The sequence below is a fragment of the Neltuma alba genome, unplaced genomic scaffold (genome assembly GCF_004799145.2).
Source record: "Neltuma alba isolate B1F8T4 unplaced genomic scaffold, ASM479914v2 tig00012456_pilon, whole genome shotgun sequence".
Classification (NCBI taxonomy): Eukaryota; Viridiplantae; Streptophyta; class Magnoliopsida; order Fabales; family Fabaceae; genus Neltuma; species Neltuma alba.
In genome coordinates, this window is record NW_021636935.1 from 44606 (window position 1) to 188784 (window position 144179).

At 33.0% G+C, this 144179-nt stretch overlaps 13 protein-coding genes and 1 long non-coding RNA gene across 20 annotated transcripts in view; 12 read left to right on the forward strand and 2 right to left on the reverse strand.

Moving 5' to 3' along the window:
* Positions 1-1304: 1304 nt before the first annotated feature.
* On the forward strand, positions 1305-3790 carry LOC114727269 (TMV resistance protein N-like). Its single transcript, XM_028913969.1, has 2 exons — positions 1305-1801; positions 2791-3790. Exons 1-2 carry the CDS (start codon positions 1305-1307, stop codon positions 3788-3790), a joined length of 1497 nt encoding a protein of 498 aa, XP_028769802.1.
* On the forward strand, positions 1751-7900 carry LOC114727286 (disease resistance protein TAO1-like). 3 transcript variants are annotated; one of them, XM_028913987.1, is made up of 6 exons: positions 1751-1801; positions 3791-3892; positions 4039-4311; positions 4815-5624; positions 6076-6652; positions 7830-7900. In XM_028913987.1, the coding sequence occupies exons 2-5, from the start codon at positions 3791-3793 to the stop codon at positions 6610-6612; spliced, it is 1722 nt and encodes a 573-aa protein (XP_028769820.1). In that variant the 5' UTR covers positions 1751-1801; the 3' UTR covers positions 6613-6652; positions 7830-7900. The 3 variants fall into 3 exon arrangements, with proteins under 3 accessions (XP_028769820.1, XP_028769819.1, XP_028769821.1); XM_028913986.1 differs by lacking the exon at positions 7830-7900 and adding an exon at positions 6759-7006; XM_028913988.1 differs by lacking the exons at positions 3791-3892; positions 7830-7900 and adding an exon at positions 6759-7006.
* A 1694-nt stretch (positions 7901-9594) lies between these two features.
* LOC114727270 (TMV resistance protein N-like) lies at positions 9595-11848 on the forward strand. Its single transcript, XM_028913970.1, has 3 exons — positions 9595-9628; positions 9727-10090; positions 11398-11848. The coding sequence occupies exons 1-3, from the start codon at positions 9595-9597 to the stop codon at positions 11696-11698; spliced, it is 699 nt and encodes a 232-aa protein (XP_028769803.1). The 3' UTR covers positions 11699-11848.
* On the forward strand, positions 11738-13612 carry LOC114727271 (TMV resistance protein N-like). Its single transcript, XM_028913971.1, has 4 exons — positions 11738-12499; positions 12587-12859; positions 13443-13518; positions 13599-13612. The coding sequence occupies exons 1-4, from the start codon at positions 11738-11740 to the stop codon at positions 13610-13612; spliced, it is 1125 nt and encodes a 374-aa protein (XP_028769804.1).
* LOC114727288 (disease resistance protein TAO1-like) lies at positions 13607-15546 on the forward strand. Its single transcript, XM_028913989.1, has 3 exons — positions 13607-14252; positions 14668-15240; positions 15383-15546. The coding sequence occupies exons 1-2, from the start codon at positions 13659-13661 to the stop codon at positions 15208-15210; spliced, it is 1137 nt and encodes a 378-aa protein (XP_028769822.1). The 5' UTR covers positions 13607-13658; the 3' UTR covers positions 15211-15240; positions 15383-15546.
* A 4895-nt stretch (positions 15547-20441) lies between these two features.
* LOC114727272 (TMV resistance protein N-like) lies at positions 20442-24770 on the forward strand. The gene is made up of 5 exons (XM_028913973.1): positions 20442-20938; positions 21623-22718; positions 22811-23083; positions 23660-24463; positions 24579-24770. Exons 1-5 carry the CDS (start codon positions 20442-20444, stop codon positions 24768-24770), a joined length of 2862 nt encoding a protein of 953 aa, XP_028769806.1.
* Positions 24771-28505: 3735 nt separating this feature from the next.
* On the forward strand, positions 28506-32077 carry LOC114727273 (TMV resistance protein N-like). Its single transcript, XM_028913974.1, has 4 exons — positions 28506-29089; positions 29662-30760; positions 30865-31137; positions 31232-32077. Exons 1-4 carry the CDS (start codon positions 28584-28586, stop codon positions 32075-32077), a joined length of 2724 nt encoding a protein of 907 aa, XP_028769807.1. The 5' UTR covers positions 28506-28583.
* A 15351-nt stretch (positions 32078-47428) lies between these two features.
* LOC114727274 (TMV resistance protein N-like) lies at positions 47429-50868 on the forward strand (the record flags this gene model as incomplete). Its single annotated transcript, XM_028913975.1, has 4 exons — positions 47429-48120; positions 48593-49685; positions 49775-50047; positions 50644-50868. Coding segments are annotated over exons 1-4 (2094 nt in total), but the record flags the coding sequence as incomplete, so codon positions are not given.
* Positions 50869-50886: 18 nt separating this feature from the next.
* Positions 50887-56348, forward strand: LOC114727291 (uncharacterized). 4 transcript variants are annotated; one of them, XR_003738569.1, is made up of 8 exons: positions 50887-51450; positions 51851-52418; positions 52533-52593; positions 53192-54017; positions 54449-54532; positions 55334-55561; positions 55696-55953; positions 56039-56348. It is a non-coding gene; the product is annotated as an uncharacterized LOC114727291 (long non-coding RNA). The 4 variants fall into 4 exon arrangements; XR_003738570.1 differs by having other exon boundaries at positions 55880-55953; XR_003738572.1 differs by having other exon boundaries at positions 55503-55561.
* Positions 56349-74623: 18275 nt separating this feature from the next.
* On the forward strand, positions 74624-75610 carry LOC114727275 (putative Myb family transcription factor At1g14600; the record flags this gene model as incomplete). The annotated part of the gene is made up of 3 exons (XM_028913976.1): positions 74624-74855; positions 75357-75433; positions 75545-75610. Coding segments are annotated over 3 exons (375 nt in total), but the record flags the coding sequence as incomplete, so codon positions are not given.
* Positions 75611-78226: 2616 nt separating this feature from the next.
* Positions 78227-78800, forward strand: LOC114727294 (uncharacterized). The gene is made up of 2 exons (XM_028913994.1): positions 78227-78455; positions 78588-78800. The coding sequence occupies exons 1-2, from the start codon at positions 78261-78263 to the stop codon at positions 78711-78713; spliced, it is 321 nt and encodes a 106-aa protein (XP_028769827.1). The 5' UTR covers positions 78227-78260; the 3' UTR covers positions 78714-78800.
* A 5920-nt stretch (positions 78801-84720) lies between these two features.
* Positions 84721-87916, reverse strand: LOC114727263 (uncharacterized). 2 transcript variants are annotated; one of them, XM_028913962.1, is made up of 4 exons: positions 87834-87916; positions 86172-87292; positions 85048-85974; positions 84721-84957 (listed from the first exon to the last, which is right to left on the reverse strand). In XM_028913962.1, the coding sequence occupies exons 2-4, from the start codon at positions 87198-87200 to the stop codon at positions 84919-84921; spliced, it is 1995 nt and encodes a 664-aa protein (XP_028769795.1). In that variant the 5' UTR covers positions 87201-87292; positions 87834-87916; the 3' UTR covers positions 84721-84918. The 2 variants fall into 2 exon arrangements, with proteins under 2 accessions (XP_028769795.1, XP_028769796.1); XM_028913963.1 differs by lacking the exon at positions 87834-87916 and having other exon boundaries at positions 86172-87553.
* An 11291-nt stretch (positions 87917-99207) lies between these two features.
* LOC114727264 (uncharacterized) lies at positions 99208-106383 on the reverse strand. The gene is made up of 6 exons (XM_028913964.1): positions 106210-106383; positions 104913-105060; positions 102525-104741; positions 100490-102468; positions 99717-99782; positions 99208-99582 (listed from the first exon to the last, which is right to left on the reverse strand). The coding sequence occupies exons 3-4, from the start codon at positions 104632-104634 to the stop codon at positions 100502-100504; spliced, it is 4077 nt and encodes a 1358-aa protein (XP_028769797.1). The 5' UTR covers positions 104635-104741; positions 104913-105060; positions 106210-106383; the 3' UTR covers positions 99208-99582; positions 99717-99782; positions 100490-100501.
* A 36883-nt stretch (positions 106384-143266) lies between these two features.
* LOC114727276 (ervatamin-B-like) overlaps positions 143267-144179 on the forward strand; it is a 2121-nt gene continuing 1208 nt past the window's right edge. Inside the window, exons 1-2 of the mRNA XM_028913977.1 lie at positions 143267-143744; positions 144059-144179. The exon at positions 144059-144179 is cut by the window's right edge and continues 112 nt beyond it. Coding sequence (XP_028769810.1) covers positions 143267-143744; positions 144059-144179 — 599 coding nt within the window. The remainder of the gene's footprint in view (positions 143745-144058) is intronic.

Below are 144179 nucleotides of genomic sequence, written 5' to 3' on the forward strand. Positions count from 1 at the left end.
TTAACAGGAAAGAAAAGGACTTTCTATGAAAACTGAATGTTGATTTGGAAAGGCGAATCCGTTGATAATTCTCAAGCTTCATTGTTTGGTTCGCTGGAAATATTTTTGTAAGAGTAGAAAATAAATGGGTTTACAAGCATTTTTTATGTAATGGATAAAGTTACTGCCTAAAAGATTTTTTTTTTTACTTTTTTATTTTTAAAAAACTTTTTTTTCCGAAAATCCCAATAAAAGTCATAGGAAAAAAAAAGCATTCAAATGGTGATCTCGCAGCCTGGAAGACCTGACAAGATCTGTACCTCATCAGAAAATTGAACCTGATCCTCAATCTTTTGGATGCCTTTCATCCAACCATTTTTCCAATCCTTGTTGACGTGGGCAGCATTAGTCAAGAGAGCAACCAATAAGAAAGAAGGAGGTCATCTGTCCCAAGAAAATATTAATAAATCCCGCTCTTAATATAATATCCACTCTAACACAGAAATTAAACTAAGGGAGTGTTTGCGTAACAAGCAAAACCATGGTTTGGGATACAAAATCATGATTTAGGGATCCTGTCATCCAAATATCATAATTTTTTCTAAAATTATTTTTTGATAGAAAATCATGATGTCGAAAAAGGTAGCCAAACACTCATTAAAAGTAAGACTAGGAGGTAGTACCAATTTTCTTATGACAAAAAGGAGGAATGCATATCAAATAAATCGAAAGCAGGAAAGTTACCACACCGGACATTTAGTTAGGTTCTTTCAACATCTGGTCAAGGATTTGATTCCTGGTGGTGTGTATGGAAAAGATCTCATGACTAGCAATAAAGTCCATTCGAAAAGTCTACAATATGAGGAAAATAGTCAATATTATCAGTGCTGAATACCGTGGCCTCAACCTAAAAAAAATAAATCAAACCATGATTAAATTTTATATTGGACAAGATGACGAGGATGCTTTGGATTTTGTCTTGATGTTATTCCGCCACCGACAGATAATAAACTATGAAACAAGTTGATCGAAACTTGGCCCATATTTTATTATTCAACAACCCTCATTGATCAAGTCTCAGCTACTGCAAGTTAATATGTTCAACAATCCCGGAAGGGTCTCTAATTCTTTCTCCCTCCCCTTTAATAATCCATCTGACTAGTGACTACATTTTCCAACTTCCAACTTTCGGAGAAATTTGTTAATGGAGCATCAAACTCGGTGTTATGCTTTTTGCCGATTCACCGCTTTTTGTATAAATTCCTCTGCCTATTTAGAGTATCCAAATCCCAGTACCTTTCTACCGTTCAGAGATTAATCCCACCATGGCCATTCAAGTTTCATCCCATAGCTTCACCGGCAAACGCAAATACAGATTTGATGTTTTTTTGAGTTTCAGAGGCGAAGATACTCGCCACACCTTCACTGTGCCTCTCTACAATGCTTTGCGGCGTAAGGGAATCAATGCCTTCATTGACGACAAGAGGCTTGGAAAAGGGGAAGAGATCTCACCCACGCTACTTAAAGCAATTGAGAGATCAAGAATTTCCATTATTGTGTTCTCTAAGAACTATGCTACTTCAACATGGTGCCTAGAGGAACTCGCTCATATCATTTGGTGTCAGAAGCAGAACAAACAGCTGGTTATGCCAGTCTTTTACAAGGTGGATCCCATAGATGTTCAATATCAGAGAAATAGCTTTGAAACAGCCATGGCTGCTTATGAAGATAGGTTCGGAGATGACCCAGAGAAAGTGCAGAAATGGAGGTTTGCTTTGTCTGAAGCAGCTTCTCTGTCAAAAGCCTGGCTTTTTGAAGATGGGTATGTTTTCGATTATTCTACTTTCAAATTGCTGCTGATGGAATTTTCGAATTATTTATTACTGGTAGCTCATATGATGTAACAAACTACTGTTGAAGATGTTCGGAATTTGACCGGTGATTATTGCCCTTACAGAATGATTAATCTACTAAGTACTAAGCTTGAGGTCTTTTTCTTTTCTTTTTTTTGGTTCTGAAAATAATTTATAATTTAAGGGGTTTTTTCCTTCCAAAAACCTTGTTGATAGAGTTTTCAACTGTAACATTTTATTAATTTTTCTTAATCAAATAATAGAAATTTTTTATTAAAAAAAATTGGTCATTGCTGATATCAGATCCATAGAACTCTGACGTGAAAACTTATCCCCATATTATTATTATGTGATTTCTTGCTTATAAGTCACCATTACAATACAGAACTATTCATTGCAAGAAATCTCGAAGGATTGATTCCATTGTTTGTAGTAGCTATTTATTGTTTTTATATTATATGTGTACACACACATACAATATATGTGACTATAAAATCCAATATTAGAATTATGAACAAATTCAACATGTTTTCTTGTATATTGTATGAATCTAAAGAATGAATGTTAGTAACGGCTTGATATAGATTTTGTATTTCAAATTGACTACGAAATTTTATTTAATATTAATACTTAAAAATTTAAATTTTGTTCTAGTTTTATTCTTTTAGATTTATTTTTCTTTACACCTAATACTCTATTATTTATACGGTGAAGGGATAAAAATTTTTTTGAGAGCTTATTGATTTTGAGGTCATGCGTATTTTAAGAATCATAATAAGGAGGCATATAAAAATACTACCTCTAGTCATAAATATAAGATCTCGTTTATAGATTATAAATGAGATCTTATATTTATGACTAGAGGTAGTATATGATGAGAAAACAAAAGAAAAGAATGACATTATACTCGCATGAATCATCTTCTTAGTAAAAAGAGATATAATTTCCTCTTTTGTAGCTATGAATTTGGGTTTATTGAAAGGATTGTTAAAGATGCATATGCTATGTTGCCTCCTAAACGCTTACATAGTCCTGGGTACATGGTTGGACTTGAGCCTCGCGTGGAAGAAGTGATTTCACTTTTAAATCAATCCAATGACAGAGTTTGCATGTTGGGCATTCATGGAACTGGTGGAATTGGCAAAACAACACTTGCAAAAGCTGTCTATAATTCAATGTTTTACCAATTTGAAGGTGCATGTTTTTTGTTTGATGTCAAAGAAGCAACAAAGAAATACCAGGGCATCGTTCGCCTCCAACAGAAACTTCTATCAGAGATTCTTGGGGAGAAGATTATGATGATTGGGAGTGTTGATAAAGGAATGTCAAGAATAAAACATAGACTTTCTCACAAAAGGGTTCTTTTGGTTCTTGATGATGTTGATGAGGTTGAACAGTTAGAACAACTTGCGGGAGGATGCGATTGGTTTGGTTTTGGAAGCAAAGTTATTGTAACAACAAGAAATAAGCAAATGCTAGTTATACACAATATTGGAAAAATATATGAAATGATGAAGCTGAATGAGTATGACTCTTGTGAGCTCTTTTGTTGGCATGCCTTCCAAATGAACCAACCTCCAATAACCTATCAAGATATGTCTAGTCGTGCAATGAGTTATGCACAAGGCCTTCCTCTTGCATTAAAAGTAATAGGCTCCAATTTGGCAGATAAAAATTTAGAGGAATGGAAGTTTATGATGGAACAATATGAAAGGATCCCAGAAAGAACAATTCATGAGCTTCCAAAGATAAGCTATAATTTCTTACAAGCTGGTGCTAAGCATATTTTCCTAGATATTGCTTGTTTTATTAACAACGAGATGATGAGATCTATTAAAGAAATTGTAGAAGCTTGTGATTTTGGTGCTAGGTTTTATCTTGAAGTTCTTGTCGACAAATCACTGATAACTTTAGTTGATGGTGGTAATTTTTTTTTCATGCATGATCTAATACGATAGATGGGAAGAGAGATTGTCAGACAAGAGGCACCATTAAATCCTGAAAAGCGCAGTAGATTATGGTATTACAAAGACGTTCTTAAAAAACTGCGTGAAAATCTAGTAAGAATCTAAACTATGTTTGTCTCTTCATACAAAAATATATACATTAGACTTGTTGTGATATACTACGTGGCAATATCTATTAATGATACTTCTTTTAATCTTCACTATAGGGATGCTATAATATATTCTTTTTGGTGATATAGGGATGCAATAATATTGAAGGAATAATGCTTGATCCTCCAGAACAAGAGGAAGTAAACTGGAATGGTACGGCCTTTGAGAAGATGAATAATATTAGAATTCTTGTTGTTCGAAATGTTCAATTTTCAACTGGCCCTACCTATCTTCCTAATAGTTTAAGGTGGCTTGAATGGGAGGGATACCCTTCTGCAACTTTGCCAAAAGATTTTTATCCTTCAGAGCTAATTTTCTTGAAGTTGCCTAGAAGCTCTTATAGACTAAGAGAGCCATGCAAGGTACTTTTTAAAATAATCTTTTATAGCTATTTTCTCAGTCAAATTTCTCTCTTTTCCTTGTTGGCCTGCCAAATTTCTTTAGCTGTAAATTTTCATCTTAAAATCAAGAATACTCATGCTCCGTGTTATTCTGGTTTAAATAAGTTTGACATAGTTGTTATAAAATTGAATAGTGTATTCTGTTTTATAGTCTCATATATATGCTTCAAAAACATATAAATGTCTTTTATATTTTGAAAGCATATGCTTTAATACATTTGCTAATACTAATCATAAAACACATTTCACAATATTCTGTGAATAATTAACAACCCAGTATGGTCTTCGAAACATTGCTGTCTGGAAAATGTATCAAGTAAAACAAATTTCTAGGACTCACTATAAAAATTTCGAAACAAATTTGAACTATCTGACTTTAAACTAGACAATAATCCATATAATGGATTTGCATAATTTTAGTAATTTGGACGATCTAATTAAATAGTATTGTATCTGTTTTGTAGGTTGTTACTAGCTACGTGACCCATTTGGATTTTTCATTTTGTGAATTCATAACTGAGGTACCTGATATATCTCAATGTCAATGTTTACGAAGATTGGGTTTGGCATTCTGTGACAATCTGATAAAAGTTCATGATTCATTGGGATCCCTCCCCAAGTTGATGATTTTAGATGCAAGAAAATGCACCAAACTTTCTATTTTTCCACGTGAAATGAAGATGGCATCACTTGAAGATCTTATTCTTACAGCATGCGAGAGTCTTGAGTACTTCCCGCATGTCGTGGGAAAGATGGATGCACTAAAGCTGATTTCAATAGATGGCACTGCTATTAAGGAGCTTCCGCCTTCACTTGAAAATCTTTCAGGGATTCGATATATATATATGTCCTCCTGCACAAGTCTTGGGGAACTTCCAACCAGCTTATTCAGGTTGCCAACTCTGGAGGTTCTTGATTTCGGGGGCGTTCATCCTCATAGCAGAAGGTCTTGGATGAAGTTAATGCAAGATATGCAACCAATTGTCGGCACCTGTAATATGAAGAGATTATATCTCATGAATTGTGGTCTGTTGGATGAAGAACTTCACCTAATTCTGAACCGTTTTCGAAATTTGCGAGAGTTATATCTATCGGGGAATGACTTTGTGTCACTCCCTAGGTGCATTAAGGAGTGCACGAATCTTTGGAAGCTAAACGTGAGTGATTGCAAGAGGCTAAGAGACATACCAGAGTTGCCGCCAGAGTTGTTTCAAATTGAAGCAGTGAATTGCACATCATTGACTGCAGAATCATTGGACAACTTATATTCTCAGGTTTTTTCTTCTTGTTCTTGTCGATCTATTCTCTCTTTCTTTTTCCATTTCAAACGTTAATAATCAGAATAAGTCAATCCCACCAACCCAACACTTCGCCTGTGCAAGATAACAATCCATAAAACATTACAAAAAATTGACTTTTAGGGAGTGTTTGGATAAAAACCAAACCATGGTTTCAGAAGTGCTTTTACGGATTACGAAGTAAATATGTGGAGGAGGTTACCTCGTTTTGCGGAAAAGTGCTTCTGAAACCACGGTTTTGGAGCATCCAAATAGAGCCTTAGTGCTGCTGAAAGCTTTTAGTAATGACAGCCAAGTCGTTGTTACTCATCAGCGGCGACAAAATGAGCCGCCGCTGAAAGGTAATGGAAGTGATGAATTTCTTGAGATCCTGTCATGGTTAAAATCTGAGAACGCATTTGGTCTATCTGCTGTTTTGGTAAATCAGGCAAAAAAGGAGTTGGCTGACTTGACAATCCAAGTGACAGCAACAACATTTCCTGATTGGTTCAACTATTGCTGCGAAGGTGGCACATTGTGTTTTCGCGTTCGTGGGAATTTACCTCGTGGTGTTCTTGCATTTGAGATTGCCAGGAAGGCGAACATGAGCAGGGAAAAGACCCACTTCCCAGTTTTTATGAGCATCAACGGTGTCCAAATAATGAAACAAGATTTTGATTATAAATGGCAAATTCTTGCTCAACAAGGTGACTTGTTATTATTGGACGGATTCATGCAATTTACGGAAGAAGAGCAAAGGCACGTGAACAAGTTTATGGGGTTGGATTGGAATGAGGTGAAAATACATATGACTCGCTCACCAGATACATCCATAGCCAAGTGTGGAGTTTATTTCTACAAGGAAACAAACATGGAGAATGTGCAGTTCAAGTCTTCTCATGCTTCAACAGCCTCACTGGAACAAAGAGTTATGGCTTCTTCTCCTAATTATGAACGACCCAAGAAGATCCTCAGAACAAACTGATATACAGAGGAAAACCCAGTAACACAAAGAAAGGGTCAAGGTGAGCATCTTCTTTCTACGCACGTACTAATTGTCATTTCATGGATTCTCTCTGTGTTTTTTTTTTTTTTAACTACTAATATCACTTTCCCTTTCATGTATTGCAGGACACTTAAGTAACACCATACTTTTCATTCGTGCTACAAGAGAAAGATGGTTTTTCCCAATTAATAAGCTTTTTTGGAGATCTCTGTATCATTAGTTATCAAATAATTATTAGACAATTGTTAGTTACATGTGGCACTAAATACGAATGAAAATAATAAAGACTTTATGAATGCCCCTTCCCGTTTTATGTAAAGGGCATCTGCTTCTAAAAGATGCTTTTGATAATGTTTTTCAAGACATTTGGCAATTTTTTGGAGTACGAAATTTTTTTTTAATATTTGCCCATATTTACTATGAATAGTAGAGAGAGGGGAAGTTTATATTATGTTGGAGTTTAGTGTACTTCATACATATATTATTGAAAATTACTAATTAATGCTTTTTTTTTCAGTATACGTAGAATTAATTTAAAATGCTTATACTAGGCACTGTAGGGATTAGATGATGAATAAATAGAATATTTTAGGCTGGACAGTTAATTGTGAAGCTACTATTAGGACTTGTATCCATATCATTGGGCTTATTTGCTTCTGTCTTAACACTCCCTAATATGTCTATTTATAACAACAACAACAACAAAATGAACGCCGATCCTTCCGCTTAAAATTTCAAGCAATCTGAGGCATAGAAAAACCATTATTCAAAAAGTCATCTAGAAATCTAAGGTTCAAAACATCTATACTACACAAACTTTATTCTCAAACTTCAGCCAGGCCCCTCCTAATATACAAGTTCAAGTATCTTCAAGTCACTTTTAGCCTGAGACTAATAGCTCTGTTGAGCCAGGAGCGTTAAGGCTAAAGCTCTTTTAAATAAATATGCTTCCCACTACTTGACCATTACTAAAACACTGTTTCAGCAAATCCAATGCTTGAGGACCGCTTATTATTATGGTATTTCTTTTATTTATTACAATACGGTTCGTTTTTCAATGTACCTTAAAAAAAATTTCCACCATCAACTCACTTTTGAAATGGCCTCGAAAATAAAACAGAATGGTGTAAGGGACTGAAAAAATAAAATAAAACAAATATTTCCTTCATAATCAATATTTTAATAAAATGTTGCAGGTAAGTATCAAGTGAAGTGGTGGCCTGATGGAAGAGAAGTGGCGCTTGTTGCGTACTTTTGAGTGTTGAGTTCAAAGCCCCTTTACTTAAAAATGATGATGATAATCATAATAAAGCAGTTAGTAGAAACAGAGGAAGATTTTCATAGTCGGTCAGCGTTTTGCTCTCGTCTTCCTGGGTACTGCTATTTCTTCACCTCACCGATGCTTATCCATCTGGTCTGGCGTTGAACGTGGAAGGGAGGAGAGAATTTGGGAGTTCTGCTTAGTATAAAGCATTAATTGAAGGAGAAGATCTACTTGGATGGGTATTCTATTTTATTTTGGAAAATAAGTGTGCTGGGTATTATATATGAGGATTACTCTCTGGTATGAATTAAATTTTGTGTTCAGATTGGTACTTTATCTATGATTGGCACAATTAGTTTTGAATCTCATGTAGGAACTTTGCAACAGCATCACTTATATGCTTTCATTCTATAGAGCGAATAAGCACCTTGGAATTTGCCTCCATGGTTGCCAATAACTAGAATAAAAAAAATATAAAGAATGGAAAAATAAGAGGACACGAATTAAAGGCAATCAAGACGTGATCTTGATAAACATATTTGTCGAGCATTTGTAGATTGCAAGAATCTTGATATTTTGTTTTCCTATATTTCATATTATTTCATAAATGTCTCAGTATAGGGACTAATATTCCAGGACCCGTAAGCTTTCAGTTATAATATTTAAGCTTTCAGGAACATGGAAGTGCATCAATTCATTAAGGGCATGTTTGAAATAAAAGAGGAATCTGATTCAAAGCAACATGGATTCTTACCCAATCTGAACCTTTTTTTTTTCCTCCGTATTAAGCCTTCACGTGTCATTCATGGACACATTTTGGGAATATGGAATAACTTGAATGTTAAGGTGGAACAATTATCTAAATCCTGCGGAGAGGGTCACATTCTTAAAAAGAAAATAAAATAAAGTTGATCTTCTCTATTAATATTAAATTTTAATGAAATAAATGATATTGAAAAGAAACTAAATGAGAAGAAAACTAGACTAAAAATATAGTTATTGCAGAGAAATTTTGTTGGATAAGTAAAGGAGTTGATATTTATTTTGATTGTAAATTAAAGAAAATGTATGGCATGTCATCGTGGTTGATAGTTAATGGCTTCGGTATTATTATTATTACTGTTATTATTATTTTCACATATATATAAATAAATAATGCCTTTATGATGAAGTTTCTGAAGGTTTTATAAAATTTGCCATATATTTTATTTGAGAAAACTTTTCTGAATTGAAAGAAATGATTTCGTATATTATGCTATATTAAAGCTGAGTTGACGTTAAATTCGACTTATGCATTTGTTGTAAATAGAAGTTGATCCACAAATTTTGTAAACATGATAATCGCGTCCTTGATTTTTCGGTTCAATGCATGGGAATGATTGGTATGAACGCAAATTATCGAAACATCGAGAAAGACTAGTCTTAACACGCTTTATAGTAACTTTTCGGCTAAGTGTGAAGAGCATATATACTTCGTCGACAATAAAATAAAATAAACACTCACCGTTTCTTCCTCCTCTCTAACATTCCAATCTGACTGAACTTTCCAAATTCGAACTTTCAGATAAATTTTTTAATGAAGGATCAAACGCGGTGTTATGCCTTTTTTCAAGTTCACCACTTTCGCATAAATTTCTCTGCCTTGCTAGAGCATTCAAATCCCAATATCTGGCCACCATTCAGAGATTATTGGAGCCATGGCTATTCAAGTTTCATCCCATAGCTTCACCGGCAAACCCAAATACAGATTTGATGTTTTTCTGAGTTTCAGGGGCGAAGATACTCGCCACACCTTCACTGTGCCTCTCTACAATGCTTTGCGGCGTAAGGGAATCAATGCCTTCATGATGACAAGAGGCTTGGTAAAGGGGAAGAGATCTCACCTACGCTTCTTAGAGCCATTGAGAGATCAAGAATTTCCATTATTGTGTTCTCTAAGAACTATGCTACTTCCACATGGTGCCTAGAGGAACTCGCCCATATCATTTGGTGTCAGAAGCAGAAGAACCAGCTGGTTATGCCCATCTTTTACAAGGTGGATCCGTTGGATGTTCAGTATCAGAGAAATAGCTTTGAAACAGCCATGGCTGCTCTTGAAGATAGGTTCAGAGATGACTTGGGGAAAGCGCGGAAATGGAGGTTTGCTTTGTCTGAAGCAGCTTCTTTGTCAAAGGCCTGGATTTTTGAAGATGGGTACGTTTGATTATTCTATTTTCGAATTGTCTGCAGATGGAACTTTAGAATTCTTTATTACTAGTTGCTCCTGAGAAACAAACTACACTGTTGAAGATGTTTGCAATTTTGATGGGTGGGCCTATTGCTCTTACAGAATTATTAATCTACTAAACTCGTGGTCTTAACTTTTTTCCCTTGAATATTTAAAATTTTTATTTTTTGGTTCTGAAAATAATTTATGATTTGAGAGTTTTTTTTTTAAAAGGTTGTTGATAAAGTTTTCAAATGCAAAATTTTATTAATTTTTCTTGATGAAATAATAGAATTTTTGTAAACAATTAGCCATAAATTTCTGAGCTGAAAACCTATGCTGCCCTATTATTGTTATGCTATTGCTAATATCAAAACTGGATCCATAAATTTCTGAGATGAAAACCTATGCTTCCCCATTATTGTTATGTGATTTTGTTCTCAAGAATGGAATAAGTAGTCAGAGTTTCTGAGGTTGCATAAAAATTTTATATTTAAGTTTCCAATCGATTTCTTACTTATAATTCATCTTTACAATAATGCAGATCTATCCATGGCACGAAATCTAAAGATTGAATTCCAATTTTTGTAGTAGCTATTCAGCGTTCTTATATGTTATACCACCTTCTCTACTTAATATAAGAGCTAATTGAGGAGCTGGATTTGATCTTAAATATAATACCTCAATTTATTTTGCCTTCTACCTTTTCACAAAATATCCCTATTGATTGTTAGAGGTAAGAGGTATACCAAGAGATAATTCTAATAATCTATTGCATATAATTGAAGAGGCTAGTTTAGGAAGACTAACACGCATTTGTGACAAATAACTAACAATTAATTTTTTTAATATTTTAAAATTAATTATCTAACTCTTATATTAAATAACTTATATAATGTATACTAGATGTGGCTACAAAATTTATTATTAGAAGTATGAACAAATTCAAAATATCTTCCTATATATAGTATACGGAACATAAAGAATGAATGTTTGTATGGCTCTTGATACAGATTTTATATTTCAAGTTGACTACGAATTTTTATTTAAAAATTTGAATTTTGTTCTAAATTTATTCTTTTATATCCATTTTTTATGACTAATTCTATTTTATTTATACAGTGAAGCGATGAAAAATCTGTGAGAGCTAATCGATTTTGAGGTCGTGTATATTTTAAGAATCAAAATAAGAATACGTATATAAAAATTTATGATAAGAAAACAAAAGAAAAGAATGACAAGCATTTGATATGCATGAATAATCATCTTTGAAATACAATTTTCTCTTTTGTAGGTACGAAATTAGGTTTATGGAAATGATTGTTAATGATGCATATGCTATGCTGCCTCCGAAAAAATTACATAACATTGGGTACATGGTTGGACTTGAGCCTCGAGTGGAAGAAGTGATCTCACTTTTGAATCAATCCGATGAGAGAGTTTGTATGTTGGGGATTCATGGAATTGGTGGACTTGGCAAAACAACCCTTGCAAAATCAGTCTATAATTCAATCTTCTACCAATTTGAGGGTGCATGTTTTTTATTTGATGTTCAAGAAGCATCAAAGAAATATCTAGGCATGGTTCGCCTCTAACAAAAACTTCTATCAGAGATTCTTGAGGAGAAGACTATGATGATTGGGAGTGTTGATCAAGGAATATCAAGAATAAAACATAGACTTTCTCACAAAAAGGTTCTTTTGGTTCTTGATGACGTTGATGAGGTTGAACAGTTAGAAAAACTCGCGGGAGGGTGTGATTGCTTTGGTTTTGGAAGCAAAGTCATTATAACAACAAGAAATAAGCAATTGCTAGTTGCACACGATGTTGAAAAAACGTATGAAATGATCAAGTTGAATGAGTATGACTCTGGTGAGCTCTTTTGCTGGCATGCCTTCCAAATGAACCAACCTCCCTTAACCTATCAAGATATGTCTAGTCGTGCATTAAGTTATGCACAAGGCCTTCCTCTGGCATTAAAAGTAATTGGCTCCAATTTGGCAAATAAAAATTTAGAGGAGTGGAAGTCTATATTGGAACAATATGAAAGGATCCCAGAAAGAACAATTCATGAGCTTCTAAAGATAAGCTATAATTGCTTACAGGCCGGTGCTAAGCGTATTTTCTTAGATATTGCTTGTTTTGTTAACAAAGAGATGATGGGATCTACTAAAGAAATAGTAGAAGCTTGTGATTTTGGTGCTAGGTTTTATCTTGAAGTTCTTGTTGATAAATCTCTAATAACTTCAGTTCCTGGAGATGATGACTTTTTCATGCATGATCTAATAAGACAAATGGGAAGAGAGATCGTCAGACAAGAAGCACCATTAAATCCTGAAAAGCGCAGCAGATTATGGTATTACGAAGATGTTCTTAAAGTACTAAGTGAAAATTTAGTAAGAATCTAAACCATGTTTGCCTCTTCATACAATAACATATATTGCAATACCTTTTAATTTCATTTCTCTTAATCTTCATTATAGGGATGCAATAATATTGAAGGAATAATGCTTGATCCTCCTCAGCAAGAGAAAGTAAAATGGAGTGGTATGGCCTTTGAGAAGATGAATAACCTTAGAATTCTTGTTGCTCGAAATGTTCAATTTTCAACTGGTCCTGCCTATCTACCCAATAGCTTAAGGTGGCTTGAGTGGGAGGGGTATCCTTCTGCAACTTTGCCAAAAGATTTCTCTCCTTCAGAATTAATCTTCTTGAAGTTACCTGGAAGTTCTTTTAGACTAAGAGAGCCATCCAAGGTACTTTTTAGAATACTCACAGTTATTTTTCTGTCGAATTTCTTTCTCTATTTCTTGTTAGCCTGCCAAATTTCTTTAGCTGTAAATATTCATTTTAGAATCAAGAATAATCATGCTCTGTATGATTCTGATTCAAATAAGTCTGATATAGTTGTCATAAAATTAAGTAGTTTTTTTTTTTTTTTATAGACGTCTCATATATATGTTTCAAAAACATGCATATGTCGTTTATACTTTGCAAGCATATACTTTAATACATTTGTGAATAATGATTATAAAACACATTTCACATAATATTCTCTGAATAATTAACAACCCAGTGTGGTCTTGGAAACATTGACGTCTAGAAAATGTATCAAGTAAAACAAATTTCTAACTCTTACTTTAAAAAGTTCGAGGTGTAGTGGAGTGAAAAGATTTAGACCGTTGAACAATTTTGCATCTATTAAGATAAAATTATAAAATAAAATTAAAACAAAATTTGAACTATCTGAGTTTAACCTAGTCAATATCCATATAATGGACTTGCATGATTTTAGTAATTTGGACAATCTAATTGAATAGTATTGTATTTGTTTTGCAGATTTTCACTAGCTATGTGACACATTTGGAGTTTTCATTTTGTGAGTTCATAACTGAAATACCTGATATGTCTCAATGTCAATGTTTACGAAGATTGGATTTGCGATACTGTTTCAATCTGATAAAAGTTCATGATTCATTGGGATGTCTCTCAAAGCTGATGAAACTTGATGTTAGTAAATGCACCAAACTTTCCATTTTCCCACGTGAAATCAAGATGGCATCACTTGACAGCCTTTCTTTTAGAGGATGCACAAGTCTTGAGTACTTCCCACATGTAGTGGGAAAGATGGATGCACTAGACTACATTTCAATAGATGGCACTGCTATTAAGGAGCTCCCACCTTCCATTGGAAATCTTTCTGGGCTTCGATATTTATATATGCATTCCTGCACAAGTCTTAGGGAACTTCCATCCAGCTTGTTCATGTTGCCAAATCTTGAGACGCTTGATTTCGGAGGCGTTCATCCTCAAAACAGAAAGTCTTGGATGAAGTTAATGCAAGATACCGAACCTATTATCTGCAGCTATTATATGAAGAAATTGCTTCTCATGAATTGTGGTCTGTTGGATGAAGAACTTCACCTAATTCTGAACCGTTTTCGAAATTTGCAAGAGTTACATCTATCAAGCAATGATTTTGTGTCCCTCCCAGAGTGCATTAAGGAGTGCACCAACTTGTGGGGGCTAGAAGTGAGTGATTGCAAGAGGCTAAGAGACATACCAGAGTTGCCAACAAAGTTGCGTCGTATAGAAGCAGCAAATTGCACATCATTCACTGCAGAATCATTGGACAACTTATATTCTCAGGTTTTTCTCTCTTTCTTTAACCAAACACTTTAAGTTGCCTGTGCAAGATAAAAATCTTACGGTGTAAATTTATTCAGAAAGTTTTCACTTAGAGACAACTCCAAGGATCCGGAAGTTTTTTCAAGTACAAAATTTACTCCAAAAGTTTAAAATTGTAGCAATTTTGCCCCTTACCATTAAAATAGTGATATTGACGGCCAATATTTTTAATTATAAGGAACAAAATTGTTGTGATTTTAAACTTTTGGAATAGGTTTGCACCCAAAAAAACGGGTGTCGAATGCTGGGGAAAACTTTCAGCTCAAATTTTGCATCTTACCCATAAAACTGTGGATGAACTTTTAAACGTACTGTGAACATTTTAGCGTTATCTCATATCTAAAATCTGAGAACTCACTTGGTTGAACTGTTTCAGGCAAAAAAGGAGTTGCTGAACTTGATAATCATTGTGCCAGCAACGACATTTCCTGATTGGTTCAACTATTGCGGTGAAGGAGACACGTTGTGTTTTCGCGTTCGTGGGAGTTTACCTCGTGGAATTCTTGCATTTGAGGTGGCAGGGAAAGCGAACAGGAGCAAGGAACAAACGTTCCCGGTTTTTATGAGCATCAATGGTGTGGGATTGGTGAGACATGATTTTGATGAACTGAAACAAGACCATTATGATAAATGGCATATTCAAGCTCAACAAGGCAATTTGTTATTGCTTGACGGATTTATTCAATCTACAGAAGAAGAGCAAAAGCATCTGAACAAGTTTATGGGGATGGATTGGAATGAAGTGAGAATACAAGTTGTGACTGACTCACCAGATACATCAGTTAAGTGGGGAGTTTATGTCTACAAGGGAACAAACATGGAGAATGTGCAGTTCATCAAGTCTTCTCATAATGCTTCAACGCCATCACTATCTCTTCCTAATTATGAACCACCCAAGAAGCTCCTCAGAACGAACTGATATATAAAGGAACACAGAGAAAGGGTCAAGGTGATGATGAGCTAGCCTCTTCTATCCACCTATGTCGTTTCATGCATGCTTTTTTTTTGTATTATTAATATTATTTCTTCTTGTTTATTAATATTACTTCTTTTTTTTAATTAATATTACTTTCCCTTCCATGTATTTGTAGGACAATTAAATAACACCAAACTTTTCATTCATGCTATGGGAGAGAGGTTGCTTCTCCAATTATTAATAAGCTTGTTTGGAGATCTTTGTATCATTAGCTATCAAATAATTGTTAGTTACATGCGGCACTGAATACAAATGAAAATAATAAAGACTTTATTAATACTCCTTCCCTCCCCATTTTATGTAGAGGGCACCTTCTAAAAGATTCTTTTAATCATCTTTTCAAGACATTTGGCAGTTTTTAAGAGTATTAAATATTTTTTTTATATTTGCCCGTGTTTAATAATAGTAAAGAGAGTGAAAATTAATAGGATTTTGAAGTTTAGTTCATAGGTATAATAATGAAAATTACTAAAATTTTATAATAAAATTGATGCTTTTAATTGTTTTTTTATATATGTAAACTTAAAAGAGCAAACGTATGTTTAAAGTCAAATATTAGAGGTATACTTTTACCTCGATAAAAGATTAGGAAGAGAATAAATGTTGAAGGAGGACTTGGCTATGATGTGGCTAGAGGAAGGGAACAAGGGAATTACGGGGGGAAAAAAAAAAGGAAAGAAGTTTTCGAACAAAAATAAAAAAAAATCCATCGCAAATTGATTTTGCGACGAACTATTATATTATAAATAATTGAAGGGGGTTGAAAGTTTCATGAAAATGAGAGATAGAAATTAGAGGTGGAGCTCACTTGTCACCATATTCCTGTCCTTCTCCATACTTGACTAATTGAGGGGATTGAAAGTATTCACACCAAAATTCTATTTTTTAGAATTAATTCTTTTTAGCCTCTCCAGATTGCAATTTATGTTCACAATTTCTAATTTGTTTTACCATTGTCTGGAAGCATAAAGTTCATGTAGATGATAATTAAATGTGTACAGCATCATTCAAGAAATTAAAGCAACCAATAAGGTAGAATACAATATTCTCTTTTGAAAAAGGGAGGGAAAAAACACCAAATAAATAAAAATAAAAATAAAACTTTGAAGTTGACGACCAGGATGCTTTTAGATTTTGAAAAAGACTTAGATCAGGCTATTTATATCCATTATATCTGATTCAATACTTGTTGACAAACACTCAGCTAACCATAACATATATGAAAAGGATTTAAGACAACAACAACAAAGATTAGGCCAATGTGTTGGAACCGAGGTTGTTTAGATTTTCCTTTTTCTGTGAAAATTCCCCTGATTCCTCCGTGAATTTCTGTCCCTTTTTTCCCCCACTTTCTCTTTCTCTTTCTCTTTCTACTGAGGCTGAGTATTACTTTTTCCCTGTTCTTCTCATTTTTTTATCCGAAAGCTGCATTGTAATTGAGGAATTAAGATCGATATATAGACATAATATTATGGGAAGGAATTTTTTTACGAAAAAAACTTGATATTAAAATTGGCTTATTTGACTTACAAGGACGCATGACCACGAAAGATGCTCCCTTCATTGCTCCACAGTCCACGCACTCTAAAAAAAAAACCAAGAAGATAGATAAATAAATAAATAGGCAATAATTTTTTTTTTTTAAAAATACTCATTCGCTCGCATGTGTACGTCAAGATCTGGCAGAATGTTGGATGCGAGGTGGAATATGAAGATCCTCCATGTGCCTAGAGAAGAATATTATAGCATAGTTTCTTGTTGTAAAGACGAAGAGAGAGGGAATGAGTGGGAAAAAATATATTAGTATTTAATACTCTCCTTAATAGGGAAAAAAAATGAAAGATTTCATCTACTTAATACTCTTTAATATATAAAAAACTCTTATAAGCAACTAATACTACTTCCGGTTCTTAATATAAAAGCTTATTTAAGTTTTATTTTAGTCATAAATATGAGATCTCAATCTACTTTGTCTCTTATATTTATCCATTTTTTCTTAAGGTAGTCCTCATAATGATGATAATTGTAGCCAATACATTTGATTAGCAAAGATATTTTAAGAAAAATAATATCTATTTATTACAAATAACTAACTTAATTAGTTTTTATAACTTATTCAAATTAGTTAACTAGCTTTTATATTAAAAACTAAAATTAGCAATAAATAGCAGAGTGGTACGCCATTTCAGTCTCTATTTGATATTAAAAGGTTGAAGGCTGTTGTGTTATACTACCTCTAATCCTAATTATAAGAACTTATTTATAGATTATAAACTAGGTCTTATAATTAGGAGTGCAGGTAGTAATTTTTATTTATTACATTATGGTTCACTTTTCAATGTACTTCTCCGATCCTTAATATATGACCTAATTGTTAAGTTAATTTTGGTCCTAAATATAAGACTTATTTCTCATATTTATCAATTTTTTCTAAATTACCCTTATGAATACTCCCTCAACCATAATCAAGTAAGTGAAGGAGGGAAGATATTAAGAAAGATGATTATGGTGTTTTAGAAAAAATATGTTATATTTCTTATAATTAACTAACTTACCTAACTTTCTTAATTTAATTAAATTAATTTAATAGGCTTTATATTAAGATCAAAGGAGTACATTCAAAAAATTGTTTCCATTCTGCGGATATGCGTTAACCCAATTTTGAGTGGAAATTAAAGGTTAAGGGGTCACCAAAGTTTGGATGGAAAGCAAGAGGGTGCTTGCTGTGAATTGGCGCGCCCGCACAAAATGGTTAAGTCGTATTTTAATTTTCTTTTTCTGTTTTAATTTATTGTTTTTCTTAAGTTAAATGTTTAAGGTTGATGCAATTATTCGAAACCAAATAAAAATATACCACCTTTGATCTTTAATATAAAATCCAATTGATTAATTTAAAGAGATTAAGAAAGTTAAATAATTACTGAGCATATGTTACATTATTTTTTTTGAAATACTTATGTATATTATTAGATTATATATCAATTTATAAATTAAAAAAATATTTAAAATAATAAAAAATATAAATACTTTAAAATAATTTAATAATTTCTTTAATCTTTTTAAATTAGTCAATAAAAAAAGTATTTAAATGTTAGGAATAGACCTCCCTATATATATATATATATATATATATATATAACTTTATTTTTGGTATGATAACTCAAATTTGAGCATTAATCTGAGTCAAATAGGGAGATTTATTGGTAACATTTAAACACCTTTTTCGTTAATGTATCATTTTGTATTATTTTTTTTTTAAAATAGAGAGACCTATTAATTCCTTCCAACCTACAGTGTCCCTTGATGATATGGACTTTAATGGCCCTTTTCGTATGAGGACAATGAAGAAAATGATAGAGGAGAGAAAATTTTAATAAGCTCTTTTTGAAAAATTGAAGAGGTGGCATTAACACATTTTAATTAATTTTCTTACTCTTTTATATTACATCTTCTTTTTATCAAAATCTTATTACCCTACTTCTTCAATTTTTTAAAATGAGTTTATTAAAATTTTTCATCCTCTCCTCTTTCAGACCCTTAATTATATGGAATGTCAAAAACTCTATACATCCTATGCCGCAGCAATCCATTTCCCACAGGTTCGAAGGGTAGGAAAGAGGCCACTTCAAGTAAATTTTTTCCGACCCTCGTGACGCACTGACGCCTCCATTTCCCATATCTCTCTTCCCTTTTTTAAGGCCGTTAAAGCTCATTAAGCTTTTATTTTAACTTCTTTGAAATTTAAAAAAAAAAAACACTGCAATTATTTTTAATAATTAACACACACCTACACTGTGCATTGCTTTTTTGAGTCACAAGCAAAATGTGCATTACAATAGTTACATGCAACTCTAATCTTTTCATTTGTATCCTCCAACAATAACTTAGTAAAATAATCTCATAGTTGTAATTGTTGCATATTCGTAGCTTTAAAAAGATAAAACACAAATAAATTGCTAATAAGAATAATACTCGTCCGGTCCTAAATATATTTTGTACTACAAAATGGGTCTTATATTTAGAATTAGAGGAGCACTATAAAATGAGTCTTATATTTAGGATCGAAGGAGTATTACACAATAATATGGAGTTTGACAACCTAATAAGTAGTGAAATCTTGTGCTTGAAAGTCAAAAGTAGCACAAAAGATTATAATAATACAATAACATAACAAGCTGTGATGACAATATGCAAATGTTTTCACTAAAATAATGCCATCACTAGACTATAAATAAACAGTCACAATTTTGTAAGAAAAAGCAAATTAAAATTTGTTTTAAAATATGAAAAAGGTAGGAGAACATTAGTCAAAATACATCAATCAATTTCTTATTTGCATAGGGGGTCTATTAATAGGTGGAGGAGGTCTTATTAAAACTCCAATTAAAATAGAAGTTTCATTATTTTTAACCATCTAAACTAGTCATTAGTTCAAATTGTGCTATTTAACACAATTATATATACAAATATTATCTATCAAGTAGGATTGACTTTACCTAAACATTTTTTATCAGAAAAAAATTTGTTTCTATTTATAATATGGAAGAATTTACGTACACCAATAAATGTACCTAAGGCAAATAGAGGGGGGAGAATAATATATATTATTATATATATTATAAATATATATCCTTGGAAAAAAATATTAAAAAATATATATCACAGGTAAGGTCAAATGGGTAGGGCAGCATACCCTAACAACAGCTTGACCCTACCTATGATATGCCTAGTTCAAAAATACTCAATTGTGCTGCTTTTTTTTTGGAGCTGGGCTAGGTGATGTTTTTCTCGGGCTCAAACGGGCACGTTGGGTGGGCCAGCGGGCTTGATGGGCACCAGGGTAACAGCCTAAGAAAAAAAGGGGGAGACAGAGAGAAAGGAGGCGTCAGTGCATCACGGGGGCGGAGAAAAAATGACTTGAAGTTGCCTCTTTCTTACCCTCTAAGCGACGTCGTTTGACAGCTGAGATGCGGCCTCTGCTTTCTTCCTCCGCTTTAACAATCCAACCTGACTACACTTTCCGAATTCCAACTTCCGGAGAAATTTGTTAATGGAGGATCAAACGCGGTGTTATGCCTGTTGCCGATTCACCGCGTTGGTATAAATTTCTCTGCCTCGTTAGAGTATTATTCAAATCCCAATATCTTGCTAGCTTTTCACAGATTATTGCAGCCATGGCTATTCAAGTTTCATACCATAGCTTCACTGGCAAACCCAAATACAGATTTGACGTTTTCCTAAGTTTCAGGGGTGAAGATACTCGCCACCTCTTCACTGTGCCTCTCTACAATGCTTTGCGACGCAAGGGAATCAATGCCTTCATTGACGACAAGAAGCTTGGCAAAGGGGAACGGATCGCACCTGCGCTTCTTAAAGCCATTGAGAGATCAAGGATCTCCATTATTGTGTTCTCTAAGAACTACGCTACTTCTACATGGTGCTTGGATGAACTTGCTCACATCATTTGGTGTAAGAAGGAGAAGAACCAGGTGGTTATGCCCATCTTTTACAAGGTGGCTCCCATGGCTGTTCAGTATCAGAGAGACAGTTTTGCAGCAGCCATGGCTGCTCATGAAGATAGGTTTAGAGATGACATGGATAAAGTGCAGAAATGGAGATCTGCTTTGTCTGAAGCTGCTTCTGTGTCAAAGGCCTGGCTTTTTGAAGATGGGTATGTTGGATTATTCTATTTTTGAATTGCTGCTGATGAAATTTTGGAATTCTTTATTACGGGTTCCTCATGATATAACAAACTACTGTTGAAGATGTTTTGGAGTTTTGACCGGTGATCACTGCTCTTACAGAATGGTTAATCTAACTAAACTTGAGTTCTTAATTTTTTTTCCTTGAGTATTTAAAATTTTTATTTTTTTGGTTCTGAAAATAATTTATAATCGAAGAATTTATTTTTCAAAAACATTTTTGATAGAGTTTTTACAGTAAAATTTTATTAATTTTTCTTAGTGAAATAATAGAATTTTTTTTTTTTAAAATGGTCATTGCTAATATCATAATTGGATCCACACAATTGTGAGATGAAAACTTATCCTTCCACATTATTGTTATGTGATTTTGTTCTTAAGAATGGAACATGTACCAGTCGCGATATGCTATTAATGTTGTTCCTGAGGTTGCACAAATTTTTGTATTTAAGCCTCCGATCGATTCTTACTTATAACTCATCATTACAATACAGATCAATACATTGCGTGAAATCTGACTACAAAATCCATTATTATAATTATGAACCAACTCAAATTCTTATATCCTGTATGGAGTCTAAAAGGAAAAGAATGACAGACATTTTATATGCATGAATCATCTTCGTAGTACAAGAGAATTTGCCCTTTTGTAGGTACGAAATTGGGTTTATGGAAAAGATTGTTAATGATGCTTATGCTATGCTGCCTCCTAAAAAATTATATAACATTGGGTACATGGTTGGACTTGAGCCTCGGGTGGAAGAAGTGACTTCACTTTTAAATCAATCCGATGATAGAGTTTGTATGCTGGGGATTCATGGAATTGGTGGAATTGGCAAGACAACCGTTGCAAAATTGGTCTATAATTCAATCTTCTACCAATTTGACGGTGCTTGTTTTTTGTTTGATGTTGAAGAAGCATCAAGGAAATATCTAGGCATGGTTCGTCTCCAACAAAAACTTCTATCAGAGATTCTTGAAGAGAAGACTATGAGGATTGGGAGTGTTGGTGAAGGAATATCAAGAATAAAACATAGACTTTCTCACAAAAAGGTTCTTTTGGTTCTTGATGCTGTTGATGAGATTGAACAGTTAGAACAACTTGCAGGCGGGTGTGATTGGTTTGGTTTTGGAAGCAAAGTCATTATAACAACAAGAAATAAGCAATTGCTAATTGCTCACAATGTTCAAAGAACATATGAAATGATGCAGCTGAATGAGTATGACTCTCGTGAGCTCTTTTGTTGGCATGCCTTCCATATGAACCAACCTCCAATAACATATCAAGATATGTCTAGTCGTGCAATAAGTTATGCACAAGGCCTTCCTTTGGCATTAAAAGTAATAGGCTCCAATTTGGCAAATAAAAATTTGGTGGAATGGATTTCTATACTGGAACAATATGAGAGGATCCCAGAAAGAACAATTCAAGATATTCTAAAGATAAGCTATGATTGCTTACAAACTGGTGCCAAGCGTATTTTCCTAGATATTGCTTGTTTTATTGGCAAGAAGGAACATATTAAAGAAGCAGTAAAAGCCTGCGATTTTGGTGCTAGGTTTTTTCTTGAAGTTCTTAACGATAAATCTTTGATAACTTTAGTTGCTGGTGATGAATATTTTTTCATGCATGATCTAATACGACAAATGGGAAGAGAGATTGTTAGACAAGAGGCACCATTAAATCCTGAAAAGCGCAGCAGATTATGGTATTATGAAGATGTTCTTAAAGTACTGCGTGAAAATTTAGTAAGAATCGAAACCATGAAACTTATTGTGATACACACACAAGCACATATAGTGATATCTACTAATGGTACTTCCCTTAACCTGCATTACAGGGATGCAATAATATTGAAGGTATAATGCTTGATCCTCCTCGGCAAGAAAAAGTAAACTGGAGTGGTACGGCTTTTGAGAAGATGAATAATCTTAGAATTCTTGTTGTTCAAAATGTCAAATTTTCAACTGGTCCTACCTATCTTCCCAACAGTTTAAGATGGTTGGAATGGGAGCGATATCCTTCTGCAACTTTTCCAAAAGATTTTTCTCCTTCAGAGCTAATTTTCTTGAATCTACCTACAAGTTCTTTTAGACTAGAAGAGCCATTGAAGGTACTTTTTTAAATAATTCTTTATAGTTATTTTTCAGTCAAATTTCTTTCTCTTTTTCTTGTTGGCCTGCCAAATTTCTTTAGCTGTAAGTTTTCATCTTAGAATCAAGAATAATCATGCTCTGCTACGATTCTGATTTAAGTGTAACATAGTCGTGATAAAGTTGAATAGTTTCTTTTGATATACAGTTGTCTCATATATATTTCAAAAACCTACAAATGTTTTTTTATATTTTGAAAGCATATGCTTTAATACATTTGTGAAAAATAATTATAAAACACATTTCACAATACTCTGTGAATAATTTACAATTCAGTATGGTCTTTGAAACATTGTTGTCTAGAAAATGTGTCAAGTAAAACAAGTTTCTAACACTCACCATAGAAGTTTCGAGGCTTAGTGGTGTGAAAAGATTTAGACAGTTAAACAATTTTGCATCTATTAGGACAAAAATTATGAAAATAAAATTAAAATAAAATTTGAAATATCTGATTTGAAACCAGAAGATCCATATGGATTTGCATAATTTTAGTAATTTGGACAATCTAATTAGATAGTACTGTATTTGTTTTGCAGGTTTTTACTAGCTGTGTGACGCATTTGGATTTTTCATTTTGTCAATTCATAACTGAAGTACCTGATCTATCTCAATGTCAATGTCTACGAAGATTGGATCTGTCAAGCTGTTTCAATCTGATAAAAATTCATGATTCGTTGGGATCCCTCTCTAAGCTAATCGAATTAGATGTTAGTGAATGCACCAAACTTTCCATTTTTCCACATGAAATCAAGATGGCATCACTTGAATGGCTTGATCTTAAAGCCTGCACAAGTCTTGAGTACTTCCCACGTGTAGTGGGAAAGATGGATGCACTAAGGCGAATTTCCATAACTCGCACTGCTATTAAGGAGCTCCCACCTTCGATTGGAAATCTTTTGGGGCTTCGATATTTACATATGCACTCTTGCAGAAGTCTTGGGGAACTTCCAACCAGCTTATTCAAGATGCGAAATCTTCAGATGCTTGATTTCGGAGGCGTTCATCCTCATAATAGAAAATCTTGGATGAAGTTAATGCAAGATATCCAAATCAGCAGCTGTTATGTGAAGAAACTGCATCTCGTGAATTGTGGTCTGTTGGATGAAGAACTTCACCTAATTCTGAATTGTTTTCGAAATTTGCAAGGGTTATATATGCAAAGGAATGATTTTGTGTCTCTCCCTAAGTGCATTAAGCAGTGTAAGAGTCTATGGTGGCTGGATGTGAGAGACTGCAAGAGGCTAAGAGACATACCAGAGTTGCCATCAGAGTTGCATGACATAGATGCAGGGAATTGCACATCATTAACCGCCGGATCATTGGACAACTTATATTCTCAGGTTTTTCTTCTTCCCTTGGATCTATTCTCTCTTTCTTTTGCCATTTTAGCATTCTCTCATATTTGAAATCTGAGAACGCATTTGGTCTGTCTGCTGTTTTGGTAAATATAATCAGGCAAAAATGGAGTTGCTTCACTTGAGAATCAGTGTGCCAGTAACAACATTTCCTGATTGGTTCAACTATTATGGTGAAGGAGACACGTTGTCTTTTCGCGTTCGTGGGAATTTATTACCTCGTGGTATTGTTGCATTTGAGGCCACGGGGAAAGCGAACATGAGTTTTGAACAGAGCTTCCCAGTTTTATGAGTATCAATGGTCATACTGATAAATTGCGAATTGCAGCTCAAGAAGGTAATTTGTTATTATTTGACGGATTCGTGCAACTTACGGAAGCAGAGCAAAAGCGTCTCAACAAGTATATGGGGTTGGATTGGAATGACGTGAACATACAAGTTATGATTCCCTCGCCAGATATGTTCTTAGTTAAGTGGGGAGTTTATTTCTACAAGGGAGCAAACATGGAGAATGTGCAGTTCATCAAGTCTTCCCATAATGCTTCAACGCCATCACTGCTGGAACAAACAGGGATGACTTCTCTTCCAAATTATGAACCACCCAAGAAGCTCCTCAGAACGAACTGATATATAAAGGAAAACCCAGTAACACAAAGAAAGGATTAAGGTGAACCTCTTCTTCCTACGTACTAACTGTCGTTTCATGGATTCTCTTTTTTTTTTTTATGAATATCACTGTTCATTCATGCCACGGTAGAAAGATGGTTTTTCCAATTATTAAGCTTGTCTGGAGATTTTAATTTGTAGCATTAGCTATCAAATAATTGTTAGTTAATTACATGTGGTACTGAATTGAATACAAGTGGAAAAAAAAAATGAAGAATTTATGAATACTCCTTCGGGTTTTATGTAGAGGCCATCTTCGAAACCGCTGCACATTCCATGCTATTGGGCCTCGTATCCATATAATATGCTTGGGCTTATTTGCTTTAGTCGTAACACTTTTAATGCATCTCAACACCCGTTTAATGTACGAGGCGAGTCAACATTGAAATTTTGGTTGAGAAAGGTATTTGTATTTAATATCTTAAATATGATTATTTTCAATTAAAAGATATCTATACATAGTTTTAAAAAAAAAAAAAAAATAAAGAACACTTATCCTTCCCCTAAATATTTTGAATATTCGAAAAAGCATCCAGAAATCTAAGGTTCAAAACATCAACTCCACTCCCATAAGACTCCGTTATCTTCACGAGTTCTTTCTTTTGATCTGATCCAGCCACCAGCAACCCAAAAATGTTTTTGTTTTTGTTTTTTTTAAGCCAAGACCTAAAAACTACAGTTAACTTGGCCAGTAACATACATAAGTTGATTGAGACTTAACCCTTATTGAACCCAACCGCTGCTGACAAAGACTAGCTATTTGTGAGTCGATGTGAACTGAGCTAACCCGATACGAACCGGTTATATCTCAGGTAACTTGGTGGGTTGAGCGGGTTATGTTTTTTCCATCCAGCCCATGAGCTTGGAATGGAACGGTGAAAGAAGTCTAAATTTGGAGACAATGATGGCGTAAAGGAAAAAGAAGAAGCTGGAAAGTATTATCAGGGCAGAAATTGAAGCCTGCAACCTATTATTATACCCGAAAGAGATTGAGTGAATCGAGCAGAAGAGGGAGAAAAAATATTAGGAAAGATGATTATGATATTTTAAGAAAAAAATATCATATTTTTTATAATTAACTAATTTACCTTACTTTCTTAATGTAATCAAATTAGTTAATAGATTTTATATTAAAAACTGGAGTATTAATTATGAAAATGACAAAACTATTCTTCAACTCTTTAATTCTTTGATTTTTTTTTAAGGTAATTTGAAATGATTTACATGTAACTTTTTAATAAAATAAATATATAAAAAAATTTTGTTTCAATTTATATAAAAATGTTTATAAGTTATTTCAATTGGTATCCTCCCCTCAAAGGTGAGGGGCAGCTGACACGCCAGTCCGACCACTCTGCTATTCAAACCTAAACTCGTCATTCTTATTTACATTAATTGATGTGTTATTAATCTTTAAGTATTCTTTTCAAATCTGTCCAAAATAAAATAATATTATTTGATGGTCACGTTGTGCAAAAATTTTAAATATATAAATTTCTAAGATTTAACCTAATTCTTACAACTTTAATTAATAATTAATGCATTTACTTAAAACTAGTTGTTTCTTTTTTTGTAGTATTTTTGTATACATCTAAGAGGGACTACTCACACACTCACACACCCAAACATCTCACACACACGCTCACACACCCAAACACCTCGCGCACACCCTTTGCCTTAAACCATAAGGAGATTTGATCCCCAACTTCTTTAACAAGTGCCGTGTCATTTGAACTAAGGATCTCGAGTAGTTTTTTTTTTAAAAAAATAAAATAAAAGACAAAGCTTTATTAAAAAGCAAGTAAAAACTAAAAAGATGTGATACTAAAGAGCCTCTTTCCACACATCAAAAAGCTAGAAGCCCAAAGTAAACTAGGATAAGCTATCGGCTAGTTTTTTTTTTTTTTTAAATGGTTAAATATAAATATCTTTATACATTTTAGTTTATTATATTAGCCATTCAAGTTTCTCCTCATTTTAATTTTGATCCCTCAAATTTCAAATAATAAGTTTTAATTCATCAAAAGATAAAATGATTTAAATTTTTATTAGATTATAAGGACTAATATTATAAATAAAAAGAAATTTAAAAAACTAAAATTTATGATTTTAAATTTGAGAAACTAAAATTAAAACTAAAATGAAAACAACTTGAAAGATTAAAATTTGTGTTAATTTTGTTTTTTTTTTTTATCATCACTCATCTAATTCTAATTCGTTCTGCTGAGTATTGACACTCGCGACGTTGTCCTGATCAGTTAGCTTCGGTTCTGCCCCCACAAACACGGGACAAACAGGTAATGACGAATTTACTTCACAGGTCCCACGTTCATTAAAAAAAAAAAAGTGGCCGCGGGCACGCCTTTTTTCATGAAGAATGCAAGTTAAATTGTAGGAAAAATTTCACTGTAGGACCGCAGAAGACAATTAATTTTAAAGAGTCCTCAAAACTTTCTGAAATTTTATTGCAGGACCAAGGGGCAAACTGATATTAATTCCACAAAGAAAATGACGTTATTACCCCTCATAATACTTATTGCAGGATGACATGTAAATGGATTAATTTCAGTTGTAAATAAAGGTATGTATGTTGCAAATTGACTAGTCCCACTTGCAAATGGGCTCTCTCACACTTATTCACTCACAGACACCTTTTTCAGGTGAATGAGGTGATATGTAAATGGACTAATTCTAATTGTAAATATATGTATGTATGTTGTAAATTGACTAATCCCACTTGCAAATGAGCGCTCCCACACTTGTTCACTCACGGAGACCTTTTTCAGGTGAAGGAAGTGACATGTAAATGGACTAATTCCAGTTGTAAATAAATATATGTATGTTGCAAATTGTCTAATCCCACTTGCAAATGGGCTGTCCCACACTTGTTCACTCAGACACATTCTTCAGGTGAAGAAGGTAATATGTAAATGGACTAATTTTAATTGTAAATATATTTATGCATGTTGTAAATTATCTAACCTCACTTGCAAATGGGTTCTCCCATACTTGTTCACATGAGGGGCAATAGGGTCATTTTCTTTGTGGAATTAATATCAGTTTGCCCCTTAGTCCTGCAGTGAAATTTCAGAAAGTTTTAGGGACTTTTTGAAATTAATTCTGTATTGCGGTCCTTGAACGAAATTTTCCCTAAATTGTAATGCAAATGCAGTACCCAAATTCCGGCATTCCGGACAAGTGATGCTCTCTCCACTAAAAAATTTAAAATTCTCACGCTCTTTCCTCTTGCCTGCAAATGTAAAGCGTCAATTCATATTCTGAAACTTTCAAGCTTCCGACAAATTTCTTTATGGGGTATCAAAAGCCTGCCCTCTATTTTGGCCACTGACCACCTTTGTGTAAATTTGTCTCCCAATCACAGGTTTGAGTATTCAAGTCCTAATGCCTTACTGGCTTTCAGTTTTATATCATCATAGCCATGGCGATTCGAGTGGAAGCACCATCGTCCTTTAGCTCTCCTACTAAAACCAAGTATGAATACGATGTTTTCCTGAGTTTTAGAGGCGTAGATACTCGCCACACCTTCACTGGGCTTCTCTACGATGCTTTACGACGCAAGGGAATCAACGCCTTCATCGACGACAGGAAGCTTGGAAAGGGGGAAGAGATCTCACCTGCGCTTCTTGAAGCCATTGAGAGATCCAGGATTTCCATTGTTGTGTTCTCTAGGAACTATGCTACTTCCAAATGGTGCTTAGACGAACTCGACCACATCATTTGGTGTAAGAAGGAGAAGAAGCAGGTGGTTATGCCCGTCTTTTACAAGGTCGATCCGTTAGATGTTCAATATCAGAGAAATAGCTTTGAGAAAGCCATGGCTGCTCTTCAAGATAGGTTCAAAGATGACTTAGACAAAGTGCGCAGATGGAGGTCTGATTTGTGTGAAGCCGCTAGCTTATCATCTGCATGGCTTTTCGATGATGGGTAGGCTTTGTCTGAGTGCCTTTCTTCAGATATGTTTTTCAAAATTATAATCTTAACCTTAAAATATGATTTTTTTTTTTTTTTAATCCAGTTCAAATTTTTCTTTATCTAGGATTTAGAGCTCTGAATTTCATTTTTTTTTATTTGTTAATTACTTTTCTTTAGTCATGGAGTTATGGAATCTTACTTTAATTTATAATGCAGTTTCTATTATAGCTATCCCTGCTTCTTTGAAATTTTGAATAAAAACTGTTATGCGTTCAGCTCAACCTAACGTGACTTCTTCTTAAAAAATAGTGTAGAAAATGAGTGTTTTCTGTCATTAGCTAACTGTCGCACAATTTTCATTTTGACTTATGAGTCGAGTTTTTAGTTCTAATTTTACGTTTCTCAAGGTTAGAAGTTTTTGAGTAGAATCCTTGTCTTGAATTAACTTTTTGAACACTATTTTTATTATTTTAATGCTGAGAAGTTCACTTTTGTTGTAACTTCTTTATTCTAGATTTACTTAAATGTTACTGTGACATATTTTACAAAGAGCAAATAACCAAAACTAATTTGAATTTCTATAGATGCAAACTTGGGTTTATCGAAAGGATTGTGGAAGATGCACGTGCTATGCTACCACCCAACCCTTTACATAGCGTTGATCACCCAGTTGGACTTAAGTCTCGCATTGAAGAAGTGAAGTCACTTTTGGATCAGTCTCATGATGGCGTTTGTATGTTGGGGATCCATGGAACTGGTGGAATTGGAAAAACAACACTTGCCAAGGCTCTATATAATTCAATATTTTGCCAATTTGAAGGTGCAAGTTTTCTATTTGATGTCAGAGAAGCATCAAATGAATATCGAGGCATAGTTCGTCTCCAACAATTACTTTTATCTGAGATTCTTGAAGAGAAGAGTAAGAAGTTTGGTAGTGTTGATGAAGGAATAACTAAAATAAAACACAGACTCTCCCACAAAAGAGTTCTATTAGTTCTTGATGATGTTGATGCATTAGAACAATTAGAACAACTTGCAGGAGGGTGTAACTGGTTTGGATCCGGAAGCAAGATCATTATAACGACTAGAGATAAGCAATTATTAAGTGTACATGGTGTTCAAGAAACTTATGAAATGAAGGAGCTAAATGAGCATGAGTCTCTTGAACTCTTCTCTTGGCATGCCTTTCATAGCAGTCATCCTTCCAAAGGCTTTGAAGATATATCTGCCCGTGTGATTAGTTATGCCCAGGGCCTTCCTTTGGCTCTAAGAGTAATAGGCTCCAATTTGACTCATAAAAGCTTAGAGGAATGGAGGTCAATATTGGAACAATACGATAGGATCCCAGATAAAACAATTCACGAAGTACTAAAGATTAGTTACGATTGCTTACAAGACAATGCAAAGTCTATCTTTTTAGATGTTGCTTGTTTTTTCAAGAAGTGGAGATCGGTATATGCCAATGAAGTACTACACACCTGTCATGGTGGTGCAAGGTTTTACTTTGAAGTGCTCATTGATAAATCATTGCTGAGTGTTGATAAATATGATTGCTTGTGGATGCATGATCTAATACAAGAAATGGGTCGAGAAATTGTTAGACGGGAGGCACCATTAAATCCTGGTGAACGCAGCAGATTGTGGCACCATGAAGATGTTGTTAGAGTATTACGTGAAAATTCTGTAAGAACTGAATCATTTCTCTTTCACATTAACATTAAATGCATTGTGCATAGTTTGGTTTTCTGGCAATATCTAACTGTTACTGCTATGCACTTACATTAAAGGGAAGCAGCAAAATTGAAGGAATAATGCTTAAATCTCCTCAACAAGAAAAAGTAGCGTGGAGTGGCTTTGCCTTCGAGAAAATGAGCAATCTTAGGATTCTCATTGTGCGAAATGCACTATTTTCAACCGGCCCTAAGCACTTCCCAAATAATTTAAGATTGCTTGATTGGGAGCGATACCCTTCTATGACCTTACCAGAGGATTTTTATCCTGAGAACATTGTTGTCCTTAGGTTATGTCGTAGTTATGTCAGATTAGTGGAGCCAATCAAGGTATTTTTCTTTTCCCCTTAATCTATCATTTGCCTCTAAAATTCATATCACTTTATGGTATTGCTAATCAGGTTATCTAGTTTTGGTTTTGCAGAGGTTAGAATATGTGACAAGCATGGATTTCTCATATTGCGAATTTATAACTGAAGTGCCTATTATGTCTCAAGTCCCAAATTTAAAAGAACTGATATTTGTAGGCTGTTGCAATTTGATTAAGGTTCATGATTCTGTGGGATATCTCTCTAAGTTAGCGGTATTAACCGTTAATGGCTGCAGCAAACTTAAAAGCTTTCCTCGTGAAATCAAATTGGCGTCTCTTGAGCACCTTGACCTTGCTTTTTGTGAGAGTCTTGATTACTTCCCAAATATAGTGGGAAAGATGGACGCATTGAATACCATTCTTGCAGATAACACTGCTATTGAAGAACTCCCACATTCCATTGGAAATCTCTCAGGGCTTCAAATTTTATCTCTTAACTCCTGCGAAGGTCTTAGGGAGATTCCAGACACAATATTCACGCTGGAAAATCTTGTCTGGCTTTTATTGGAGAATAGTAGACCTCATAGCAGAAAATCCTTGAAGAAGTCAATGCAAGATAGTTATCCAATTATTAGAAGCACAAACTTGAAGATTTTGAATCTAGAAAATTGTGGTCTATTGGATGAAGATCTTCACCTAACTGTGAATTGTTTTCGGAATCTGCAAGAATTAAATCTATCAGGGAATGATATCTTGTCCCTTCCTGACTGCATCAAAGAGTGTGCTTATTTGGAGAAACTAAATCTGGATAACTGCAAGAGGCTAAGAGACATTCCAGAGCTGCCACCAAACCTGGCGGATATACAAGCAGACAATTGCATATCATTAACGAGAAAGTCCTTAAGCCATTTATGGTCCCAGGTTATTCATTCTCTTTCCCATTTGGCTTTATCATTTTAAGAGAGCAATCAGTAATTATCAGAAAAAAGTTATTTATAAAATTTTCATTTGATTTGAGAAAGCCATTTGGGTGTTTTATGTAATGACAGGCTAGAAAGGAGGTGTACTACTTGGCCATCAGTAGTATGCCAGCATCAACATTTCCAGATTGGCTCAACTTTTGCTGCAAAGGTGGGACCTTGTCTTTTCGTGTTCGTGGGAATTTCCCGGTGGTTGCCTTAGTATTTGAGTTTGAGAAAGGAGGTGCGAGCCATGTTTCTGAGGGAAGAGTCCTTGGTCGAATGAGCATCAATGGTCATGAAGTAAGGGAAGGAAATAATATAGCCTTTCCAAGTAGAGAAGGTCATGTGTGTGTATTTGATCTAAGAAGAGCTTTCCCGGACGGAAAACACTGGAAGATCTTAGATGGGTTTCTGGAATTGGATTGGAATGATGTGGAAATAGAAGCCAAATGTAAGCCACCGGATTTGTGCATAGTTAAGTGTGGAGTTTATGTGTACCAGCAGCAAACAGACATGGAGAATGTGCAGTTCAAGTCTTCTTTGCTTTCTTCAAATGATCCAAAATCTTCGTTGAAACGAAGGGCTATAGCTTCTCCTCCTGATGAAAGAACGAAAAAGTTTCGAGTCTATTGACAAATGAAAACTCAACAACACAAAGACAAGGGCAAGGTGAGCCTCTATGCTTTCTACTAACTGATTTATATTAAATGCATGTTGTATATGGTTGGGTTAATTGGTAATATTTAATTGTTACTACTATGCTCTTACATTAAAGGGAAGCAGAAAAATTGAAGGAATAATGCTTAGTTCCCCTCAAGAAGTAGAGTGGAGTGGCTTTGCCTTTAAGAAGATGAAGAATCTTAGGATTCTCATTGTTACTTTAAAATTGGTCCCAAGCACTTTCCAAACGATTTTGAATCTCTTCTATACTAATTGGTGTTGCAGTTTTCCAGCTTCACGTGATGCAAGAGAGTCATTTTAAATGATTTACCAAAAATTCGTGGATGCATATTGCGGAGACTTTCAGAAGAGAAGTGTTTTTAGCTACTGTTGGTTATTGGGAGTATGAGCCTTTTTTGGGGGAAAAAACTACTGGTTAGCTTTCATTCACGTTTTTCCTGGTATTGAATGAAGTCTGAAGAACAAGCTGCATTATTTATGTATTAAAAATGGTGTTCCTCGGCATAAATTTTATATTGGTATTAATTGTTGCATTAACATTAAATTGTTCTTGCCGCAATGCCCGTGCAGAACGCAGGGAACCCAAGAAGTGCTCTCGACCTCTCCTTGAGTTCCTTTGCCTCCCAGCGTCTCAGAAATTGTAACTTACAAAACTCGCTAAAAGAATTGCAAAATATTTTGAATACAATAATGCTTAATATATGATTTAATTGGAGAATTGATATTAATCCTATCTGTAATACTTATTTTATATGTTTATTTTTTTTTAAATTAATCTTATTGATATTTTTTTAACAATAATCAAGTAAGGGAGAGAAGGAAAAAATTAAAGATGATTAGAGTATTTAAAAAAAAAAAGAAGTTACATTAACTAATTTAATTAACATTTTTGTTATACTTAGATTAGTTAATTAGGTTTTATATTAAAAATTGAAAGAGTGCTACCTATGGTCCTAAATAAAAATTTTATTTTGATTCCAAATTTAAAATCTCTGCTTGCTTTGCCTTTCAATTCAAAAGGGAAAAAAAATTAAGGAAACAATATGCATGTGCTAATATTAACTAAATTGCCAAATCGAGTGTTCGGATGTTTGAATTAGTTTATTTCAAATAATTTTGTGATGTATAAAATAAATATTCTTTTTTATCCATAATATAGGTCGTTTTTAGAAGAATGGTTTGTCTTAAAATATAAGTCACTTAAAAAAATATTTAATACTTATTTACTAGTTTTGTCCGTATAATTAATGCTAAAATATAATTCATTATGTTTTTCTTTTTCCTTCATGACCTTATTTGATATATGGGTAAAGTTAGAAAAAAAAAATTTTAATTTGAAACAAATTTAATGAGTTCATCCTCTTATCTTATTTATAAAGTATTTTCAGCGTATTTCACAGAGAATAAGAAAACTCTAAATTGCATTAGTTTTTTATTAAAATATAATAACTTTTTAATTTTATTCCTATTTAATATATATACTTTTAAAAATAAATAATTATCTATGGTATAATAGATAAAAGGAGAAAACAGTATATCTATACTACAAAGTGATTTATAAGTAGAATTAAAAAAATTTTTGCTCTCTATCATATAAACCAGACTAAAGGAGGAACTATTATTTTTTGATATTGATGAACTTGTATGGTAGATAAAAAGAGGACGTGAGGCCCTTAATTGATGTTCAAAGGGGGAAAAGCCTGGCGAAAAATACGGTCCCTTGGGTTTCGAAGGCCTACTGGGGCATACCCCTTTCATAGAGTCCGAAGGCAGTGAGGCATCTTCCGCAGATTTTCCATGCGCTTTCAATTTTCATGCGGGGAAGTATCGGATCCCAAAAGACACCCACCCGCAAGTAAACTTGTCATTTGCAAGTAATTTGGTGAAGAACCATGTCTCTGTAAGTTGGTCTCTGCCTGTAGGAATAAATTCCCTTATCTAAAAGCTTGTAGTAGCTATCCTGACCATGGCGATTCAACTGGCAGCACCCTCTTTTGGCTACCAGCGAAACGGAGTCTAGATATGATGAATCCCTGAGTTTCACCGTGATTCTCTGCAAGGCTTTGCGCCGGAAGGGAATCAATGCCTTCATTGATGACAAGAAGCTTGGGAAAGAGAAACGAATCTCACCTGAACTTCTTAAAGCCATCGAGTAATCCAGGATTTCGATCATTATGTTCTCTAGGAACTACGCTACTTCAACATGGTGCCTGGATGAACTCGCTCACATCATTCAGTGTAAGAAGGTGAATCCGATGGATGTCCAATATCGGACAAATAATTTTGGAGAGGCCATGGCTGCCCATAAAAATAGGTTCAGAAATGATATGGAGAAAGTGTGCAAACGACAAGAATTAAATCAGGGGACAAATAGGTAATAACGAGGGTGATTAATGATATGTCGGATTTGGAGCTAAGCAAATTTCAGATTGTCATGGATGTGGTTTTTAGGTGATTTCACTTCATGAAGGTGAGCATGTACTCTTAATTATTTTTATTTTACTTTTTTTTTGTTTTCTACTTTTTAATGATTTTGACTTGATAAACAGAGTTGGTTGCCCTGTTCCTTTGTAGTCTAAAATTTTATACTTCCTCAAATCTTTAATATAAGTCACTTTTAATTACCTTACACATATTAAGAAAAAGAGTCAAAAGTTGGTTGCATCCTTAATTCTGTGAAAAAGTTCTGAAAGCTTCCAACAGTGGCCTTATCAGGCACAATGAATTTCAAAGATTTGCATGTTCCTTGGATAAGGCATCTTTCTCGACGCCTGATCTCCTCGTGAGATAAAACAACCTTGTCAGCACTTCCTAATTGCAGAACAAATAAGCTAGGGGCATCTGTGGAGGGAAAATAGTTGATGTGCAGGCATCTTGCAAAGTGACTAATATTTAGAACCAACCAAAGAGATCCTTCTGAAAGCTGACTAACATTAATGACCAAAGTAGTGTTTGCTTTGTGTATAATGAGGATCGCTATTTGCGCTCAGGGGAGCATAATTAAGGAGGATTGGTAGAGTTTATAGTGAAGATTCATATTAATTTTCTATACAAATTTCAAAGCTGAGACATGGATTGTTCATTTTTTCAATCATGCTTGGTTTTGCAATTATATTTGAACCATAAAAGATACTTTAGATAACTCTTTCATGGATGAGCAACAAATGCCATCCTAATATACTTACTGTCCATTTTTGCAGAATCTGTTTAGACTACATATTTTGTGAATGCGTTTACAATTTTCGTCACTCTTGAGGTCAAATAATAGGTGCCGGTTTTATCTGTTTCCAGTTATTCTGCAAATTAATCTTTCTCCATCATCAGTGTTCCTCTAAATCTTTGTTAATAATGTTCAGAGTTTTGGTATCGACATGGAATATTTTCACCGTTAGTTACGTAGCCCCCTTGTTAAAAGCTATAAGGAGGCATTCTGATAAGTTTTTCACCATGAATATTGGAACTGAGCTAGAGGTGTCATTTTGAGATTAGGCAACTGAATCAACTGGACAAAAGGATATAACACAGATTGTACTGAGCTTGTACATACTGTTCTTCTTGTTGTGAGGAAGAGCCTTCGAGGAAAAAGAGTGGTAGAGCCTTGATGGGTTCATGAAACAGGGCTAGAACTGTGTGGAAATAGAATTCATATGTGGATCACCAAATCCTTCCATTGTTAATTGCAGAGTTTGTGTACAAACAGTAAACAAGGAGAATGTCCAATTCAAGCCTTCTCTGCTTTCCGTTATTGATCCAAAAACTCCATTGCACTGGAAAGCCATAGCTTTTTCTCATGAACCATCCAAAAAGTTCACGAGGAGTTCTGATTCCACCAATAAAATCGTCATAACTGAGTACCTGGTTCCTACTGATTGCAGTTTCAAGTTTCCCTCACGCAATCTGTGCTGATCATCATCATCATCATGATCGTTGTCGTCATCGTTGTCGTCAACGTCTATTGTAGAACTAAACATGAAAGTTGTCCATTAGGTAAGCACGTCTGTAGATTTTTGTAGTACCATAGTTAATGAATGGGATTAGTGATAATTAGGACTTGGACCATGAGAAAGGGGCTGATAGGCTATATGCTTATGAAATGGGCTTATGAAGTGCGTGGGCAGGAAGAGGTGAGTATAGTTATGGATGAAAAGTAGATTTCATGGGACTATAGGATATTGCGGATGATGGAACTTGTAGAAATCTTTTGACGTGTGATGTGCATAATGAGCCTAATTCTCACTGAGAAAACAAAATATTCCCGGGTTTGGATGGATATGGTGGAATCTTTTCTCCAAATTCTGGTGTTCTCTGATATCTCCTTATTTTCCTTTGGACATGTGGCTTCTTCTTCTTTCGGAGTTCGGTGTTATTTCCTAGTAATTCTGTCTGTATGTCTCTTGATTTTTCTCTTTGCAGAAGATCTTATTGTAAATTAGTCATCATCAACATAGTTTTTTGGGAATTAATTGAAATATTAGTCATAACCTTCGAGTGCTCTCTGCTACAGGATTTTATATATATACGAGCTAAGTCCTAAGCCTGTATGAGAGTCATCTTTTTTTTGGGGATAATTAATCCTTTGGCCTATGTAGTTTTAACTTGTTTGTAATTTAGTTCTTATATTTTGACTCAGTGCAACTCAATCCCTATAATTTTGACTCAATTGTAACTCAGTCTCTAAAGTTTGATTGGTTACAACTCGGTTTCTATATTTTTAACCATTTTATAATTTAGTCCCTCTTTTTATTATATATATAATTTCATTTTTCTAAAACATAAGGACTAAATTATAAAATGGGTAAAACTATAGAGACTGAGTTATAGCGAGTCAAACTTTAAGAACTGAGTTGCAATCAAATTAAAACTATAAAACTATAGAAAAGAAGTTGAACTAAGTAAAAATGTAGAGACTAAGTTATAAATGAGTCATAACTATAAAGATCGAAAGATTAATTTTCTCAAAGATTAATTATACGTTAAACAAGAGAAGTACAAGAGGTCTGAAACAAACATAAAGGACGAAACTATTACATAAACATTAATAAAAGATAACCATTAAGCATGTGGATGCCATTCCAAGTATTGGCAGATCTTTCTCATATTCACGTCCCTTGATTTCCAAACTGATATCAGCTCTGTGAAAACAAGCATGCCTTGACGCCAGACCTCCCTAAGATAGCTAATGACACTTATCAAAACTTGAGCCTGGTTTGATGAAGAAGAAAGAATGGAATCTGCCGTATATAACAGTCGAAAACTTTTAAATGTCATCTGGTTGAACCATCTTTTAACACGTTGGAACATGAGACAGAGAAGACAGAGTGAGCAAAGCTCAAAAATTGGGCACTATAAACCCAAACTTGTTCAATTTCATCTCCTTATTTCATGTCACTTACTCGAGTTCATTATTACTGTCTATAAAGCATGTCATTTCAAAGCAGAACACATGAGGAAGATTTAAATTTTAAACGATTCACTAATAAATCCTTCATATTTACTTGCTGGGACAACAGAGAAATGTAAGTAGCTGCCAACCTAGAAAACTATCTAACATTTTAATGAGTGGTAAAGTAACAGTGTGAAGTACCTGTAAAGGTGCTGGTAAAAAAAAAAAAAAGAGGAGTACTTGTAAAGGTGTGAACTCTAAAAAATTATAAGTTCTCTGTTGTTTTCCTTCCTCCAGCAGAGGACAAATGTTGCAAGTAGGTAATACATCAGTCATACTCACCTCATTTTGGCTTTATTCCTCTAAATCCTGCTTTGAAAAACCATTTATTAAAATGTTTTGTATAAAGTGGATGGTTCATTGCCGTAAAGAGCCATCAGATTAAATTATATGATAATTTATAAAAATATAAATCAATATATACTATTAAATTTAGTCCAAATTGTTTAAAACTACAATTTGAAAAAAAAATGTATAGAGAAACATGATTGAAGGAAATCGGACCTAACATCAACAATTTAATCAGCATCTTCCTCTAAGAGAACTTGTAATCCCAAAACCCCAAATTGAAAAGTTGGGCTTATATTGACGAAACCTAAGCTAGAATGATATTCTATTTTATTTAGGGATAAATTTTTAAAAAAATATCAAGTACTTATAGCGGGCTAATCCATTTTATATATCAGCATATTTCTTGATGGCCTAAGAAAAGAATATAATTATTAAAAAAATCTTAATAACAAGTGAGTAATATAAACTTGTTATAATTTTCTATCCTGAAATTTCTCACTACATGCTTCTAAGTTACTGTGACTTTTTAATAATGTATCTTTTGCTTAATACCTCATAATAATTTCCCCATTCTTTATTTGAGAGACGGGTTTCTTAAGCTCGGCCCCTATAATTTCATGGGATAAATAGACTCACCCTACAGGCGTAGCTCATATTTCCTTCTCTTTCTAAGGTTTTAAAAGATCATTTTTTTTATATTGCATTTCGTTTAAAAGATCAATTTTAATCACACTTAAATAAAAAGGGGGGCAGATAGCTAATTAAGCAATTTTTTAATCTAGCTGCTGTTTAGAATGCATAAGAAAATTAAATAAATTTAACCCGGTTCGCTTAATTACCTCAACTTGCAAAGTCAAGTTGATGTTGAGATTTCTTTCATAATCAATGCCCTGTTTGTTACTTTTTCTTGTAATAATTGGTTTAATTTATAAACTCCCCTGTGTAAATGATGCATCTATCCTTTTCAGCACCTCGAAAACTTGTTTATGGAAACTTTTTAAAACATTATTGAAGGGTCACCGATTTTTTAGTTCATTGCTAACAACTCCCATAGGGTCTACTAATTTATGGCAGCGCATAACAAGATTCCTTGCAACAATCAGCTCCTAGTTATATTTATATTAAAATGGTTTGGTCATAAACAATGCGCAATAAAACAGGTTTTAGCAGAATTTTATGTGAACTGTATTTTTGTGATTACACAGTACATGAATAGTTACATTGGGAATGAATTAAAATTCAAGATACTGTTGAAAACGAGAGTAAGAATGGTGAAGCTGAATAAGCAGCCAGTCAGTAACTCATAGTCAAGAAAGACAATAAGACCAGTTTTATATTTATTATTATTCTCATTTCATTATTTTTTTAATTTTATTTCATACATGTTTCGTAATCGTAATTCATTTGTCTTGTGCTCAGCTGAATAAGGTTAGTCTTATAATTGGCACAATGGGTTCAAGTCCCACTATGAATGTGACAATGTTATTGATTTATAATCCGTAATTACTTTAAAAAAACATCCATGCAAATAGTTGTAAGTACGGGTTTTTTAAGTTTGGAAACTCAAAAATTACTTTAAAAAAGTGTTTTCAAACATGTCGAGATAAAAATTTTTTTATCTATTTACTTCGTACACTATAAAATCATTTTTAAAAAACTAATTCAAATACTTCCCTTAGTTCTTATTATCAATTTCAAATAACTAAATTATAGATAATGAATAATCAGTTAAAATTAGTTTAAAATAATAAATAGGTAAAAAAAATATTTTTTAAAATATGCCTTTATAATAAATAAAAAAAAAGATGAAAGATAATGCATAAGAAAATATGATGAGAGAGTAATTTTCTTCCTAAACGTCCATATTATTATACGTATTATAGAGAGAATTCTATCAATAAAGTAACTTCCAATACAAATGATTGTAAAGGTATTTTAGACAACGGTATTTAAAAAAAAAACTAACACATATTTTATAAATAATTAACTTAACTAATTTATTAATTTTTAAAAATTAATCATCTTACCCCTACATTTATAATCAAAAGAAATAGTTTATGGTGCATAGTAAGAGTATAAAACCTAAACAAAGTCTTGAGACTTGGGGATGAGGGAAGGAAAAAAAGCCACTCTTTCCTTCACTTGCTATCTAACTCACTCTAGTCATCTGTAGGTCACTTGGATATTTAATTATTAATTAAAATTTTCTAATATCACCCGATGTGAAGTCATTAACTGTGGGAGGTAATATAATACAAACGTGAAAAATTTCTATTTCAATAGGGTTAAATTATAAATTTATTACAACATGAATAGAAAAAGTACTCCCCCGTCTTTTTTATAAGATCTTATTAACTAAATTATATAGTTTCAAAAATAATTAAAATTAGTTAAAAACAATAATAGCCATGTAAAGTTTAAATCTTTTTTTTCTCTAAGGATGTCCTTATTTAATGAGGAGACAAATAAGAAAGAGAAGTACCACTATTAATGAGATAAAAGATGAAAAAAAAATGAAATATAAATAAAAAAAAGATAAGGGGAGAGAATTGAAAATTCATTAGGCACAAATTGTTAAAAACGTATTTAAGGCTCAGACAATCCTTAATAGGATATTATAAAAAAGACTAAACCAATTCACATTTTAGAATTTTATAAATAGGAGTAGATGGAGTATATAAGAATATGTCCTGAATCTTATGATGTTTCCAATGTGAATTGGCTGTGTTTTTCTCTTTATTTAAGTGTTTATTATATTCTCATTGACCAATTGTTTTTTTTTTTTTGCTATCAATAATACACTATGGATTAAACAAACTTCAATGCCCTCACAAGGGCTGACCAATTGTTATTTTAAAATTAAGTTCCTTGAAGAAAATATCACAAATAGACATAAAATTTCGCTCATACATTCATTCTTCAGTCAATGATCGATGCCCAACTACATTACAGCTTGTTTCCACTGCAACCTGCATCCTACCGACATTTGTCCTTCCAAACAGTCGACATTAAATTAATCCCTTTTGAAATATATAATATACTCCCACGGGTTCTATTTATAAATTTCGAATTTAAGTGGTGTGGTTCATTTTATAAGTTTTAATTTGAGTTTGTCTTAACATTCAATATATATATATTTTTTAATTCTGCCCTTAAGTATTTCTCTTTTATCACATTTTTCAACACATTCTCTTTCATCTTTTTTTTTCATTTATTATAACGGTATATTTGAAAATAAAAGTATATTTTTAACCTATTTATTGTTTTTAACTAATTTTAACTTATTGTTGGTTATCCATGAATTAATTATTTGAAACTTATAATAAAGACCAGAGTATATTCATAACTCACATAATATTTTTTTTAAAATCAAATAGTCTTATGCACATATTGTATTAATTATATCATGAAAGGACAAATGAGGATAATACCTTGGCACAATCATATTAAAATTTTCATTAATAGGTGCTGTTATACGACATGATTCTCCTTTACAAGCCCATAAAAATATATTAAACTAGCCGATTTAATCGGAAAACCGATAAACCGGTTAATGGTCCGATCTGGTTTATAGATTAAATCGGGGACTAGTTCGAACCAAATTGAACAGGTCAAACCGGTGTGAACTAGTGAAAACTGGTAAAAACTGGTGTGGATCGATAATGAACTGATCTAAATGATTATATTGCTATTTATCATATTTTTTCTTATTCAGCTCCTAATATCTTAATTATTATATATTTAAATAGATTTTAATGATAATTTTGGTATCAATAACTATTAATTTTGGTTATTTAGGAATCATAAAGATCAAAATCCTTAATATTATTATATTTTATTATTGTTACAATCAACATATTATTATATTTCCTTATATTTTGTTATTTTCAATCAAATTATATTATTTTAACATAATTAGTTTGATCTCGAGTTGACCTCGATCTAACCTGCTAACCCTTGAACCACTATCTTAACCGGTTTAGTATCCGGTCATATTTTTTGTTCTTTGCATAAAATCTTGATTCTCACATTTGGAAAACCAATTCACATATTGAAAGAAGTTTAATTATTAAAATTAATTGATAGGCTTTAAATTTATTTAAAATTATCTGAATTTTCCAAAATTAGCCCTTATTTAAAAACCCACCAATTACATTAATTTCTTTCCCCATCTTAAGGATCCCTCTCAATAATCCATTAATTTCTCACCCCACCTTAATTATGTTTTTCACGCTTATCTTAAAATAGTTATTTATGTTCTCTAGAATCTAAAGCCCTCAATCCCTTTTCAATTAGTAAAGTTTTTTTTCAAATAAAAATTTTCAATCCCTAAAGTTGGTTCCCGTGCCCCAAAACTTATTTAGGGAACCAAAACCAATGGTAGTAGTGATATACATGGCTACCACTATTAGAAAAGAGAAAAAGTATTTTGGTCAAAAAAGAAAAGAGAAAAAGTATATTGGAAAATATGGCGTCGTTAAACATGATTTATAAGAAAATAAGGGTAAATATTTTTTTTTTAAATCATTTGATGCTTCATATATTTTCCAAAGTGACTTGTATAAAAACATGCAACAACAAAAGTTTGCAGAAATGTAATTAGAAAAAGAAATTGAGGGAGCAGTAGTCTTTAGATTAAAGGAGCACCAAGAAAAAACTAATTTTAGTTAAAAAAAATTGTAATTGTATCTTCAAATTAGTTAAAAGCATAAAATAATGTGACTTTCTATAAATTATATATATAATAAAAATATTTTAACCTAAAATCAAACGTGCTTTTCATGCAATATTACACAAAATATAGTCATGTCTTGCACAACGTAAATGAGCTGCTCTATTTTGAACTTGCAAATAAAACTTATCACTCATTTTATATTTTATAACAAATAACAAAACATATTATTCTTAAATTATGAATTTTATGTCTCATTTATGATACTCCATCAAATCCATGTGAAATTAATTTTTTTTAAAAAAAATAGTTGCATGTATATTTGACATTAACATTGATTCCAAGCAATAACTGGGGACTGGCCAAGGGCTATTAGATGCAATTTCTCCCGATCTTTTATTTGTTCGACAGAGAATAGATGCCACACCAGCTCTTCGTTAACCATCTGGACGAGACTGAGCAGGAAATTAGCTACTCCCTACGTCTTTTATTATAAGTAATATAAGATTCTATTACGTAGATCAAAAAATTAATTAAAAACAATAAACAGGTAAAAGTTAGAAGTTTTTTTTTTTTAAAATACTCTTATTTAGGAAAAAAAGTATAAGAAAGAGAATAAAAAAATTATTATAATAAACATAGTTATGATAAAGTGAGAATGTGTGATGGAGAAATGATAGTATAAGAAATAAAACAATAAATTTATTGAATATCAAAATAAGTAATTAATAGGGGCAAAATAAAAAATTTGTCACAAAAATTTAAAAATAAATTGTAAATATTGTTTATATTTAAAAATAAGAAGGGATAATAGTTGTTATTTATAAAAAAAAAAAAGAAGGATGGAGTACGTTTTTACGAGGAATTAGGCCACATGCGTGGTCGAGGTTTACGGGGTTGGGGAGCAGATTCCCTCAGCAGCATTTTTTCTCTGTTAGTTTATTAAATCGTAGCCGTCTAATTTTGTTGCTTCTTCAAAACGCACTGAACCCTCAACTGCGAACATGACGTCGATCTTCTGCAAATTTTATCAGATACAAAATAACCAAAGGAAAATTTTACAAAAAGTAAATTACTTTCATGGGTTAAGTACTATTCCAGTTAAAATCGACATTTTCCCTGTTTGCAGTTGACTCTGTCCTAAGAGAAATCTGAAATGAGATAGATCGATGGGGCCCAACATGTAATATTTGCGGTGTTTGAATTCAATTCTTGCATTATATTAACAATTATACATCAAGCCTGTACATGCTCGTTGCTCAAGATAGCGTGTATAACCGTAGTACCTTCGGTCTTTGATAACAAACATTATGTTTAACTTTTATTTTGATATTGAATATAAAATCCCAATTCATTTTGTCTTTTATATTTATATGTGTTTTTTCAAGATAACTCTTCTAATAATAGTAGTTCTAGGCAATACAGTTGATTAGTAAAGATATCTTAGGAAAGATAATACCTATTTGTTACAAATAACTAATTTAACTTCTTTCCTTAATCTCCTCAAATTAGTCAACTAGTTTTTATAGTTCTTATAATTAGGATCAAAGGTAGTACTTCTCTGGTCCTTAATATAGGATCTAATTGTTGAGTTGGTTTTGATATTAAATATAAGACCCATTTTTCATATTTATCAATTTTTTCTAAATTAGCCTTATGGATATTTCCTCAACTATAATCAAGTAGAATATGGAGAGGAACATTATGACAGATAATTATAGTGTTTTAGAAAAATGTGTCACATTTTTTATAATTAACAAACTTACCTAACTTCATTAATATAATCAAATTAATTAAATGAGTCTTATATTAAAGACTGGAGGAGTATATAGATATAACGAGAGGAAAGAACAAATTCCAAATCATCAACATGGTCCTCTATATATGTGTGTGTGTGTGTGAAGAATAATAGTCTTGCACCATAAAACCCATAACTGTTTACACGTACCAAACTATCATGAAATTTTTTAATAACGAATTCACGACGGGAACAAAAGGGAGATGGAGTTCATGGACACAAGCTTCATTTCAATTCATAAAACAATAAGGAAGATAGGTTACAGAGCGTTCATGTTATGTCTATGCTGGTGAGTCAAGAAAATGGATTGTCGCCTTTTTATTGACTTTGGGTCCTTCAGAATCAGAAGTTAAGAACTTTGCCTGCAGGAAAATTTGATCTGGAATTTTGCAAGCATCAAGAATTAAGTCCAACTGAAAACATGACATTCTTCTTTTCCATTCTTCCATTCAACCCTCCCTCCAATATTCTTATGGGCTTTTAGTGAATTCATGTTGACGGGATTTACGTGCCCCCATAAAAAGCCAGCATGTCATGCCAATATTTTATTATAAAAATAACCATCTTTTTAATACTACCTCCAGTACTATATATAAACTCTAGTTGACTAATTTGAGTATATTAAGCAAAGAAATTATGTTAGTTACTTATAATAAATAAGTGTTGTTTTTTCTAAAATATCCTTACTAATAAAGTGTATTGGTTAAAACTATCATTGTTAAAGGGATTATCTTAAAAAAAAATATAAACATGAGAGACAAAATAGATTGAGATTTTATATTTAAAACCAAAATAGAAGTCAAACAACGTCTTATATTAAGGAGGTAGTAATATGTAAACTTAGGGAAGTCTCACCAATATGACCCTACTTCAACCAAAATGCTGTGGTTAACATGGCTCAAAGCTAAATTTGCCAACGTGCCTCTTGCAGCTTCTTCAGTTTTACATCCTCGCCTTCAAGGTACCTAATAATTAATGGCAGGAAATCACTTTTTGCACGTTTAATGAGGAGCTTCTCATCCACAGATAAATTCCACAGTGCACTCATACCCTGCTCCTTTACCTGTGGAAATGACGTCCACATATTCCTCAATAATCTACAGCAAGAAATATGCATAAATGCAAGTGGCAATATACCTGTTCCTATACCTCAGGAACCGAGGAAGACTGCCTCGGCAGTGTCTTTATCTCTTCTGTTGCTCTGCTCTCTGACTGAACTCATGTATAGATTGACTGAAGTTAGAGATCGCAAAAGGCCTGCAACTGCTTCACATGCTTAAACTTGAATTTGATCTGAGGAGGTGAACGGAAGAGCACGAGATGCCGTGTTTCGAGTGACGACGTGCGAGACGGAGAATATGAAGCCAGAGAGGGCTGTGAAGGAGAACGGAATGCCGCGAGTGCGAGGGAGAGCAGATCGTCGGGGTTCAAATGGGCTTTGAACGGACGGCTTATAATATATTGGACGGTGGAGAAAAAATTTTAAAAGCTATATGATGTCATGGATGTGCATTTTTGTGACCTCTGAGATTGATTGGGCGGATATGATTTAGAGCTTACCGCGAGAAATGGCCGCCGGGGGATCCGACCCCCGTTGACCCCGAGGTCAGAGAGAAACGGAGCGGGACCTCTGTGCTAAGGTTTCCGTCATTTTCGTCCATTTAGATGAAACGAAAAAAGTTTCAGTTAAAAAAAAAAATTTCCAGTTTTCTTCAATCCAACCGAGCCAGTGGTCCTTGCAATTTTGTTCTTGTGGCGCTATATCTGTGCCTCCATTGCTGTGGCCGAGAGCCCAGTAATCATTAAAAGAGAAAAACCTCAAATGAGTTTTTTTAACCCATTCAATCAATTGAAAGCGCCACTTAGGTCTAACGTGGTTCTAAAATGGATTTTGCGATCACCGTTCTTCTCTCTATGGCGTTCCTTGGCTAATGTTCTGCTTCAAATGTGCTTTCCTGCAAGCTTCCTTTACTTGAATCATGTAGCAGAAGAAACTGAGCCACAGATGAAGAACGAAAGCAGGCAAGGAAAGGACAAGAAACACATTTATGGGAACGTAAGCGAGGGACCTCCATGGTTTCTTAACCCAGCAACGGGGAATCGCAGCTCGAATATGAAAAATGACGAAGCGAGGATGAGATCTGGGATGAGGTTGCATTGGAGCAGTCCGGTATCTTGCCGTCGCTGGAGGAGACGATGGCGACGTCCTGAGACATCTTGAGTTCTGCTTCTGTGCCGGCCGTAGGGCGAATGAATGCCGACCGGAATAAAATTGTAAAGACGGCTCAGCTGGGAAAAAAAACTGCCAAAAATGTTTTAATGAAACGATGTCGTTTCATCTAAATGTACCGGGACCTCAGCGGAGAGGTTCCGCTCCGAGAGCGATAAAGCTCGACCCGAGAAAAAGTCCCCTGAAGAGCCAATGCGGCATCTTCGCCGGAATCCGAAGCCGGTGAGGCAGAGGCATCTTCTACAAAATTTCCATGCGCTTTCGATATTCCACGCGTCAAGGCATCGGATCCCCAAACACACCCGCATACAATTAGACTTGTCATTTGCTAGTAATTTGGTGAAGAATCACGTTCGTATAAGCTGGTCTCTACCTGTAGGAGTAAATTTCCTTATCTAACAGCTTGTAGTAGCTATCCTGACCATGGCGCTTCAACTTGCAGCACCATCTTCTGGCCTTACCAGCGAAACAAAGTATCGATATGATGTGTTCCTGAGTTTCAGAGGCGAAGATACTCGCCACTCCTTCACTGTGATTCTCTACAATGCCTTGCGCCGGAAGGGAGTCAATGCCTTCATTGATGACAAGAAGCTTGGGAAAGGGAAACGAATATCACCTGCGCTTCTCAAGGCCATCGAAAAATCCAGGATTTCGATCATTGTCTTCTCTAGGAACTACGCTACTTCCTCATGGTGCCTGGATGAACTTGACCACATCATTCAGTGTAAGAAGAAGAAGAACCAGCTGGTTATGCCGATTTTTTATAAGGTGAATCCGATGGATGTACAATATCAGACAAATAGCTTTGGGGAAGCCATGGCTGCCCATGAAAATAGGTTCAGAAATGATCTGGAGAAAGTGCGCAAATGGAGGTCTGCTTTGTCTGAAGCTGCTAGTTTGTCATCGGCATGGCTTTTTGAAGATGGGTAGGTTTTTATATGTTATTTTTCTAATTGATTCTTGACTTGACTCCGTTGTTGACATGATATACCCCGCTATACAAGATTTTTGACATTTTTAACGAAGATCATTCTTACAGTTCAAATGTTCATGTCTCCGTCAATTAGTAGTAGTGTAGAAGGTATGGTATTCACCAGAGTATCTAGTGTTATTAAAAGCTTCACAAGCTTTGTTTTATGGCTAGTTCTGTCATGTATATTTTGCACAAAGAAGGCACGTTGTTCTAATTTTCCCCTCGATTATCTCTTCAGTACTTGAAAGTCTCATTTTCCATGTATTGAAATAATACGAAAAATCTTTGCAAGAGCTAATAAATCTAAGATCATCTTTGGAGGTTCAAAATGGGACTAAAAAAAGTAGAAAAGATATGACGAATGAGGAACAAATGGCATTTTGCATGAGTTGCCTTCGTAGTCAGAAGAATTTGCAATTTTGCAGAAATGAATCTGGATTTATTGAAAGGATTGTTGAAGATGCATATACTGTGCTACCTCCAAAACGCCTACATAGCACTGGTCACATTGTTGGACTTGAGTCCTGCATAGAAGAAGTGATATCACTTCTGGATCAATCTGATGATGGAGTTTGTATGCTGGGGATTTATGGAACTGGTGGTGTTGGCAAAACAACTCTTGCCAAGGCTTTGTATAATTTAATCTTCCACCAATATGAAGGTGCCTGTTTTCTATTTGATGTAACAGACGCTTCAAAGCAGTACCGAGGCATGGTTCATCTCCAACAGACACTTCTATCAGAGATTCTTGAGGAAAGGATCAAGTTGGGCAGTGTTGATGAAGGAATATCTAAAATGAAACACAGGCTCTCTCACAAAAGAGTTCTTTTGGTTCTTGATGATGTTGATGAGCTAGAACACCTAGAAAAACTCGCAGGAAGCTCTGATTGGTTTGGTTCTGGAAGCAAGGTCATCATAACCACAAGAAATAAGCAATTACTAATTGCACATCGTGTTGAAACAGCTTATGAAATGAAGAAGCTAAATGATCATGATGCTTTGGAACTCTTTTGTTGGCATGCCTTCCATACGAGCAAACCTCCAAAATGTTATCAAGATATGTCTAGTCGTTTAATAGGTTACGCACAGGGTCTTCCTTTGGCTTTAAGGGTAATAGGTTCCAATTTGGCTCAAAAGAACTTAGAAGAATGGAGAATTACACTTGAACAGTATGAAAGAATTCCAGAAAAAACAGTTCATGAGGTGCTAAAGATAAGCTATGATTGCTTACAGGATACTGCTAAGAGTATTTTCTTAGATATTGCTTGTTTCTTCAAGAATAGTATGGAATATATTGAAGAAATACAAGAAGCTTATAATTATGGGGCAAGGTTTTTTATTGAAGTGCTTGTTGATAAATCTCTTATAACTGTCAGTAATAATGGCCGGTTTTGGATGCATGATCTGATACAAAAAATGGGTAGAGAGATTGTTAGGCAAGAGGCACCATCAAATCTAGGTAAGCGCAGTAGACTATGGTATTACGGGGATGTTCTGAGAGTATTGCATGAAAATTTGGTAAGAATTTAAATCGTTTTTGTTTCCTCATATACGTTAAATGGATTGTGCCTCTTTGGTAATGTCTAATTTTATTACTTGCATTATAGGGAAGTGGTAATATTGAAGGAATAATGCTCGATCCACCTCAACAAGAAGAAGTGGAGTGGAATGGTACTGCCTTTAAGAATATGAGTAATCTTAGAATTCTTATTGTTCGAAATGCCAAGTTTTCTATGGGTGCTAAATATTTTCCAAGTAGTTTAAGATTGCTTGACTGGGATGGTTACCCTTCTATGACTCTACCACCAGATTTTTACCCTAAAAATCTAGTTTGCTTCAAGTTATGTGGTAGTCATTTCAGACTGGGAGAGACATTCAAGGTGATTTCCTCCCCCTAATCTGAATTTTTTTTTTTTTTGGTTGAATTCTTCATAGTTTTCCCCTAATCAAGAATAAAATGCTCCTATTTCCTTTTATTTTTTTCTTATTATACTTAGACCTCTCGTGTATATCTTAAATTTGTGCAAATCTCCTTTGTATGTTTTAAATAATTAAGCTACATACTATTCAATGAATATTGATATAATCAGTTTTCTGTTGCTTTTTAAAGGGCCCAAAAGAATCTTTCTTTACTTTTACAGTGTATTAATGTGATTTTTCCCCCCAGAGAAAAAGACAATCTATTGCTGCATATTTTGATACAAAAAACATAAGAGAGCATTTAGGAATATTTTGGAGTTTTGAATTTATAACGTAGAGTTAACCATGGACTTTTAGAAATCATGTTAGACATTTTAAAATTAGTTTGCTTTGGGGGATTTGTTTTCAAAATGCGAAAGAGACTTTTCTGGATTTTAGAAATATAGGAGAGGTCTGTATAACACTAGACAAATAACGGGGCATTGTAATATTTTACTAAAAAAGCAATATGACTTGACAATCACTGTTAACTAATTATTTAATTTTTATTTTGCAGAGATTTGAGCATGTAACATATATGGATTTCTCTCGTTGTGAATCCATAATTGAAATACCTGACATGTCTCAATTTCAGAATTTAAAAAAATTAATGTTTAATGAGTGTAAGAATTTGATCAAGGTTCATGATTCTGTGGGATCTCTCTCTAAGCTGGTTGAATTAGACGTTAGTGGTTGTCCCAAACTTAGAAGCTTTCCACGTGAAATCAATATGGCATCGCTTGTATCCTTCCAACTAAGTTACTGTAAGAATCTTGACTACTTTCCAAATATAGTAGGAAAGATGGATGCACTGAGGGATATTTTTGCAGTGGACACGGCAATTAAAGAACTCCCGCATTCCATTGGAAATCTTTCAGGGCTTCAAATCTTTGATATGAGCTCCTGCAAAAGTCTTAGGGAGCTTCCAAATAGCTTATTCTTGTTGCAAAGTCTTAGCTGGCTTGAGCTGGGTGACACTCGAAGCTGCTGCAAAAAATCAATAAAGAAATTAGAGCAACAAAGCCAGCAAGTGAATAGCTGAACCAACTTAGAGGTCTTGAATCTTGAAAATTGCCATCTACCGGATGAAGATCTTCACCTTACTCTGAACTGTTTTCAGAACTTGGAGACTTTGGTTCTATCTGGGAATGATTTTGTATCACTTCCTAAGTGCATTAAAGAGTGTGCAAATTTGTTAAATCTGGAAGTGAATAACTGCAAGCATCTAAGAGACATACCAGAGCTTCCGTTGAAGTTGGAGATGATAAAGGCAGAGAATTGCACATCATTAACGGCAGAGTCATTAAGTCGTTTATGGTCTCAGGTTTTTCTCCTTATTTTTATATATTATTTTCTCTTGTCCTGACAGTTGAGTGATTCCCTTTTTTTTGTTTTTGCATGTTCAAACTGCCTTGACTTTTGGGAGAAAAATACTTTTTTTCAATTTAGTTTTCCTTTCTTTAATACTTTTAGTATTGTCTTTCCAACTTGTCTTCTATCTCTATCCTCAAATTAATGAACAAGCCCGTAGACTGCTAAGCTGAACACTTTGCTTCCATAGTACAATTTAAGTCACAATCACATCTGGCACCCACTTAATCCTCACAAGATATTAAAATCACGGGCGAGTATGTGAGCTCTAAAGTTATAGAACTTATGAAATTCTCTTAATATATTCTTTCAAGTCTGAAAAATGTCTAGTCTCTGATGCTTTGGTACTTCAGGCAATGAAGGAGATCAATGGCCTTGAAGTCCGTATGCCTGCATCATTGTTTCCAGAATGGTTTGACAATTGCTGTAAAGGAGGGAGGTTGTCTTTTCATGCGCGTGGGAGCTTCCCTGTTGTTGCCTTGGCATTTGAGTTTGAAAAAGTGAATACAAATGCGAGATCAAAGAATTTCTGTGTTTGTGTAAATATCAAATCTTGTAAAATAGAAAAGAAGATTTTAAGTCAAATGGTTTATGGTGGTAGAGAGGGTCATGTGGTTTTATTTGATTCAAGAAGGGCTTTTGAGAGAGAAGAGTGGAAGAGCCTTAACAGGTTTTTGAAAGAGGATTGGAATTATGTGGAAATTGAAGCCATATGTGACCCACCAGAATTGTCCATAATTAACTGTGGAGTTTATGTCTACAAACAGCAGACAAACATGGAGAATGTCCAGTTCAAGTCTTCTCTGCTTTTCATGAATGCTCCAAGAACTTCACTGAAACGAAGAACAACAGCTTCTCCTAGTGAACCAGCCAAGAAGTTCAACCAAGAATTTTATGAGGAAGCTTAAGGCAACTGATAAGGTAAAACACATTAACACAGAGAAGAACAAGGCGTGCCTCTACTTCCTACTAACATTGCTGTTTGAAGTTTTTGGTTTTGCTCATGACCAAGTTTATTGTTTTGATGTATTGCAGAAGAATTAAACACATCACATTTCTCATTTGGGTAACAACATAATGATGGTGGCTCCAATATGTGAGTATGTTTGAGATTTTTGTATTATTAGCTATAAAATCTTAATCACCAACAAATTATTATTTAACTGAAAAAAATGTGGAGATTGCTTCGGAAACATGATTATTAATTTCAATAGTGCAAATCTTTTTTGAAGTGTCTCTGTTTTATGGTTCCTTTTTTAACTAATAAATTAGTAAGATATCTTCACTAAATCAAAGTAATGGTATTTATTGTATTTCTTTTTGTCAATTATATATGCTATCTGTTACATAGTTTATAATTTATTATATGTTTTTACAAGTAGTGTATTCATTGAGGCTTTGGGAGTGTTAGTACTTAACCTAGGAAAACGTCAATATATTTCTAAAACCTATATGAAGTCCAGCTGTTTGAATTAATGGCTTCTCTCTCAAGATCGTTGTTCATAAACCATACCAACTTCTGCCGCATCATCATGCTTCCTTCTTCATTATTAACTTCGCAATTATCAATGTCATTTTCAAAACTTTTGCCTCATCTGTTGACTTCCCAATTATCACTATCCTTACCACGTCCATCTTGGCATTTCTTTCTAGAATCTCTCTACTGATTACTGACTGAGTAATCTCCTCTGCAGTGATCCCGAGATGGTAAATTTTCTCCTGCTGGTTCATTATGTTGGAGATTGACCTCATTCTGAGATATTATTTCAAAACTTGCTCTGAAAAGTTGAAGAATTTGGTGATTATGAGTGACTTGTACTGCTATCGTAGAAGTTTGCCCTTTACACTTCAACATTGTCTTCGTCGATTATGTATGCAATACATAACAATTGTTGTTGGCTGATATGGATATTTTAAAATTCCATGAAAATTTTAATTATCAGTTGGTTTTTTTTCCCCCCCTAATTTTTACCACAAAAATTCCCTAGTCATGAAGACGTTAGAAACATTACTGTGCTTCAAGTCTTTCAGTCACCATGGTGTATATTGGTTGGGAAGAAAACTTCCTAGTTGCATTGGAAGCGAAAGAAGGCCATACAAAAGAATCTTCTGAAGCCTCTTGGGTGAATTGGAAGAAAAAAGGAACGATTATGCTGCAACATTTTTCCAACACCTCGTACTCCAGAATAATTCTAGGAGTTATTTCTTTTTTGTCTTGGAGTAACATTTTTAATGTCTTATATGTGTTGTTGGTATTTATTTCTGTAAAGCTTTTAAGTGCTTCTTCTTCTTCTTCTTCCGGTTTTTTTTTTTGGGGACAAGCTTTTAATTGCTGCTGTGTAGGTTGTACATATTCCTTGACCCCAAAAAAAAAAAAAGGTTGTACATATTCCATTTATTAATTTGTGATTTATTTTTTATTCTAATATTAGGACATGTGTTGGAATTTGGACTTCTATGGGTATCAGAAATACTCCATGAATGTAATCCTTCGTTCACTCATCACTGCAACCTTTGGAGGTAATGATGTAGTTTAAATTATTGAATGTTTATTTCTGTATTTCAGTAATTGATATAGGGATATTGATGGTATTGTTCCTTATTAATATTTTTTCGGTTCTTAATGTAAGACCTAATTAACTAATTAGAGCAGATTAAGGATGTTAATTAAATTAGTTAATATGATATGTTTTTTCTAAACAACCTAATCATATTCTTTAATTCCCTCCCTCCCTCTGCAACTTGATTATTGTTGAGAGAATATCGATTGGGTTAATTTTGAAAAAATTGATAAACATGTGAAATAGGTCTTATATATAGGACCAATATCAACTCTTAAATTAAGTCCTACCTTAAGGACCAGAGGAGTACTTTATATTGGAATTGGTGTTTTTTGATACATTACCTATAATTGGTGTTTAGTGTATTGATTGTTGTGTTTTTTATGCAAGATTAATGATATGTTAATGGACCTGGGGCTAAGCAAATTCCAGATAGTCATGGATGTGGTTGTTAGGTGATTCCACTTTATGAGGGTAAGCAATATACTCTTAATTGCTTTATTTTTTAATTATTTTTTCTACTTTTGAATGATTTTGATTTGATATACAGAGATTTTGTAGTCTGAAAATTTCTCACTCCCTCAAATCTTTAATATAAGTCACTTTTAATTATCTTACACACATTAAGAAAGAGTCAAAAGTTGGTTGCATCCCTAAATTTGTCAAAAAGTTCTAGAAGCTTCCAACATTGCCCTTATCAGGTACAATAAATCTCAAAGATTGGGTATATTTCCTTGGATAAGGCATATTTCTCAACGCCTTATCTCCTCATAAAACTCATGAAATAGAACAACCTAGTCAAGTCAACACTTCTTAATTGCAGAACCAGCCACTGGCATCTGTGGAAGGAAAATAATTGATGTGAGACATCTTGCAAAGTGACTAATATTTAGAACCAACCAAAAATATCCTCCTAAGAGGTGACTAACATTAAGGAACAAAGTAGTGTTTGCTTTATCTATAATGAGGATCACTTTGTGTTTACAAATATCAGTTTCATGCTTGGTTTTGCAATCAATAAAAATAAACCTACTGTTCCACCGAGCCAAGCTCATCATGTGCCTTATTCATGGCTCTCCTCACAAAACACTATTCACAAGCTGCTTATAAATTGTATGGAATAAAATATTCGCATGTTAGGCTGCGTTTTAGCTGGCTCCATGTCATTAAATGTATTCAGCTGATGAGTGAGCATTTAAAATTCAAAATCCTGCTCAGTTCCTGCCGAAACCATTATCCCTTTATTCACACAAAGAATGTTGCATTTACTTTCAGTGGAAGATTGGGAGGTTCTCATGACAATTCGTTCACTCTAGTCGGAGGCGATGGAGAAGAAGATGAAGTGGTAGACGTTTCCAAATTTAATTAATGTGGCATGCGTTTTTCCTTGCACACCATTTTGTTATATTCTGTTTTTGAGTTAAGTTCAACCATTAAATGCAAGGTGGTGGGTGGTTCGTTCAACCTTCTACTATCACATCAAGGAGAGATGCGTATTCTAATGTTTGTAATCTTCCTTCATTCTTCCTTTCGTTTCTGGTTTTTTCCCCTTCTTGCTCCATTTTTATTTCCTTCCGCTGATTTCACTTTTCTTTATTGTTCTTGGATTTTTTTTTTTTCCCACCTTTCTTTTGCAGCTTATCAATGAAAGAAGAGAACAGAAAGCATGTGTTCTGTCTTTGTTTTCACCTTATTTGCTTGAGGCAGCTCTGCTATAGTGTTAAATGGAAAATCTATTTGACTTTATTTTTCCTTTAATCTGCATGCGTCAAACATGTTGAAGTGTATATTATTTGTTTTTGACTTCTTCTTTTGTGCCAGGCATGTGGGTTTCTGCCTTGAAGGTTAACAAAGTGAGGGATGTGTACTGCAAGGAGGTGACCTAAGTATGGAAGGTAGTATTCCTTATGTGTTCTTCATTTTTGATACATTTTCAGTGTTGCATGATAATCCAATTCCTGTTCTCTCTAACCATCTCAGAAACATGAGAAAAGTCACCTGTATGCTGCATGGTGAGTGTGGGGAGTCTACATTGCGAGGATTACAGGCTGTTCCTAACAGGGACAACAAAAGTGTGTCGTTATTCAGTATGCTCATTCATATGTCATGGACGCTTTGGTATTTTTGTTGCATGAACTTCAAGTTGTTTGCTTAATTTGGGACTTATCCTTAATTTTTTTTTTTAATTTTTTTTTAGGTAGCCCATGTTTCCCCTTTGCTTGGTTTATAAACTTTGATGTTATACTATTATATGAACTTATCTTCATAAGGATTCTGCAATTTCCATTTACCTCAATTGTTATATTAATCACAATGCTTCTGCAAGTGGTTGAGGTGATATGATGGTTGCTGTAAGATATATTCCTTTAAATGCTTAAATGCAATCCCTGTCATAAAAGTATTGTTAACTGGAGCAATATAGATCTTGTCAGCATCTTTTTCTCATATTGAAGAATGAAGATGCAGGGTGCGGGCACCATGATTGGATGAAGTGTACTCACCTCTAAATGCAATACTTCCTTTTGAGAATTTTGACAATGGACATTTTCCTGTAATTCATTAAATATTTACTTTTACATTGTGTAAATTTTTTATCGCTCTGTTTACTTGTACGAACAGTTGGAAGATTAAAAGATGTCCATTTCGAGAAGGGACATTTTCATGTAAATTTTTTCGAATATCCACTTATAAAACTCAGTCCTTTTCAATACCTCTCATGGTTTAATGAGGGTTTTTGGGTTTATTTGTCTCTTAATAAATTAAAATAATGATTAAATCCGTTCTGAAAATCAAATCCCATTGACTAAATTATAATAGCCAGGAGTTGAACCTGCATAGATGGTACAATAAACTATTGTTTTATATGGATAATCTGTTAATGTATGAGCCTGGACGATGCAGGGACATACTTCTCTTCCATTTAGGTTCATATTATATTGCTTTCTACCGTTGAAACATGGTTAAGGTCACCTCTCTTCCATTTAGGTTCATATTATATTGCTTTCTACCGTTGAAACATGGTTAAGGTCACCTATTATCTAAATTTCACATAAAAGTATTTTTTTCTTTTTGGTATAATTTTCTCATCACTTTATTTCTGCAGAGCTTATAAGGGAATAGTAAACTATACACTTTTTATGCTCACCTTTTAATATATATTGTTATGGTTTGTTTCTGATGTGTTTCCATATGCATGTGATTAGTGTTCTCTTACTTTATCATAGTAATGAACATGCTGTATATCTTCTACTAAAAGTGGAGGCATTTAAACTCTCTTATCTAAATACATAACATTCAAACGTTATTTATCCCTTCATATTTGGTCTTTCTTTTGTTCCTGAACTCATCACGCTGAAATATCTCATCTGTTGTCCATAGTCAAAATTCAGGAAGGTTTTTCTTTTTCTCTTTTGCAGTTAAAGTCGACAATGCTAACTGCTTTGTTTTTGGATACATTATTAATGACTTATAATATAACATATTATGAGGTTACTCTTCCTATTCTCTCTATTCTTAATTAATCATGCATCAGCTTTTGAACATTGGAGTTGCAGATACATAGAAGAGGAAAATATGCTGAATCATATTGCTGATACGTTTTGATTCTCCACTTTGACAGTGTTGAAGTTGGATCAGTCGTTGTCAATACAGCTATATAAAAACTTGGACGACCGAACGAATCATGTGTTAACAGTGATCACTACGCAGTTTTTATGTTTCCCCCAAGCTTATTGTTAGCAGGTGTCAAAAAGATGTTAGTTGAAAATGTAGCAATTGCAGTATCCCCATATACACATGTTTCGCCGTGTCAGCCCATTATGCTTCAATACACGCATTTAATTCCCTTGCACAGGTTCACTGTAAATTATGATTCCATATGAATATAAATGTGTTGATATAATCAAGTTGACTCCTTTTGCTTGCATGCAGAGATACACTGGGATTTTTCGGGGCTGATGAATGCATCTTATATGAAATGTCATAAGCTCCTTGAGTGGTATTGTTACCACATGAATACCATTTAGTACTTATTAATGGGTATAAGTCAAAAAATTACACGACACAAGTACATAAGCCTATGAAAAGGATCATAAATATAATTTAGTATTGATATTTCTTAAGTCACATAGAATAGGAATAATACATGGATCTGTTACATAATGATTCTTTTCAGCATGATAGGATTGACCTTGATTATCTCTATTGCTGATAGAGCTATGGATCAAATATGAATGATTTGTATATGTATCAGGAGTCTGCCCAAAAATTATTGAATATAAAGCTGATAGAGCAATCATTTCTGTTGCGTTATGGTTCGGAGGTAGTTATTTAGATGTTCTGCATTTAGTTCCCAATGACTCATGTTCAGTTTATTTAAGATTTAGGATATATGTCGCTGTTGTTATCAGTGTATTTTGTTCCTTTATTAATGAATTATCTTTATGTTTGAATGGTATTGTCATTCTTTATTTGATGTAAAATTTGTATGTAATTCTAATTATTAATCAAAAAAATATGGCCAAAATTATACATGTAAATGTTGGTATATCTTAGAAAATTAGCTTCATAACAGCATATTAAATGATTATATCCAATTATGACCCTCAAGATATCCATTTATAAAGGATCCCAGGGTTGGTCAAATATTAGACTAAAGAACTAAAACTAAACATCTTTTCGCTCGCCCTCAATATATTCTGCTATGTATGAAACCCATGTATTAGAAAGGAATGGTGATCAGAAGCCACCGAATAAATAGGTTTCAATACTTACAGGTTGAAATTGTTTCTCATCTCAGGTTTATGTTATGTTTGTCCAGTTGATGCAGACTTACAGGAAAAAAAAAAGAAACGGAATGTGTGTGTGTGTGTGTGTGTGAACTGAATGATATGAGAGTGTGAAATAAAGACAAGGAATAAGGCTTAGATTTAACCAAAGTTCCAAATTAACAGAGCGGGGCGGGGGGGATCGTGGGTGTATAACAAAAAGGATGTGGAGGAAAATTTGATACATTTCCTCCCTCCTTAAATATAATACTCTCTCTCTCTCTTTGAATTTTAACATCAAGGACATTGTGAGTACCTACTTCCTACTAATTGCAGTTTCAGGTTTGTCACACTCACAACCTGTGCTTGTTATTGTCATGATGACATCATCATCAACATCTATTGTAGAACTAAACATCAAATCTTACATTCGGGAATATAAGGAGGATGAGTTTTACAATAGGAAAGCACATTTTGTAGGCTTTTGTATTATCATATGCAATGAATGGGATTAGCTAGCAATAATTAGGACTTGGACCATGAGAAGGGGGCTGATGGGCTATATGCTTACTAAATGGGCTTATGAGAAGTGGGTGCACAAGAAGAGGTGAACATAAAGTTAATTACATAAACACAACTAAAGATAACAATTGAACTTATGGATAACAATAAATTGTGAGAAAAAGGCCAAAGGATGCCATTCCAAGTATTAGCAAATCTTTGATATTCACGTCCCCCTGATATCCAAACTGATATCAGTTCTGTGAAAACAAGCATGGCTTGACGCCAGATCTCCACAGGATAGCTAGTAACACTTGCCAAAACTTGAGCATTTCAGATCGGAAGATGATGCCATGCTGTTGAATCATCTTTTAACATGTTGGAAGAAGAGAGAGAGAAGACAGAGTGAGCAAAGCTCAACAATACAAGTCATAACCCATAAAGCCAAACTTTGTTCATTTTCATCTCCTCTGCTCATGTCACTTATTACTTGAGCTCATTATTACTGTCTTCAAAGTATGTCATTTCTATAACATCTCAAATTTTCTGACTTAGGAAAAAAAAAAAAGAAAATGTATTTAAAATTATTTAGAGCCTAAATAAAAATGGGGGAAATTGTATAATATTAATTTTGAGGGCTTGAAAATTTTATGAAAAATTTTATTTTCCCGAAAATGACTTAAATAATTTTAAAGTTAATTTTTGGGGCAGAAATAGCTTGTTTTTCTAGAAATTTTAAGGAAAAATAGTCAGAGGTTTATATTTGAGCCAAAAATTTTAGGATAATTATTTCATGAAGTAAAGAAACTAATTGAGGGATAAAACCCTTAAAATGAGCTAAGGATTAATTTCTGAAATTAAGTGTTATTTTCTTGAAAAATTCAAGAAAAATAGTTGGGACTTCATTTTTGACCCAAAATTTTTATTAAAATTATTTTATGCCTCAAAGAGACTAATGGAGAAGGAAAATCCCCACAAAACATTGTGGCAGAATTTCTGGATATATTTATATTTCAGAAAAATAGGAGAACGGGTGGAAATGGAAGAAAAGAAAGAAATAATTGGCATAAAAGTCATTTCCCTTACTCCTACAAATGCCACACGTGTTCTCTCGTATGATAACCCATCAGAAGCCATTTCCCTCTTCATTTTTCAGCTGCAATCGGAGAGAAAGTCAAGAGAAAGAGAGCTTGAGAACCAGAGAAGAGCAACACCGGACAAGTGATCGGAGAAGGACTTTGGTGCATGCAACCATTGTTTCAGACCAAGGTAGGTCTGAATATCACTCACACGCTTCTTTCTTCTATTCTACACGCTGTTGAAGAGTTGAAGATAGATAAAAGTTTTTAGTTATGGAGGAAAATGGGTGTCTTAATGAATTAAGGGTAGCTGATCGTTGATGGATGCATGGTCGGGTGAGTTGTGATGTTGCATGTTGTCAATGATTTCTGCATGTTGAGGACCGACTGGTTGTGACCCTGAAACAGGGGCTTCATGTTTCGAATTATATGGTTTTGGGTTACTGCAATCTTTTGTTGCATGTTGCTTAATTGTTTAGAGATATTCACTGTCAAAGCTTCGTTAAAAGTTTCAGAGAGTGGTGCTGGATGCTCTGAATTTTCGAAGGAGGGAATCTAGCTTAAAATTTCTGGTTGCATGTGGATTTTCTTCCTCTGTTTTCCAAGGCTGAAACAGGGATTAATGGTTCAAGGAAATGGCTCTAGCTTAATGAGAAAATGAAGAGCATAAATGTGTGTATATGACCGAAAGCTTGGGTGTGCAGTGTTGGGGATTTAAATTAATGTGTATATGTCTACGTTGTTGATGGCGTGAGGTGTGATTCTGGAATTGCAATTTTCAGAATTACAATGGTTGTTGTTTTGCATGTCCTTAGCTTCAGGTTCTTGGTTTTTGTGGTTATAGGATTCGGTCTCTATGAGGGTAGAAGAGAATGAGGTAGTAACGTGGAGTATATGTGTGTATATATGTGTGTCCGAATGGTTCAGTGAAGGGGGGGTTGTTAAATGAAGTTATAAATTAAAGGAGGGATTAGAGTTTTCCTAAATGAAGTTAGGAAGTCATTGGTTTTAGGTTATTGGAGATTTTTAGAAGTTATTAAAGGGTAATTGCTTAATTGGAATATAATGCCAATGGATATTCAAAATGTTTTTCCGAATGATATAGGAAATAAAGAAAGTTAAGAATTGATACAAATGTTGAAGTTATAAATTAAAGGAGGGGTTTTGAATTAATGATAAGATTGATTGAGATTTCAAAATAATAGCTCAAAAGTATTTTAGAGGTATTGTAAAAAGTTATTGGGGAAAAGATTAAGAGAAAAGTAAGGAATATACTAATAGTTATAGAATGAAAGCAAGGGGAAGTTTTGCTGATTTAACGATTGAACTTAGAAATAAACTTGGTGGCTGTTTTGGTGGGTGAAAGAAATTAAGCTAGGAATTGATTTGAAATTCCTTGTTGAGGTTTGTTTGAGGTTTCCAAATGGTGAATGGACATTGTAAATGGATTAATGTTTACAGGCTTGTTTGGATCAATGTTGCAAATGATGTTTGGAAATTATTTTAAGGTATGCATTTAGGACTCAATGGTATACAGTCAATGATTAAAGCACGGGTTAAAAATTGACAATTGATTAGAAAGGTTGTTGGAGGAATGTTAGACCAAGGATTTGAGAAGATTAATAGATGGTTAGAAATTGAAATCGCCTAGCTTAGATTTAAATGATAAATGTTAAGTTAATTGTGAATAAAAGCTAAGAGAGCTTATAGAATTATTTTGGAAAAATGAAATTAAATCAATTGGTGTGATTATATATATAATATTTTTGACCAAGATGATCAGTCACTAAGTAAAGTAACTATATGGGTTAAGATAAAGAAGGAAACCCTCCCAAGAGAATAGGTTGAGTAAGAAATATTGTTCAAGATGACCAACTATTAAATAGAAGGAATAGAGTTCATTAATGGGTCAAGATAAGTTATATTTTAATAATAAAAGTTTAATGGACTAAGCATTGACCTATTTATCTATGAAACTATATTATAGGATTTGATATTTTCTCGAACTTGCCAAGAAAGCCAGTAAAGAAGAAATCCGGACAAGGTAAACTGAAAAAAGAGACTCCAAGTAGTGACTCTTTTCCTCTCATAGACTTATGTAATAGTTTTGCATGTCTGTTTGTGTCATAGTGCCTATATTCTTTAATGAATATATGGTAGATATGTACTGTGATGAACGATTGTGAGCTCATAGAGCTGTACTCAAGTATGAGTATTAGGAATTTGCTTTGCATTGAGCTCATAGAGCTATACTCAGGTATGAGTATGTGGAATTTGCTTTGCATTGAGCTCATAGAGCTGTACTCAGGTATGAGAATGTGGAATTCACTTTGCATTGAGCTCGTAGAGCTATACTCAAATACGAGTATATGGAATTTGCTTTGCATTGAACTCATAGAGCTATACTCAATTATGAGTATGTGATGTTGATTTAATTGTCATGGCCATGTGCGTTGCAAAGCGTGGGATGCATGAGCATCATTGATTATATCGGTTTGCAAAGTGTGGGATGCATGAGCATAGTTGATTATATTTGTTTGCAGAGCATGTGATGCATGAGCATCGTTGATTATATCGGTTTGCGAGGCGTGGGATGCTTGAGCATTGTTGATTATATCTGTTTACAAAGCATGGGATGCATGAGCATTGTTGATTATATCTATTTACAAAGCATGGGATGCATGAGCATCGTTGATATATCTATTTGCAAAGCTTACGATGTTTGAGTATCATTATTTATGCTTGGATGCAAGTGCTGTGAATATGGTTTGTTTTGCATGCGTTTATAAGCTGTGTATAATTGTATGATGGACTACTGTCATTACTAAGATTCTTAGAATCCCACCCTTTTCATCTATGACATACAGTGAAGGCTAGTGGCTCAAAAGGTAAGAGCGTGACGTTTGCTGATAATTAAGAAGGTTGGGAAGCTGGACAAGTTAATTGGTTAGTCATCAAGTTTATTTAGGATGTTCTAGTTATATTTTGTAAGTCATGTAAGGCTATGCTTCTATATATAATTATATGTAATTATATAAAGTACTTATGGGCTATATATACCTTCATAAAGAAGAAAATGATGGCTATGTGGGCAGCAAATAAGTGCCATCATCTCTGATGGCTGCATGATGGCATATAAATATTTAGTTATCACTATGAAGTCAAATATTAACGAATTAGTAAAAGGAGCCAAATGATATTTGATCCAGGGAATTAACTGGATGTTTGAACCGCCAAACAAGTAGTTTTGTAAGTTATTTCAAAAAGTTTAAAATTTTTTAGAAAATCGCATTCCTGCTACAGGATCAATCCCCTTGTTTGGGAGAGGATTTAATAAAGAGTTTAAGAAAAATATTCTTTTCTCTCAGAATCAAACCTGGCTCAGTGGTTCAAGGGCTAATTAATTAGCCCTTATGATATGGTTATAGTAGGTGTTGCAATTTTAAAGCAGAAAAACACATGAGCGAGACCTAAATTTTGAATGATTCACCAATAATTCCTTGATATTAACTTGCAGGGACTGCAGAGAAATGTAAACAGCTACCAACCTAGAAGACTATTTAACATTTTAATGAGTGGTAAAGGAACAGTGTGAAGTACTTTTAAAGATATGAACCCTAAAAATTTACAATTTTCTATTGGTTTCCTTCCTCCATCAAAGGATAAAGATTGCAAGCAGGTAATACATCAATCATATTCATCTCATTTTGGCTTTATTTCTCCAAATCCTGCTTTGAAAAGCCATTTATTAAAATCCTGTGTACGCCATATTCCTTGTTAAGTGGATGGTTCGTTGCAGCAAAGAGCCATCAAATTAAATTATAAATATAAATTAATTTATACTATTAAAATTTAATCCAGGTTCTTCAAAACTACAATGAAAAAAAAGAAGGGTAGAGGGAAACATGATGGAAGGAAATCGGACCCAACATCAACAAATTAACCAAGCTCTTCCTCTGAGAAAACTTGTGACCCCAAAACCCCAAATAGGAAAGTTATTTCACAAAAAGAAAAAAAATTAAAATTATTCTGTTTAAAAAGATACGAGGCATATGCAAACTAGAACGGATAATATGGGTTTGGGATTGTAACCCCTTTCTCCTTATATGTGCTTGTATCGACGAAACCTGCCCCTAAGCTAGAATAATATTCTTTTTTATTATTATTTTGAAATCTCAAAATTATAACCATAATACTCAAATTATAATATCAAAGGTTCAAAGATGCATCTAATGATCTTTTTCAAATATAAAATTATAGGAATAAACTTTCATGGGATAGATAGACTCGCCCTATGGACCTAGCTCATATTTCCTTCTCTTCCTAAGAGATTTTAAAAGATCATTTTTTATTGCATTTAAAAGATCCAATTTAATCACACTTGAATAAGAAAAAGGGGACAGATAGCTAATTAAGAAATTTTTTAATCTAGCTGCTGTTGAGAGTGCATAAGAAAATTAAATAAATTACCCCGGTTCACTTAGTTACCTCAACTTGCAAAATCAAGTTGATGTTGAGGTTTCTTTCATAATCAATGCACTGTTTGTTACTTTTTTCTTTAATAATTGGTTTAATTTATAATCTTCCCTAAATATATATATCATGTATCTATCCCTTTCAGCACCTTGAAAACTTGTTCTGGAAACTTTTTAAAACATTATTGAAGGGCCACCGATTTTGTAGTTAATTGCTAACAACTCCCATGGGATCTACTTTAAGGCAAAACAGAATTCTTTGTATAATTAACAATCAGCTCCTAATTATACATTAAAATGGTTTAGTCATAAACAATGCGCTATAAAACAGGTTTTAGCAGAATTTTATGTGAAATGCATTTTTGTGATTACATAGTAATTGAATACTTAAATTGGGAATGAATTAAAATTCAAGATACTGTTGAAAACGAGAGTTAAGAATGGTGAAGCTGAGTATGCAGCGAGTCAGCAACTCATAGTCGTGAAAGACAATTAAGACCAGATTTATATATTTAGCATTCTCGTTTTATCTTTTTTTATTTTATCTCATATATGTTTCGTAATTCCCTTGTCTTGTATTGTGCTCCCCTGAATAAGTTGTCTTTTAATTGGCACAATGGATTCGAGTCCCACTATTTTTATTTTTATCTGTTTAAAGGTAATAGATGCCACAGTTTGATATGAAAGTTCTGTAATGACGGTATCAAAATGATAGCTGATTGAAGTTTTTCTTTTTAAAAAAAGAAGAGATATTAAGAATTTTAAGAATTTTGATCAAAATGAAAAAAAAAAGCAATTTTTGTTTAATTGTACTTCATTTACTTTTGTAGTATTTCTAGGGGTAAAAGATACAATGAAAAAAGCAATTTTTTTTTTTTAAATTCTGCGGTTATCTCCATTACATGAGAATTATGGAAGGAATTCCCCCCCCCCCCCGCCTCTCGAAACAGCCATTATTGGGGCTCCTTGTTAATGTAAAACACAATGAAATAAAATAAAACGAAATATAAAAGTGATTTTATTTAAAAGAAATGTGTATTATAGTTTTAAATGAAATTATAATAATAAAATATAGTTATAAATTATAATTAGAAAAATGATAATCATAGACATGTAATAAATAAACTCCCTCCAGTCCTAAATAGTTGAAGAATTGTTTTGATTTATAACAACCTAATCTATTTTATCTTCTAAATTTATAATTTCCTTCCTAACATATCCATACTATTTCCCATATTAGCAAGAAAATTTTATCAACGAAGTCATTTAATTTCCAATACAAATGAGTGTCAGGTGGCTGGCTTATAACAGCACCAGAAAGGAAGTATACAAGAACATCTCCTAAATTTTATGCAGTTTCCAATGTGAATTAGCTGAGTTTTTCTCATTATTTAAATGTTTATTACTCGTCCATAATATTCTCATTGACCAACTGTTATTTTGAAATTAAGTGCGTTGAAGAAAATAACATAAATAGACATAAAATTTCGCTCATACATTCATTCTTCACTCAATGATCGATGCCCAACTACAATACAGCCTGTTTCCACTGCAACATCCTACTTACATATGTCCTTCCAAACAGTCGACATTAAATTAATCCCTTTTGAAATATATAATATTCACAATTTACATAAATTCTTTTTAAAAAATCAAATATTCTTATGCACATATTGTATTAATTATATCATGAAAGGACAAATGAGGATAATACCTTTGCACAATCATATTAAAATCTCTATAAATAAGTGGTGTTATCCGACATGATTCTCCTTTACAAGCCAATAAAAGAAAACATTAAACTATTTTATTTCATACTAGTAGATCAATGCATTGTTCATATAATTAATATGAAAGCAGGGTTAATGTCCAAAAAATGCTAGCTAGGTTAAATGTCTTCATCCATGACACACAAAAGAAAAAGACACGTAATTTTTTTTCTCTGAAAGATTCCTATGGATGTTTAAAATGTCAACTCTTTTGCACAGTACAAAAGATGACAAAATCAACCTAGAGAATTATAATGTTAGTATCATTGATTACTAATATTTGATGTGGTTGATAGAGCCACTAGTTTGATTAGGTTTTGTAACAACCATATATATATATATATATATATATATTTTATATTATTGATTTAAATTCGATGATTTTATCATATCGTGATATAATTTTTTTTCCATCCACAAAAATTTGAATATAAAATTTTTGCTTAAATGAATATTGACATTTTCCAACTAAACTCTAATGCTAATGGCTCTACATATATCAGCAAAAATGCTCTAGTTATCAGAAATAAACGTATACGCACATGCCAGGCTAGGGTTTGTACTTTGTAATCACAATCTGTATAGTTCAATTCAGAACTACAATATCTTTAGTTTTTTTTCCTCTGTGCCACGTAGATTTATGTCAGCAAAATGCTTATAACTTAGCATGTGTGTGTATGGAAACGCACATGTCAGGCCAGCGAGAAATACTTTAATTTAATTAGGGTTTGGAACTGATGATTCGTTTGTTGTCTGAAAATCTAAAAGAAGTAGGGTTCTTGTTGTCGTTGCAGGGTGGAAACAGATCAAGTTCCTCCTTAAGGAGCCTTGGGAAGTAAAACCTATTCGGACAGATAATTAAAAACGATGCTATATCTAGTGGATTTTGAGTCAGAAGCTAAAATGATTTTTCTTTAATTTGTGAATAAAATAGAAAGCTTAAGAAAAAGGCATTCTACCTAGTATATTTTTAGACAGAGCGAGAGGCATGCTCTACTAATCATCGCTATAATTTGATATTATGATATTAAAAAAATAGTAAAATTTGGGGTTTCTTATACATGGGGACGATAAGCCCATGTATGATTGGAGAATTTGACATAATGAATATAAAAAACTGGACCTAAATTTTTTTTTCAAAAAAAAAAGGCATGCATAAAATCTTGATTCTCATGTTTGGAAAACCAATTCACACATATTAAAAAAATTTTAATTGTTAAAATCAATTGACAGGCTTTAAATTTATTCAAAATCATAATTTTCCAAAATTACCCCTTATTTAAAAATCCATCAATTACATTAATTTCTTTCCCCATCTTAATGATATCTTTCAATAGCCCATTAATTTCTCACCCCACCTTAATTATGTGTTTCATACTTATCTCAAAATAGTGATTTATGTTCTCTAGAATCTGGAACCCTCAGTTGTCAGTGCCTTTTCAATTAGTAAAGTTATTTTTCGAATTAAAATTTTCAATCCGTAAAATTGGTTCCCATGCACCAAAATTTATTCAGGGAACTAAACCCAATGGTAGTAGTGATATGCATGGCTACCACTATTAGAAAAGTGAAAAAAAAATCTATTGGAAAATATGGTGTCGTTAAACATGATTTATGAGAAAATAAGGGCAAATTTTGTTTTTAAAAAAAATCATTTAATGCTTTATAGATTTTCTAAAGTAGCCTGTATACAAATATGCTGGGAAAATTAATCTTTTGGTCATTAAACTTTTAACTTACTCCTCTGTTTTTATTTATGAGTCACTTCTAATATGTTTCACGCACATTAAAGAAAATTTTAAACTCCATTAATTCTCATTTAAAATACAAGAACTTTCTAATTTTGTCTCTATTTAATATACATTATATGTCATATAAATAAAGTCAACAAAATAATAAATGAAGGGTAAAATTGTAAATCAATACAAAATTTTTTTTCTAGTGCCCTATAAATAAGATCAAAATATATTTTTTATCTCTGCCCTATAAATAGGACCAGAGTAGTACTCATAACTTAGTACTTCAATTTTGATTCGGTATAATTTATTCTCTCAACTTTAACTCGCTTAAAACTCAATCCTTAATCTCTTAGTCATTTTATAATTTTATCTTTATTACGCATAACTCATCATGATGGATAAGCATCGAGACATCGGGTATGGCAAAAAAAATATTAATAATAGTGTTGAAAATTGCGTAACGCAATGCTTTTATAGTTTAAAGGAGGACTACTTGTATAGAGCAATCCAGATAGATAAAACTATCATCTTAATGGATTACTATTGTGCATTTCGTTACGCAATTTTTAACACTATCATTGATATTTTCTTGCCATACGGGATGCCTCAATGCTGACTCATGATGACTTATGTGTAATAAACATAAAATTATGAAATGATTAAGAGATTAAGATCTGAGTTTTAATTGAGTCAAAAGTTGATGAACTAAGTTATGAGTGAATTAAAAGTTTAAGGACCGAAAGATTAATTTTCTAAGACATGCAACAGCAAGAGGTTGTAGAAAGCAATCATAAAAAGAAATTGAGCAATAGTCTCTTTAGATTAAAGAAGCACCAACAAAAAAACTAATTTTAGGCTACGATAATACGTTATGAATATAAATCTTGTTAAAAAATTGTACTTGTATCTTGAAATTAGTTAAAAGCATGGGTTAAAAAAATGTGACTTTCTCTAAATTATATGTATAATAAAAATACTTTGACCTAAAATCAAACATGTTTTCTTGCAATATTACATAAAATATAGTAAATAAGCTGCTCTATTTAGAACTTGCAAATAAAACTTAATATTTATTTTATATTTTATAACAATACATAACAAAATATATTATTAAATAGTTGCATGTATATTTGACATTAACAATGATCGACTGGCCAAGGGCTATTAGATGCCATATTCTCCCGATCTTTTATTTGATAGAGAGAGAATAGATATCACACGAGCTCTTCTATAACAATCTGTACGAGACTGAGTAGGAAATTAATTACGTTTTACGAGGAATTAGGCCACATGTGTGGTTGAGGTTTATAGGGTGAGATTAAAACAGTTGGGTACGTTCGTTGATGATAGCAAGTCAATAAAGTTTGATGTAAAATTCAACTGCTCTGCCTCGCCCCCACTTTCTGATTTCATTTCCTTTCTCAGAAAAATTGTTCATTTGTCAACCAATTTGGTAGTAAACCATCATCCTCTTTACAGCAATTTATAAAACTTTAGGTTTAAAAAGTGAACCCTCACTTACTAATCATAACTGATCTTACCTATTCCCAGTTAAGTTCATCATTCCTGCCCTTATTTTCATTATGTATACACTATATTTCTCTCTCTCTCTCTCTCTACATATATGTATATATGTATATATATAAACAAAATCAAATACCCCTCCATCCTTAATGTAAGAGTTAATTTGAAGGTTGATGTTGTTCTTATATATAAGACTTGTTTCACATGTTTATCAATTTTTTTTTCAAATTAACTCTATTATTTATATTTATAACAATACATAAACAAATATTATTAAATTGTTGCATGTATATTTGACATTAACAATGATCGACTGGCCAAGGGCTATTAGATGCCATATTCTCCGGATCTTTTATTTGATAGAGAGAGAATAGATATCACACGAGCTCTTCTATAACAATCTGTACGAGACTGAGTAGGAAATTATTACGTTTTACGAGGAATTAGGCCACATGTGTGGTTGAGGTTTATAGGGTGAGATTAAAACAGTTGGGTACGTTCGTTGATGATAGCAAGTCAATAAAGTTTGATGTAAAATTCAACTGCTCTGCCTCGCCCCCACTTTCTGATTTCATTTCCTTTCTCAGAAAAATTGTTCATTTGTCAACCAATTTGGTAGTAAACCATCATCCTCTTTACAGCAATTTATAAAACTTTAGGTTTAAAAAGTGAACCCTCACTTACTAATCATAACTGATCTTACCTATTCCCAGTTAAGTTATCATTCCTGCCCTTATTTTCATTATGTATACACTATATTTCTCTCTCTTCTCTCTACATATATGTATATATGTATATATATAAACAAATCAAATACCCCTCCATCCTTAATGTAAGAGTTAATTTGAAGGTTGATGTTGTTCTTATATATAAGACTGTTCACATTGTTATCAAATTTTTTTTTAAATTAAGACATTGTTTCAATAATAATCAAGTGTTTATCATATTTTTTTTTCAAATATAACTTAATATAATATCTCAATCAATAATCTAAAGTAAGAGAAGAAGGAATAGTAAAGATATTAGAGTGTTTATTCAAAAGATATTATTAATATTATTAATTTAATATCATTTTAATTATCTAATTATTAGAATTATATTATTATGTTATATTAAGGATAGCAAGAGTACAAGCATATACCCCCAATTCAGCAGACGAAGACCCTAAAATACTCTATTATCGCTATGTGAAGTAGCTAGATCCACAATGTTCATTGTCTAAAATAGAAGCCACAGAAAAGTATGTCAAGAAATCTTCTAATAAATAGTGTGTAGGCACAATGATAATAACTGAGAACAACCATCTCTCTCTAGTAACCTCTTATCAAGGTTATTTATTAATTAAATAAGATTGAGTAAAGTTATAAACCTATACTTAATTAGTCAAACTAGTACACCACACTTAAGATAGTTTATTTAAATAAGATAACGGAATAATATCTGAAATATCCTAAAATAATTCAAATATTCAAAATCCAATGCAATGTAATATAATCAATGAATAAAATATTTAAGATCTCTTTATATATCTGTATGCCTGAACTTGGATTTTTCACTTGTTTATTTGCATTCAAGCAACAATTAGAGAAAACTTCAATATTATATCTTTTCTTTGGCCTCCCAATGCATGGAAAGTCTATATAATAAAGTCGTTGTCAAATATTTGAGTCATAGTCCATCATTAGGAAATTTTATAATTGCAATATGTGAAAATGCTTGTGTATATGAAATTTATGATGTATGTATGTATGTTGTATGTATGTGTATATTGCCATCAATACCTGTTGAAAGTGCAACCAGGACTAAAATATAATGATTCTTTTCTTGTTTAGATCATCATTATTCCCTCCAAATTTGACTACTGTTGGCAGACAATAATAATTAATATATATATATATATATATAGTCTCGGAATCACTATGTTATTAAGGTTTGATTAATCTGATGATAATCATTGCCAAAACAGACCAAAAATGAAGCGTCAGAAGCGCACATGTTTGTGTGTATTTTTAAAACGAGAAATTTAAGAAAAGTAGAAGTCTTGAGAACTCTTGAGCACATAGGGACAAACAAACAGTGACGCTTATGGGAAGAAAGTCTTTGTTTAGGTGAGAAGAAATGGAAAGAGTTGATAAAGAAATGGACCACCCAATATACTTACAACTTTCACCTATTCATATTGACATTATTATATAACCTAGATTAGCTTATTGAATTGACGTTATATTTAATCTTTTAAAATTTCAACTTTCCATCTAATTAGAATTTCAAAGAATAAATATCATTCTCGTGCTAACTTCATTATACATAGATAGTCAACAATATATCTATTAATATATCTACTATAAAAATCACGATTTATATTTTAAATTTCATACTTGTTGAAATTATTATAGCTAGCTTAATGAATTGAAGTTAAGGTATCATTTAAATATGCATTTTGCCTTTAATTTAGTATTTTAAGATTTGAAAAGTAATAATTTTAGTATTTTTAAAAAAAAAACTTTACCCTTAATTTCATTCTCATGTTAACTCCAATATTGATATATCAACAAATAATAAAGATAGATGATTGGCCAAACAAGAAATGAATATGAATGTTTAATAATAATCACTAGCCATTCATACTTGTAAAGATATTTTGGGATGATTATCTTCGGTGAAAATTAAACGCTTAAGAACTATACATCAATTTTTTTGTTAATTAGGTTATCTCACTTATATCTGTTGGTGAATTTTTTTTTTTAAAAAATGAGGATTTAAAGAAAAACGAAATGTTTATTTCAGGGCTTAAATGAGATATTCATATTTGGAGATGTGAAATTGAAAATAATCGAAATTTCATTTCACTCATCACCATGTCAAAATGAGAAAGAGAAAGAGAAAATAAGTGTGTAGCTAACAGAGGTCAAACAATAAAGATAATCACGAGCAAGCAAGATAGGGTCAGAAGCAAGAGAGGTAGATTTTTCCAACTGTCAAAGAAGAGAGAGAGAGAGAGGCAAAGGAATAGGCATTGTCACATGATTTCCAACAGTACAAAAAGGGACCAGTGGCATCTGTATCCATTATGTGAGTTTATTACAATTTTAAAGAGAAGACGAAATCTGTCCGAATATTTTCCTATAACTTTCTCCATCAGCTTTCTCTTCTCACAAAACCCAAAATACTCCTTTCTAAACCTAATATCTTATACTCTTCTCAATCTGAATCTTCATCATCTCTCTATCTCTTCTGCTGCATGATACCGAAACCCTCAAACCTAAACCAGGTACCAGTCAAGCTATCTCTCTCTCCCCATCTTTCTATCATCTATTTTTCTCTCTCTCGGCCCTCCTTCGCGTATGGCTCAACCAATATTTGCTATGAGTAATTTGATTCCTGCGATTATGTTTTCAGTAACTAAAGATATCACTTTAATGATTCTGGGTTTACTATCATGTATGTGTGGATTATATGTATTTGTTATGCACTTTTGATCCTTTAGAGTTGATGATTATAATGGTTCTTTTTCCTTTAATTTAGACCCAAAACACTGAATACATATGCAGATTCTTCAATGGTTTCCACTGAAACTATAATACATCTATAATTTAATTCAGACCCGAACCACAGCTTGCTGAAATTAGCATGTTTTAGAAATTCCCAATGATTACGTGGTCTTTTCGAAGTATCTTCCCGACGAGTGCGTTCGCAGGTTTGTTCGATTAGCCATAAAACTGTTTAGCATGAAGTATCATAGTTTGAGCCGCTTCATCGCTGCCTCCACTTTCTCTCTCCCCCTCTCTCTCTCAGCCCCTTTGTTTTTTTTCCCTTAATGTTTATTTCTCTCTTTGTTGTCAGTGTGCTTGAATGAAAATATTATTCTTGTTGAGATTCCTGATGAAGATGTAAAATCACCTCAACGTACGAAAGGGCTTGCGCACACAATTTAAAGCTTCTCATAGTTTCGAGAATGAATAATATGGATGTCTCTCCTCGAAATTTTCCATTTTCCTTCCTGCGTATCGAGTATTTGAAGTTCCATTGGGAAGGTTATATATAAAAAGAACTCATAGGTATTAAGAAGAAGTTATATGTCAGCACTTGGTCCTACATATATATATAGTGTGTAGAGAGAGAGAGAGAGAGAGAGACCCAAAACCTGAGATTCACGAGAAATTTTGCTCGCAACTTGAAGGTAGAAAAGTAGTTAATTAACTCGCTAGCTGGGTTTTCATTCTCTGTACTGTTGGTTGTTACAGTGCAAATCTACCATCACCTTGTATAACAGTGTTATCGTACAGCTATTTTTTAAGTGCACTTAAAAATCTTTAAATCATATATTAATTGATGTAGATGGAGAACTTAGTTGTTGTTATAAATAATACTTTACATGCCTATTACAGCCTGTCCTCACACATATTCTTATTTAAGTCACTTTGTTGCCTAGTATGCCAACCTTTTTAATATTTATAAATGTGGGCATTTATAAATTCGCCTCCATGTTTCACCAGTGAAATGCAAACTTCTTAAAGGACAAAGAGGTTGGATCAGACTTGGCGGTGTGATCTGCCAAACATGTCAGAAGACGAACACGAGATTTATAATGAAAAAAATAAGTGTGATGAGGAAACTTCGCTGGGCTCTTCTTCCCACAAGTGTTCATCGTTCGACTTGAATGAGGAAGCTACCAGTGAAGAGGAGGAAGAACAAGAGGAGGAGGAGGAGGAGAGGAAGAGGAGGAGGAGAAGGATCGCAGAGATTTAGAAGCAGAAGAAGAGAACGAGAAAATGAAGGAACATGAAGGTACTTCATCATCAAACAGAAGCACATCAAGAGAACGAAATGAAGGAAAAGGCACAGTGAGACAATATGTCAGATCCAAGATGCCTAGGCTTCGCTGGACTCCAGATCTTCATCTTTCTTTTGTTCATGCTGTTAAACGCCTTGGTGGTCAAGAGAGTAAGTATATATATATATTTATTTATTTATGTTCTATGCGTATACATATACATTTGGTGTGAGAGAGAAAAAGTTCAAATATTATATGCGTATTTTAGTATATGTTTGGTTTTATGTTGAAAATTATATTAAAACTATCTTGAACATGAAACCAAACATATTATTATTGTTCAAAAGGAAAAATGAAAAGAAGGTTTCGGAAAAACAGCGCGTATGAGCCAATTGAGCTACAGTGAAAGTGGTTGTGTGGGCCCTGCCAACGGGAATAGCAGCAAAAGGTAGTTTTGAGTGAATTCTAGTGATCATACTGAGCATCTAATCTTATTACGTCATCTATACTTATAAGGATAACCTTTCATGGATATAATATATATATATATATATATATATATATATATATATAGCATTTTGAAGTTCTTGTTTAAAGCATATTCATGTTTTATAGGAAGTTGTGAATTCTCAATTTTGCCTTAATAATAATAATAAAGATTGATTGTGCAGGAGCAACACCCAAGTTGGTGCTTCAGCTAATGAATGTGAGGGGACTCAGCATTGCTCATGTGAAGAGTCACTTGCAGGTAACGTGTATATATATAGTAATTAATGTTTTATGTGAATTAATTAATATATATAGTAACTAATATTTTATGCGAATTAATTAATTATATAATTCTGCATTTCTGTTTCAGATGTATCGGAGTAAAAAACTTGATGAGGCTGGCCAAGGTGAGCATTATATCCTAATCTCAGTTTAATTATGTGCGTCTGTGTTCCGCATGAACCTTATATATATGCGCCTGTGTTCCTTTTTACTGAAACAGTACATCTAAGTAATGCAATTTCAAATATTATCAACCATAGAATGAAATGACTTAGAGAGAAAACTTGATATAGAGAGGATTTAGTTGGTCAGATCTTTTTTTTTTTTGAAAAATTATTGCTATACCAATTTTCTTTTATTACAAACTGGGGAGAGTCTTAATAGTGAAATTACATAAAATTCATCTATACATATCAATTTGCAAAACACAAGAATGCATGCCATATAAAAGAATATTAGCAAACTAACATCATTAATACACACTTGTAATAATTGATTTAGCTGAGATAAAATAAACTATATATAGGAAATATTTACCTTACTTAATGTTAGATTGGATTGTGAGAATTCGGAGATAAAGTTAATATATCCATCTGTTTATGCTTGTTTAAACCAAAAACAGTCGATCGCTTATTAAGATTTAAAAAAAGGATCACAATTACTGATTAATCAGTGATAGGAATCTAGGTTTAGGGATATTATAGCTAGGGATCAGTGATAATAAATTCTATAGACTACTAGTTGTACGGACTACAACTGATAAGTTCGATACTATTAATTCACAGTACGTTCGTACTTAGTTAAACTTTGATTTGTCTGGTTGCCTCATTGGACACATCAAAATCAAACTGAAAAGTAGAACATGCGATTTGTACCTTAAAAACTTCTTATCATGTTCTATCTCTGTTCATATATTAATGGATCTGCATAATGAGTTACTATCCAATTAAGATGGTGGAAAATAGAGAACGTCAGTCCTTATTCCCCTTAGTCATATATAGAAATACCACTCCTCTAATTTTTGTTTTTGTTTTGTTTTCAATCGTAAGAACTATTTAATTAATTTAAATAAATATATTATGTTAAACAAATTATTTAATTGTAATAAATGTCACATAGTTTTCTTAAATTATCTTTATATAACATTGTGTATCAGTAGGTTTTTTTTTCTTTCGCCAACATTATGTATCAGTAAGTTATATATGTTAGTTTGGGAAAAATAATAAACATAAGAGATAAAATGAAATTTATTATCAAATTTAACTCCTTAAATAACTCCAATATTTAAGACCAGAGGATTGTTTTGGGAAAATTATTATGCAGTCCCAAAAAAGTAACTAACCATGTTTCACATCAACAAGTGAGCAGTATATGGCAATAACAAGATTCAATATAGGAAATAAAAACAAGATAAAACGTACAGATCGCAAGGTGGTCGTATGTCTCAGTTATCGTATCAATCAGTGAACACAAGGCAACAATTGAAGATGGGAAATGGTGGAATTATTCTAACTACCAATTCCAACGACCATGCTGGCTTTGTTCATCATCATCCTCTCTCCAAGCCTTCTTTTACTCTTTCACACTCCCATACAATGGCCACTGATTCCAGGTAATTAACTACGCAGTTCAAGTATATATATGCCTTTAATATATATTAGACATTATATATATATATATATATATATATGTTGATCGGGTTGCTCCAAAAAAATTCAGTTTTCTGCTAGAAAATGAGGGAATCCATATGTGCAGGTTAGTTCAAGACAGAATGACACAAATCATCTTTATCTTGAATCAACATACATGCATGATCCTTGTAACCTATCTTGGAGAAGAGATTTAATATCGGATAAATTTCAGAATATATCCCCACAAAATCTAATACCAAAAAAAAAAAAGTTCTGATATTATAAGTTAAATATAAGACCTAATTAAGAAGTTTGTTAAAAATTCTAAACCAAAATATAAAACGTCAATTTCAAATTATGTATAGTTGTTTTCCCCTAACTATCATATTAAATGGGGGCTCTTCCATCAGTTAGGATAATTTCAACAAATGCAAACGACAATAGTAGTATTTTATGAAAACTAGTACCCACATTTTATATATGAATAACTAATTTAAGTAATTTTTTTAATCTCTGTAAATTAGTAGTCTAACTTCTGCTTCTAGGATCAGAAGCAATATCACTTGCTGATCTCTACATCAAGCTCCATACAATGCATGGGTTTATATGTACTCTAGTTAATAATACTTCTTTCGATCTTTAACATAAAAATTAGTTTGAAATTCAATTTACTCCTAGATATAAGACCCCAATTTATTTTGTCTCTTATGTTTATCCATTTTTTTCAAAATAGCCTTGTAGTAATTACATATGTTAAAAGTTTTATCAAATAGTAGTTCTAGCTAATATACATTATTAGTAAGGGTATACTAGGAAAGACAAGACTTATTTATTAGGAATACTGAAATAACTAATTTTCTTAATTTACTCAAATTAGTTAACTAACTCTTATATATATTAAGGATTTGAAATGGTATTAAAATTACTTTCCTCTCACTTGATAATTAATATCACTGCAGGCACCAACAATGGCACTTCAATAACCAATGGTATAGAAGGCAAAGTTGCGTGACAAACAACGAAGTGATGATGATGATGCCCTCAACAACAGACCGAATTGCACCCATGAGACCCAGCCAATTTCTGGAAGAGAAAAGGTGGCCTCCATTAGAAATTACTAGTAATAACAGCAACAATAATAATAATCAGCATTATTATTGGAAGTTCAAGAAAATGCCTCCGACCAGTAATATTATTAACACTTGGGCAGATACTAATATTAGTATTAACGATTCACAATCTGGATTTCACCAACTTGGCACTACGCATGAGCCACCTGATCAATGGAGTTTTGGAAATTTCAAGAGCAATACCAGCAACAGTTCTCAGAGTTTGAAGCTAGAATTTGAGCCCCCATTTCGGATTAAGGTAATGCTAATAATAGTTTCTCGCTTTTCTAAAGTTTTAGTATACAGATTAGCTAAGAAGTAGAATTGATATGTAGTTGATTACTAATGAATGATTGGCATTGGTGAATTAATATTGATGAAATATTTGCAGTTAAATGAAGAGAAAGTAGAGAAAGAAAAGCAATCGTTGCCTGATCTGCAACTGGGATTGAATTATCAGAATGCTGATCGTTGCAAGGAGACCCAAGAAATTAACACTAAGCTTTCCCTTTCTTAATATATATATATATATATATATATGATGATGATGATGATGGTGATGAATAGTGCAAATACAACGATGAACTAAGAGATCATCTTTCACAGACAAAATATACAGGTACACATGGAGTCACAAGACCTGATTTTGTGGGCTGATAACTAGTGTATATCCTCTTTTTTTTTTTTCTCTTATTTGAAATAGGATTTGGCCTTAAAGTCAAATTTATGTGATTGAAAATATTAGTGAGTTCCCATCAGCTCTTTTTCCTCGTGCGAGAATGTTCTAATATGGGTGAGGTGAGGCGTCAATTATTGCAGAAGCTCCTGTAGCTTGACAGATTCATGATGCGAAATAGATTTAATTAGTGATAGTATTAACTAAACTGATTATAGAAATTAAAATTGCAAACAAGCTTGACCTTTGTTATTATTATTATATGTATATATATCTTTTTTATAGTCATAGTTCGCATGCTGTGTAGGTTTTATTGGGTTTGATAACTTTTACTGTGTAGTTCAATTATTATAATAATGTATTAGATTGATGTGAGGTAGTTTGGAGATGAGCTTTTCTCGTAACTATTATAACTCATTAGTCGTCAAAAGTGTCATGAAAATGAGCCATATTGCTCATAAATTATATATAAGGTGGCTTATTGGAGTTTGTAGACGATAAACAGTACAGAGTTAGTCTAGTGATGCACATAAGACCCTGCTAAATCTCTTTGGGTCTCAAGTTCAAGTCCTAAAAGAGATATATATACTGGATGGGATAGCCATAAACCCTGAATTGGATAATAGTATATAAAAAAAGAGTTTGCATATGATATATCGAATAAACATATTTTCATGCACATTGTATGAGATTTGAAAAATAAATCACTGTACTTGTAATTTATCGACATTATGGTTCGTTATATGTTTTGTCATATATATTTATTCTAGTTCATAATATAAGTCAGTTTAACTAATTTATTAGAACAAAAAATAGTAATTATTAACTCATTTGATCCATCGCAAATTGAAAACTTTTTTTCAACGAACTTTACCCATATTTTAAGATTGTAAAAGAAAGAGAAAAATATAAGGGATTACATTTAAGTATTGATTGTATGGACAAAATTAACAAATAAATATTAATTACTTCCCAAGTGATTTATATTTTGAACCAAATCATTCTTCTAAAAACAACTTATATTGTGGAATGAAGAGAGTATATTTATATTGGTTGGTGTATTGATGTCATTGAATATGTTTTTGTGCCATTTTGATTCAAGAGCATATTAATATTTTATTTATATTAGATTACAATTAAAGAAGGATATGTTGGCAAAAAAAGAGATTATTAAAGAATGATAAATGGTGATATTATATAGTTTAAGTACTGCATAATTTATTGGGATAATCTCATAAAACAAGTTTAAAATTATAAAATCTCAAATAAAAAATTTCTATAAAAATATGTTGTTATTTGTAAATACTGCATGGTCAAAATCTATCAAAGAGTTAAAACTAAGCCTAACTTCAAATTTAGTAATTACAATTTTTTTGGGTGAATTTTTCCTGATTTATTGTACCTTTCCGGGGAGTTTTGATAGATAAAGTGTAAATAATGATTTGCACCATTGCGAATATGGGAGTGTGGATATAGCAGAAACATTCTCTGGATTATTAAGGTCTGAGGATAGTTGGGTGGACGCCATAAATTGGTATGCTGTCATCTGACATGCTTTCATGTTAACCAATAAGGCCCAAGCGGAGTCAGCTTCATTGATTATGGGAAAAACTATTCTTGTGCGCTCTTTATCTTATTCTCATAATTCTTATTCATATGAAATGTTTATAAGATGTTTTAAACTTTTTAAGCGAGTTTTTTTATTTTTTTATTAATTATTTATTTTAACACTCAATATATTTATTATCTTATTACTCGAATTCATTTTCCTATTCTCTTTTATACTTTCTTTCCTGTAAATAGGGATATTTCTGAGAAAAAATTTACAATTTTTACATATTTATTATTATTAATTAATTTTAACTGAGTTTTTATTCATACGATTTGATCAAATATTTTTATAAAAAGACACAGCCGGAGTAATTTACAATTTTAAACTGACATAAAAATTTATAAAGTCACAGAAAATAAATAATTTGAATTTTGGATATATTTTGCCATAATTTTGGAGTGTGACAGACAAGTGGATGTCAAGTCCCCACTAATCCAAAGAAAGGAGTGGTTGCAAGTAGGGCCACTAAGCATTCATAATTCATGCCTTCTCAGTCTCACGCTTAATGGCTAAGGCATTTGGTTAACTTTACCTGTCGCTTATTAATTATACCCTCCATCACATTCCTGACTTCATGGGACTAAATTTATTTACCTTTTCTTAAATTATAAATTGTCTCAGTTTTGTGCATTGCATAGAAAGTATAATAAATAAGTTACTCTCTTTAGTTTCAAATATAAATAAAAACTACCAAAATATTTTTTTTCGTCATAAATATGAGTAAATGATCCTTTTTTGAGGTGCATTCAATCAAGATTCTCAATTCTACTTTCAGATGAGGATTCACATGTATTTAAAAATTCATTTTAATTAAGTATTAACGATTGGGATATTTTAAGAAAAAATATTAATCTTATATATAATTAAAAAAAGATAACTAATTTTCTTAAATTCTATAATATGATTTTATTTGTTTATATTTGAGACCGGAAGGAGAATATTCTTTACCAAATAAATGTAAGTTGTTAGATATTTTATGTTGGTATTTAGATGTGCCCACCTCTCCCATAAATTCTCAAAAATAAATAATAGTACTACTATTTGTGTCTTATAAATAATCCTCTTTTTTTATAAATTTTATGTTATGTATTGATATATTAATTGAGTAGACACATTTTCTCCTTTTATTTATAAGAGGTTTGAAGGATAAGCCATATGTAGAATATTTAGAATTTACATGATTCAAAACCATAATTAGTGTAGCTTTTGAATTTTGATTATATGATGCTCAAGATCTAGTTTTATTTTTGGCCCAAAAAAAAAAAGATCTAGTTTGATTTATTATATAAATTACATTAATTGGACTAGATTAGACGTGGGCCCCATGCAATATACCAAATCTAAAGAATAATCATGACATAAAAATAACAAGATTTTATATGAATCTTTTATATATATAAATATATTAGTTTAATGAAATAAATTCAAATACATTAGAAATAATGTAGCAGTTTTTTTTTTGTTCCCATCATAAACATACCTTTTTTTGGGCTATATGATATAGCAGTTGATGAATGAGATTTTTTTTTTTTTTTACGCTGTATAGTATTTGGTACCACAAATCGGAATGTCAAATTATGCATTGTTATGTTAAATATGGGGTTAAGCCTTTTACGCAGAAATCGAATTTATTCGGTTCAACACAACCACTAATAATTTGGTAATTAGAATTTTAAATATTAGATTTTATTTTTCTTGGGCATATTCTCACATTTTTAATGGGCCAACCAACTCATCTCAAAGTGTTAAGACATGTTAAGATCATAATAGAGTCGAGTCATGTAAACGACCAAATTTTCATTCCAATAAATTTTAAAAAAAAAAAACACTTTTTCCCATGATCTTTTAGGGAGAAGTTTGCAAGCTAATTTTAAAATTTTTTAATAAAAATAAGCTAATTTAGTTTTAAAAAAAAAGATGCGTTAATTTTTCTAAAATGCCCTTCATTGTGATTATTTACATATAAACAAAGCTTACACATATAAAATCTAATAATAAAGGTAGTTTTAAAAAAAAATAATTTGTATGGAAGACAAAAGAAATGATAATTGGGATGCTTCGCTTGTTTTGCCCTCGGATTATCCTAGTTTTAAATGAAGAAATGATCATTACTTCAAAGGAATTTTAGTCGTTTAGTTGGTATGAATGATACCATATATTAAGGATTATTACTCTTTGGGTCCTATTTATGGGACAGAAAAAATATTATTCTTTTTATCTCATTTATAAATCACATTACTAAATTTTTTTTGTCTGAATTTATAATTTTGCCCTATGTAGATTTTGTTTTCATCGTACAAAGTGTATATTAAAAAGGATAAAATTAAAAAATTGTTAAATTTTGAGGGAAGTTGATTTAAAATTTTTCTTAATTTTATTAAATATATTGATAATAACTTATAAATAAAAGGAACTAATAAAAGTTAATCCAATTGGTAAAAAGTCGATTCATAACCTACAAAAAAACTTATTGGTGGGCGATCTGTACATACCTCATTAAGTGTTCTTTCAACATGGAGGCATATCCTGGTTAGTGAGTCCCTAGGACCCAACTCACTTAAATTTTTTTTAACAAGGAAAAAACTTATAAATAGAAGGAAAGCAGCATTTTATCACTAAAAAACCTCAAACTTTACAATGTGAGTCCAAGGATGTTGAGTCATTCAGTATTCAATCTAATATTTTTGCCAGAGAGGATATGAAAGCTTGGGTCTTCACGTTGCATTATTGCTCTCTCTCTCTCTCTCTCTCTATTTATATATATATAGTGCTAGGGTTCGCAGTGTGTGTGATGGCCACATGATTGCTTGTCCAGAATCTTAATATACAAAATAGGGCACACCATTTTGTTATTGTGTTATTGGCTTGTCACTTTCATCATTCTTTAATTATTGTTTCCTCTTTCGTCTCCTTACTGTGCCGTCAAGTCGCTCTCAAGTCTCATCTCACCTTCCTTACCTTTCACTCTTTCTTTCTTTTTTTTTGGCCTGACCTTACCTTTCACTTAACACAGTTTTTAATTTTATACTGGTTAAGTCTCTATGCCTTTTTTTTTTTTTTTAATTTTAAGTGCTTTATTATAATTTTAAATTTTAAGTTATCCAATATAAATATCTTCAACATTAACATTAGCGGAAAAAACTAGTTCCTCATATCGTAACGAATCAAAGTTTGAATCACCGTCAGGAGAGATACCCACATTTAGTACTTGACAGTACCTTAAATATGATTACTTCCAATAAAAGGATACTTTCAAAAAAACATTAGTTTTACTGGACCACCGATTCCTGTGTTCTTGAGGTCTTCATTCTTCTCTCGTGATTTCATGATCATAGAGGATATCTTTATCTTATTGTGGCTCACGATCTTGCTCCATCATCATCACAAGATTCATAAATAGTGAACATCTACTAGGCCGCAGTTCTATACACTATTTATCTCTATTTATTAGCTATTACTATATATCTGGTTAAAATTTTAACATAAACTGACTCAAATGAGCATTAGTTCTGTTCTTTAGATACATAATGAGAATAGCTCTTTTAACGTGAGTTTTCCATTAATTCTGTTTGGATAGACAACTTCAGGTAGCTCATATTGTTCATAGCATATTAAAGGCATTAATATCTAAAAAACCAAAAATATTGTAAAAATTATTAATAGGTAAAGTAACATCCAACATTTTGAAACTCTCTTTCATTTGTATCCAATACCCTAATCTTATTTATGATGTATCCAGGATCCTAAACCATAAGTAAGATTAATGATAATCACTTCACCAGCAACATAGCATAAGAAACACCAGAAATGCAAGAGAATAGATATAGACTCATCTCAATTCAGAATCACTTTGATAAGTACATTGTTCATATTGGAATGAGTGATACAATCGAACAATTTAGCATTGACTAGCATCAATCACCTGTGTAGTTGAAATGAAAATTTGCAGATACAAGAAGACTTAGGACCAAATGATGGAACCTAGACGTATGAAAGAAGTGAGAGAAACGAAAATACTAGATAACAGAGTAAAAAGTACACACAAAAATTGGTGGTTTCAATCTTCTCAAGTTAAGAAACTTTGATCCACCAAGACTCGGACAAATCCAAATGCTGTTTTTACTAATTCATCAGCAAAGTGGATTTTAATGTCTCTCTATACAAAGCAGACATAAATGAAAACAAAGGTCACTAGGACATGAGTATAATATGTCAACAGATGAAAAATAAAAACTCTGGGTCCTCAGCCCCACACAAAGCGAAAGAAAAATCACCACTAAAATTTCTTATAAGACTAAGAACCTAATCAACCAGGCCAATGTAGTCTAGTATCTATGATATCATGCTGAAAACCAGCAGAAGGAGGAGCATATCCAACATGAGGACACAAAGAAAAGGACTATAGCACGAAAGATGGGCCATGAAGTTCCGTTGCTAGGCTTTCAAATGCTGAGATTTTCGTGTGGTTAGTTCCTGTAGAGAGAGTGAAATGTGAGTTTTAACTTTGGTCACTGTTTGATCACAGAGCCAGACTAAAACATGGACAAAGAGTTATGAAATTACCTGAGAATACCGCACATGGTCATGATGAAGATTTGAAGTTTTCACTATTGTTTCCCACTTGGGATTGCTGGATGTTGTATTAGAATCTGGCCTTTTAGACTGTGGTTGAATACCTTGATGCGAATGCTGTAATGAACTCTTTACAGAAACTAAAGGCAGAGCACGCCAAAGCCAGGACTCAGAAGGCGATTTTGGCAATGGCGGGGGAAGAGGAGACGGACCAGAATCAACTTTACCGTTTCCTAAATTCTCAGCTACAACAATTTGCTGCTTGTTAATGTTTGAATCTTCACCAGTTTTCCCATGTACAACTAGGGAAGATGCGTATTCCCGGTTAAACTTTTTATTTGTTAACTGTTGTTCCGCTTTTTCTTCATGGAATCTGGTATGTACGTTATTCGAAAGAATCGAAGATTTGGCATCTGCAGAATCCAACATGCCTTTTCCTTCCAAAGCTTCTGGTTTCTTTATATCTTGAGAAGATTTTCTACTGGGACAATTTTCAGTGTCTGTTTTCTCTGTGTTATCTACAGAACTTGAATTTGCACTTGATAATTTTACCGTACTTGCAGTATCTATGTACAATGTCTTTTCAACAGTTAGGCCCTTCTTTCCTTCTTGAGACAGCATCTTCTGAATACTTACATGGCCTTTCTGCAGGAATTTCAGTTGACCAGACAGATTATTCACAGCTTCTCTAGGGTCCATTGTCGCTCCACAATATGGTGACTGAGGTCTACTTCTACATGGAGATAAACCAGCAGCAGCAGCTCGTGATCGCCGGAAGGGAGATAACCTACCCGGCTGCTGCAGTTCCCCTGAATAGTTAAACCTGTTCGATTCACTAGCCCATTTTTTCCTAACCTCCGGCTTCTCAGGTGATGAAGCTCTAGAGCTGGATTTTTTCTTAGAAATAGCTTCCCAAGCCTGCCAAAAAAAAAAAAAAAAAAAGATGCTAATCTATTAAAAAGTTGTGGCATCTCTTTAATTGTCAATTTACCATTGATTGACAATAAACAGCATGAAGGAACTGAAATGACCATATCATGTGTATTCTCGCAAAAGATGACCCTGAACTGCTATTGAGGCATGCAAATTAGTGCAGACAATAAGAGTCGTGTTACCTTCTTTACAGCAGGAACTGGGCTAAAAGATCGTCTATTTGAGCTTTTGGCTGGTTTCTCAACCTGATAGGTGATAGCCAAGGGAGCCTGGTTGCTCGTTTTCACTCCAGGGACAGAATTTAACGAGCACATTGAATTCCCAATCCGTAATTGGGGAATCAACCCACAACCCTTAGCTGAAATATCTGCTGATTCTTCATAACGATCACCTTTATCTTTATCTTCATCTTCACTTTCTTCCTCTTGAGGTGGACCAGTATACGGTATGATGGCAGAAACATGTTTATTAAGCAAAGGCTTCTTCTCCTCAGGAACCAATTTCTTAATTTCTCGAGGTTGCTCTAATGGTCCTGAATGCTTTCTTGAAGCATACTGAGGAGGCTGCAAAGTCATTGCTTTTGCTGCAGGTAAGAACCGGCTCATCATGAAGTCTCGTGTTTGCGGGTCTGTAGAGAAAGTCCCAGACTTCTTTGCGTCTAAATTATCCAATCCACTCACACCACTAGCACTACAATTCATGGAGAATGATCCTGTGAGAGACAGTTTCTCAAGAGCATCAGAAAATATGTCGTCGTCGACGTCGTCGTCCATCTGCACATTTGATACTCTTTTCTCCTCTTTTCTTTCTTTATGACAATCTAATCTAACAACATTAACATTGGAAGAGTTTGATTTGTTTGTGGACTTGAATCTGCTTGTCACTTTACTCTCCTTTTCCACTGGCTTTCTAGTGGAATTTGCAGACTTTCCTGGGGGAAGCCTTGGACTTGGAGCCATTGAAGCCTCCTTAGGAGGCTGAGAAGGTTGAGATCCAGCATTGCCTTTTCGCCGTCCCGGAATATGCTCCCAGTTGAAAGGAACAGCGACCGGCTCGGTCACCAGATCCATACTTGAGTCTGATTTGTAGTTTGGAAGAGTGTTTCGCTTCTCTAATATCTTCTTCTTCGCTTCAGTTAAGGAAGGGGATGTAGCAGAAGAGCGTCTCACAGACATAAGAGGAGCATGAATGTTCAATTTCCTTTCAGCCATGTTCCAGCGTTGAACTATTCTATATGTAATCCCTCCTTTTACGGCCCCGGTTCAAGATAAGTAATGTTACTGAAGAATCCCTGATGAAAAATCTGGAGAGGGAAAAAAGAATAGAAAATGGATGAATTTTATCACTAAGGTTTCGAAATATCCTTCCTGTAACTATGCTACAAACAGAAGAGTCTCAGGCTCAATACTACAGAGCTTGAAGGAAAATCAAAGAAAATCCCCTTTGTACTGGAAATCAAAATATTTCAAAGAATTCTCAAATTCTCATCAAGTAAATAGACAACAATATATGAACTACGAAAGCCCTCATAAATTAAGTTCAAAGTCACTTGTAAATTCTTGACGTTGACGTCTATGAATTATAATTGAACAGAGCAGGAGCAGGAGCTTCATCATTAGCTGAATTCAACGGACCCCGTTAAAAGCACTAAGCAACCACGGCCACAGAAACAAAATGCCCCTCAAGAGAACCAAGTACTTACAATAAGATCCAGTGGCTATAAAGGAGAAGCGAAATTGGTCGAAAGGAAAAGAAACCCAGAAAAGTTTTAAGAAGCAATCAAGGAAATAATGGAGAAAAATGATCAAAATAGTAGAAATTACAGAGAGGGAAAGCAAGATCACCTTGTGGGGAGAGAATGAAAAGGAATCTCTTGAACAGATCAGAGAGAATGTGAGGGGTGAGGTACTAAATGGCGCCGGGGAGTGTGGGGTTAATGAGTGAGACAGAAGAAAGAAAAGCACAAAGAGAGAGAGAGAGATGATTTACAGTGAGGTCCTCATCCTCCCCTGCCGTCCTTTTGTATTTTCAGTTTTTCAAGGCTTGGTTCCGCTGACTGAGCAGAGCAGAGCATGTATGTATGTATTGTACTCATTATAAATCAAAGGGAAAGAGGGCCCACTCATGTGGAAATTGCTCTTTTTTTCCTTTTTGCCTAACGCTGGAAATTACAAGTGAAAGATCAAGAATAAATTTTATGAAAAAAAATATAAATTAGTATAAGTTATATACAAATATCATTATTTTTTAAAATATTTATTTTTTCGTTGTAAAAAATTATATTATTTTCAAAATAAATTTTCTTTCTACATGGCGAAAGAATTGTTTTTGACCCCAAAAAAAAAAACTATATTTGATGAGATGGGCTTCTTCTGGCTCTGGGTTCCATGATGGGTCAATTATTATTAGATAAGTTTATTAATTTTTCATATTTAAAATATACTTTTATTTTGCTCTTATTTGTTAGTAACATGTGACCATAAATCCTCTTACAATACCCATAAATTACTTATGCTGACGTTTAATAAAATGAAAATTTACCCTACTTTTCTTCGGTCCGAAGAGATTTTATCATATTAATTATAATAAATTATCCACCTAATTCTCACTTTAATTGAATTTTCAATTCAAAAAATCACGGTGGTCAATTCAACAAAGCCACAAACTTGAAGGCTTTGTATTTGGCCAAAAACAATTTTTTTTAAAAAAAATTAAAGGTTTGAGTCTTTGACACCTGTTTTCTTCTATCCCAAATACAACATGTAATAATTAATTAGAACAATATTTGAAAAATGTTAAACAAGGAAAATAGAAGATTGAGGTATGGAAGAAAATATTTAAGTTTGTATGAGTTTTAGAAGCCTTTACACCTCAAATACTTAAATAAGTAATCGAAGTTTTATTTTCTCTTATTTGCAAATGAATTGAGGGAAAAAAAATCTCAAAACTAATAAATTAATTAATTTTTAAAGTGATAATTAATTAAGGAAGGAAGAGTAAAGTGCGCGGAGTGGTCACGGAGATAGTTGAGAAACAGTTAACGAGAAGCAAAGGGTTATAAATAGTAACGAGCGGGCCCCACTTCCTTTCACTGTCGATTATCCGACCAATGACTCTCCATTCTTTACTTCGTAAAAGAGGGAGGTCAGGTGTGGACTATGAAGTGAAGTTAGGGCATATTAATTTACACATGTACAAAAATAATGTATCTAAAGTGACCTATGTTTTTAATGCTGTTTTATTGGTGAGAAAAATTTGATAAACTTCTATAGTCTATATAAAAGTAGTAGTACCCTATAAATTTTGTTTGTATGGAATATTAGTATTCTATGTTAAGTCCTTCTCACAATAAAATTTTTAATGGGAATTTGTTTTCTGATGTTCCCAGAAAATTACTATTGGATAATTGGACGAACTCAAATCCAAAATCTGGTATGTATACAGGTATTTAAACAAACATTTGCTATTTAGATCAACAATTATTGATTAAAATATATTACTTACTTTTATTTCGTGTACAAGAGTTAGTTAGAGGTTAGACTGTTGGATTAACTTCTGACACTCTAATTTTGTTTATAAATATAAAGGGTTGTTTTGAGAAATTGTTAGATACTATCTTCAGTCCTAATTATAAGACTTTGTTTATAGTCTATAAACGAGATCTTATAATTAGGACCGGAGGTAGTATTAAATAAACATATACTCACCCGGTCCTAAATATAAGACTATTTTTGTAGTGTAATTTACACTACAAGAAGGAATCTTATATCTAAGACCGAAGGAATACTTTTATAAAATTTTAAACTTTAATTTATTGTGTTAGAACGAGATCTAATTCGAATTAATTTGTTGAGTAGATAAATGCATCTATTTAAATAATAGGGGAATAAAACGCAAAGATCTAGATCCTCTATTATTCATTAATTGATTGAAATCCGATCAAATGTAAGAATTATGCAAACAATTTGCTTTTTTTTTTTTTTTGAAATCTCACATGAACGAATTTTTCTTAACCTGAGATTTGAATGCTTTGCGTACATTATGAGCTCCGATTGAACTTTGATAAAAGTAATTTTAAATAAAAAATTATAAAAGAGAATAGAAATATATTAAAAAAACAGTTCACCTTTTTTGTCCCCCTCCCTCTTTTCTTACCATTTCTATGACTTCAGAGTCATTTTCTAAATTTTTAATTTAAAAATAACTTTTATTATATTACTACTTTTACAATTTGACAAAAAAGAAATCTTTATTATGGTTAACCACTTACACCGACCGTTTACCAGAAACTATAAAAGAATAAAAGTTCATATGAAGTTTATCTTTTCACTGATTAAATGTCTATATTCGTTACACATATATATGAAAGGTGAAAATTTTAAATATAGATCTAAATATACAAACTAGTATAGGATTCTGCTTTAGACCTAGATATAAAAAATCAATAAAATTTATCTCTCAAACTTATAATTTTCCGCAGATTTAATGTAAATGATCATAATCCATATTTTAAAAAAAAAATCAATACACATTTTTTGCAACTAAATTTATTTTTTCTATTTTTACGAATTGGTTATTTAATTTCTATATTGGGGGTCAGAGTAGGCATTTGAACCAAATTTTAATTGAATTTCCCTCCCAACTTCTCTTTCTCCTGAGTTAGAAAAGAGAAACATACTGATAGCAAGAATAAAGGAACCAGACATCCCTCGTTAAAGCTGTTTATAACTTGAATGTTTGATAAGACATTCAAGCGAGAAAGGTATTTAATTAATTGATTGACCCAAACTCCATCAATCAAGTAACATGTATCAGCATATATATTTTTATAAAAATTGAAAAAAAAAAAACCTTCAAAAAATTGTAAATGAGGACTATTACAATATTAGTAAATGATAACAATTTTATGAATAGGCTTAATTTTTTAATTTTTAAGTTCCTTTTTTACGGTTTTTCCAGATATTAATTATGTAAAAAGTCATTATTTATAAAGTATGATAACTATGTAAAAAGCACAAATCCGTTATTTTACTAAAAAAATAATGACTATATTTATTAATAATAATAATACATTTTTGTTTTTCCTGATCACTTTTTACTTTAGAACTTATAATATAGTTTTTCTTCCAAAAAAGAACGATATATAAATTCACGCCTGGACATTGTAATTAATATTTTTGCCAAAAAACAAAAAGAAATTCAATAGTGAGATTATTATTTTAAAAAAAAAAGTGATAGATAGGGCCACAGGGGAAAAAACATCATTATGGTAGTTGAAACTTTGGTTAAACCATATTGATTGAGAGTTGAGACTTTACCCACACGAACATGATGATGCCTATTTCAAATGTGGTCGGCTTGTTAGACTGTTTAGGAACCATGTAACAACAAATTATATTTAAGTAACAAAATAAAACGCCTTTTAAAAAACCCCTTAAGTTGCCATCAATTTTAAAATTTTTTTTTCTTCAGTGGAAATATTTTCAATGTCTTTCCCTTCTATTTTCCCTCTGTATTAACCTCATTAATTTCACCATCTTTTTCTCACTCTCTGTCTCCCACAAATTAATATCGTCATTAAAACTGAAATATTTAAAGAAAAGTAATATAATTTTTACATAATAATAAATAACTAATTTCATTAATTTTTTTAATCTTCATGAGTTTGATAACTGGGAAAATCGCAATTAAATCCATCTGAAATAATGAAATTTCAATTAAGGCTTATACTCTTAACATATTCCTAATTAGGGCAAGAGGCCTAATTAGGGATTTTCAAATGTTGCTAAAAGACTAAAATGCCTCTTTGTAATCAAAAAGGAAAATTGAATGTAGGTGTAAGCCTAATTTTAGTTTTAACTATTCTAGTAGATTTACTAATGAGAATGTAATCTTTCTTAGACTTTATGTCAAAGTTGTGTTTTGTACTTGTGAATGTTATGTCAACTCTAGAATTTATGGCCTTTTAGTTATTTTTTATATAATAAAAATTTGATATTGAATAAATCTTGGAGATCGAAAAATTGAAGATGAATTGATGAGTCTCAATGTAATTTTTGAAATAGTAAAATTAATTTTGATAGATATTCAAGAATTTCATGAATCTTTTATTTGATTTTTTCTCACACAAAAAAAAAATCTTTGATCCTGTTAATCTTTGACATTTGAAATCGTAAAATTTTTATTAGTTCCCATATTTTTGTAATTCTATGGATATCTAGAAATTATGTATTTTTTTTATCTTGACTTTTCAATTTTTTTCTTGGCCATAATCGTGATTTTTATTTTTTTTATATGATAATATTTTTGGCCAAATTTTCATATGATAATATTTAAAGAAAAAACATGTTAGTTAAATTCAATTAAAAGAATTAAAACTAAAATTAGGCTTTTTAATTACAGAGGGCAGTTTGGTCTTTTAGAAACATTTAGAAATCTCCAATTAGGCCTCTTGGCCTAATTAAGAATTTGTTAAAAATGTAGGCTTAAATTAGAATTTTTCTATTTCAAATGGATTTAATTAGAATTTTCCCTTGATAACTAGGTATTATATTTAGAATTAGATAGAATGGATGTTTTTTTTTTTAAAAAAAGCTTTTATTGTTTCATAATCGATGATATAAGATCTTTTGTTAAAAAGGGTGAAGCATTTATTATGTTCTTCCTATAATGCCTTATCGGCAAAATTTGTTAGAGGTAAGAATTAATGAATTATATTCCTCCATCCCTTGTTATAAGTTTTAATTTTTGGAATTGGTTTGTTTCTATTTATAAGATTCTTTTTGGATTTATCTGAACAATAGATATATTTTTACCCACTTTACTTTTAATTAATAATATACTCTCTCTCATTATGTTTTTCCATACATTCTCTCTGTTTTTTTTCCCCTCAATCCCACCTACTAACTTATAAATAAGGGTATATTTGGAGAAAAAAAGTATATTTTCAATATATTTATTACTTTTAACTAATTTCAACAATTTTCTTAAGCCACGTAATATAGTTAAGTGGATTTTATAACAAGAGATGGAGGGAGCACTCTTCCTTTTAGTAGTTTTTAACTTTTTTGGGTAGTAAATAGTTTTAACTAATTCACATGTATTAATAGAAACTACTAATACCCATATATAAAATGAACTAAAATACCTTTTGCAGTGGATTTCATAATAAGGACTAGCTAGGAGTACTATTTCTTTTGATATTAAATATAAAATCTATTTATCTAATTTATGAATACTACGAAAAATAGTATATTGATTACTTATAATTAATATGTTAAAATTTGTGACACGACTGTTTTAGAATTGCCCTTATATTTAATTGACTACATTTGTTAGTTATAGTTAAATGGGGAAAAGGATTGGGCGTTAAATAGAGATAGTATGAGATAGACAAAGGTGAACTACATCTTGCATAAGGACCAAAACAAAGACCTTTAAAAAAGTTCTATATTTAGGATTGGAGGAGGGTACTTAGGACAATTTAGAAATGTCAACCTAAGTTTTGAAAACATTAAGATAATTGACTAGTTTCAATTAAAAAGATCTTCTAAAGAGGACCTAAGGGAGTATAAGAACTCATACAAATTTGCCATCAAAGAACTCTTACAAAATTTAGTAAAACATAATATGTGATCTTCTCAAATGGGGTAGATATTAGCTTTTGTAAGAGTTTTTTTTTTTTTTTTTTACAAATAAAAGCTTCTAACTAATTTTAACAATATACCTTAATTGGCATGATTCAATTGGAAGTTTGATTTCTTATGGAGAAAGTATATGCCAAAAGTGAGTGGTCAAATCTCATGGATATTGCTTCTCCCATAATTTACCAATCAATATATTTAACTTTGCTAACATTCATGAAATTGTTCTTTTGTTCCTCAGATCCAACACAAATTGATCAAGCCTTTGATTAATTTGAACGTATTCAATAATTATTTGCTTAACAATATCCCTAACACACTTAGACATTATTTTTCAATTGATTCAGTACCCTTATTTCAAGCCACTTCGTGATCATAGTTTACAAAAAATATTTTTCAAGTAAGGATAATTATCTTCTTAATTACTCTTAAGCTAACACTTTCTAAATTATCTTTTCAAATTTATAATAAAAGTAATGTGAAAAATGTTTTAAAAGCAATCGATTAATATCCTCCCTCTTTGGAGGGCCCCAAAACCACTTCAAATGTGTGGACACATCACATGCATATATGCACATAGAGTTCAAATGTTTTGACTTTGCATCCTTGCGTTTTTACACGTGTCTGGTGTGTGTGTGTGAGAGAGAGAGAGGGGGAGAGAGAGAGAGAGAGAGAGAGAGAGAGAGAGAGAGAGAGAGAGGTGTGTGTGTGTTGTGTAGGTCCTTAAATTGCGGAAAGGAAAGGACAATAGTTGAATGAGTAAGCAATTGAAAGTTATGTGGGTCTTTTGATAGTTCTTGTCTGCTATTCTTCACTCTTTATGATACCAACAAATTACTTGACAATATCTATAAATAAGCCAACTTAATTTAATAATTTTGAAACCCATATAAAATTCACTTATTTAGGTTTTGAATAGAATTGATTCCAATTGGATAAAGAGACCATTTTCATTATTATATATAGAAATTAAATAAGTCATAATATATGGTATTAGAACTAAATTTACACAATTTAGAGAATTCATGAATTACTAATACCTTTCTACAAGAAGTTCTCAATAGTATTTGGTGTTTCTATGAGACAATAATTCTTTAATAAAATAGATAAATAATATGACAGAATTAAATAAATTACGTTATTGCTAAATACAAATAAATAAATTGTAACACATAATATCAAGACTAAATTTTCACAATTTAGAGATTTCATGAAATTCCTAATCTCTTTTTTAAATTGTCATTAGTATTTTCAGTGTACTAATAATTAATATTAACGTCAGTCCTAATAAATATAAAATATACATTGCCATGTGAATTTGTACTACAAAGTGAATTTTATATTTAAGACGCAATGTAGTATAAATATAAAGTTAGTATAGTCTATAACATCCCATCCAATTTACTTCTAGAAAATTTTTATTTTACTTATAAATTTTTTGACACAAGTTTTTAACTAATGTTATTCTTTATAAATAATCATTTGATAGGTAGCCATATTTGAGCATTATCATGTTTAATTATAAGTAAAACACTCGAACTTTATGAGGAATCAAATTCCTCCTTCTCAGCTCAAGTCCTACTTATTAAACGACATTATTTGACTTAAAACGACGTGATTAGACCATAATAATTATTTAATCAAAATAAATAAATAATTTATATGAGATTGTGTCAAATTGGGAATCTATGAAATGAAGGACACTAAATTCATTCCCATGTGGCAATGTTTAAATAAGACATGAACGGTTGACTATTGACCAGCTACTAGGAAGAATATACATAGCATAGATTGAGGCATCATTTATGCATCTTTGTCAAAAGCTAAAAGCCTACAAAAATTGAATAATACAATCCAATATTACGGCCTTTCTTCATTTGATTGTTCCTTAAATCATGTTAGGCCCTACCAATTATTATTTTTAATTAACTATTACACTCTACGAATTCCAATAGGTTCATTCCACATAATAAAATCTGATTTGTATTCTGTTTATTAATTAGATATTAAAAAAAGTGAGATTCTCAATGAACCCCTTTTAAACAAATCAGATACGTGATGGCAATAATTACGTATGTGGTATATACAATGTTATTGTTTGTTCTTATTTGTTCTTGTCTCTTTCTCATATCTTCTTTTCTTTTTGGTCAATGTCTCTTTCTCATATCTTTGGATGAATTTTTAAATGTCAGAAACTAAAACAAACAAATTAGTTGGTAATTATGCTGATAAAGCATATAACCTTTTGTTAGGATGATAGAATATATGATATTATGTTCACCTTTCCTCCGGCTTTCTCGTATTTCTTTCTTCTCATTTAGTCATGTTAGGTATGGTTACGGAACTACCCCCTATTCTTATTATAAACCTTAAATAACTAATTCATATCTAATACTCCTTCGGTCTTTAATATAGGACCCAATTCTTGAGTTGTTTTTGGTCCTAAATATAAGACCCATTTTTCATATTTATCAATTTTCTTTAAATTACCCCTATGAATATTCCATCAACCATAATCAAGTAGAAGAGGGAGAGGGGTATTAAGAAAGATGATTATGGTGTTTTAGGAAAAATGTATCACTTTTCTTATAATTAACTAACTTACCTACCTTCCTTAATAATCAAATTAGTTAAATAGGTCTTATATTAAGGACCCGAGGAGTAAATAATTACTCTTCCAGTCTTTAATATAAGACCTATTTAACTAATTTGATTAGATTAAGAAAGTTAGATAAGTTAGTTAATTATAAGAAATGTGACACATTTTTCTAAAACACCATAATCATTTTTTTAATACTCATTTTCTTTTTCTACTTAATTATGGTTGAGGAAGTATCTATAAGGATAATTTAGAGAAATTGATAAATATGATAATTGGGTCCTATATTAAAAACAGGAGGAGTAGTTAAAAACAATAAATAAATTAAAGTAGACTTTTGTTATTGGCCAGAAAAAAAGAGAAATATATTTTTGTTTTTAAATATGCCTTTATAATAAATAAGAAAAAAAAGATGAAAGAGAATGTATAGAAAAATATGATTAAAAAAATAATTAAGGGTAACATTGAAAAATATGCATTTATGTCAATACAAATCCAAGCATTATTTTTAAATTCGAAGTTTATATATAAAACTGGAAGAAACATACCATTGTACTCCTCCGGTCCTTAATATAGATCCAATTCTTGAGTTGGTTTGATCCTAAATATAAACCCATTTCTCATATTTATCAATTTTTTCTAAATTACCCCTATGGATACTCCCTCAACCATAATCAAGTAGAAGATGGAGAGAAGGTATTAAGAAAGATGATTATGGTGTTTTAGGAAAAATATGTTACTTTTCCTATAATTAATTAACTTACCTAACTTTCTTAATATAATCAAATTAGTTAAATGGATCTTATATTAAGAATCAGAGGAGTATAACTTAGGCACACCACATAAAGATTTTCCCAATGTTTCGCGCTTGGACGGGACATCAACCGACAAATGAGCGGTTCCATGTTTTCACACGTTTAATTAATTAGACCGATGGCTAAGCTGATCACATACTAATTAAATAAATTTAAGAAAAAATAGTTATATACACATACAATAAGATAAAATCTAATAGGAAAAGCAAGTTGTTAATTTAAAATTGATGAAACTTACTAACCCTAAAATGAAATATGTTAAATTTAAAATTCTTTTTATTTTATAAAATTTTAAATTTCTTTTTGAGTGATGTGACCTAGTTAGAAGCTTGACAAATTTAATGATTCAATTTAAGTGTGTTTTAAAGAAATTTTTCCTATAAAATTTCCAATTTCAATAAAATAACAGCATGTAATTACAAAAGATATCAAAATGTTTTGGGCCTCATGAGAGAATGAATTTTCTTTTTTCCTTTTTTCCCCCCGTGGCCCAAAATCTGTTCTAATTCCCAATAGCAGTTCAACTTGAACCCAACCCATCTAATTCTTTAATACCGCCAAGTAAAGGTCAGAAACTCGAAAGAAATATCTAAATATAAATGAACAAACCATAAAAGGTCCCGCATATGGACCATTCTAACTACTTTTCCAAGAAGGCGAAATTACCCAACTGAGTGTGAAAATGTAACGACGGAGAGCCAGCAAAAATGGAAACACAAAATGAACAGTCGAGAAATTAAGTGACATACTCTTCTGATTCTTAATATAAAACCCATTTAACTAATTTAATTAGATTAAGAAAATTAGGTAAGTCAGTTAATTATAAGAAATATAACATATTTTTCCTAAAACACCATAATCATCTTTCTTAATACTCCCTCTCTCTCTTCTACTTAATTATAGTTGATGGAGTATTCATAAAAGTACTTTAAAAAAAATTAATAAATATAAAAAATAAATTTTATATTTAAGACCAAAATCAACTCAATAATTGGAATAACTCAATTACATAAGAGTGCTTTTAATTTTGACATGAATATAAAAGTGCTTCGCCCTCTGAAAAATTCTATTACTCCCATCTCGAAATAGCGATTACTCAGAAGGAGGGGAAAATACATCACAGGACGTGTCTTTAATATTTTTCAATTGATAAAAATACTGTCAACATAACTTCAATAAAAATATTTCAAATACGCTTAAATTTGTAAGAGCACCTTTATCGTCAAAAAAATTCAAAGAATAATCTCATCCAACGAGTTTAAAAACTCCTTTTGAACATTGACTAAACAATCTGGACACGTCCAACTTTCTAGTATTTTTTTGAATGGAAAACCATTTCATTCTAACAGTTCCATCCAATGTCATATTAAATAATTATAAACTAGCTATACTACACATACATTACTGAGAATTCCCAGACCTTATAATATCTTGTTTTCCCTGCACATGAGAAGGCATACAAGTTCCACTTTTTTCCCCCGGTGAGCACAAGATACACATGTTCCACTTTTACTATTCCTAATGACTACTATGCGTCCTATTCCCTATTAAGCTACAATAAGAGCTACAGAATGCTTACACAGAAGTGTCAAGCTCAAGCCTATTTGCTAACACAGATAACAACCAGCACCGCCATGCCTTTAATGAAATTAGGCACTATTTAATACAAAACTGGACAGTAATACATCGATCACGGCTTTAAAGAAAAGAATTTTCTACACGAATTGGCTTGCAAAGGAAGTCATCAAATAGAATCAGAATACATGGTTCTCACTCAAGCCCCGTTGGCTACAGGCATTTCCCAGCTTATGCTCTTGTAGTCAGCAGTCAGTAGTCAGATACTATTTTTCTCTCTCGTGTGGTTTTGGCGTAGCCTTTTATTCCAGGAGAACAACAAATAGATTCCAATCCCCAGTACATTAGATTTGTTCTCTCTGTTTTTTTTTTTTTTTTAAAAAAGAAAAAAACTATTGGAGCTTCAATAAGTCAGCACCTTCATTTTGACATCTGAGATAAAAGATGGAGAGAGAATACTTACCCAAATTAAGGTCGGGCTCAAGATAGCTCAACAGCTCGAAGTTGTGCACAAACTGTTGCAGCAATCTGTAAAGTAACAAGATCTGCAACTCAAGAACATGGAGAGACAGAGAGAGAGGCATTCTTTTGTAAGGTTGGAAAAAATTAAGTTTGTCACTTGAACTCAAGTTGATATTACAGCTTACTTTTTCTTTTTTTTCTTCTTTTTTTTTCTCCTTTTGGGCATGCTTCTCGGGCATATACAATATCAATATCAATCAACCAATGACTAATAAATCTCGTCTTAAAATCTGACCAGGCTATTTGACTTGAGAGTATTTCAAATTTTCTCCTCTTCTATCTTCGGCTAGAAGTCACAAGCTTATTGTAGCAGTATCACGATCTTAAGATTCTTAACTGAATCATATATACAAGATGAAATAATAATATTGTGAAGCAATACAGTGCAAGGTTCAGCTCCACGGTCCTCCGGTGTACAAAAGGAACTATACTCCAGATCCTACATAATGAGATTCAAAAGAAATTATTTTTGGGATGTGAAGCTGAAGGCATCCACCTAATAGTATTCCATCATCTTCAACAACATACATATTCTATCCTTCTAAATAAAATTAATATATAATGCTACTGCACCTGAAATATTTACAAGCACATGTAGAAAAAGGGAATTTGAGCTCCTCAGTGCTGGTAGGCTGATGACTGCACAAACACAATTGCCTTTCATAAGTAAACTTCATAACTGAGTGGTCTTATTAAGCGTTATAAATTCAAAGTAAACATGGATCATCCCAGCGAAGCATCCAATATCTGAATAGCATCTCTAAACCATTCAGCCTATACAATGGGAAGGAGAGAAAAATAGCCCATGGAAAAGACTAAAGAACAACCCATAAAGAAACAATACTTTGTCTCCATAGACCTCCATAGATCAGGTCACATCAAGGCAACTGTTTTAGGCCACCTTGTGTAAAAAGGGCACTAAGCTTAAACAAGTAGTGAAAGCTTCAAATGAATTCCTGATTATTTTTTTTCCACAAGTCACTAGTATGTATGATTCATTCACTTTATATGTCACTATAAGACAATAAATGAAAGAAAGAAAAGTTAAAATTGTCATGGTGGAAATTCAGTAACCGTTAGTGAATAAGAAGACCAAAAGATATTAAACCAATATGATATTGAAGGACAATATGACAGCGCAGAAAATTTCATAAAATCACAGGAAAATTATTCTGAGTAATGCACTCATTTTCTTGTCCTCCCCTTTGATATTGCATTTATTCTCTCTTTTACTTATTTTTTCCGTTTTCCAGAGAGAAAAGGCAAAAAGCAAACACTTATTCTTTCAATACGATCAGAGTAAAATAAAACAAATCTCATACAAGAGTTAAATTGATGAGAACTACCTTAAGAGTTCTTCATAATAGGCTCGCACTTGATAGTCCAACAGACCTCTCTCTTCCGAAGGATTCATCATCAAAATCTTCATTTGCAGAATTCTCTTGACACAGCAATTTACTCTCACGATTTGTGTTTATTCCAATTGTCTCCCAATCCATTGAATTATCCTGACCAACATTGCCTTGTTCAGATGCAAGATTGGTATCAATATTGTCCTCCACATTTAGCCTCACATCATCAGACACAAGCTCTCCTCCCTTATCATCTTCAATACCCGATGGCTCAGCATTGAGATCTGAGCACAGGTCATATCCATTTTGCTCCCCAGTCCCATGATAAGCAACAGTTACTGCTCCTTGATCAGATTGATCTGTAGCATCTTTTTTCTGCCTCTTCCATTTTTTTGTTGATGAAGTGCCATCATCCTCAAAATCTTCTTCTTCTCTTTCTCTATGTAAATAAACCCACAACTTCCTTTCCCCATCAAATTGCACACAAGGGTCACGTTCATAATGCAACCGATCCAAGGCCCCACTAACTACCTGGTTAATCTGAGCATCAGAGACATCTTCAACAATATATTGAGAATCTCTAATTAATGTGCAAACATCAGCTCTAGTGCCAATACTTCCAGGCAACCTGGCAGCTGCATCTCTGACCAGACAAAGGATAGTAACATGCGGTGGTCTATCACGTTTCAACATAAAATGGTCTCGGGCTTTGGATGTTGGCTTACCACCACATCTTCTCAAGGGTGCAACAATAGATTTTTTACCATCAGCTGCAGTATAAGAGAATGCTCTGTCAGGAATTGAGTACCTAAGAACTTCCTCCCTGCGGAAATAAGCCCTGACTTCCTCAGAACTGGGGCTAATAGTGTTAAGACTCTTCTGAGCTCTGAGGTCTCTAAATCTCTCTTTCTCATCAAGGTTGACTTGCATCAACTCCAAAGGTGGTGCAGGAAGACTTCCTATTTGTTGAAGTGTTTCCTGACCACATTTCAGCCAATTGGCAAAGGAATCAACCAACTTAACAAGCATCTTATGAGGGAGGCCCCAAGCTTCAGGAGATGTCACTTCCTCAATAGAATCATGATCAGATGAATTATGAGGAACTGGACCAGTCCATGACCAGCATCTTGTGGATTTTTCATACACTGCTAGCACCTTCCAACCCTTCGCTCCTAATGGCGCTGTTTTTGAGGAAAATATCTTCAAAACTCCTCTGACCAAATCCTGCAGAGGTTCTTGCATCTCCAGAATACAAGGATCACCAGGGTTAGATCTGACACGGTGAACAATTTCCTGGACAGTAAGAGATGTATTCACTTGGCCAGCAAGCTCAGAATTGGTGGCCATCTTCTCATTAGAGGGGATACCATTAGCAGTACCTACATGTGCTGTATTCTGATCTTCTCTAGGTTTTCCCACCTCTAAACTGTCTTCTGCAAGAGGGGCAATCATTGCCATACGGACGGCAGAAAGAAGATGTATAATAGAAAATGAGAATCCAGTATGAACAGTAGGCGTAATCAAAGTAAATGGTTTTTTCTGCGGTTTTGCTTCTAGCTCTGTATCTGCTGTTCCCAAATCTGCAATGGGCAGTTCAGAAATATCCACATCCGAACTAGCTGCTTCAATCTCCATTTTTCTCTTTGACTTTCTTTTGAAAGATGTTGAATCATCAGTTTGAAAATTAGACACAGGATTGGCATCCCCTTCTCTTCCATCCAGATCTGCTGCATCATCCTTCATTTTCCACTTCTTTGTCACCGAGTTGCACGCCAGAAATTGCGCATCAGATTTTCCATATTGGTCATCCTTGTATCCATATTTTTTCCCTTTCTTCTTAACTCTGCCCTGACCAACCCCATTATCATCCACCACCAACCGTGCCTCATGTGAGTCATTCTCCTCATCACCAATATAATCATTCAAGTATTTAGACCTGAGAATGGAGCGACCAAACTCAGTTCTTCCCTTCCCTTTCTTCTTTAGCTCATAACTATAAGCATTTGAAGAAGGCATGTCTATATTCGACCATTCTTGCCCAATGTAGTTTTCTCTCCAATCATCATCACATCATTAAGCTTCTCTGAACTCGAGGGATAGCTCTCTTCCAAAAGTTTATTGGCAAAATCATGCAAACGGCCACTTTGGCGCATTTTACCTTTCTGTTTTTCCTTTGAAATGAAATTTTCTGCACCAGGCAGAGAATTCTCTCCAAAATAACCCATCTTCTTGGATTTTGCTTTCCCATGTCCCTTGAAGTCTTTCTTCACAAACTTTGCTTCCTTGGGTTCTAGGCGGGACTTCAAAATTGTCATGCGAGAATCATCATTAACTGAGTAAGGAAATTTGCTCTGCAACAATGGATTACCATCCTCATCATCATTCAACTGTTCTGATGAGTCTGATTCGGTTTCTTCACCTCTATGAAGCATCCTCCTGCCTCTTGAAGCCAACATATCTTGTCCTCCATTCTGTACAAAAGCCCCTCTAACCTTACCCTGCAATGATTTTTTTCTGAAGTCAGTGAGCGCATGTCTATCACTCACTTGGGGTGAAGAAGATCTATAAGCAGCATAACTGAGATCAGGAGACTCCCTCCCTGCCTTCCACCTCTTGCTCCTCAAATTCCAGTCATCATATTGAAATGATGAATCCAGAGCAGATTCATCTCCAGGGGTTTTGCTGGTGCCAAAAAATTCATCATGATCTAATGAATCAACAAGACTTCCTTTAGGTGGGAGCTGTGATCCCCTGAGTTTAGGCTTGATTTGATCATCAACAAATTGTTGGCTATTTTCAGTATGCTTAGCCTTTCTAGAAAAATCATAAGAACCTCTGGTAGATAATGACTTTGTGAACATTTTCATATCTGAGGATTGGTTTGCATTCCGAGAGTAAGTATGCAGATCGGCCTTTGAGGACAAAGATAGACTCATTATATTGTCATTATCCATTTCATCGCCTCTAAGAAGATCATGCCTCTTTCCCATTCTCATAATACCAGATTTATCCGTCATTTTGCCACGCAATGCATTTCGATCTTGCGGGACACCAAGTTCATATGTCATATCCTCAGCAGCATCACCATTCCTCATATGATCCCTCATCCTCATCATCAACCCCGAATCATAAGCCGCAGACTTTTGCAGAGGAAACACACTTGTCGAACCGTTTAGCCCAGGATTCTTATCCAAACCATGGTACCCAGAAGACATGTAACCAGCTGGATCCTTGGCTGTAGATGCCTTTAATCCAGCCAACCTAAGCATGCCCTTCGGGTTTTGCTTTCCATACTTTTCTGGTTCCACACCCACTGATCGTCCTCGTGAGTGAAATTCCAAACCAGAACCTGCCCCATGAGAAGAATGACGACCCATTTTCTGCATATTCTTCCCATCCTTGTTCTTTCTATTCCATATCCCTTCACCAGAGTCTTCGTCTGATGAACCAACCACCAAATCATCAATCTTCTCAGACATCAAACTCCTTTGACTTCTCATAATGTTCAAAACACGAAGCCTTTCTTCAATACTGTATCCCCTGCAATTAAGCCAAGCATCCCTTACCTGACAGAGATTGACAACCATGTTGTTTTGATGCTTCCTCAGTAGATGATAATGCTGCCGCTTCTGGAAAAAGTTCAAACCCTCCCTGTAAAGTGCAACTCTTGGTTCACACAAGCCCCCTTTAAGCATTTCAAACAACTTCTTAATGGGACTCCCAAAATGGAGGTTACAACCAGTAAACAGATCTGTTAAGGTTCGAACAAAAGCCTCTTGGTCCATGTCAGGAAGATACTTGGCAAGTTCAAATCGCTCTTCCTCACTCAAGCAATCATTCCAAACATCCACTGACAATATTTCTTCAAGTCCTGGAAGATCATATAATTCCAACGGGATGCTGCAAGTCTGGTTGCCAATTTGGCAAAACTCTGCTCTAGTTTCACCCAATTCCAGCAAATCAAAGTCATCTGACCCTGCCCCAGAATCTGCATCATCAAACTCATCATCATCATCAGATTCCACGGCTGAGTTACGCCGCTGAAGATCATCCTCATCACTAGACATAGTCTCCCTACTGTGGGGTGAAAACTCAGAATCAAGCCTTGATGCCTTAAAGTTGTTCTTCTCAATTGCCATGGCACATAAGACCAAACGGCTGCCAAATCTTACTCACAGAAGAAGTGCAACTCCAATAGCCCAATATCAAAAATTTGTTGCCCACCAAACAAATCTCAATCAAAATCCTAACACAAAGAATACAAATATCATAAATGACTAGATCTTAAGCCTCAATAAAATAAAAATTTAACCCACAAGTACATTTCAGCAAAGAGATAGAGGAATGAACATGAATTAAGAAGCTCCAGAAAAAGAAAAACAAGAATTACAAGTGCAAGGATTTGTTCGCACAATACCTGATTCACAGCAAAGGAAAGAAAACTCCAAAGACAAATTTGTGATTCACAACATGAATTCCCCTGCATGGTAGCCTAATGAGGACAGACAAGTCGGATGGCTGTGCAAAAAAGATATGCCAAGACTCCAGCGCAAATTTCAAGAGCCCTAGAAAAAATTGAGCAAAACAAAGGTTCATGGGGATCCCCAGAGATTAACAGAAAGACTAAGCAACTAAGTAAGCTTTGATAAATTATACAAGCAAAGAAGAGACACCAGTCTCTATCGCCAGTTCTCCCAACAAAATCATTAGTGTATTCTCTCTAAAAACCATGAGTTGATGCTATTAAACCATGGTAGAATCCAATCAACAAAGATATCATCAAACTTTAAAAAGGATCACTATCTCCAAACAACATCACCACACCTTTTCTCACAAACTATGAGATGCAAGGAAACGGGATTGATGATAGCATTGTCACAGTGCAAGTGGCAAGGCTGTGCGACCAACCGTACCCCTCCTTGCTCCATAACTTACCACAGAGACCCCAAAATAATAGAATTTTTTTTAAAAAAAGTAAATCCACATAAATGAAGAAAAAAAATTATAAAGTACGAATACTAATTCAAAGAACACAACAACTATGAAAATAATATTCATATCAGTATGCATTCTAACTAGCAACGTTAAATGTACTATAAAATTAAAAGAAGACATTACTTATACTAGCTTACAATACAGAGGCCAGAGAACACCATAATCTGGAGAGTAAACTCAGTGTGAGGGTCCAAGTGAAGCCAATGAATAAGTTGGGAAGTTGAGAAAAGAAACAAAGAACTCCGAACTATTCAAATTCAGTTTCAGTGACACATCCGGATATGAGCATTATCTTGCGTCATAATCAACCAAATGGGAAATTTAGATCGTGGCTTGAAAATTGGGAATCTACTCTACTAGTGCCAGACAAAGAACAATAAAATGATTGACATAATTTTATTGATGTCCCTCGCAATCATGCCAATGAACGACAGAAAAGATCAAACCCAATCCCAGCAATAACTATATCCTAAGAGCTCACACTCCGTAACATCAATTTCGTCGACTCCTTTTGGCCCAATTTCAAAACGAGGCCAAACGATGAACCTAATCAAAACTGCCTTCCACTACCAAGCAACTAGCAATTAACATTGAATGAAAAATAGAAAATTGATTTCACCCAAATCGACAAATAGTTGAACAATATCAAATTACAAGAATCAACAGGAACCCAGATGGGAAAAGATGGGAAAATGGTCAGCGAAACCGAAAACCCTTACCAGGAGGGGGAAAATCTGGAGATGGAGATAAGGGAAATGACTCGGCGAAGAACTGGACGCAAAACAGCGGCGTCGACGCAGCGAAGAATGGAGGCGAGCAACGGGTTGCGGTGGCTAGGTTTCGAAGTCGGAGAAGAAAACAACAGTGGAGATGAAGGGGAAAGACTGATCGAAGGAATTGGGGCTCCTGGGTTCTGCCTGGTTATCTTTTTTTTTAAAAAAAAATTAATTAGAAATTAGATCAGAAATTACTCTATTTAGAAACTTGAATTTTGAATTATCATAAGATTCTGATTTGTATTTTGTTGATATTCTTGTAAAATAATTTAATATATCATTTATTGATCAACACATTTTACTGTTAGTATTAATATTAATTGGATAACTGAATTTTCGAAGCCGACCGGGTACTTACAAGAAATCTTACTATTTTTTTTTTTAGAAATCTTACTATTTATAGTTATTTAGTTGTGCATTTATAACTTAGACTTGTGGTTACAATTATAATTTTTGAATATGAATAATATGGGCATTTTTCAGCTCAAAAAGAATAATAAGTGGATTTTTCTATAAACAATAATAAATATTAGACATGAAAAGGAGTTGGAAATTGTAATATTAAAGAAAACAATACTGATCTGAAATTTTGTAAATATAATCAAGTGACTAAAATATCTTTGTATGAGTTTTTTTTAATTAAAAAACTATCAAACTTTTATTGTTAGTACTTTTTTTATTATTGGTTGTTGAATACTTATTATTGTCAGTTCATAATAATAATTGTTATTGTTAGCATATTTTTTTTCTTGTCATTTGTCGTTCAATAATTGTTATTCTTAGTTCACAGTTTGTTAATAAGTTTTTTGTATAATGACAAATTTGTTATTTAATTATATTTGCAAAATACTAGATTAGACATTATTTTCTCTCTTAAGATTTTGACCTCTAATAGAATATTACAATTTTTAACTTTTTTTTTATGTTATTTTCCCTAAATATCAATATGTTGATAAGATTGGTACGACTTTTTTTTTTTGGGAAAATTGCGGAGAAGGACCTAAAAAAATTAGTATTTATTAAAAGGGATCTTAAAAATTGTAATTAATTTGAAGGACCAAAAATTAAAATATGAATTTACAATTACGAAATTATCTCTAACCAAATACCTACATTATCTTCAACACCTATCTCAATATTTGACTATTAGTTATCAATTAAAATATAAATTTATAATTACTATATTGCCCCCATTAAAATTAAAAACTAAATACAGCAATTAACAAAAAAATAGAGTCCTATTTTTCAGTCATTCATATCTGCATCTACTGGCCTTTCATTTTGATATGGTTGGAAAAATTTCCAGCTTGCGTGATTGCAATTTTGCCCCTCATTCCGATGTGGTTGGAAAAATTATTACTAAAGCTTAGGTTGCGAAGCTGTACTATTTACCTGATTTTCATATTTTGGTTAACAGAAAGAACTATATTTACATTCATCTAAGAAGCTTTGTATAGATAGCGTGATTGTGTTCATATGTATGTATAGCTGGGATTGAATGAAAGTACAAATATATACTTTTATATTCATCCAAAAAGTCTTTATATAGAGGCCATGAGAAAATAAGAAAACATCCAGTACAAACAAAGTAAGGGAGGAAAAATAATGTTCAGAATATACGTACCATCCAATAAATAGTCTGTTAATTGATTCTTTTTAATTTGTCTTCTTTGTTCTGGATTTACAAGAAGACGATTGCTATTGATAGAAACTTTGGGTGCATCAAAAAGAGATATGCAGAGAGAGAGAGATCAAGTTCAATTGATAATTAATCGTCAAATTAAGATAAGAGGGTGTTGGAGATAATGTAGGGATTTGACAATGGATAATTTGGTAATTGTAAAATTTTATTTTAATTTTTGGTCTTTCAAATTAATTACAATTTTTAAGATCCCTCTTAATAAATACTAATTTTTTTAGGCCCTTCTCCCTAATTTCCCCCCTTTTTTTTTAACCAGAGATATTTGTACGCCTTTGTGCGTATGTGTCCATATGTATTTGTGTGTCATGTATACAGACTATACTTTAGAAATATACTTCCTCAGTCTCTTTTTATAAAAAAATAATCTCTTTTAAAGTGATGTTTCAAAATATAACAAATAAATTTTTTTGTCTCAAATTTTAAACTAATCTTTTTACTTTTATCCCATTAAATATATATCACTTGTTATCTGTATAATAACTTTCCACCCATTATCTCTCATGTAGCTTCTTTATAAATAGAGCTAAAATTAGACAAACATATATATATATATATATATATATATTACATATTTATTGTTTTTAAATAAATTGAATTAATATTTCAAATCATATAATTTTAATAGTTGTTCTTTATAATAAGGTACAAGGGAGCAATAAAATTATGAACAATATAACATATTCATCTACGTGTAAATATATATGCGTGCGCGGCGTGTGCTTTCTAGTTTTCAGGTTTAATTTTATTTAAGTATTTGTGTTTAATTTAATCTCCTAATTTTATTTTGATTTTTAAAAAAGTTATTTTCTTACATGAATATTTAAAAGTTATTTAGATATATATAATAAAATATATAAAATATCAAATCTAATCTACAAAACAAAATCAAGCAAATATAATAGCATTGAATAATTACTAGAAATTAATTCACTCAACTTATAAAAAAGTCGTTTCTATAAAATGAAATAATTAATAATCCATTTATTTCTTTCTCAATAAAGGGCAGAGTTGCATTTGCGCCAAAGAATATTTAAAGACGTGTGATTTCATAGATTAGAGAAATCTGACCATCTTAATGAAAATGCATTAGTGCATCTTTTAGCCACGATTTGAAATTGGTGAAATTAGATTGATGACCTCTAATAAGTAGGAAACCAAGCTAGAATGACCTTATGAATGGACAAGAGATGACAAAGCCAAAAAGACAAAAGCCAGAAGTGTTAAGATGGTGTTTTCGGAGAACATCATAGGTAGACAACCAGAAACATTATGAAGTAGTTTCCAAGTAAAAAATAGCTGCTTCAAAGGCACAGGAATGTCCTGAAGAAATCTCCGAAATTAACATACACTAATCATGGTCCCTGTGGCTAGAAATATATGTTGTCTTTCTTAAACTATCTTTGTTAATTAAGTATATTTGCTGAAATTACCAGTTGTACCTTGAGAAAAAATAAATATATATAAGAGACAAAATGAATTGGTATCTTATATTTAAGATCAACTTAAAAGTCAAACGGACAGTTACACTTATTTTAAGCCGCAGGTAGTATTATACAGCAGAGGTAGTATCATTGTTGTTATATGATGAGGATTGAAGAAGATGAGCAACTCCAACTCTGACTCAATAAGCTCCCAAGCCATGATAAAACCTGATATTGGGCTTCACCATGAACCGAGGATCTTCAGTGAAAAACCCTTTTTTGCCTCCTGTCACAGCAGCACCTCCAAGATCCTTTGCAAAGTCAGTGCAAGGGAGGAAGCAAAGTCCTCGAAGCCCATTGCAGGATCTGAGCCGCATTTCTGGTAGCAGCAATAGCAGTGATTCTTCCGGCATCTCTGTTGAAGCCTCAAGAGGTTGCCTCAGATTTTTCCGCTCCCACTATTCTTCTTCCTCTTCCTCAAAATCCTCTGCCTCTAGAACAAAATACGTCTCAAAAACTCCCAATTCAATCCCAATGTGCCTCCTTTGAGACAGCCTAAAGCTAAAGAGAACCTTGCAAAAGGTAATAGTGGGGAGCACACCAAAAACTTACTTCAGAGAAGCCTCAGAAATGTAAGAAGAATCCTCCGTGCCTTTATCAGAGGCAACCTGGGAAGAAATCATGTTCTATAATTGGCCAAAAATCCATGTCCTCTTCTGTTCTGAATGACCATTGCAATTTTCTTCCTACGTTGCCGTCTCCATTGAAAAGTCAAAGCTACAGGAAGATAGATTCAAGAGGATAAATGACAAAGACGATGAGTGTCCCCACCTCAAATCCTGTCATAATGAAGTAACTTTGACTCCTTTTAGTAAAAGATCGTCTAAGCCACATTTGGATATTGTAGGTAACGATGGTGATGTTAAAGAGAACTCAAATACAAGTCCCAGTAAAGCACCTTCAATTCAAACCTGTGTTATTTCAAACTCTAGTTCAGATATCCATGTTGGCATGCCATGGGTGCATGGAGACCATCTGAAGAAAGACAGTTGTAAGCTTGGCCTTCATTCTATACGTGAAGTTATTCAATCAGCTAGCTTCATGCCTGTCCCATTTGAGGATTCTGTTAATTCAAGTTTCCAATTTGATTGCTCAGCTCTGCCTTCTGATTCAATTGACCTCTGTAAACTTTCAAAATTTTTGGACGATCAGGTTCCTTGGTTATCTAGTTCTACAACTAGGAGAGCATCACGGCCCCAAATGAGGATATCATGGAGGGAAGGGGTAATGAGCCCACTTTATGAGATAGATGACTTTGATTGTTGCAAACACTTGTCTGATGAAGAAGACCTTTCTAATTACTGTAACAGCAACAATTTAAAAATCCATCATGGTCCTGAATAAATGACAAAGCAGATTATAATAAAAAGTTGGATAATGATGTGAAAATCACTGAAACAGATGATCAAGCGCTGAGAATTGAGGGGTTGGGCAAAGAAATATTTCCACGTCTGCTATCTTGTTCAGGTGCAGAGTCTATAAGCACTGATGGAACTGGTCTGCTTGCTTCAAGAGATGATTCAGATTGGGCGTCATGGTACAAGAATACATTATCTGAGTATTAAAATTGACCTTCGTTGTCCATTCATTCCTGTAAGAGCTAGACTAGCATGCCAAAAGTTGGTCTTTAGGAGTTGATCTCTGCCTGTGCTCATCAAATTTGTGTCTGACTTTCCAGTGGAATTTTATATCTCTGGTGTTTAATGTAATGCATTTACAATAAGACTATCTTAAATCTGTTCATTGAAAGGGAGGATGTTAGAGGGCTAGTTGAAAAATTAAAAATAAAATATTCAACATGCACTGGAATATTGGAGGGTTAGCTAATAAAAAAATTCATATCATAATTTGTTATTAACGGGAAGTCTGACAATTTTCAAATGGCATTCCAAACGTATAGGTTCATCCTTGTCTGATGCACTTTAAGATTTTTCTATGTGCATCAAAACTTCAGTTAATCATGCAGGGGTCTTCTTTTTTTTTTTTTGAACTGAGAGAAAACAGATCATTGCTGCAGCTTAGAACATCATTTGTTTTTTTTATCAAGTTAAGGTGCAATCATAGTTGGGTTTCTCCCTAAGTCTTTCTGCTAATTATCGTTCTTGACTTCTATTTTCCTTGTCTCTTTATCGTTTTAATTGCTTCAATGACTATGGGGATGATAAGGGACCAGCCACGACAGCCCTGGGATCAAAATTCCATACCTGTTCAAGTCATGCATTAGCTCATACTGGGATTAAAGTTCCTGAAATTGAAGTAAAAATTGCATTTACTTCTGTCAAGCTACTGGGGTGGACATGGTGGAGAATCTTTATGTTTCGACACATCACTCACCTAACAGATGAAAGATTTACAAGGTGTTGCAATTTTCCTGGATGAAATTGGAGGTCCTCTGTTTATCTTTGGTAATTCACTTGGAGCTTTTCTTTTGATTTGTGGTTTTGGGTTTCTTCTCCACTAGAATACTGTTTGTCTAGTTGTTTAGTTTAAGAGAATTTTGAAGTTTAGAATACCTTAATTTTCTTTGAATGAAAATGAAGACTATTTATTGGGACTGTGGTAACAAGTTTGCCACAGAGACCGTGAAGTACAGCAATATGATTGCAATTAAAGTCCCCTGACAAATTAGTTAAACATGACGTGTTTGCTCTTGAACCCTTCATAGTTGATTAGTTGCTATTGACACAGAGATCCTGACTTTGGACTCAGAAGGCTTTTTACACTTTTCATGGCTTCTCATTCATCCAAAAAACACAGGACCTGCTATCTGTTTGCAGGCATATCCTGTGGACAGGTTTTGGCGTTAGTCATTGTTCATGCTTGGACTTGATACAACAATTTGCTAAGATTTCAGTACTGTTTCTGGTTGGTCATGTACTGATGGTATCTGTACTGCACCTTCAGCAAGCAATTGTGTACATTTTTAAAGTTTATTTTTTCTTAAGCATAAATTCTATTAGAAGTATTTTTTTTTTAATTCATGCTCATTCACTGAAGGGGAGTTTGGATACCCTGTAATTAATTAAAAAAGCATTTTCATACAAGTCAAGACAAAATTCTTCTCACATACTTACCTCATATATATACTATAAAATCATTGCTAAAAGCTAATCCAAATACCCTTAAATGTGAATACTTCCAGGGATTCAAATCTTAGTTGAAAAAAATTCAATATATTCATGACACGTTTTCCTGATCATTTTGACTATGTAACATATATGCTTTTTGATCCCCATTTTTACTTGTACGAGTCATCATCTAGACAGCTATGCTTTATCCACTCTTTCTATTCCATCATTTCTCTCTCTACTACACAGTATTTTGGTAGGAGAATTTAGTAAAAAATTCCTCTTTAAAAACTTAATTGGCTAAAATGACTTAAATTTAAGCATATGCAATTATGATCTATGAGTGCACTATTTTTTTTGCTATGTACAACATATTTTCTGTTGTGTGTACTCATTCAAATTTATATCCTTTTATCCAATTAAGTTTTCAAATAGGGACTTTTAACTAAATTTCTCTTTTTATTTTATTTAATAAAATTCTAAAAATAAATTCCTTCCAAGTCTTCACTCTTAATCATATTAATAAACAGTCCATTTCTATCATTCCGGCCATTTCATTTTCCTGACCTTTCTATGGGAACCAAATGAGTGTCAACTGTCAAGTCAAAAAATCGCAAGTGACACTAAATTATTTGTTTATTGACCCCATTTATTTAGCTTCACTTATTTTAAACTATTTATCTTTATTAATTTTGCTTAATCATGAGTGGTACTGAATCACCATACCTATTTAGGTTTTTTTCTGGCCAACTTGTAAATAAATAAGCTGTAACAAATTGTAATTTATTCAAGATTTGATGTCTATTTAATATTTTTTTTCCTCAATCAATTTTTTAAAATAATTTTCTCTAAACATAAAATAGGTTCCTTGAAATTTTCCTTTTAAAACAAGATTGTTAAGATATATACATAGATCTAGATCTCCCCTAGTCTTTGATATAAAAGATGGATAACTAATTTGTGAATACTAAAAAAAATTAGTTAAGTTAGTTATTTGTGACAAATGTGTGCTGTTTTTTTATAATATTCTTTCTAATAATATGCATTATTGTAATAATCCCTGAATGAAAACTCTTTTTCTATGTGCAATCAATGAGAATATTTTGTGAAAAAAATTATAAATTTGGGAGACAAAACAAATGGAGATATTATATTTAGAATTAAATAAACCTTTTATCTAGCCCTTTTGTTTAGGATTGATAAACTGCTATGAAGTCCCAGGTAAGAAACATAATTACTAAAAAATCCTAGTAATAATAGAGTAGCCTGCAATGAGAAATTTCACGAAAATAAATAACAACTGTTCACTTTGGTTATTGGGATTTACTAGTAATTTTTTTTTTCTTTAGAACTTCATTGTAATTCTCTTTTTAAGATTGGAGGTGGTATAATTTAGCTGTTTATTTTTATTCCAGAAGAAACTGAAGCCTCATATTGGAACACGGTATACTAGCTAGTCAGAGGACATCTTATTCCTTTCCTACATCCAAAGTCAGAATAATTAAGTAAAAAGAAAGAGATCGATGCAGAGGCAAACGCTCATTTTTACCTTTTTGTGTGCGTGTATAGGATCCATCATCCCACTTTTGTGCTCCACAATCACCCCGTACAGCTTCATCACCGAAAGAGTGAAATAACGTCCACACATACAAATTCCATATTAATTGTAAGCTCTGTTTTTTTTTTTTTGGGGTAAAAAAAAAACCCCTAATGTAGCCTGCCGTACAGAGAAGGGAGACTCGCACATGCCCAGACCCACCTAAGGCATAGCTACTTTAGGGTTAGATCCTACAATCTCTTATTTAAGAAAGTTGCCACCTGACTCAAAGGCTCTTGATGGGTTATGATTTATAGATTAAGGTCTGCACAGCATGGCAAAAAAAACAAAAACAAAAACAAAAACAAAAAACTTAAATTCTTATTAGGAGAGTCGGAGAGATGTTCATTATTCAATGTCTTGAATATGCACACTTCTCATGGCAGGGTATGCTCCAAAAAAAAAAAAAAAGCACAATATGGTCCATATATCTCATGAATAAACATTATATTCCTCCTTTCCTCTATTCTATTCTTCTTTAGGATCTTTCGCCTTCATCTGCTCGATTGGGGAATAACTTGATAACCGAGCAAACTTTTGGCCAATTATTGTAAGTAAGAAATCATGCCTTTCTTTGCATTTATATATGAACGATCAGTTAATTAATCCCCATCATTGAAAATGAAACCAACTCATCAAGCTCTGCCGCCCCTCGGAAAAATATTACTGTACAAATTTGTTGTTGATCGGAAATGGGCGGAGGTGATCAAGATGTTGGAGGAGGATCCAAGGCTTCACAAGGCCAGACTTAGAGGCTTGTCAAGAAACACTGCGTTGCAAATAGCAGTATCTGATGGGAACGAAGAGGTTGTGAATATTATTCTTGGGCTGTGTAGCCATGAAAACAGAGAAGAGGTCCTGAAAGTTCCCAATATTAAAAGGAATACTGCAATACATTTAGCTGCTGCAAATGGGAATGTCAGATTATGTCACATGATTGCTAGCCTCAAGCGCAGCGTAGTGGGTCTTCGTAACGTCAGTGGCGAAACTCCTCTCTTCCTGGCTGCTTCTTTTGGCTACAAGAATGCTTTTTTCCTCCTTCATCATATCCGAAATCCTGACGATTCCCATCCTTCCTATGATAACTGTAGAAGGAACAATGGCGACACCATTCTCCACTCTGCAATCGCCGGCGACTATTTTGGTAAATTCATATTCCAAATTTATACTTTAGCTTCTCCACTGTTTATTCTGTAGTCATTATAACAATATATATATATGTACGTACGTATGTATGTATCTCATTTAATACAATACATAAACCTGCAAGTTGGCTGCAGATCTTGCATTTCAAATAATTCACCTCTATGGAGAGCTTGTGCACCGGGTGAACGAGGATGAGTTGTCTCCACTCCATCTGCTAGCAATGAAGCCTTCTGTTTTCAAAAGTGGAAGCCATCTTGGAATTATAAAAACCATCATTTATAACTGTGAGCTAGAATTTAAATATTGCACTTTATGGAAGCTTACTTGATTCTTTGTAATTATTATCTATTTATAATAATATCAATATACGTCTCGTCTTTCTATCTGTCTGTCTGGAAGGTATTGTCGTTGGGGAGCTTAGAGTGCAGCATCATCTAACACATGAAAAACGAACTTACCCAAATGCTGTCGAAGATACATGTTGGAATCATGTTCTCCGCTTCTTGAAAGCCGTAGTTGATAAGTTTGGAAGAAAAAGAGATGAAGTTGAAGCAAATCATGTGGAGACGGGTCCAAACGAAGAGGCAAACTTTGGCAATATTGGAGGTGAGAATTCTTCATTTTGGAGTTTGGCTCTGAAAAACTTTATCTAAAAAGACAAAAAACTAATTGTTTAATCAGAATTACGAGTGGATGGAGGCAATCCGTTATTTCCAGCTAATTACAGAACCTGTTGCGATTTGATCAAGTTCTTTAGCCTGACATTTACGATAATGCTTGGGATTCTTGCCAAAGATATGCTAGCTAGCTTATTGTACACACTTGACAAGTTCCACATTAAATATGATGGCACACAGCATGACACTTTGGATTTATGCCTATTTTCGCCAGCATATGACCAATATAAGGAGATAAAACGAAAGAAGGAGATCCATACATGGTCTTTTCAAATAGTTAAAGAACTTCTTTGTATGGGCTCCCTGTACGAGTACGAGAAGAGTGGGCGCCCCGTTGACAACAGCCTTTCTTCTGATGACGACGAAGGCTTCATTGGATCATTACCTCGCAGCCCTGCCAAAGAACTCAAACCCGACAGCATAATAAAGGCCAAAAGTAAGAAGATTGATTAATATTATATATTACCTCCAGTCTTTAATAGAAGAGTTAGATAATTAATTTAAGGAGATTAAGAAAACTAGCTAAGTTGGTTAAATGCAGCAAATATGCATTGACTTTTCTAAACTATCCTTTTTCATCATGTGTATTTGAATTACCTCTTAGTGGTAATCCCTTACAATCAATATGGATATTTTAGAGGAAAAAATTATAAATATGAAATACAAAGTAGATTAAAATCTTATATTTAGGAACAAATTCAATCCCCCAGCTAGCTCTTATATTAAGGATTGGAGGTAGCATTTTGTATATAACTTAGAAGCATTTGATTGCATAAATGATTGATTAATGTTAAGATATTTTGTACAACTTGAAAGCGTTTAATTTGAAGATTGTATTTGGCATAGATTGAAGCCGTACAGAAACAGCGGAGACGCTGATACTAGTGGCTACTAGGAATGGTTTGCTGGAAATAAGACACAAAATTCTGGAATTATTTCCTGCGGCTATTAACGTTGAGAATGAAGATAAGAAGAACATAATGTTGCTGGCAGTAGAACATCGGCAAGCACATGTGTATGAGTGGTTGCTGAAGAGGAGGAATAACGATCAAGAGACCATATTTCGTCAGGTGGATAAAGAAGGCAACAGTGCATTGCACTTGGCAGCCAAACTTGGGAGCTACAGGCCTTTGCTCATTACCGGCAACGCTCTTCACAAATGTAATGGGAACTCAAGTGGTATGAGGTAATAAACTCCACACAGACACCCCAAAATATATTTATTTTTTTTATATTGGGTTAATTATTATCATTTTTTGTCCTTACAGTTTCATCAAATTTTGATTTTGATCCATGTAGTTTCAAGTTGTGATCTTTTATTCTTATGGTTTCATAAAGAACTTGATTGACATTAAGCATAAGGATCAAAATCAAAACATATTAAAAGCATATGAATCTAACCCAAAAGTCGTTAGGTTCTATACTCTTAATGAATTTTGTTTTTCATTCCTGCACTTTTAATGAATTTTGATTTTGATCTTGATAATTAATGGCCTTAACTTTAAGTTAATGACACTAAACTCGAACCGAATCTTTCTAAAACTCTAAGGACCAAAAACCACAATTTAAAATTATAGGGACTAAAGCTAAAATTTGATCAAATTGTAAGAACACTATCAACCTCTATCATAATTTAATATCCATTCTTAGATTTGTGCACATGATTCTCATCCTACCTTGACCATGTAGATCCAGTTTAGATAATATATACTCCTCCAGTCCTTAATATAAAACCTATTTAACTAATTTAATTAGATTAAAGAAGTTAGGTAAGTTAGTTAATTATAAGAAATATGACATGTTTTTCCTAAAATACCATAATTATCTTCCTTAATATCTTCCCTCCCTCTTCTACTTGATTATGGTTGAGGGAGTATCTATAAGAGTAATTTAGAAAAAACTGATAATTATGATAAATAGATCTTATATTTAGGACTAAAATCAACTCAATAATTGAGTCCTATATTAGAACAGAAGGAGTACCTTGTTAATTAGTCTTTTTCTATACCTTGGCATTATTTGCGTCCAGTTTCATTGAAGATAAAAAGAATTCAAAGGGAAGGACTCATCACTAATTAGGAGGCCCTTGCTGCTTTATGGTCATGGTTTGATGCAAATTAGACTAAATTGGCTTTAAGTACCACGCGATTTGATACAAAAAATATCAAGTTTTCCGATAATTTAACGAAAAAGAAAAAGAAATGATTCAGTCAGTTTATATTTGATAGTCTAGATGAGATCCATGTGTGCAGCAACACCTATGTTAAATTTGCTTCTTTCATAGAGCAAATCATGCATCTCTAAAAAAAGAGGTGGGAATAGAGGGCAAGCACCACCTCACATGCCTCCTTTTATGCAGATTAATTTTTTTTTTGGGGAAAAAAATACGTTACACTAATCACCTTTAAAACAACACACAAGTTTCACTTCAAATTCTATACAAGGTACATTAAAAAGAAGAATAAAAAATAAATTACCTTTAAAATAATGAAGAAATTACATTTCAAATTCTACACCAGTTACATTTAAAAATAAAGAATAAGAATTGCTAAATGATCCCCCACCTAGAAAGGATTTGTATGCGAATTTTGATATTTTTTTTCTTTCCTAAACATATGCCATTTATTTACATTGTTTTCGGTTAAGGACATTTTTGTACTTAAAACATTCTTACAGTAGTACTTAGTATCCTATGAAAATGGCAAAATGTCATCCTCAGACTTTGAAAAACATTGCAATGTCGCTCATGTACTGTTGTTAACCTCCATTAACTTGTGGTGTGAGGCCCCCCAACACACACATGTTACCTTCTAATGGACAACTTCTAACGGACGTCTTCTCTTTCCCAATGATAGGGATGACATTGCAATGCCCCCCCCCCAAAAGTTTCAAGGTTTCATTATAGTATTATCACTTAATAATTAAAGATAGGGTTAAGATGCAATTTTAACAATTAAGTTTTGTGTCAAGAGCATCTGGTACCATTTAATTTTGAAGAGTGCAAAATTAGACATAATCATTAAAATAGAGAGCAATTTAACCACTCCCATTAAAAGGCAGCAACGGCCGTTTCTTTTCCTCAAGGTGGGTCCCATTAGTTGTCACTCTGTTCTCTCTCTTGGTCAGTCTTCTTTCACTTCATTTTTTTTTCTTTTTTTAATTCTGTTATATGTCAGAATGCTCTCTCCTCTCTAATGACATATCACTCTCATAAAAATGTTATCTCTCCTCTTTCTCTCATCACCTCAAATTATTTTAATAATATCACTCTTCAGTTCCTCTCCCTTTTTCTTGACAGTGACACGTTAGAATTAACTCTTGCTTTCTCTCCTATCCATCCCATTGTTATCTCTGCTTCACTAGAGATGATTGCCAACAACACTCTTGGTTTCCCTTTGGCTACTTTCTCAAGCATTACTTTCTCAGGCCAGTACAAAAAAACAGGCCTCTACCATGAAACTTCATCATCCTCCATAAAGCTCCAAGCATCAACCTTCCTCACCGATGCCCACCCAATTCTCACCCAAGTCGCACCAAACACTACCGCAATCCAAACCAATGATGTTACCAGCATCGATTGCTTCATCTGCTTCGATGCCAACCAGCCCACAACCACCGCCACGTGGTTCCCATCGGAAAACTCAGTGGGATTATGTTTATAAGCATTTTCAAATTCAAGTTACGGAGCACCCAACGAGTCAAACTAAAGGAAGCAACGTGAAGAATCAAACCCAAATGATGATGCTTGAGAATTATGATCATCCCTACGTCCTCCTTCTTCCACTCAACAAAGGACCTTTTAGAGCTTCTCTGCAACCCCGTCTTGGAGAGTGGCTCCACACGCCTCTCTGGTTCTACCCTAAAAGAAGTAGTTGTCTATACATACAGTGGGAGATTATCAATGTCACTCAACCATCATGAGCTTGTCGAACTTAACCGCCGAAAAACTCTAACTCATTGCTTGTAGATTCAAGATGCTCACTTGCTGAAGAGTAACAGGGAAAGAAAGATGAGAGGCAGAGGTAGATAAGGGGAGATGAGAGACCGGAATTGAATATGGGTTAATAGGAGAGAGAATTTGAGAATCTTACGAAGGGTTACAAGACACCTGTCAACTGGAGAGCAAGTTTGAGGAAAAAAATGAGAGAGAGGAAGATGACTAATGAGGAGAGAGAAGAAATGAGTGAAAAGAGTGGGATCCATCTTAAGGACAACAAATGGCCATTTACAGCTTTTAACGGGAGGGGTGAAATTGCTCTCTTTTTTAATGATTATGTCTAATTTTGCACCCTTCAAAATTAAATGGTGCCAGATGCTCTTGACGCAAAACTTAATTGTTAAAATTGTACCTTAACCCTTAAAGATATATACCCAATGCTCTTGTGACAATAATAGTTTAAGGGCATGTTGCCCTTTAGCCCTATTATTTTCCCTAGGACATATTTATTATGAGGTACATCTATGATTGGAGATGCAGTTTGTGAATAAGCCAATGCCACGTGGGTTCTTTCCTCAATACAACTCTAAATATGAAACTCCAGAAGAAATCTTCACCAAAACTCACAAAGACCTCGTGAAAAGCGGCCTGGATTGGCTGAACAAAGCTGCAGAATCCTTCTCAGTTGTGAAAAAGGAGCCAGCATTCCAAGTGTTTGCCACTTCATCACTCATAGCCATGTGCTGCTCCGTCATGGCGGTGGTCATGTTCCTATCATTGCTTTCATCTCGATTTCAAGAGCAAGATTTTCACAAAATCCTACCTGGGAAGTTACTTCTAGGTTTGACGTTGTTGTTCATGTCGATTGCTTCCATGTTGGTGTCATTCGGTGCTGGACACTTCCTCCTCAAGGATCAACTTCATCATGCTGCGTTTCCTTTTATATGTGGTGACTTGCCTCTGTCACATATTTTGTATTAGCACAGTTTCCACTCTACGATTTTTTAAGGGCTACCTTTTTTCGTGTTCCAAAACGTGGTTACAAGGCCACATGATAACTTCAATGTATGTTTGGACCTCGCTGGTGATTATCGTTCTACATATGTTAACGGAATAAATAGAAAAATGGAGTATATAAAATTGGTGTGGTATTTTGCTTTTCCTCTTTTGGAAAATAAAATACTCTTCCGGTCCTTAATATAAGACTTATTTAACTAATTTGATTAGATTAAGAAAGTTAGGTAAGTTAGTTAATTATAAGAAATATGACATTTTTTCTAAAACACTATAATCATCTTTCTAATGTCTCTCTTCCCTCACTTACTTGATTATGGTTGAGGGAGTATCCATAGAGGTAATTTAGAAAAAAATTAATAAATATGAAAAATGGTTCTTATATTTAGGACCAAAATTAACTTAACAATTAGATCATATATTAAGGACCAGAGGAGTACAAAACTACATTGTTTCATGGCAGTAAGATACTAGAATATATGTCATTTTATCTATAAGCAAATGATTTAAAAAAAAAAAAACAGAGAGAAGTTGGTGCATTAGAGGCTGTGCCCCAAGCCCCTGTTGGATTGGCCTAGAGATACGGAAGTAATTGTATTTCCTTGGATCCTTAATGTAAGTTAACTTTTAACAATTTCATAAGGATTAGAAGATGTAGTGAATTAGGTTTGATCTCCAATTAGTCCATCAAGGGTGGACAATTTTTCCAGCTTATCCCATTCAAGCTTGATGGATTGATCATCACAAGATCAATATTTCCTTATTTGATCTTTAAATGATTTTTCGTGATTGGGTAGGCATCACACACACACACACACATCTATTTGAGTGTTTTTGTACTTGAAATCTGTTGATCGGGTTGGTACAAAACAACTCATGTGTGTGTATTTCACATTAATATTGTGCCTTAAAAAGCCCCAAGTTTAAACCCGCATGAACTCTTCTTACTAATGACTAATCTAATCCCTTTTCAATTTTACTATCAACTGATATGGCTTCCTTCATATTGATAGCGTCAACGCTTATATAATGTTAACAAAATGATTTCTGCAACACCTTACTTTTATATACTATAGGATCATTTTTAATGTCTGTGAATCACTAACGCCAGGTTTCCGACATGAGAAAAGACAGGAATTTTTTTTTCCCCTTAACATTGGAATTCGTTGATCAAAAATTTCAAACCTTTAGAATAATTAAAGAGTGATCCTGAATCAACTCTGCTTTCCACTTAATCTATTATCACCTAGAATGATTTCATACTGTGCAATCTTATAATATTATATTAAAAATATAGCAACCATTTTGGTTGACTGTACATATCTGAACCCGGCAGTGCTCTTCTGCTTATGAAGGATATAAAATAATATTTACACAAAGCAAGTAAAGTTACTTGCCCATATATTTTGCTATACAATTTACAGAATTATAACAGGTATCTCTGCTCTTCAACCAGTCCACCTTCTTCTTAAACAACCTCCTTGTCCTTCGAGCTACTAGCCTTCACTGTTCATCATAAATTGGAGGATGAGATTCCAAAGAATCCCCGTAGTAGTAATTTTCATCAAACAAATGTGCAGATTACATAAAGCATGCAAAACAAGCCAAGTGGAATATAACCTTGCAAGCTAATGCAATTAAGCATTTATGGGCAATGACAGATAGACAAGCTGAATAAATAATGCGCAATTAATTGGCAAATACTGCCCCATGTCTATCAGCTACACGTGATCACGGCTAAATAATCCATGCAAGGAATTAAGGATTACATGTTCTCATGCTTTAAACAGCAATATGGCACAAACAGACATGCAGCAATCATACACAAGTGTAAGGTAGGAAAGAACTACTACCTGGCCTCCTTTGTCCAATTCAAACCTTACCATTCTCCTTTCCTTCTGCTTTCTTGGTGGGTTTGAGCAGATATAAAAACCTATCATATTGGTAAAGGTAGATTAATGCTTGATCCAATTGTAATTCATAAATTAAATAACTCTCTTTAAATCCCAATCTTTTTCAATCTCTACCCTTATTTAGTAGTTAGTCATCCTGGATAATTTTTCTTATTTAAACTATTCTCTTTGGAGGGTTTCCTTCCTTATCTCAACCCATATAGTTACTTTGCTTAGTAACTAGTCATCTTGGTCAAAAATACTATTTCTATTTATTATATTTTAAGGACAATGTCCACAAATCACTTTACAATCCTTTGCCACTCACACTCAATACATGCATATATGTATATGTTTATAAGCTCGCTCACTTGAGTTTCAATCAAGTAAGTTTAGTCTTAATCACCCCCGGACATTCATTCTCAAGCTTTTGAATCCAAACCCATCAGACTCCAATTATTGATTGATAAGTCTTGCCATTATCTAGCAAGCTATGACCAAGAGACACATGTGTATTTAGCTCTAATTACTTAATTCAATCAAATTTAATTTACCCTTTTGATTTAAATTAATCAACTCAACTATTACTTGACAAGCTTGCGCGGTACACGCATGTATGCTCAACTTGAATCAATCATTCTTCATTTATCCTCAACATTTCGGGCAACTTAATCTTTTGGTTCTAGAAATATACTCATACTTGAGAATTTTGCTCATCTAGAATAAGATCCATTCACTATGTAACATCGGCTAAAATATACATTTATATCTACCTATCTATCTTATGTCCTTTGAACTTCTCATTATTCTCTTTAATTCCCTTACAATTCAAACAGTACCTATCACGTTTTCTTTTTTAAATTCCATAAATTGTCGGCTCAAGAACAATGTTTAAATTATGAATTCTAAAGTTTCTACACTTAGTTGAGCCCTCTAAAAAAAAATAAATTCTTGAACACTTTATAAAACATCTAACAGTAGTTTTCAAGTTGGTACAGCTTCAAAATTCAGCCCCTCAGATCATAACATCATGCACACATGCCTATATACTCACACAGCCCCCATAATCCTCTTGCACAAGCTTAATCCATGGCAACACCTCTTTTATTCTCCATTAATGTTTCGGGTAGCCATATGTTGTATCCAGGAACAAAAATAAAAAATTTTCAGATTTAGTACAACGCAACTAATCATATTTTAATATATTCGTTATGTATATTATACAAATACTATTTACAATAATATTACTAACTTCTAAGCATCATGTTTGCTCTCCATCAAAATTCGGAAAGCATCATCTCCATGAATTCGAGTCCCATGTGCCTGGCAAACATATAGAGATATTTATACATATATAAAACCCAAACACTCCAAATGCTCCTATATGACAAACCTGGAAATTTTCCAGATTCAATGTCATTAACTTCCAGCTCCCATGTTCAGTACACAAGCACTCGGATATGTGTGTGTGTGTATCACACTTCATTCTTATCCTTCAACCTGAACCAACTGAACCTATATATATATATATATATATATAAAAGCAAGAGACAACAAGTTTGGATCAATTTTGAGCACTGCACTTCTTCTCTATCGAACCCGATACCCTTGATAAACTGAACAACAAAGTTCAGTCTCACAAAAATCATCATTAACAGAATCAAATATCAAGCAGCTTCATAATTAAATAAATCACATCTTCTTCCTTCGTTTCCTTTATGATGCGACACTCATGCACACCCACGCACATCTGTATGTATATCTATTCTATTACTTTAGATTATAAAATTCCAATCCCATGACAGCAACTCAAAACGACACAGACCAAGAAATATTGAGTCTCTGTTACAGCACTCACTACACAGCAATAACATGCTCTGTCGGGGGATTCAAGAAACAGAGGCAATAGTGACATGCAAGCTGGAAGGTCAAAGCTACACACTTCCGAAATAGTCAGAACCACCACCCAAACTAAACGCCACTTTCCCGAACCTTTAACCCCTGTTTCGGTCTTGGAAAACAGAGGAAGAAATCCATATGCAACCAGATTTATCAACATGCAACATTTAAACTCACTTATGCAAGCTTTAATCTACTTGCTCCTATCATTATTTCATTTGGTTTCAGCCCATTTCTTCATAGCCGAAAATTTCATCTTTCATCAACTCTCCAATCACGCAGAGAATGGAGAAAAGAAAGGTAGGAGAGTGATAACCAGACTTACCTTGATCGAAAATCAGTCTTGCATGTAACTTCACCTCCTCCGACCACCCACCTCCGTCACCTCCGTAGCTCTCGGTCTCTCCCTCTCTCGTGCTCTCTCAGCATCGCGGAAGTGGACTGAAGGAGTATAGGAGCGTCTGGTTATTAAAGGCAGAGCATACGTGTACATATAAAAAGAATTCCTGGACCATTTTGCCCCTCTAAACATTCTTATTTCCAATTTCATCCTTTCACTAAATTTCTGAAATCATAGAATAAATCCAGAAATTTTTCCATGATGTTTTGTTTGGATTTTCCTTCTCCATTATCTTCTTTGACCCATAAAATAATTTCTCTAAAAATTTCAGGTCAAAAGCCAACTCCTAACTATTTTTCTGGAATTTTCAAAAAAATAACTCTTAATTTCAGAAATTAATCCTTAATCCATTTTAAGGATTTTATGCCTCAATTATCTTCTTTGCCTCATAAAATAATTTTTCTAAAATTTTCTAGTTAATTAGAAACCTCTAAGTATTTTTCTTAGAATTTTCTAAGAAAATAACCCATTTTGCTATGAAAATAGCTTTAAAATTATTTAAGCCACTTTTTTGGGGAATGAACTTTTCCAAAATATTTCCAGACCTTGAAAATCAATATTCCATAATTTTTTCCAATTTTATTTGGTCGTTAAATAATTTTAATGAATTTTCTCTTTTCTGCTCATCTTGAGTCAGAAAATTTGGGGTTTTACAGTTTCATAACAAATATGTCTTAGACCATAGCATATATAATAAAAGCGAGAAAGCTAATCATGTCTAATAACATTCTAGAAAATTGTTTCATATTAAAGTGATACATAGGCAAAAGGAATACTCTTCATAAGAATATATTAATTGTGAATAATTCTTTAATTAGGACCAACTGCCAATATTCACCCCTTTTTTTACCTGCTTTAAATTTATTTAATTTGTTCACTGATATGTGATGGTGACAATTGTCGAAGGGGTATTCAACAAGTGTAAATCAGAGGAGTTTGATTGTTGGCTTGCTTGAATATATTATTTAAAAGGTGACAAACGTTCACTGTGCAAAACTTGTGGGGACAAAACTAGGAACTGAAGGGATCCATCTTTATCCCGAGAAAATACAAATAGAGCATATATAGTAATAGCTGGCTCCATGGAGGCTCAAGTTTACCGTTCAAAGTTTAGTGCACACAGATTTGTTTAATGTAAATTGAAATCAAGAACTTGTACAAAAGAAAAAAGGTGATCACAGATCATAGATACTTGCAAACATGTCTTACTTTTGTCTCTAATTATTTTCCTCAAATTAATGAACTTAGGCAACTATATATGGACTCAAATAATTCACGACAACATCTGTAACAATCCTTTTGTCTGAAATTGATCAAAATATTTACAATGTCTTTTGGGTATGATTCTAAAATACATCAAGTAACTATTTTCTCTAATCCTCATTAAGAGATTTTCTAAAAATTTTATTTTTGTGGTCCATAACATTAAGTGTTGTTGTGCTATTCTCTGATGATTAGATATTACTATGATTGACCTTATCCATCATTTGCACGTTTGGTCTGACCCAATTTGACGGAACATCAATTGTGTCAAATATATTAACAATCTTTGAATTGGACTCATCCTAATAATGGCTTAATGTCCAGTAAAGTTTAAACGCATTGCAAACAAAGTTAGTTTGCTAACCTGACCTCCTTTTCTTTTCTTTCTTTTTGTTTTAATTTTTAAATCCCTTGTCTCTAACGAATGCATGTGGGGCCATAAGACCATTCAAAAGTTTCTCTTGACCACAAGAGATTAAGGGTTATTGGAATTGACCAAAAGGAATGGTTGCTAAAAGATCATCGCAGCCTGCCAATAGCTTATTCTATGAACTTATTAATCAACTTTCGCAAACAACAAAAATCAAATCTGATCAAAACAAAGAATAAATATTCTATACGAACATGAATAACATCTATCGACGACATCAATGTTGCATCGATGAAATAAATGCAGCAACAGGAAAATATAATTAAAATAATACCAAAGCCAATAAAGAGAATATATTTGAAATATTCCAAATCTAACAATTTGAGAACTCGATAGAATCAATATACGAATTCAGTTTTCATAGTTGCTGGAGTTCTAATCCAGGAGCGTACGGTTTGATATTTTTATACTTTTATCTAACAGAATGCTATAGAAATAGAAATTTTCTTTTTCAGTTTGTATGAAAATGTATATTAATTAGTTAAATGATGGAATATTAATTATGTTTTTAGGATTCACTTGGACGACTCATTGGCTTTCTGCTTGATTTACAGATATAGGACATAAAACATGCAATTTCATTAATGTTTATGAGATGAATTGGTGAAATACATATGAACATTTTATAATTTGTGTATGTTTCACACAATATTATATTGTTAAATGTTTTGTTTGGGTCAAACTCAAGTTTCTATAAGAAGAAATATTTTTTTAATGCTTGGGGCTCTATATATATGGGACAATAAACACGCTATCTGAACAAGAAGAGACTTGATATCAATCAACTTTCAGAATTATAATGGCTTCTGTAATCCCTAAGTTGCTCTTCCTTTTCTTCTTTTGGTATTCTCTGATTTGTCTTGCTTCCTCTATTGCTGATGATTATTTCATTCTGAACCAAGATCTAGACATGTTCAATTCTGAGAAAGAAGTCTTACAATTATTCCAAATGTGGAAGATGAAGAGTGAACGAGAATACCAAACCTCAGAAGAGGAGACAACAAGATTTCAGACTTTCAAAAGCAACTTGAAGTATATCAAAGAGAGAAATGCAAAAAGAAAGTCATCCAGTGACTATAGTTTGGGTTTGAACAAGTTTTCAGATATGAGTTATGAAGAGTTCAGTAAAATCTACTTACATGAGACATCGGATCCTACAATCGAAAGCGACATGGCCGGCGAAGTGGTGTCAAACAATGAGTCTTGTCCAAATGCACCTTCTTCCTTGGATTGGAGGTTGTCTGGAGCTGTAACTAATGTTAAAGACCAAGGCCAATGTGGTAACTTCAGTTTAAATTGCTTTTTTTTTTTTTAATAATCTAGTTGTAGCATATGAGTGAAGCACTAAGTTCATGTTCATCATATATAGGAAGTTGTTGGGCATTCTCTGCAACAGGAGCCATAGAAGGAATAACTCAAATAGTCTCACAATGGCTTCCAAATCTCTCTGAACAACAACTCATATCTTGTGATAAGAACAATAGTGGCTGTCTAGGAGGGAAGCACTTTGCAGCTTTTGAATATGTCCTTAAAAATGGTGGTATTGCCACAGAAAGAGACTATCCATATGCAGCAAATAATAGTGTCTGCAATTCCACACTGGTTTGTGTCCGTGGGATGGTTCAAATATATGCTTTTGTCTAGTTCTGGTGGTACTTATAACTTGTTTTGTTTTGTTTTAATGTAGGAAACAGAGAAATTTGCCACCATTGATGGCTATTCTTATTGGTGGCAGAAGCCTATGTCAGATAATTTTCTCTTTGTGCCGTTGCCAAGAACCCTGTCAGTGTTTCCTTTTATGTAAATCAAGATTTTGTGTCATACAAGAGTGTAAGTAATTAATTTATGCTACAATTTGGATAGATAATACTATATGAATATGATGATTCATAGCATTATTTATCACATCATATATCACTATCTTCTTATAACAAGACACATTTGAAAAGTTAAAAAGAGTTGTTTTCTTAACTTTGACAGGGAATCTTTGATGGGGCTAATTGCTCAAGCATTGGATGTAATCATAATCACGCTATGTTAATTGTGGGATATGGTTCATTGGGAGATGGTCAAGATTACTGGATCGTCAAAAATTCATGGGGAGCCTCTTGGGGACAATGCGGTTACGTATTGATCAAAAGAAACACTGGGGTGAGTCAAGGAGTATGTAGCATAAATTGTGCGGGTTCTTACCCACTTAAGCGAATGAACGCCACTTTCAATGGTTGATTCCTCTATATATGAAGTACGTCCCCAGCAATAGGAATAATAGATGAAGCCTTAGTTATGAAATAAAAGCTTCATTTGTCATCTGCATACAAGTAATAAAATTATATGAAAGCCTTAAGTAGATGAAGCCAAGAAAATAAATAGTTGTCTTGGGTGATGGCAAAATGTTGTGCCTCTAAGTAAGGCTTAGGTATAATTATAATCCTTAGTTATTAAATAAAAGCTTCATTTGTAGTTCATCTTTCTTCAAAATAAATGGAGACTGTTGTGTTCTAATAAGAATTATTATTTATCATGTGTATTGTACGAGAAATGCAATTAAATATCGAAATCTTAGTTGTGTTGTGAAAGAGTTGTTCATGGGACTAAAGATCATGGGTTTAGCTCTCCTCACTGGCACCTTTTAATGGCTTTTGCACCCACCCGACAAATTGATTTCTCCATCTACGTACAAGTCAATATGCAAGGGAACTTGAAACTTTATATACTATCTCTGGTCCTTAATACAAGTACTACTTAAGTACTACTAACTTGGATAGATTAAGGAAATTAGTTATCCAAGTTATTTATAAAATACATGAGTCAATTTTCCTAAAGTATACTTATAATCATGACTACTTGTAGATAAAAACCCTTTAGTATGTGTGGTTAATAGGGATATGTTAGAGAATTAATTATAATTTGAGAAATAAAGTAAATTGAGATATTATATTGAAGACCAAGTATAATTTCTAACCAGTTTTTATATTAAAGATGAGAGGTAGTATATGTGTATATGTCTTACTTCCAGGAATTTGGCATTGATTTTCCAACTTTTGAACCAAACATGTCAAGTATTTACTGCTGAAGTTCTAGTTTTTGACAATTCAACGTGCAAGAAAAAAGCGATTTTACATTTGTGTTCCTAGAATTTACATATGTTTGCATCGGTATGAACCCAAACCCGGCGTTGGTTTAAGAAAGTGCCATGACCCCACAGCTGGGCCCTCTTAGCTTACAAACGCTGCTTTTTAGGGTTTCTTTTGGCCCAATTACCAAGAGAAGGGACCGACAGCCAAGGTAACTTTCGAGAGAGGGTTGTTAATGCTTCTTAGAGCTCCGGAACCCCTAAATATTCTTTTGGGAAATTTGGGATAAATCCTCCTTAAAAAATTAATTGACAAATAGAACTTAAAGACTTTATGCAACTTAACTTCTATTGTGTGCAATTTATCTTCTCTTGTGTGAAATAATATTTCTTTGTGTGATGTGCAACTCAATTTCTTTGTGCAAATGAAATTCTTTTATGTGCAAGTCATCTTCCCTATATACAAACTAATTCCTTATATCCGACTAATATTTTGTGCAAATTATCTTCCCTTTGTACAACTTACCTTTCTCTGTGTGCAACTAATCTTCTCTCATGCAATCAATTATCCTAGGGACTATTTACCAACTAAATTTGTAATGAGGGATTTATCCCCAATTTTTCCTATTATTTTTCTATTAATAATTAAATTTTACATTAAATGAGTGGTATGGTATCTTGATATTTTATAGGTATGAAATGCAGTTTTAAATTTTAAGGATTTTAAAAGAAATAAATGAAAACTTCATAATTTTAAAATATTTTCTAAAAATTATAAAAAAAAATAAAATCACACCGTTTCATATCCGTAAGATATCAAAATGAAACTCAAATTATATAAAATCTAATGATAAACAGAAAACATATTTCAAAAGTTATGATATTACAAAGAGTTATGATATTAAAAAGAGCATTAGAGGCCTCGTAAATGCTGGGGATCGGTGCTTGAAGACTCAGGGATTTGAGTCAAGTCAAAATTGTAGCCAGGCATGTTTTTATTTTGAAACATTTTTTGAAATAGAATCATTAATTTATTATGATTCGTTAACATATATGAATGTTCTCTGAGCAGTACGAAAAATTTGCAATGCAATTGAAAAAATATTGTTTTGTTCATAAGTTGTCCCAAATTTGGAAAAGAATGATACATTTTTTGTTTTTAACTCCAACATATTCGGTATCGACTGCCAGATAACATTTTCTTTCCGTTATTTACCTTTTCTGCCATTAACTGCCTCTGGACCATTCATCCATTTATAAAATTATAGCAGACCACTCTTTCGGTTCTATTCATAGACATATATAAATAATTTTACATAAATTAATGAAATTATTTAAAATTAATTGTGTCTTGTAAAATGTCAAAATTACTTTCAATAAAAGTCATTATTTAAAAGATTTTATTTAGTTAGTTCAAATTTTTTATAATTGTTAGAGATATTAGATGGACAAAAAGTATTACTTTGAACAAAATAGACATGTTAAAAGTCTTACACTAATAAGAATCGAGGGAATAGCGAACAAAGGTTAGTCTAATCCTACAAAATTAGCTCATAATCCATAAGGTTATGAGTTCAAATGCTGCTACCAATGTGAAAGCCTTATTAGTGGGTAATTTATAAATACTTTTGTAAACATTTTTTGCTGAGGCATCTCTTGACTCTGATGAGCCCTATGATCCAATTCACCTAAACTTTATATGTGCACACACCATGCAACATAGGATAATATGATTACAATGGTACCGACATGGCAACATCTCATAATTAGGTATGCAATAACTTGCTGTTTTACTCTTCTCTCCAACAACACCCCCCCCAAAAAAAAAAAAATCTATGCTGTCCATTCTGTGTATGGTCGCCCACCTCTCTCCGACTGGGTCATACTAAACGTATTCCACACGGTATGCAACATGAAAGGAATACCACTTATATTATGCATATAGATCGTGTTCTTTTCTGTCAAGTACTTTCAGTGATTTTATAATAGATTTCGACAAAAAAAATTTTAAAAAAAAAACACAAGAGAATCGATATATAAAAAAATGTTTAAACTTCTACGAATCAAAGCTCTTCCTTTCTCTTCGTTTTACTTGCCACCATATTTATAGATATCAAATAAAACGGAAAAAAGAGGTTGAAATTACGATATATAGATTTTTTTTTAATATATCTAGCTAATAGATTCCGATATAGATTATTTTGGGGAAAAAATTAATTATTTGGTCCATATAGCTTTGACTTGGTTGCAATTCAGTGTTTGAACTTTAACTCTACTACAATTTCATCCTACAATTTCGACTTGGATAAAATTCAGTTCCTTCATAATTTTAACTCTGTGCAACTCATTTCATATACTTTTAACAATTTAAAGTATTAATGCTATGTTTAAGGAAATAAAATTATAAGGACCATAGTTATTTTTTAAACTTAGGCTCTAATGCTTAAAATGGCTAAACTATGGGTAATGAATTGTATTGAGTTAAAATTTAGGGATTAATAGTTTCAAAATGAAAATGGTAGAGATTGACTTGTATCGAGTTAAACTTCAGGGATTGAGTTACAATTTGAAAAAAAATTATAGGAACCAAATGATTAATGTTCCCTTATTTAAGGTTGGTGGAATAAACCAAAATGAATGATATAATAATGAACTTTTTGACCAAACATTGAACGAAGAAACAAGCTCATACGAACATGAATCACACCAATGAGATCAATGGACCAGCTCGAAATTGTGAAGCACGATACAAGTCAAATAGAAATTGACATACAACATTTAATGTCTTTTCTTTTTTTCCATAATCGTCGTCAAGAATTACCCTAAATATATGTCTCATGACTCGGTTCAATTCCATGCAAGCTTGTTAGCTTACTTCAAGTTTCAACAGATCTTTATTATCTAAAACAGCAAATATAAGCATGGCTTTCTGTACCACTACGTTGTTCCTTCTTTCTTTGATTTGTTGTTCGATTCTAACAAGTCTCTCTTCAGGATTCCCTACTAAGGGATTCGTTTTTCCTTTAAAGAAAGAACAAGAGTTTGGAATATTCCAACAATGGATGAAGGAACATGAAAGAATCTACCCAAACTCTGAAGAGAGTGAAACTAGATTCCAAATATTCCAGAGGAATCTCAGGCATATTAGAGAGATGAATGCTAACAGATCAAAATCGCCTTCTATTTATCGTTTGGGCCTCAACGGGTTTGCTGATACGAGTCCCGAGGAGTTCAGGAAAATTTAGCTACGTGAGCTCAAGATGCCGACCACCATCGCCCCTGGCCCTGCCCCCGGCCCTGCCCTTGCCGCCACCGCCTACAACACCACCGCAACTATGACCACGGATTATGCGCAGCAGAAGGACTCATGTGGAGCTCTCGCTTATATGGATTGGAGACAGCATAGAGTTGTCACTGGAGTTAAAAACCAACAAAGATGTGGTAAGCCTCTCTTGTTCAACCAACTTAATTTATGAGAACCACTTTTGGCTTTGATGAACACCCTAAACTTATCGGATCTAGACCATTTATATCTGATTTGAATAGTCCAGATTTAGAATCTTTAATTAATTATTTTTAAATAGAAAAATTAATTTTTTGAAAGAATGATAGTTAAGATATTATCTTTATTTTATATTCTATACATATTAAAATAACTATTCTAAACAAAAAATAAAAAAAAATTAAATCTGGACCATCTAAATGAGATATAGATAATATAGATCTGATAAGCTTGGAGTGCTCATCAAAATGATGAGCACTGAAACTGGTTCCTAATTTATGTATATGTATAATTATATTTTACTCTTACTCAATAGACTAACAAAGTCAGATAAATTAGTCAGTTATAACAAATATGATCTAATGATCTCTCTAAAGTAAATAACTTTGTTTAACATTTGATTGTATACTAGTTTATAAATTAGGTAAATTAGTTTGGGAAAAAAATAACAAATATGTGAGACAAATTGAATTGATCTCTTATATTTAGAATTGAAAATCCAGCATCCTAACTAGCTTCTATATTAAAGACCAGAAAGATTATTATTTATAAGCATAGACTTGACACACAAATATATAGAGTACACATGCCCATATGATAATTAATGTCATTCATAGCCTAAACAAATGGGACACGTAGAATCATTTGTAATTGGTTCTTCTCTTGATCCTCAATGGATCATATAGATTTATGTTTAACGATGATTCGCTGGTAGTTGCTGGGCATTTGCAGCTGCTGCAGCTACTGAATCAGCACATGCGATAGCCACAAGGGAACTTATTGCCCTTTCTGAACAACAACTCATAGACTGTGATTCCATGAGCCAAGGTTGATCAGGAGGATGGCCCTCTAAGGACTTTGATTGGGTTATAAAAATGGTGGGACTAGCAGAGAAGATGATTATCCTTATTCTGCTCAACAGGGTTATTGCACAGCCAACATGGTATCTGTGTGTGTTTGTGAGTGTGTTTATATATATTTATATGTTTCTCTTTGTCTAACTTGTTTCTTTATATATGCTTCTTAATTAGAACGGGAATAGTGCAGTCAAAATTAGTAACTGTCAACTAGCTTGTAACACCATTAGATGATGCTCTATTGTGTAACACCGTCGGCCGGTGATAAATTCTGAGGAGTAAGTATCAACATTATTTCATTTTTAAGTTTGAGCTGATTACTCTTTTATTATTTTCAGGGAATTGAAGGTGAGGATTGTCCCAGGGAATGAAACAATTTTACTCATGCTGTTTTGATCGTTGGATATGATTCAAATGATGGAAAAGATTATCGGATTGCGAAAACTCATGGGGAGAAGATTGGGGAATGAATGGATACATCTTGATCCGAAGAAACATGGGTTTACCAAATGGAGTTTGCTCTATCAATACTGCAGCTTTCTACCCAACCATATAAGTGTTAAGTTCTTGTTTTGTTTTATGTCATGAATTTTAAATAAACTGTCATAAATTATTGATTAATTATAGTGAAACACATTATATATTTTAATTTGTTATTTATGATCATATATATATATATTGGATATCTCAAGCATACTGTGTTTTCCAGCTTGTGCTTTTTGGCGGCTTTCTGGCATTGGGTATATTGGGATCCAGAAATCTTTTGTGATGAACGTATAAGAGAACTTTCTTTGAATTTGCCTAAAATTTTTGGAATTCATTTATTTCTTTCATGGGTGGCATCAAATATTTTATTTTAAAGCCCCAGAGAACTGCCGGTTTACAAGCTTCAGCTCAAACTGGGCCGCTCAAATTATAATTGATAGAAAGTAAGTAAACTATTAGTGGCTGACTGATGTTATAACACGTTGAGTTGTTCCTTGGTCATCATTGGCAAGTTAAACAACGAAGCCTAATTATAAACTCATAAAAAGTTGTTGCAAGACATTACAATTTGGGCTAATAAGTTCAAGCTCGGATAGTGCCACATTTATCTTGTGCGTGAGAGAACAAACAAGTAATGAATAAACCACTTATTTGTAGCTCAAGGGACATCAAGTACTTTTTTCAAGGCTTTGTTTAGTCCTTTTGGGAATCACGTTTAAAATCACTTATAAATACGTTTTATGTAAATTGACAAGACAAAACTCCTCTTATATACTTACATCATATTTCATAAATTACAATTAAAAAGTCATTTATAAGCCATTTTAAATGAGTTTAAGGTTGTAAGCTCCAACTTTCAATAAATAGTACAATATAGTATAACGGTTGCTGAGTTATGACATGAAAACTCAATTGTTTGAAAGATAGACTCCTTGTGGGTGAAAAAACGAATGATTAGCATGTGAAGAACATTGACCGCAATTGACCTGAAAAATCTTTTTTGGTGGTATGACAAAGTCAACATAAATTATCCTCCTCTGTTTATTCCTATACCATACTATTTTGGTCTTAATATAAGTCATTTGTACGACATTCTCGCATGTCAAAGAATGCATTAAATTGTTAAAATTTTCCAATTTTATCCTTATTGTTTTCACTCACTATATATTTACAAATCATTCTCATATCTCTCCTTTCTTCTTTCCTATAAAAATTAAATATGGGCAAGATTGAAAGATAAACATTAAATATACTACAAATAACTTACATTTTGTACCGCAGTGGCACAAGGCATTTTTTTTTGGGGGCCAAATATATACAAGGCATTGCTAGCTGCGACTAATGCAATATGAATAATAAAAACAAATAAATTAAACCATCTTCATTACTCGTGCATGGAACAGAAAAACCTAATTACAACAGCTAATAATGAATCAATCCCAAAAGTTTGGGAATTTGGAAAGAAAAATTCAAGCTAAGCACTGATTGTACATAGTAGGGAGTCTGTACGCCATCACACTTAATCATAACTAACTAATCTCATTTCAATATCTCCAATAGGCATTTTAAATTTTCATTAGTAAACATTATAATCTATACCTTCAAAACCTTCAAAAACAAAATTAAAAATGAATAGTCGAGAAATTAACCATATATACATATTCACCTTGTGTAGTTCTTTTCTCTCTTCTCATTCATTCTTGTTTTTCCTTCTATAAAAACCAACAAAGTCGTTTTTGGATTTGGGGTCTCTAATGTGCTTATCTGTAATATTATTCTCTAATATTTTCTGTAATGCTCCAACTTTTCAATTGCTTTTGTAATTTTACTTTTAATTATTAGATTCTATATAAAATAAGCGGTATTTTGATAGCTTATGGTGATAAAAATGGTACAGGTTTAATCTTTTTTTGTGGTTTTTCAAAGAAAATAAATAAAAAATGCATAATTTTATATTATTTTTCTTTGAAAAATCATAAACAATTAAAAACGGTATCATTTAATCACTTGATATTTATGGAGCAGACACATCCTTGCGTCATACGGAACGTATTGGAGACGGTACGAAGGCCATGACATGAATGAATAGAGGATCCATATAACACTAATTACGGGATATGTTGATCAGAATAATTATTACTCTTTTGGTGCTAAATGTAAGACCCATTTTGTGGTGTAAATTTACATCACAAAATGGGTCTTACATTTAGAAATGTATAAAGTATCTCCCAGTCTTTATTTGCTTTATAAAATGGGTCTTACATTTAGAACCATATGAAGTATCTATCAGTCTTTGTCTGCTGTGCTTCCTTCTCTTTCATTTTTAAGCTTGGATTCTTTGGAAAGTTGTTATATGTCCTGTGTTCATACTCTATAGTTGCGAGCCTTTAGATAATTTTCAAACGTCCCACTCGTCATGGATCGTGATTGCAGTAGATTGTTTGTTGATGGAAGTATGGTCTTGGATGAATTTGATTCATGCACAAGACCCTTTCATGTTGTGAACATAATAATGAGATGCAAATGGTGTCCTGCTTTTTTGTTTTTATGGGATGGGATGCAGGCGGGAGGGGGCATCTCAGTCCCATCCCATCTCGTAAGCAGCCCCAATTTAAAGGAAAAAATAACAGTTATAAATCCTAGATTAATTTTAAATATGCAAAAAATATATCCTTAAATTTTTTTTCAAAGAATTTAATCAAGTTTGGGGCCTAAAATTTCAGAGTTTTGCTCAAAAAAACAAAAAGGAGTAACTGAAATTTCACAATTTTATAATAAAAAATTTAGCCCTTATATTTTCTTAACTCAAGGCAAGCCAATTTTTAGAACGCTTCCACTTAATAAACTGCAAAAACTGAGTTGTGTCTTAAATCAACGTTTATGGACTTGATCAATAATTGAGAGAAAATTTATTTAGGGGCTTAAAGTCACATTTTCGCTCAAAACTATATTGTTCCATGATCAGTAACATTGATTTTCCCAATATAAAATAAGGCTAGGAATGTATTTTACTCTTTCAGTCTCATTTATATTTGCCGTTTATCCCACTAAATATATAACATATATTTTCAACTATTATTGTCACATCCATCCAAAGAAAAGAAAAATAGAAAATGGATTTTGTCTTACGTTGGTGCCCCTAGCTACCTTGAAGCTAAATTGAAGAACTTGCAAAGTACTAACATCATCCAGCTGTGTTAACATGTCCTCTTTCCGCTATCGAAATGAACTCTGCTAACTGCCAAACTGACTCATTCAGAACTAACTGGACTAGGGGCCCCACTGGTGGGGAAGTTCCCAGCTTACAAGTCCATTTACGACACCCATATATGAACGTCGTTTTGCCTTACTTTCTCAATAATGCATTGATTATATATCATCGTTTTCCACAGAAAAAAACAAGGCACACTAAGGGCTAGTTATTAAGAAACCAACCTGAAAGTCCCCAAAACATTGGAGAATAATCAAATGGTTCAAAATTTACAATTTTATGTCTCTTTTCTTTAATAAAAATGGCTCCTATTGGTGGTAGTAATTTCTGTAACAGAGTCATTTTAAAATAATATTAAGAAGAGTACAATATAGAATAAACGGTATATCTCCATATTCAATTGTGCAGAGTACCATAGGAATAGTTCCCTCCTTGAGGGTGCAATTTTGTCCTAAAGGTTTTTACATAGGAGCTGTAGTATGAGAAAGTTTTCTTTTTTCTTTTTTTATCTCTCGAATGTATTAACGAAACATTAACTTTTTAATGATCAATGTTAGTTTTTTTTTTTAACGGTTATTAGGATAAATTTGCTCCTTTTTAAATATTTTTAGGGTGACATATTAATCCTAAAAAATTTTCGGGTACTTTGGAAAAACTCCTGTGAGTAAAATTAGACCTTGACCCTTGTGTTATCTTTAAAGTTCCATGGAAGGCCTTGCATCTGGATTTTCTTTAGCCCAACAGCCCAATTTGGATGCAGTTAATCACTTCATTATATGATCCAAATTCTTTTATATATATTTGAATCCATTTATGAACAACTTTTCTTCCTTCGTTGCTTTCCAAGCCTGCATAACAATTATACACCACTATGTTTCAATCATAATGATAAAATGAATACTCAATCCAAAAAAGGGCAATATGTGTTGTGTGTACTAAGAAAAAGAAAATATCCCACAATACTCATTTGTCTTCGTCCAAAATTTATGTCCGTATTTCGTAATTTTTAACTTATAATTTTAGAATACTTGCGTATATGCATATTTGTTTATTTTTATTACTTTTCTCAACACTTATATTGTATAGATAAGCATAAATTGTCATATCTGGATTTTCCGTGAAAGGACTAAATGCATGTATAAAAATTTATTAAGGGTCAAATAAAATAGTAGAAATTAGTGTTTAAAGAGTCGAACCAGACTGGACGGTTGGACCAGTCCGGCCGTCGACCGGAGATATTAGTGGCTCGTTCTAAGCATTTGGACCGTCTAAATATTTAGACTGTTTTGAACTGCCTTGAGCCGGCAGTTAAGGTGGAAACCAGATTAAAGCCGGAACCCGGAGCGGTTTTATGAAAACCGAACGGCCTGATGAACTTCAAAGAAATTTCTTCCCCTACATTTTGATTCATGCCCTCCATTGTTCCATCTTTTATTCCATCTGCAACCCTTACCATTGAGCCCGTAGTGGGATCACACCAGCAAAATAACGATGCAGAAGAAGAAAGAAGGAATGGTCAAAGATAATGAAGAAGACGGAGAAGGAAAATGAAGAACAAAAACAAATAAGAGAATAAAGCCTGTTGATCACATTTTTTCCCTTCTTCCATTGTGTTCTGAATGTTGCGACCCTGTTGAAAAAAAATGGTTGCAGTCTTGCCGAATTGAGCGTGCCAGTAGAAAGAAAAAAAAGAGTTGCAAGGAAGGGGGAGATAGGACTCAAGGCTCAAGGTGGGTTTCTGATGGCCTGTGGAGATAGAAGCGGAGCACTGACCTTTAGCAAAATACGTGAGAACTGACAATTCTTTTCACCATTCAATGCAAATATTGATTGCAAATATATATTTAATTATTATCTTTACTTGGACGACAATACAAGAAGACAAAAAAGAGCTAAAGGGTAGACCAATTTTTCTTTTCAATTAATTATGCTTGCCAATATCCTATGTTTATTTTATTTGTTTGGGTTTATTGTAAGAAATTTATGTAGCATTTTATTTTTTATGCATGTATTATTTATATATAATATTATTTTTATTTAATTATTAGGTTGTTGGTCTAACCACTGGTCCGACCGATTCAACTGTTTGGACCATGACCCGTTGATCTTTCTAGTTCAATGTCCGGTCCGGCATTTAAAACATCGGTAGAAATACAGTGAAATTTTTTTTACTTTGATGTTGAGTTGGGGCAAAGTCAATTTTCAAAAACTTATGGGGTGGAAGGACAACTTTAAAAGTTTTGCCTAAAAGTTAGAAAATTCTAAAAAATTTATGGAAGGTAGAGAAAAATTATGAAGATACTCCCTGACAAATTTGAATTATTTATGATCTCACCGTAGTTATATGATTAAAGAATATTCAAAAAGCATTTGTAGTGGATTAAACTCATTAATTAAGAAGTTAACGAAAGGTGACTGGGGAAGGGACAATATTTCTCTATCTAAATGAGTACAAATTCGCCATATATAGATTGTTTTATAAATATTAAAGCTTATTTTCTCTTGTACTATATTTAAGTTGTTTTTAAGTAACTCACCAAACCAAAGTAAATTAGTTGAATTAACAAAATTGTCTTAAAATTCAATCACTTTTAATTTTTGTCTCTCTTAAATATGATCTTTAAATGTTTTTATATTACACTTGGAATGTGCCGGAAATCATTTCTGAAATAACCAATTCAATGCTACAGAGAAAAGCAACAACAAAAAATTAACTATAACATTTTTTTTAGAACATATCTAATTCATAGGATTGGAGGGAGCACTTCGCAATTATGTATTAATGCACTAGAAAGCAGCTTTAGAGTAAATTCCTTGTTTGAATTGAAGTGTTGATTTCATTCTCAGAGTTCTAAGCAATAATAGGGGCGTCTGTGACGTTGAAGAATACAAATATTTATTTATTCTGTCTACAATTAAAGAATGTCATATACTTCTTTAAAGTATTAGAAATCACGGTTTACGCGTAACAAGGTTATGGCTTATGAGTTTCAATATTAATTAATCGCGATTCTTAAGGTGTCCTTTACATGCATCCTCACAATACTAAGAAAAAAGACATTATATTATTGACTTTAATAAGGATAGCTGCCTGATATACAAAGTTAATAATCTCATGTTACCATTCACTGCCGAATTGTATGTGATTTGGTAGATTTATGGATTCAATCATACCTCTCTTCCCTCATTTATATGCTATCAAATATTTAAAAAAAAGTTGCTATCAAATATATTTTAATTTCCAAACAGAAATCAAGCATTCAAAACAAAAACATACAAATAAGTTATTTATGTTGTCTTTGAAAAAGTTATTTGATTATTTGTACCAATAACACGGCAAAAAACGAAAGCTGAAGAAAACATACTCAAATTAAACATATTTACTTCATTAGACAAGATTTTGGATATAAATACAATTATAGTTATTGGATATATAGTAGCTATTAATTATGTATTATCATTATATTTATTTAATTTTGCTCATTATAAAAAGTTGATCTCATGTATTAAATGTTATGTATAATTATATTTTATCAATTACGCTATAAAGTTTGTAAAAATCAACTTAAATAATATAAGGGCAAAGTTGTCTATACAAAAATATTTTGCCTCCCCTCCCTTCCTAAACCAAAGAAGGTAACATTAAAATTCCTCCCCTCCCCTCGTATTAATCCAAACAAGATAATATTAAAATCTCTCCCTTCTTATTTCCTCTATTAAGCCAAACACACCCTTAGGTTAAATTTCCAAAATTATTGGAAGAATTCTTTAGTTTTTGGCCAGTCATATATATATATATATATATATTTATATATATGCGCTATATGTAGCGCTCATTAGAGTATAAAAGTCTCTTCTCTTTAAACAATAACATAGTGACCTTTAATTGAGGCGGCCGCGATTTGCGTAACAGAGAACATGACGGAGATTTTTTTCATCTGTTTATTGGCAACCATTCACTCCAAATTGTTTTCTTTTGACGCAACGAAAATTGTTAAAATATGTCAAAATCAATACATCGATGAATTATTCCCTTTCCTTTGCCTGCGTCATACTAAACGTATTCAAAACGTACTTTAAGGCTTTGTTTGGTTAAATGGAGGGGAGGGGATGTTAATTACTGCAAAGGGAGAGGAGGAGAGAGGAGCTTATGAATCTTGTTTGGTTGGACGAGAAGGGAGTGGAGAGAGTGTTTCTTGTTTGGTTTAGGAGGAGGGGAGGGGGGCTAATTATACATTGACGAATATGTCATTATCTCTTTATTTAGATTTTTTTATTATTTTATTACAATATTTATATCATAATTATTGTTTTCTAATTTATGAATATAAAAAAAATCAGTTATCTTGAGACATAACAAATAGATTATAAATAATCATAGATCAAAATAAATGTCAATCAAAGAAGTATATTATAATATTCAGCATATTATATAAATTATAAATAAACTTATGCAACAAGCTTTGAAATATTCCATCCTTAATTAGATAACGTGCACAACCTCATGTGCTTAATTAGATAACACACAGAATTTTGTGTAAAAAATAAAATAAAATTAAAATAGGTATATATGGACACACATATCAACAAATTTTTGGCAATTGATATTATCATTCTAATGGATCTCAACAACTCATATAAACCAATAAACAATAGCTTTATATAGAATAAATGAATAAAACAAAATATTGATAATACTGATAAGATAAATGAAGTGGAGACACAGACAAAAGGAAAAGATGGGAAAGATTAATGACGGGGAGCGTGGGGAATGATGAAATCAAAAAAAGAAAATATGCAGGGGGAAAAAAGAACATGTGAGGAGTGAAGAAAAGAACATCTATAGAGGAATAGTAGGGGCTGAAAAGAAAAAAGTGAAAAAAGGATTTTACTGAAAAGGATAAACTATGAATATCCAAAAACTAATTGGGTAATTTGGTCGGAGTGAGATGTAATATTTTTCTCTTCTCTAAAAACCTCCAAATTTGGAAGGGAGGAGAAGGAGGGGAGGGGAGCACTAAAAGACAATTTTTTTTCCTCCCCTCCTTTTCATTTTTTTGGGCCAAACACAATTTCTCCTTCCTTCCCTCCAAAAACCTTCCAACCGAACAGTGCCTAAGATTATTTACAAAAAAAAAAAATGCTTTAAGATTATTAACGTGTTCTTGCGCGTCAAGGATGGGCAACGTCTTGATCGGTTATAAATATATCAGTCAAATAAAAAAAACAATATTGACGTCAATCTGTGTCGTTTTCTTCTCCAAGTAACAAGAATTGTCTATAAATGCCTCATGGATGAATTCACTTCCATGCAAGCTTATTTGAAGTTTCATTTCTCAGTAACTGAAACAGCAAAATAAGCATGGCTTTCTACAATAGTATGTCTCAGTTCCTTTTTCCCTTGATCTGGTGTTCTATTCTGATATGTCTCTCTTCGGGATTCCCTACCAGTGAATCATCAGTTTCCCCTTCAAAGGCTGAACAAGACTTTGAAATGTTCCAGCAATGGATGGCGGAGCATGGAAGATTCTACCCAAACTCTGAAGAGAGCAACACTAGATTCCAAATATTCCAAAGGAATCTCAAGTATATTACTGAAACGAATGCTAAGAGATCCAAGTCAACATATGGGTATCGTTTGGGCCTCAACAAGTTTGCTGATATGAGTCCTGAGGAGTTTACGCAAACCTACCTCCGTCCGCTGGAGGTGCCGGCCAACATCGCGCCGGCTTCCTCGAGCTCCAGCTATGTCCAACAGCAGGACTCATGTGCGCCGCCTGCTACCATGGATTGGAGAAAGCAAGGAGTTGTGACTCCAGTTAAAGACCAACGACGTTGTGGTAAGTTGCTCCTTTTCAACCAACGAAGTTCATATGGTTTTTAAATTTGAAGTGAACCTCTAGCATGTTTTATAAGACAACAAGTTTTGTTTAAAATAATAATTTTTTTCCACCTAAAGTATCCCTAACTAACTACAAAACTTTCAAACCAATTAACCAAACTCCTCTAACTCATAATTTTTATTAAAGGTAATTATGATAGTTTACCAGAAATAACGCTTCATTAATTCATGTAAAGTTGTTAGTAGTTGCTTATAACGAAAAGATCAACAGATTGGACTGATAGATTGTTTCCTTATTGTTTGTATATATAGGAAGTTGTTGGGCATTTGGAGCCACTGGAGCCTTGGAATCCGTTCATGCAATAACCACCGGCAAACTTGTTAGCCTTTCTGAACAAGAACTCGTAGACTGCGACCCCTTGAGCCGAGGTTG

Excerpts from the sequence above, each read along its gene's own strand:
- LOC114727269 (XM_028913969.1), top strand. The coding sequence starts at position 1,305 with ATGGCCATTCAAGTTTCATCCCATAGCTTCACCGGCAAACGCAAATAC. Across the intron at positions 1,802-2,790 it reads GCCTGGCTTTTTGAAGATGG|CTATGAATTTGGGTTTATTG; the intron begins GTATGTTTTCGA and ends CCTCTTTTGTAG.
- LOC114727286 (XM_028913987.1), top strand. The coding sequence starts at position 3,791 with ATGGGAAGAGAGATTGTCAGACAAGAGGCACCATTAAATCCTGAAAAG. Across the intron at positions 3,893-4,038 it reads AAAAACTGCGTGAAAATCTA|GGATGCAATAATATTGAAGG; the intron begins GTAAGAATCTAA and ends TTGGTGATATAG. Across the intron at positions 5,625-6,075 it reads TGGACAACTTATATTCTCAG|GCAAAAAAGGAGTTGGCTGA; the intron begins GTTTTTTCTTCT and ends TTGGTAAATCAG.
- LOC114727270 (XM_028913970.1), top strand. The coding sequence starts at position 9,595 with ATGGCTATTCAAGTTTCATCCCATAGCTTCACCG. Across the intron at positions 9,629-9,726 it reads TTCATCCCATAGCTTCACCG|GGAATCAATGCCTTCATGAT; the intron begins GCAAACCCAAAT and ends TTGCGGCGTAAG. Across the intron at positions 10,091-11,397 it reads GCCTGGATTTTTGAAGATGG|GTACGAAATTAGGTTTATGG; the intron begins GTACGTTTGATT and ends TCTCTTTTGTAG.
- LOC114727271 (XM_028913971.1), top strand. The coding sequence starts at position 11,738 with ATGATTGGGAGTGTTGATCAAGGAATATCAAGAATAAAACATAGACTT. Across the intron at positions 12,500-12,586 it reads AAGTACTAAGTGAAAATTTA|GGATGCAATAATATTGAAGG; the intron begins GTAAGAATCTAA and ends TCTTCATTATAG. Across the intron at positions 12,860-13,442 it reads GACTAAGAGAGCCATCCAAG|ATTTTCACTAGCTATGTGAC; the intron begins GTACTTTTTAGA and ends TTTGTTTTGCAG.
- LOC114727288 (XM_028913989.1), top strand. The coding sequence starts at position 13,659 with ATGGCATCACTTGACAGCCTTTCTTTTAGAGGATGCACAAGTCTTGAG. Across the intron at positions 14,253-14,667 it reads TGGACAACTTATATTCTCAG|GCAAAAAAGGAGTTGCTGAA; the intron begins GTTTTTCTCTCT and ends GAACTGTTTCAG.
- LOC114727272 (XM_028913973.1), top strand. The coding sequence starts at position 20,442 with ATGGCTATTCAAGTTTCATACCATAGCTTCACTGGCAAACCCAAATAC. Across the intron at positions 22,719-22,810 it reads AAGTACTGCGTGAAAATTTA|GGATGCAATAATATTGAAGG; the intron begins GTAAGAATCGAA and ends CCTGCATTACAG. Across the intron at positions 24,464-24,578 it reads TGGACAACTTATATTCTCAG|GCAAAAATGGAGTTGCTTCA; the intron begins GTTTTTCTTCTT and ends AAATATAATCAG.
- LOC114727273 (XM_028913974.1), top strand. The coding sequence starts at position 28,584 with ATGGCGATTCGAGTGGAAGCACCATCGTCCTTTAGCTCTCCTACTAAA. Across the intron at positions 29,090-29,661 it reads GCATGGCTTTTCGATGATGG|ATGCAAACTTGGGTTTATCG; the intron begins GTAGGCTTTGTC and ends GAATTTCTATAG. Across the intron at positions 31,138-31,231 it reads GATTAGTGGAGCCAATCAAG|AGGTTAGAATATGTGACAAG; the intron begins GTATTTTTCTTT and ends TTGGTTTTGCAG.
- LOC114727294 (XM_028913994.1), top strand. The coding sequence starts at position 78,261 with ATGCCTCCGACCAGTAATATTATTAACACTTGGGCAGATACTAATATT. Across the intron at positions 78,456-78,587 it reads AGCCCCCATTTCGGATTAAG|TTAAATGAAGAGAAAGTAGA; the intron begins GTAATGCTAATA and ends AAATATTTGCAG.
- LOC114727263 (XM_028913962.1), bottom strand. The coding sequence starts at position 87,200 with ATGGCTGAAAGGAAATTGAACATTCATGCTCCTCTTATGTCTGTGAGA. Across the intron at positions 85,975-86,171 it reads CAGTTCCTGCTGTAAAGAAG|GCTTGGGAAGCTATTTCTAA; the intron begins GTAACACGACTC and ends TTTTTTTGGCAG. Across the intron at positions 84,958-85,047 it reads ACCATGTGCGGTATTCTCAG|GAACTAACCACACGAAAATC; the intron begins GTAATTTCATAA and ends CTCTCTCTACAG.
- LOC114727264 (XM_028913964.1), bottom strand. The coding sequence starts at position 104,634 with ATGGCAATTGAGAAGAACAACTTTAAGGCATCAAGGCTTGATTCTGAG. Across the intron at positions 102,469-102,524 it reads AACTACATTGGGCAAGAATG|GGAAGGGAAGAACTGAGTTT; the intron begins GTCGAATATAGA and ends TAAAGAAGAAAG.